This window comes from Anabrus simplex, chromosome 11 (genome assembly GCF_040414725.1).
Source record: "Anabrus simplex isolate iqAnaSimp1 chromosome 11, ASM4041472v1, whole genome shotgun sequence".
Lineage (NCBI taxonomy): Eukaryota > Metazoa > Arthropoda > Insecta > Orthoptera > Tettigoniidae > Anabrus > Anabrus simplex.
This window is the reverse complement of record NC_090275.1, coordinates 3,872,106-3,989,962: the sequence shown is the minus strand read 5'-3', so window position 1 is coordinate 3,989,962 and position 117,857 is coordinate 3,872,106. Positions and strand designations below refer to the sequence as shown.

At 40.1% G+C, this 117,857-nt stretch overlaps 1 protein-coding gene across 4 annotated transcripts; it reads right to left on the bottom strand.

The window, feature by feature from the left end:
- Positions 1-29,909: 29,909 nt before the first annotated feature.
- Positions 29,910-74,501, bottom strand: Mf (myofilin). 4 transcript variants are annotated; one of them, XM_067155354.2, is made up of 8 exons: positions 74,344-74,501; positions 64,362-64,499; positions 62,012-62,257; positions 53,848-54,015; positions 51,437-51,622; positions 41,685-41,852; positions 35,591-35,833; positions 29,910-31,218 (listed from the first exon to the last, which is right to left on the bottom strand). In XM_067155354.2, the coding sequence occupies exons 2-8, from the start codon at positions 64,450-64,452 to the stop codon at positions 31,205-31,207; spliced, it is 1,116 nt and encodes a 371-aa protein (XP_067011455.1). In that variant the 5' UTR covers positions 64,453-64,499; positions 74,344-74,501; the 3' UTR covers positions 29,910-31,204. The 4 variants fall into 4 exon arrangements, with proteins under 4 accessions (XP_067011455.1, XP_067011456.1, XP_067011457.1 ...); XM_067155355.2 differs by lacking the exon at positions 41,685-41,852; XM_067155356.2 differs by lacking the exon at positions 51,437-51,622.
- Positions 74,502-117,857: the final 43,356 nt, after the last annotated feature.

The window sequence follows — 117,857 nt, the reverse complement described above, 5'->3', positions numbered from 1 at the left end:
TGGTAGACACGATTCCATAGTCACTATTAAGTTGAGTTAGGTTAGGCTATTTTAGGGATTACATTAGGATATTATGTTAGGCTACGGTACGTTAAATTACAGCAGTTGGTTAGTGCGAGTGAAACGAGTGTTGTGATCTTTAAGTATTTGTCCAGCCATATAATGTACTCTAGAGAGCATTTAAGATGAATGATATTTAGCTGTAAATAATAACTACACTACAGTATAAGACTAGTATTATCAATAAAATTGTTGTAATGATGGCAAGCTGGACACAAATTGCTGGTTTGAAGTGATAGGCCTATTGTTTGTCGTGACTGCAATTGGTAAATGCACAGGAACAAGCATTTCAAATATCTGTGAAACATTTCTATACTGCATATAGGGTTAGAAAGATATAGTCTGTAGTTTACATGAAAAGGAATGGAATGAAATTGCGTATGCCTTTTAATGCCGGGAGCGTCTGAGGACAAGTTCGGCTCGCCAGGTTCAGGTCTTTTCATTTGACTCCCGTAGGCGACCTGCGCGTGATGGAGATGAACACGACATACACCCAGACCCCGTGCCACCGAAATTGACCAATTATGTTCCAAATTCCTGACCCTGCCGGGAATCGAACCCAGACCCCTGTGACCAAAGGCCAGCACGCTAACCATTTAGCCATGGAGCCGCACACATGAAAAGGAAATGTTCATAAACATCAATACTACTATTACACATTTCCTGTTACTTCTCTTGCTTGTTTTGAAAGACATTTCTCTTTCTTTGGGAGGTTTCCTATTATATGTCAAAGACTTGGGTGGATAGGGACGTGAAAATTGTTCCATCCATCTGACCTCTTTAGTTCAAATTGCGATTCTTCAAAATGATGCTAGAAGAAAATACATAATAAGACCTATAAATATAAAACATCGTTCATATAAACATACTATTATTCAGGAATAACAAGAATGCATAACTTCACTAACCTCGCACAAGACGGAATTATCTGTACGTTGTCATTATTTGTCACGCTTACCTTACAGTTTTGTACCCACCGTACCCATTAAGCTCTCCTTTGCTTACCTCTCGGGAAGCGAAATACTCTAATTCCGTCAGTTGTCTTATTTTGACAATTTCGTGCGGCAAGGTATCCCATTTTCTTTCAAAATACAAGTAATAACTCACATCATTACATCGGGCACACCCATATAACAACGATATTTAAGACCCAATATGGCCGCCACCGCAAAGGATTGTGGTAGCGTGACCAGACCTCCCTAGACAGACCTTGTCGAGGAACAGCGATTAGAGCTCTGACTAGCGGAGTGACCTGGACATGGAGTTAATGATCCTGTCATAAGAACACGTGTATTTGTTTGTGAAGTTTTTGGCGATATTTATGCGTTTGCAGTAAGTTGACATAAGTAAATAAATAGTAGCGTGCGTTATTCCTTTATATCTCCTCTCAACATGAGTTGAAATATATGTGGTGTGTTTGGCTGCAATAACTATGAAGTGCAGAAGGATTCGCGGTCTTTCTTCCGTTTCCCTCGTGACAAGAAAATGTAAGTAAATATTGTGTTTGCATATATATTCTTCAAGTGACACGAGATTTTTATTGTACTTCCTAAACTTCTGACCTGCGCGACCCATATTTTAACTGGCTTAAAATATAATAAGCTTATTTTATTGTATAGTGCAGCAGTTAGCCTTCAATATCGCTGTGTTGTTGTAGGTGCGATCTGTGGGTTTTGATTTGATTGAGGAAAATGCATGTACATATGTGTGTGGTTGCTTGTGTTCAAAGTTATCCCATTTGGAATACCGTAATGCATTGTCAAGCACTGAAGAAAATATGGGTGACTTAAGAAATGTGCGTTACATATTTTGTTGAAACAAAATGATGATGCAAATTTGCTTTATCCTAATGTAATGGCAAGTATTGCTTGTAGAGAAATTTTGAATGTGTTTGAGGCTAAAATTTATAGATTTTCTTTCTGTCAGTAGACTTCAAGTTAAGAGGAAAATTGTCCAGCTCTTAAATGTTAATTCATTAAATCACATGTGTAAGGAATGTGTCGATATTTTTATTGACAAGTGTCTTAATGTGATGATACAATGTTCTTTAAATGAGAAAAAAGACACATCTAGCAGTGAAAGTTCAGCCAGGACTGCTAAAGCTAAAAAAGTTATGCATAAATGAAAGATCAGGACCTTTAACAGCAGTCCATTTCACATCTTGATTATATGTCTAATTTCAGTCTTTAAATAATCCCCCCACGGCACTTGCGCCCTTGAAAGGACTTTGGCCTGCCCAGCGACCACTGCTCAGCCCGAAGGCCTGCAGATTACGAGGGGCCGTGTGGTCAGCACGACGCATCCTCTCGGTCGTTATTCTGGGCTTTCCTTTAAATAATAATCTGTTAAATAATTCTTCATTCGTTTATCCAGAATAGCTTTACCAACTTTGATGTTGGTATCTTAATAAGACTTTCTTTCTAGACGAAATTTATTTATCCATTTCCGTATATGCTTTTCCATTGATATTTGAATTTAGCACGAATTTCCAGGTCAGGCCACTAGGAGTGCCACTTGCGAATTGTCTCCCATTTTAACAAGGCCACATCCGGAAGTGTCGTGTATTGTCTCTACTGTATTTGCTTTAGATAACCAAAGAATCAAGTGAACAAAAAACAACTTATCAAACAACATTATAAAACACACGATAGCACTTACACAAATAATATTGTTGTTTGATAAGTTGTGTTTTGCTCAATTGATTCAATGGCTAATCGTGACGCCTAATGAGCGTCGAAACTAGTACCAATCTTCTTTAAACGACATGTGAAATATACTCACATCAATAAATATTCATTGTATTGAAAAGGTGGACCCTTAACATTTTTATTTTACAGTAATCCCAGTTCAGTACAGAACAGAATGAAGTTTCTAACTTTCAATTAGGTAACCAAAGAAAAAAGTATTATTACTCTCCCTTTATCATCTTTGTTAATTGTTGTTATATAAAGCACTCAAAGAGGATGTGATTTACGCAGTATAAGGTATAATATGCTGTATGTTACGGAGTTTCCGTGGCTCAGAGAGAAGTGAAAGAAGCTGTGGGCTTGAATGGGTCTATCTACAATATCAAAACTTCTTTTAAAACTTTGAAATAAAGGTTATATTTCTTGTCAGAAAATCAAAATTAACAACAGTGTATCAGGTACAATGATAATTTTGATATAAAATTTGAAAACCCCAGAATAGGGAATTTAATAACTTTGGGCTTCAAGTCCCAAATTTACAAGTTCTGAGCTGCAAGCTTCAAATTACAAATTGACAACGTCGCCAAAGTCGTGTTTTAGTTAAATAGACAAGCAGAGAAATCTCCCCAAAACCCAAATTATCCAGAGCACTTGCTCACACCATTAAAGGCGCCACTCATTATTACACAAACATCACAAAAGCTAATATGCTATCCCAGATTTTACCAAGGAGACTGAGCTCCCAAATCCATACAGCCTAACAATCTCTGGCCTCTCTAGGCACATTTAATACAGGGCTATCTAGTACCCATACTACTGGGCCTTCGTGAAAAAGAAGAACAGATTAACGTTATTAGCCCAAACTCTAAATGTATGCAGGCATACAGTTGCGTTCCTTGAAAAACAAGTGATGATACAGAGGCTAATCCCAAGCTACTGAGGTGACTAGAAAGAAGGTTATTTAAATGCTTTACAGGAAGAGAAACAGTTACAAAATTGTAGTCACCTCAAGATAAATTGAAGAGTAATTCGATAGGGTAACGCACTCTCTATCTCCGATTTACAGTTAAAGACTTTTATGAAGTTTTACATTAGCAAGAAATAGTTTACATTTTTACGAAATAGATAATTACAGAGTTAGAAATTAGAACCTTCCCCTCGGGTGAGACTGCGGAGACAGCTACAGAGATATAAAACTGGTGGGAATTACCTGGGCTGCTGTTCTGCCTGCCGAAAATGAGGCGCCCCGCCTCTTGTCTTATCACTCACACTCAGTAAGTCGACGATCAATAAGACAAGGTAGCTTGAAAAGCCGCAGCTTATATACCCGAGGGGATGGTCCGAGAAGGCTCTGGCCTAAATCCGGACACACCCTCTCATTTTTATTGGATAATCCAAAAGGTACAGAAAAATTTCTGATTGGCCAGGTTCAACAGCTGGCGGAATGAGGAGGAAGTGTTGCAAACCTTGAAATATTGAAATAAATCAAAGTTTGTTTAGTTGTGAAAACCAATAAACACAAAACTTCTTTAAATCACTAATTCTTCTACCTTGCACCAGAGTGCATTACCTCAATTTTTTGTAAGGACATCTATGGAAAAAGTTCAAACTTCTTGACGAAAACCAAAACAAATAAATCCAGTCAGTTTAGGAAACTTCAAAATAACACTTTACTCAATTATTCAGTGGTGACATCTTCTGGTCAATGTCAAAATTTCATGCATTAGTGGCTTCGAGATTAGTTTGATAGATAGAGTTCCTTGAGGCGCTTCTTTTAAATGTGCGTGGTTGAGGTGTATCTCCCGGTACAGACCTCCCCTCCTCCCCACCAAAGGTCCTTCCTAAGGTGACACAGACGAACTTGAAAGAAGAAATATTGAGAGAAAAGTAGGAATTTTCCTAGATGAGAAATATCTTTCTGAAAGTCCATTTTTAGAACATTAGTTTGGAAAACACGATTTGAAGTCTTTTTGCCATCGTAGAAGTCTAGGATATGCCGATTGAGTTTGACGGCAAGACCGGCCGCAGCTGCCGATACCCAGGCGAGGTCCCTCGGACCCCCCAAGTACCCTCAGATACACCTCTCCCGCTACTATGAGAGGAGTAGTAGTAGTAGTAGTAGTAGTAGTAGTAGTAGTAGTAGTAGTAGTAGTAGTAGTGTAGTCGTGGTGATGGTCGCCGCAGATCAGATGTTTAAATGCAGTCCCCCGAAGGGTTGGAAACTACTGACGTCTCTGATGAGCCACAGTTGGCAATCGTGTTCAGATACGTATTAAATGGCCAACCACTTGAAAGATTTTAGGGATTTTTAAATCCAGACGGACAAACCGCAGATGCAATATCTGCGTGCATAGTGCGGCAGGTCTATATCTCTGAAGAGTTAGGTCGTAGATTTGAGTCTGTTTGTTATTTAGAGGTTGCAAATTTAATTCGATTCGATTCTTCGGGTTAATCCAGAGAAAATTATCACCCAAACTTACGATAGAGCATCTGTGATGAGTGGTGAAAGAGGTGAAGTTCAAAGGAAAATCAAAACTAGCCAATTACATTCACTGCTACGCCCACCAGCTCAACCTCGTATTTGAACACGCTGCCTCTCAAAATCGAGCTGCGCGCGTTTTTTTTTTCTGCAGCCTGTCTGCATTTCCCGCATTCTTTTCCAGATTTCCTCAATGTTTGGCAGCTTTGGAAAAAGTGGTAGTACAACGAATTCCAGCTTGTTCATCAACAAGATAGAACTTCAAGACTAGAACCGTCAATGTCGTGTATGAAAACAAAGATGCTTTGTTGGTGGACCTGGAAAAGTCGAAATCTGTAAGAACAGTTCAAGAAGCACGTGGACTTAGACACAATTTGGAGGGTGAAGAGTTTTTATTTTGCCTGTGTTTCTTTCACAGAATAATGCCTCATATGGATATTTTGTATTCCCAGCTACAAGCAAGGTCGACAGATGCAATCAAAATAGGGAATGCTGTTGGCATTTTTACGAAGGCTGTTGCTTCAGTCAGGGATTCTGTCTATAAAATAGCACATGAAGTTTCTTAAGAAATTCTACAAAGTAAAAGACGCAGAACGGAATCCTACCGGGTGGCTAATGCTAAGGTTGTTTTTGATCGAATCACTGACGAGTTAGGTCGTAGATTTGAGTCTGTGTGTTACTTAGAGGTGGCAAATTGAATTCGATTCGATTAATTTTAGCGAATATTCAAAACAGTTCCCTGTAAAAGGAGTTAACGCCGTGTGTGACGTATACATACTCCCAGCCAAGAATAGACTAATGACCGTGCTTAGCGTTCTGTAGGAAAGAACTGGTTTAAGAGAAACTGACGGTGCAGTTCCCTTGCTTCAACTGATCCTGCAAGATACCTTCGCCCAAATAACAGAATTGCTCAGGATTTTGATTACTATTCCAATGACTACTTCAGAACCGGAAAGATGCTTTTCGAGTCTTAAAAGGATTAAAACGTTTCTTCGAAATACTATGTGTCAGGAATGGTTGAATGCATTAGCGATGCCATCAATAGAGAAAAAGCTTATCTAGGAAATAATGAACTTCAACCAAAAGATGATCGACAAGTTTTGCATTAAAAAGGATCGCCGTATGGACTTCCTATTGCGCCATTAGGCGAGTAAAACAATATTTCTCGAATGAATTATTTATCTCGTAGACAATTGTCGAAGTATTCATCTGCTTCCAAATTAATGTTGTTTTTATTTGTTCTGAGTTATAAATTGTGAGAAAAACATTATTATTATTATTATTATTATTATTATTATTATTATTATTATTATTATTATTATTATTGTTACCGTGTTTTAGCGGTAGGTAGAGGCGTAAGAAGGTGCAGGCGTGAATGGGTTTCAAACTACGGAATCAAAGTTAATGTAAAAGTAATTTAAAATTTAACTAGGTTATATTTTCTTTTCAAAAACAAAGCAATAACAGACATGGCAGGTACAATGTAGCAAAACAAGGGGAGATACAATATTTACAGGTTTTGGGCTTCATGCCCTGACTTCTGCGATCAGCTCAGTTTTACCACAAACACAAGTTTTAACAGAGGGGCAGAAAACCCCATTCATCCCTAGGAGCCCCTGGCTCCGAATTACACAGAAAAGCCTCCACGAGGCATATGACACTCCATTTTCAAAAGAGCGATCCGCTCTTAAAATTTAAGCCTCTCAAAGGCCACACCAAACTCTACCTTCAAGCTGTCCTCTAAGGACGTATTCACAGGGGTAAAATACCCAACCTACAGAGGTCTATTACATGAAAAGAAGGTTGATTATATGACCTCTAAAATAACAATTTGAGAGGAGGCGATCTTGCACTCCTAATACACTATGTTTTTTTTTTAAAACCTAATCTGGCTCTGGGCCGCTAACGCAAGGGCTAATCCCATACTACAGAGGTGACTTAGAGAAGAACACTTTACATTACATAAACGAAGAATAGTTTGAAAAAATAAGTTCACCTCAAAACAACTGTGAGTGGGAGCTCGAGAGGGTTAGCACTCTCTATCCCAATATGTAGCTTTACAAGAAAAAGATGAAAAGAGTAATTACATTTTAGGAAAAGGTTACATGATGGAAATGCTTCGAACCCGCCGCGAGTGTTAAACTGCCGACCTAGGAAGAAAAGAAGTTATTAATAGGCCATTACCTGGTGTTGAACGGCTGAAGAAGAAAGAGGCGCTTCCCGCCTCCTGCTATGTACTTAATACACAGAAAGATGGAACAGAAGTGGCCCGGAGACCCCAAAATCAGCAGTTTATATCCTCTCGCGGAAGATTCTAGGCGTTAGGGGAAAGAAAACACCCTCCCACAAAATCTTTATTGGCTAGGGAAAAGAAACCCCTACATAGAGGAAGAAGAAACACATTATTGGTGGAAAATTAATTAAAGAAATTCGGGATTGGCTAGATCCAAAATAAGGGGAAAAAGAGGGGTATACAGCCAACTTAAACAATGACAGGAGGAAATTTAACAAAGAACAAACTCTTGAAATAAAAATTTCTCCAACAAAATAGTTCTTTGACTCCGCACTAGGTCGCACTATTGTTGATCTTCAGTAGTGTCCTCTAGAAGAGAAAGTTCACACTTCTTACTTCAAGCGAAACAAAAACACATCAAAAGTGACACAGTTCAAAAACTCAAAATTTTCCACGTGGTGACATCTTCTGAGAAAGTAGAGAATTAATAGAATAGATAAAGTTCAACCTTCCTCCAGAAGAGGAGTTTCAACTGGCGCAACTTTTAAATAAACGGTGTAGAGGTGTACCGCCCGGTACAGACCTCCCCCCCCAAAAGTTCCTCCAAGGGGTAACACAGAAGAACATAAGCTTTGTTTCCAAAATAAGGTCCAAGTTTTGATGTTGATATTAAGATTAATTGCGGAAGCATTTATAAGATTTTAGTAATTTGGTTGGTTGCAATTTCAAAATTTTGTTGTTGCAGGTGCAGTAAAGTTTTTCTGTTGTAGTAGTTGAATTTCTGAAGATAAATCTTTAATGCTTAAAAGTGAAGAAAAGTTTTGCAATGTCCACCAAATATTGTTGTTGAATTCCCAAATGTAGTTATCTCTTATAGTAACTGTCCATGTAGTTGATGTAGATTGAGTCGGATGGCCAGACCGGCCGTTGCAGCTTGCGTCCAACGGAGGCCGCTCGGACCCCTTAAGTACCCTGAGATACCGCTCGCCCGCACTATGAGGGGAGCAGAGGTGTTGAAGTACGCCGCGCCCGCGGTGAACAGATACAGGCTGCGGGCATGTAGCAGGTCGTGCGCCGCACATCAGCCTTGGCCGGGAGGTGAGCTCCGGCTCGCCGTGCACATGTCGTCCTCGCTGGAGAGGAGGGGGCCCATCCCCCTCCCCAGTCGCTGCACGGCGCTGCGCGGCTGCGGGGGCGCTGAAACATTAAAGCTAGGCGGCAGAATTGTGTTGGACAATCATTTTCTTTGAGGGTACAGGCTTGTGGAGAGGTTGAGGGGCCAGCGGCGTGTAGATATCCATGGCATTTACTATTATGAAGCCACAGTGTAAGGTGGAGCAGGAGACGGGAGCGTGGTAATGGCCGTGGCAAGAACAGGATGGCAGTTTAACGGGTCGGGGCAGGTTTTCCACAAGGCTTACATCTAAAACCAAAATATTACAGAAGGGGCAGAAAGCCTTAAAAGTGAAACTCAAAAAAAAATATAACCTTCATATCCTTTCAAAATAACATGGAGCAAGTTAACACAGAAATTACACCGGTTTCACCTGGGACAGGTGAACTCTAAATATCCTCTCGGTGGCTGGATTACTTAGCAATAAGGTAACCGGCGTAAGAAAATCGAGAATGATACAAGGCCCATGAAATCTGGGGGCAAGCTTGCCCGCGGGAACAAAATTTTTGACCATAACCTGGTCACCTACCTTCAAAGTGGTGGGTCTCCGTCCACGATCATACCTTTCCCTAACATTTTCATGAGACACTTTAAGATTGGCTTTAGCCTTCTTCCAAAGATCTTTAATGTTATCCGGATCTATTGTCTCGGGTAGAATGTCATTCAAAGACCAGAGGTTAGAGAGCGGCGAGTTGGGAACAAACTTGAACATCAAAGAAGCTGGAGTAAACTTGTGAGATTCATGAACCGCCGAATTCAAAGCAAAAGCTAACCAATGCAGGGACGTGTCCCACCTAGAATGATCTTCATGATGATAGGCAATAAGTGCGGACCTGAGATTACGGTTAACCCGTTCAGCCAGAGATGGTTGAGGGTAATAAGCAGATGTAGTTACATGAGAGATGGACAAGTCAAAACAGAATTTACGAAACAGATTTGATGTAAAAGCTTTAGCATTATCAGATACAATGTATTGGCACGGACCAAAAGAAGCAAAAATAGAATTAAGGCAAGTAATGGTGGACTGGGCGGTAGCCAGCTTAGTCGGAAATAACCAGGAAAATCTTGTAAAACCATCTACACACACAAAGATGAACTTGTTGGCATTACCCTTTGACTGGGGGAAGGGTCCCACATAATCGATATACAGGCGTTCCATGGGGCGCGACGCTTGATGAGAAGACAAAAGGCCTACTTTAGTGGACATGGTGGGTTTACTGATCAAACAAGATTTACAAGCTTTTACAAGTTCCCGAATTTCACCGTCCATACCTTTCCAGATGAACATTTCACGAATCTTTTCACGAGTTTTAAAGATACCCAGGTGCCCCCCCAATGGGGTCTCATGATAGTATTTGAAGATCATAGGTACAAGAACCGCTGGAACAACAACTTTCATCAACTTATCATGCCTCGAAGGGCAACATAGAACACCATTCCTCAGAACATAAGGGACAGCATGTTCCCCAGAAGAAAGGGTTTCCATTATCGGAGCCAGCGTCGGATCTTCACGTTGGTATTTCTCAATATCCCTAAAAAGCATGGGAGCATCTGTTAAGATGGCATTAACACCAGATAGTATGGACTCGGAAGGTGATGAACTATCGACCGGTTCGTGGGTCTCTACGTCGTTATGAAACATACGGCTGAGTCCATCGGCAACAACATTTTCAGTACCTCTGATATGCCGTACATCGAATTGGAAGGCAGAAATACGGATGGCCCAACGGGCTATACGACCTGTACGACGCGGCCTACCTAAGACCCAGCTTAAGGCTTGATTATCTGTCTCCAGATCGAATTTGACGTGTTCCAGATAGAGACGGAACTTTTCTAAGGCGAATAAGACTGCCAAACCTTCAAGCTCATATATGGAGTACTTTGCTTCTTGAGCTGACAATGTCCTAGACGCATAGGCGATGGGTCGCCTCCCTAGTTCAGTCTCTTGAAGAAGAACTGCAGCTACTGCTGACGACGATGCGTCGGTTTGGACGATGAATTTCTTCGAGAAATCAGGCATAGCAAGTACAGGGGCATTACAGAGAGCTAATTTCAGATCTTCGAAAGCGGCTTGTTGAGAAGGTCCCCACTCGAATTTGATGCCTTTCCTACGAAGAAGGTTTAAGGGCGCCGCTCTATTAGCAAAATTAGGAATGAACTTCCTGAAGAAATTCACCATGCCAATGAACCTGGCGATACCTTTAATGTCCTTGGGAGGTTTAAAATCACGGATGGCCTGTGTTCTAGAATGATCGACTGCTACACCATCAGGTGACACAATATGCCCTAGGAATGACATAGAGGGCTTAGCAAAGGCAACCTTGGACAACTTAACAGTTAACCCAGCCTTACGAAGGCGATTGAGAACTTCTCGCAAATGATCTAGATGTTCTTCAAAGGTTTCGGAAAATACGACGACATCATCCAAGTAGTGATATAAGTACTCAAATTTGATGTCGGAAAAGACCCTATCTAGTAGCCTAGTGAGCACAGCTGCCCCCGTGGGGAGCCCGAAAGGCACGCGGTTGTATTCATATAAATTCCAGTCCGTGGCAAACGCTGTAAGATGTTTAGACTCTTCGGCAAGGGGAATTTGATTATAGGCCTGATTCAAGTCCAAGATGGTGAAGAACTTGGCCTTACGAAACCATGAAAAGCAAGAATGAAGGTCAGGAAGGGGCACAGATTGCAACACCACCTTCCGATTGAGAGCCCTGTAATCAATGACAGGCCTGAAGCCTCCTTGGGGTTTCGGGACTAGAAAAATAGGCGATGAATACGCTGACTTAGAGGGCCTAATAATACCATCCTTCAACATCTGATCGATGATTTCTTTCAGAGCCTTCATTTTAGGTGGAGATAGCCTATACGGTGGAAAACGGACAGGAATAGAATCCGTGACCTCAATTTTGTATTCAATAAGGTCAGTAACACCAAGAGTATCAGAGAACACCTCGGGAAACGACTGACACAGTTTCCGAATACTATCAGCCTGCTCCTCAGGTAGATGTCTAAGGTCTAACAACATCTCATCCTGGGTAGGCGAAATAGATGAACATGATACAGAATTACACTTTAATAGAGGGATTTTACAATTAGAGGCAAATTTGAATGTGCACGACTTACTCTGAAGATCGAGCACAAGACCAGTGTGCGACATGAAGTCCGCTCCCAGTATGATGGGGCAAGACAAATGCTTGGCCACAAACAATTTGATTTTCCATGTAAATTTAAAAACCCGAATTTTGACATGTAAGGAACCTAGAATTTCTAATGGAGATGAATTAGCCGAAACATATTTAACAGGAGATGAGTCATAGTCAGGGAGTTTACAAACAGATTTCAATTTAGAATACCAATCAACCGAAATAATGGAACAAACACTGCCTGAATCTAAGAGAGCTGTTATAGGCTCGTTATTTAACTCAATCTTAAGAAAAGGAACAGGTGCGGGGGTATCCGCCGCAATCCTAAGACACTCTTTAGGGCATTCAAAAGATGAATTTGAAGGCTGGTCGTTCTCTGCATTTACAACCTGTTTACTAGGGGCTGAGTCTCGGGAAGATGGATTAGTCGGCTCAGCCGACGCCACTAGTCACTTTTTATTATTGGCATAGCTGGAATTTGCACCAGAAGTTGAGCAGGAGGGGGTGCTATTTGAGTTTGGGCAATTCTTGGCGATATGTGAGAAGGCCCCACACTTAAAACAGCCTTGTGATGACCCTGCTCCATTCCTTGTCCCACTTGACTTGATCAGAGGACACTTATTCCGCAGATGTTCAGGCGACCCGCAAGCATAACATTTACGGGGATTGACTGGTCGGCGAGGTGGAGGCCGAGTGTTACTAAAGGAAGGCGGGGGTTCTTTCGCGACACGCAAAGAATCGGCGTATCTAACTCCTTCCGCTGAGACGGCCAATGCTTCAAGTTCAGAGAAGGTTTGCGGACACGCCGCGAAACACAAATATGACCTGTAGGATGGCGAAATACCTTCTACAATAGCCTGCACAATCTGATCTTCAGGAAAGTGCAGAGCAAACACCCTAGTGTAGAATTTGATATCTTGAATGAAATCAGCCAAGTTTTCATCCAAGCGCTGTACACGGTAATAGTACTTCTGAATCAGGGAGGACCTGGCCCTAGCCGGGATGAAGTTCGCTAGCAAATGGGCATGGAAATCCTCAATAGATGATTGCTCGGCAATGGCTCTTACGATTTTATCAGAGAGAATACCAATAGCATACGGATAGATAATTTGCAAAATTTGACATGGCGAAAGAGAAAAAACAAGAGCATGATCCTGAAATTCCACTAGAAATCTTAAAAATGAAATTACATCACTGGTGGTGTTGACGGAAAACTTAGAGATACCTCTAAGCAACATTGCCAATGGATGAGGCAAGCTACTGAACCCAGGTGACATAGTCGTTAAAGGTTTCAATGGCAAAGAAGTTAATTCAGAGCGGATGTTACCCAATGACGCACGGCGTTCAGATTCGTTGTTCGATGGGGCAGAGATAGTTTGAGCCGCAACGGTTATCCTATTGACTTCTCCCTGAGGAGGCTCTTCATCACTACCTACGTTCACTGTGGCGGGTTGATCAGTTTTGGGAGGAACTTCGCCGGTTAGCAATTGAGTGACCTTATTAGACAATTCAGAAATAGTTTCAAGGAGCGTATTAGCGTCCTTCCTCTGAACGTCATTCACCTTTAGAGACAACAGATCATTAACTCTATTTGCAAAGTGATACAGCCTGCCTTGCACACGCTTAATTTGATTAGGAGACGGATCGTTTTCATCAAAAAAGCTGACTACAGATGCTAGCCCAGTAATATTCTCGACGATCGTGGAAAGAGAGTCATCAATTTCTTTCTCTCCCAAATTGGGGATGGAAATGGGCAAATCAAGGGACTCTCTAAGCTTGTTGGTGTCGATTGCAACCGTGCCTCCAGATTGCACATTTCTGATAGTTAACTCGTATATCAACTCCTCTTTGCGCAAATAGTTAAGGAGGAGAACATCGCGAGGGCCGGGCATGATGACAGAACAATTTTGAAAAACTCAAAAAATTCCAGCAACTGAGAAAATTGTTAGAGTTCGAATCAAAGCAATGTTTAGCCGTCAAAAGGGGCTAAATTGAGACCCATTCAACCACGCTCTGCTACCACTTGTTACCGTGTTTTAGCGGTAGGTAGAGGCGTAAGAAGGTGCAGGCGTGAATGGGTTTCAAACTACGGAATCAAAGTTAATGTAAAAGTAATTTAAAATTTAACTAGGTTATATTTTCTTTTCAAAAACAAAGCAATAACAGACATGGCAGGTACAATGTAGCAAAACAAGGGGAGATACAATATTTACAGGTTTTGGGCTTCATGCCCTGACTTCTGCGATCAGCTCAGTTTTACCACAAACACAAGTTTTAACAGAGGGGCAGAAAACCCCATTCATCCCTAGGAGCCCCTGGCTCCGAATTACACAGAAAAGCCTCCACGAGGCATATGACACTCCATTTTCAAAAGAGCGATCCGCTCTTAAAATTTAAGCCTCTCAAAGGCCACACCAAACTCTACCTTCAAGCTGTCCTCTAAGGACGTATTCACAGGGGTAAAATACCCAACCTACAGAGGTCTATTACATGAAAAGAAGGTTGATTATATGACCTCTAAAATAACAATTTGAGAGGAGGCGATCTTGCACTCCTAATACACTTTGTTTTTTTTTTAAAACCTAATCTGGCTCTGGGCCGCTAACGCAAGGGCTAATCCCATACTACAGAGGTGACTTAGAGAAGAACACTTTACATTACATAAACGAAGAATAGTTTGAAAAAATAAGTTCACCTCAAAACAACTGTGAGTGGGAGCTCGAGAGGGTTAGCACTCTCTATCCCAATATGTAGCTTTACAAGAAAAAGATGAAAAGAGTAATTACATTTTAGGAAAAGGTTACATGATGGAAATGCTTCGAACCCGCCGCGAGTGTTAAACTGCCGACCTAGGAAGAAAAGAAGTTATTAATAGGCCATTACCTGGTGTTGAACGGCTGAAGAAGAAAGAGGCGCTTCCCGCCTCCTGCTATGTACTTAATACACAGAAAGATGGAACAGAAGTGGCCCGGAGACCCCAAAATCAGCAGTTTATATCCTCTCGCGGAAGATTCTAGGCGTTAGGGGAAAGAAAACACCCTCCCACAAAATCTTTATTGGCTAGGGAAAAGAAACCCCTACATAGAGGAAGAAGAAACACATTATTGGTGGAAAATTAATTAAAGAAATTCGGGATTGGCTAGATCCAAAATAAGGGGAAAAAGAGGGGTATACAGCCAACTTAAACAATGACAGGAGGAAATTTAACAAAGAACAAACTCTTGAAATAAAAATTTCTCCAACAAAATAGTTCTTTGACTCCGCACTAGGTCGCACTATTGTTGATCTTCAGTAGTGTCCTCTAGAAGAGAAAGTTCACACTTCTTACTTCAAGCGAAACAAAAACACATCAAAAGTGACACAGTTCAAAAACTCAAAATTTTCCACGTGGTGACATCTTCTGAGAAAGTAGAGAATTAATAGAATAGATAAAGTTCAACCTTCCTCCAGAAGAGGAGTTTCAACTGGCGCAACTTTTAAATAAACGGTGTAGAGGTGTACCGCCCGGTACAATTATTATTATTATTATTATTATTATTATTATTATTATTATTATTATTATTATTATTATTATTATTATTATTATTGTTACCGTGTTTTAGCGGTAGGTAGAGGTGAAAGAAGGTGCGGGCGTGAACGGGTCTCAAACTACAGAATCAAAGTTACTGTAAAACTTAACAAGGTTATATTTTCTTTTTAAAATAAGGAAATAACAAACATGGCAGGTACAGAGTAGCAAGTCAACAAAATGTAGGTACAATATTTACTGGATTTGGGCTCAGCGCCCTTACTTCACAATTCGTGGGCAATCAGCCCAACCTTACTTCAAAATAAGTTTTACCAGAGGGGCAGAAAACCCCATTCATGTTCAGGAGCACTTGCTCCAAATTACACTGAAAAGCCTCCACGAGGCATACAACACTCAATTTTCGAAAAAGAGCCACTCGCTCTCAACTTTAAGCCTCTCAAAGGCCACACCAAACTCCACCTTCAAGCTGTCCTCACTGGACATAGACACAGGGGTAAAATACCCAACCTACTGAGGTCTATTAAATGAAAAGGGGGTAATTACATGACCTCTAAAATAACAATTTGAGAGGAGGCGATCTGCACTCCTAATACACTTGTTTTTAAAACCTAATCTGGCTCTAGGCCACTAATGCAAGGGCTAATCCCATACTACAGAGGTGACTTTAGAAAAGAACGATTTGTTTTACGTTAACGAAGAATAGGTTGAGAAAAATAAGTTCACCTCAAAACAATATGATTGGGAGCTCGAGAGGGTTAAGCACTCTCTATCCCGATATGCAGTTTAAAAGATGGAATAGATACAAGTTCCTTTACATTTTAAGGAAGGTTACATAATGGAAAAACTTCGGACCCGACCCGAGAGTTAAACTGCTGAGCTAGCAAAGAAAGAAGTTATTAATTGGCCATTACCTGGTTGTTGACCGCCGCCGAAGGAAGAGGCGCTTCCCGCCCCCTGCTATGTACTTTACACACCGAAAGATGGAACAGAAGTGGCCTGGAGACCCTAAAATCAGCAGTTTATATTCTCTCGCGGAAGGTTCGAGGCGTTAAGGGAATGAAAACACCCTCCCACAAATTCTTTATTGGGTAGGATACAGCAACATATTCAAGTTGGGGGAAGATAGATCCGATTGGACAGAAATTAATAAAAGAAATTCGGGATTGGCTAAATACCAAACAAGGGGAAAGAGAGGGGTATACAGCCAACTTAAACAATAACAGAAAGAAATTTAACAAGAAACAAACTTTTGAAATAAAAATTTCTCCGAAAATAGTTCTTTCACTCCGCACTAGGGTGCACTATTGTTGATCTTCAGTAGTGTCCTCTAGAAGAGAAAGTTCACACTTCTTACTACAAGCAAAACAAAAATATGTCGAAAATGACACAGTTCAAAAACTCCAAAATTTCCAAGTAGTGACATCTTCTGAGAAACTTGAAAATTAATACCGTCAATAAAGTTCAGACTTCCTCCAGCAGAGGAGTTTCAACTGGCGCACATTTTAAATTAGCGGCGTGGAGGTGTACCGCCCGGTACAATTATTATTATTATTATTATTATTATTATTATTATTATTATTATTATTATTATTATTATTATTATTATTATTATTATTATTATTATTAACAAGTTTGAAGTATGAGTTGATCGTCACGGCAATATGCAGATTTACAACAGCGTATTTAGCGTTTTTTTGTAGCACGTAGGACGATTATTTCACGAGCCGCCACTGCCGGGTTTACAAGTAGGCTAATTTCCGTGAAATTTTAATTCCGTGTATACATAGTGTGTTACTCCTCCTCATTTCAATGCTCGTCCGACTCGTTGACTGAATGCTCTGCGCACTGGCCTTCGGTTCGGAGGGTCCCGGGTTCGATTCCCAGCCGGGTCAGGGATTATAATTTTCATTGCTTAATTCCAATGGCTCTGGGACTGGGTGTTTGTGCTGTCCCGAACATCCCTGCAACTCACACACCACACATAACACTATCCACCACAATTACACGCAGTTACCTATACATGTCAGATGCCGCCCACCCTCATCGGAGGGTCTGCCTTACAAGGGCTGCACTCGGCTAGAAATAGCCACACGGAATTATTATTATTTCAATGCTCGTGATTATTGTATATGTCGCATGCATGGCTGAATGGTCAGCTTTGTGACCTTGTGATTAATTCTTCTGGCCCGGGGACTGGGTGTTTGTGTTTGTCCCCTCACTTTCCTTTTCATATTAACACAACACACTACACTACTAACTACCACAGAAATAGTGATTACATCCCTCCATATAGGGTTGGCGTCAGGAAGGGCATCCAGCCGTAAACATGGCCAGATCTACATGTGCAACACAGTTCGCACCTGCGACCCCACAGTGTGGGAAAAGCGGTAGAAAAGGAAGAAGGAGAAGATTGCAGGAATGTTATGACCGGTGATGACTTCGTTGAATGTCGTAATTTTTCAGCTAACATTAGGTACCCTCTATGGACAGGGATACTAGGCAGGATTAGGAGCGAGGTAGTTAGTTATTGTTTTCCTTACTGGCTAGAAAGTGTTATTGCAGCTCATCTCATAGCTCAGCATGTCACAGCCGTGGGACTACATTTTGTTCTGGTTTTTGCCAGCAGTTAGAGTAGTGATCTGGCTAGTGATAGGACCATTGGGCTGGATTGGCGGGTAAACACAGGGGGACCTTTAGCATACCCTATACCCGTAATATTGAAAGAAACATTCTGACAGATAATGCTGGAGGGAGGAGCACTACACGGTGTTGCCACATTCCTTCGCTTCCAGCTCACCTGTTCGTTCGTTCAGACCGCTGTGCTCAGAAATGAGAGGTTTGGCAACTCCAAGCAACACGAGCCGGCTAGCAGGCTTATCTCCATGGCAACCGCAGTGGACCAGCCCATGTTTCTATGGCAATCCCCTTCTCCCTCACTCACACTCAGGCAGGTAGTAAACCGACCTCCCTCTAAGAACTGTCAGAATGCTTCTTTTAGTTTTACGACCTTAGTGTCCTGCTAAACTGTGATAAAAGTGCGAAGTGACAAAAAGTAAGACTACTGAGGCATACATGACAATTTGAAACTGCGCGGATTTCTTGATTTCATCAAAGATGGTAGCCGTGCGCTAACACATGATGCGAGCTCTATCGGAGAAAACGGAAAACTTGGCTTCAGGACAGTCGACCCTCTTCTCCTTGAGCTGACGCATAGCAACATATAAAATGGTCGCAAATCTCACATTTACAGTCTCTGTTTTAATTCTTCTATATATTTCTAGGGGCGTGTTGGTGGGTCCCTGGCGTGTATAAGGGAAGGATATTTCATCTACGCTATTCCAGATATCCTTTCTCACCAGGTTAGGCTGATGATACACAGAGCGGTTTTTGCCGACTGTGACGAAACCACTGCCTGCTCGAACTGCATCTAAAATGACTGCTTATAAGCAGTCATTGGGTGCGTATCGAGCAGGCAGTGGACAAAACACATTAGTGAGCGTGACGTTAGGTGAGGAAGCTAGCTAAAATTACCGAAAAATAAAGGATTGTTCTTATTCTTATTCCAAAAGACTACTTAGTTTATATGTCCTTTTACGTGTATATTATTGAATTTCAAAGATACTTCATGATATCTAATACAAGAATACCTACCATTGATGCAATCGCCGCGTAAATTTAGCCACGCCCGACTAGAGCGAAGCATCAAGTCAGCCGTGATTCAGCTGAATGTAATAAATCTATGGCGCTAGAGCGCGCACAAAGTCTTCAAAACGCTCGCTGCACCGCCAGCTACACGACAGGCCGAGTCGGCAAATCTGCCGCCTGTCGGCGAGCACCGCTGTGTCTGTTTCATCCCATCTGATACAATAGAAACATGCGCCGACTCGGCTGCCGACTCGGCGAAAACCGCTCCGTGTGTCATTAGCCTTATTCACTTCCTCATTTCGTATGAGACATCCTTTAGTCGACTCTTGTTCGCTTCAATCCCAGAGCCAGTAGTCGTGACTGAGGGCGTTGCTCCCCTCCAATTTGTGGAGAAAATGTGACATTTTTATTGGATTTTAGCCGACTGAAACTAGGTGTCATAGGAATTATTAAAAAATGCCAATTGTGCAAGCCCTGTTGTCTTATTCCCTATTTCTTTCCTTTATTTTCTTCAATTATTAACCAAGTTATTAGCGGAAATACGCACAAAATGTCGTTCGTCGCGGCTAACCAATTTGTATAACGCCACAAGTTGTTGAGAAGTGAGGAAGGTTAGCAGGGTCATGGACATTCTTCTGGCAGTCTGGCACTTTCTTAGTGTTTAGTCAAATGCTGACTGGTTTTTAATTGTATAATCACGCCGCACTTCTATTTAATTGTAATACATGTGTATTATTGTTCCTTTGGTGAAAGTTTTATTGTATAGTATTGAATCAAAATCTCAAAGATACTACAACCTGTGTCTGAAAAGTTCGATGAATGGTCTCATGAAATAAAGACAACGTAAGTTACACACAAAATTCCTTAACTGGCCTTCAAAGTACTCTCCGTTAGCTACAACATACTTTTGACATCGACTGTAAAGCTGCTGGAAGCTGGCGGTAAACGCTTCTTTTGGAATCTCCCGGAGAACCGTTGTCACGCGTTGTTGGATACCTGCTACACTGTCGAACCGGTGACCTTTCAGGGCTAATTTAATACGGGGGAACAAAAAAAAATTGCCGGCGCCAAATCCCGAGAATACGAAGGGTGTGGAAGAACAGTCACCTGGCGTTCAGCGAGAAACTGGGTCACGCGGATCGCGGTGTGCGGACGGGCATTATCGTGGAGGAGCTTCCACTGTCCACTCCGATACAGTTCAGGCCAAACCCGTCTGATGCGTTGCAGTAGCCGTTTCAAAACTTCCTTGTAGAATTCCGCGTTGACAGATGTACCCTGGTGTACAAAGGCATGATGAATGACACCATTGTTGTAAAAAAGGCGATCAGCATTTTCTTAATCTTGGACTTCGTGCGCCGACTTTTGTTGGGAGGCGGAGAAGACGCTGAACACCACGCCATTGACTGTCTCTTGGTCTCCGGATCATACTGGTAGCACCACGACTCGTCTCCTGTAATGATGGTTTTCAACAACTCCGGATTTTGGTTATAAACGTCAATGAAATCTCCCGACGTTTCCATCCGAGTTTGCTTCTGCTCGTCTGCCAGCTTGTGCGATACAAACCGGGCACAAATCTCCCGCTTTTTCAAATGTTCGTGAACAATGGTCCTTACACTGTCCCTACCTACACCCACTTCATCTGCTATCATTCGTAAAGACAGTCTCCGATCATTCGCAAGCATCTGTCGCACTCGTTCGATGTTGTCTGGAGATGTGCTTGTGGTTCGTCGACCCAAGCGCGCCTCGTCCTCAACACCTTTCTTTCCCTCTCGAAAGCGTTTAAACCAGTCAAAAACGCACTTTTTACTCACTGCTTGAGCGTGGTAAACTTGCACTAACATTGCGTGTGTTTTCGTTGCCGTTTTGCCCAGGTAGAATCAAAAGTTCATGTTAACGCGTTGCTCCGTGTTGCACTCCATTGTGCAATGACACGACTCCGTGCGATGTGTTGCAGCGTTCAACTCCGTTTAACAGTGTTGAGTTGACCGATAGGGGGCACAATGCGTATGCGCGAGCGCATCGCCCGAACAAACTAGGCGACCATTCACAGAACTTCGCACTTAAGTTGGTAAACTGTCAACATTTATCTCTCTGTCGAAATTCTCTCAGAGAACATTAAAACTTACAGTTTTTATGCATATGCACCCCCTCCTGTACACAAACTATATCCCACAAACACGCGTACTTTTTTCTTTTTCTGTACACCCCCCCCCCCCACTTCTAAATTCCAATCGCCGCTACTGCCCAGCGCCATTACGTTTGTGAGGCGTCGGGAATTTTGTATATTACCATCTATCTTCTATCAATACTTCAATTTTTGGAAGAGGTAGGTAGATCTCTTTCTTTTTCTCCTCGACAACATTATCTCTACTTTAGGATGTACGATCGCTCTCCACTTCACGTTTCCTGCAAGCTGTTTCTTCTGTTGACCTCCTTCCTTCAAAAGCAAAATAAGGACGCTCGGATCTGATCGAAAGTGGTCAACGTGGTCCAACGTTAATTCTAGAATGCTTGATCTTTCAGTCTTCTCGTAAGACAGTTCCTCTTCTTCGCCATTAGTTCATTCATTGCTCTGCATTGTATTCTGATGTAGATAACAGGAATCATATGTCTCCAGCTCTTTGCTTTTATTGTTTATTTAAATGAATTCTGTAAAAGCAAGCGTTCTTCTGCAACGTGATCGGTGTGATGTGTGGCAAGTCTTTCATCTGGGTGATTGTGAGGACGACTATGATGATGATGACATTGGGAGAGGGTGAAACCCGATGTCGACACAGCCTACTCCTGTCGAGTAACACCAAAGGGTCTGCTAATGCTTAAAGTCTCCATTCGACGGACGAGTCACTATCAGCAGCTCCATATGAACATTACGAATGCTTTTAGCATGCGATGTAATGATTAGAAACTTTACGCACCACTTCTGCCAGCCAACATTCTGATGTTCCCATCAGTCGAACTCGAACCGTTTAACTACGGTGTCAGACCATATAGACTTTACGCCTCAATGATCATGGCTCTGAAGCTAGTGTGCACAACACTGGCAGGTCCGCGCTCTCTGTTCCTCATCTCCTCCTGAACCACTGGAGCATTTTCAACGAAACTTCGTTCACATTGACTTACCTGAAGGCGTAGACACCACTATAGCCCCTAAGGATGCCAGTGGGGGTGGCATAAAAATAATGCCGAATCTATAGTTTTGTGGGTCGATGACATTTGGATGCTGTAAGTCCAAATTCATGGGAGTTGAGAAGGGTTGGCTGGTAACAGTCCAGTGACAGTTGCGGTGCGGAAGTGGGTGTTTGGTCTCCAAACGATACCGGGACACTTCTTTAACATGTTAACTGGGGATGAGGAAGACGGTGCTCAGGCCCAAATGTGTTCGGTGACCAATTAGTAAGGGATTATGGCCTGGTCGTTATCCAGAACAGCGGGAAGGACCGGTAGGCACTCGTTGGGTGGTCGCTGTACTCTGTGGGTCGTGTGTCGTGTCAGGTGAATGAAAGGGACACCAAAGGCTTCGAACTTCGGAAAGAGGACTCTAGCTTATTTGTGCCAGGCTCGACGGTTTCATCTTTCCTATCCGACCTCCGTTGGTCAACTCTGGTTATTTTCCTACCTGAGAGTTTTACATTTTCGAGGCTTAGGGACTCTTTTATTTCATGCCCTTCTTGGCCGTTGCCTTTCTTTTTTCGCTACCTTCATTTATCGAAGTGACGGGCCTCTCAAAATTTTCCCTCTGATTAGTGTTAATAGTGGACGGTTGTATTCCTCTTATTTATTCACCTTCGGGTTCCACGGGAAAATATGCCTAACCAGCAGATTCAAAGCCCCAGACGAAGAATGTATGTGCCTGTCCTAGGTACCACCTGATGAACTGTACCAAACAAACACAACGCATCAACACACTTGCTAAGGACTGGTAAAAACGAAGAGATATACCAAAAGAAAAACATTGACAAATTGTAACCTTTAACACATATGTACACATTGTGTTTAATTTCAATAACATTATTTACTCACATTTCACTTAGTATACTGCGAGAACTTGAAATGATCCACCTGCCCAGTTCTGTATTCCCGACCTGCAATTCAGTCCTTTTAGGTTTCTTTCCTACTGACGTGAAGTGCACCTGCACTTGTTTCCCATTAGATTGCAGGCTTTCAGCACAGTTCCAAGTCGTCGGCATTGGTTTCATTTGCCTTTACTATTGGCGAAGTTACGACTCATAGTCCTCCCTTACCACGTCACAGTACAGTGAATATTTTATGTAAAAATCTCATTTGTAATATACAGTCAAAATATACACGTCAAGAAAGGTTTGGAATACCGCCAAAACGAGTCTTCTTCTTCTTCTTCTTCTTCTTCTTCTTCTTCTTCTTCTTCTTTTGCTACCGCTTTTTCCCACACCTGTGGGGTTGCACATGTGGATTTGGCCCTGATTTATGACCCTCTTACTACGTGTTTCTGTGGTGGTTGATACCGCCAAAACGAGTCTTCAAGAGGAAATCAGAACTAAAATACCAATAACAGACACAAAGAAAGGTAATGAAGAATGGGATAATTTTAAGACAAGACTGGTTGGTAGCGCAGATAAAATAGAACAAGCAGAAGAGTTAGAGAGAAAAGAACATATTGGTGGAATGATAAAGTGAAAGAAGCCATAATGAAGAGGAATAAAGCTCTTGTTGTGGGTACGTCTGACAGAAGAATCAACAGCGACCGAACAGACAAAATAAATTGGAAGAGATGGCGAGAGAATATAGATACAGGAAGTTGGAAGTCAAGAGAATTGTACAGGAAAAAAAAGAGGAACGTTGGGAAGAATTTACAACTAAACTGAAAGAAGACAGTAAAAGGAATATGAAAATGATATGTGGAATAGTAAAAAGTAAAACATTAGATAAAGAAGCAAGTACAGCTCTGGTGACAGCAGATGGGAACATACTGTAATTCGCAATATGAAAGGTATCAGGGATGCAATGGAACAGTATTTTCACAAGCTCCTAAATGACCCTAATGAGATCTCTGGTAAGGGTGTAGGACAGAAAATAATAGAGGAAGATATCCCAATTACATGGACAGAAGTTGAGCAAGCTCTCCATAAGATGAGAAGTGGTAAGTCAACAGGAGTTGATGAAATTACAGCTGACATGATTAAAGCTGCTGGTTCACCAGGAATACAGTGGCTGTATAGAGTTCTCAGAAAAATATGGAAGGATAACGAAATACCTGAGATTGGACAAAAGGAATGATAGTTCCTATCTTTAAGAAAGGGAGTAGAAGGAAAAGTGAAAATTACAGAGGCATTACCCTCCTATCACATGGCTTTAAAATTACGGAGAAGATCATTGAAGCCAGAGTAAGGGATATACTAGAGCCTACATATCTTACAAGAGGAACAACATGGCTTTAGGGCTGGAAAAAGCACAACAGATCTGATATTTGCTTTGAGGATGTTGGCAGAGAAACACTGGGAAAGAGGAAAAGACCTAATTATTGTGTTTATGGACCTTGAAAAGGCGTATGATTAACTATATGGAAAAGTCTTAGAAAACTTGGTGTACCCGAGTACCTTATTAGGAAGATCCAAATGCTATATACTAAATGCAAAAGCTGCGTCAATATTGGAGTTGGTCACTCTGAATGGTTCAATACAACTAAAGGAATACAATAGGGAAGTGCTGTATCACCTCTTCTATTCATAGCAGTTTTGGATACCATTTTAAAGGAACTAAAAGGAAAAGGTAATAAAGATCTTCAGGCTCTGGTGTTTGCAAACGATGTGGCAATATGGGATGAAATGGAGGAGGGAGTGCAAAATAATCTGAATGCATAGTAAGAAGTTTGATGATTATGGAATGAAATTGAACCCATCAAAAACAGTAGCAATGAAAATTAGCAGACATAATACAGAATGCAACATAAAACTCAGGACCAGAAAGTTGAAGTAGTACACCAGTTCAGATAAGTGTAATGGCTAGTAATAACAGAGCTGAGACAGAAATAACAAACAGAGTAACCAAAGGCTCTAACTTTTATAGTATGGGATGAGAAGGTCCCACAAAGAACAAAAATGACCCTGTACAAGTCATATTTCATTCCCATCCTTACATATTCTCTGGAAACCTGCACACTAACATCAGAGGATTGTAGTAGGAATCAAGCCTGTGAAATGAAATTTCTTAGAACTGCCCTCCAAAAGACACGACTTGATCACTTGAAAAGGGATGAGATCCGATCTAACTTAGGTCTAAATGAATCGATGCAGGAAAGACTTCGGTCATCTAGACTTCAATGGTTTGGGCATGTTAAATGAATGAATAGCATAAGGTTACAATGTGTTATTTGGAAAAGAGAATAACAGGTAGAATGCCAGCTGAAAGACCAAGAAGTACTGTAGATGGATGGACCAACTGAGGGAAGACGTGGAGAGAAGAGAATGGAATTTGGAATCTGCCTTGGACAACAAAATATTTTTGAACAGGCAACTTTGAAAAACGCTCGTTTTCAAACACCCTATCCGGCTCGCTGGAAGGGCAAACTGATGATGATGCTGATGATGATTTATGCCGCATTGGCATAGGTACATTATTCATTAGACTATCACAAAGTGTTTACTACAGGCATGGACTAGCAGATGGTGCGTTGTCCCACATCACCAGACGCTATGGTCAGTTCGTGTCCACCCCTCAGTGACATGCCACGTAGACGAATACGAACGTTTGACAGGATTCAGATAGTGGCAGGCCATAATAACAAGATGTTACTGGTTGGATAAATGTCACACAAAGCAGGTGTGGAGAAAGTACAGAGAGACGAGAAATGTGAACGATACGCCTTTTTCTGTCTGGTCTTATATTACAACATCAGCGCAGGATTGTCATGTTTACCGATGAGACCAGCAATGGTTTGAGACGTGAAACTCGACGTACAATAATATGGAGAAGCCCTGGACAACGGCATCAGTGTAGGCATGTCCAGGAAGGCGATCCATATGTTGGCGGAAGTGTTATGTTTTGGGCAGGAATAACGCTGGGACGGCGGACCCCACTAATTCCCACCCAGGAGGCACTGAATGGCCTCCAATACATTCAAGACGGGCGAGTTGGCCGTGCGGTTAGGTGCGCGCAGCTGTGAGCTTGCATCCGGGAGATAGTGGGTTCGAACACCACTGTCGGCAGCCCTGAAGATGGTTTCCCGTGGTTTCCCGTTTTCACACCAGGCAAATACTGGGGCTGTACCTTAATTAAGGCCACGGCAGCTTCCTTCCCATTCTTAGACCTTTCCTATTCCGTCATCGCCATAAGACCTGTCTGTGTCGGTGCGACGTAAAGCAATTAGTAAAAAAAATATTCAATAGGCCCTTCCGAACTGTACTCGGCGCTCATTTCATCCCAGCAGATGGCAATGCGAAACCTCACCATCGTGGGACAGTGTTGCGGTCACCTCTCGAATGAATTGACCTTCACAGTCCCCAGACATTGACCATGCATAGGACATGCTGAAAGTGGCCATTTTAGAGCGTCCAATGGACAATGAGAGTTTCAAACTGTTGTTTTCTGGAATAATTTCAGAAGATGCCTTTTGTTTTGTTTTTTGTTCGGTATATATGTTCAAAATGTTTGATTTAGGGGGAAATATGTTTATTTTGTTAAATATTAATTGTAAAACTACCAAATGGTTGACTGTAAGAATCCGATGTAGTGATATCCATGTTATTCCAAACTTTTGTTGAGCCATGGTGCAAGATAATTCCCTGTCTGTTGTTTTCCTAGCATTTTCTTTTTTTTTTCTCGATGACGTCCTGCTGTGGCTATGTTTGTCTGTACCGTGTGCTTCAAAACGGCCGTTCTGATAGTGTTATATTGGTTTTGTCTATGTTTTAAAAGTGTGATGCGCGTACCTCATGAGAAACCCACATTCCTTGTGAAGCTTAGTACGTTGCGTGACAAGGGGACAGAAGAATCCAATGGTGGAGGAAGCGAGCAATTGCTGACCGCTATGTTGTTTTGGGCTTCTGTAAACTATACTCCATGAGGTTTCCTTTATCCACCGTCGATATACAGTATTGTTATTGGGGAACAGCTGCTTGCCTGTTCTCTCGGCGACCGTCGTTTGATTCCTGCTGTTCAACTCGTGGTGTCATGCGACCTTAAATCCCCTGCCACAACTTTCATGAGTGCATGAATGGACCCTGAAGCAAGCTGCGGAAGATTATTATTATTATTATTATTATTATTATTATTATTATTATTATTAATATTGTTATTATTATTTGGCATCCAGCAACAATCATTTCTTATTTCGGGTATAATCACAAGATACAGGTACTTCGGAGGTACGAAGGTGTAAGGTGTCTAAGCACCTCCGGTCCACGCTTGGGAGACGAATGTTATTTGCTGGGGACACTTCAATATAAATATAAAATATATATGGCTTGCGCGCAAATTGCCACGCAAATAGAATACCAATTATCATATTCCATGGTTTCCCATTTCTCTGTGTTTTGATTGGGAGGCAGCTTTACAGTTTTTAAAGAAGACTGTACCACAAAATTGATATTGAATGTCATAGAGACTCACACATGAATCACAGCGGTGGGATATTAAAATTAACCATTAAGCATCGCTTTTAGAAGGAAAATTAACGCAATATAAAGTCAAATAAATTTATAAAAAAATAGATGAATCGGGGCAGGCCTTTTGATTTGACGCCCTTAGGCGACCTACGCGTCGTGATGAACATGAAATGTTGAAGACGACACATACGCCCAGCCCCCGTGCCAGGGAAATTAACCAATTATGGTTAAAATTCCCGACCCTGCCGGGAATCGAACCCGGGACCCCTGTGACCAAAGGCCAGCACGCTAACCATTTAGCCATGGAGCCGGACAGTGCATGCTAATGAAATTGTTCAAAGCAAGATTTTGCGGTATCTACATTATAAAAGAAAATATATTATGCTTTTGCTACATCAAAGCGGTTTTTTAAGAAGTAATTTTAACCTGGCATCGCTGCATAATAACTTTAAACAAATTTGCAATTTTGTCTCCTTTCATGTTCTACAAATTAGAGCTGGTAAGAAAACAGTATTTCACTTTCAAAAATCGACAACATCTCAGTACTTGAATTCGCCATTTATTACAATGCTACGTTGTTACAACACACTTGTTCCAAGAATAGGTTTATTTTCAGAATCACACACGCCATCCATAAATATTTTAAGGCCTGTGGGTGGAGGTGGTAGACTAACACCTACGGTACGCCTGCCCGCCTTAAGAGGTGACTAAAAGGGGCCCCAGGGACTCTGAACTGGGGAGCCTGGGTTGGCGACCACGGGGCCCTTAGCTGAGTTGTAGCGTTGCGTCCACTTACTTGTGCTAGTCTTCTCACTTTCATCTATCCTATCCGACCTCTCTTGGTCAACTCTTGTTCTTTTCGGACCCCAACGCTATTGCGCGTGGAGGCCTAGGGAATATTTCATTTCCACGTCCTTGGTGGCCCTTGTCTTTCTTTGGCCGATGTCTTCACTTTATAAGTGCTGGACTTCTTCCATTTTTCCTCTCTGATTAGTGTTATATAGAAGATTGCTCAGTTGTACTAACTCTTAAAACAATGATCACCACCATCTAATTTATAAATTCAGATGCCATTCTCTTGTAGTGTCATAATCGGTACTCCTTAAGGTATTTATTATTATAGTCTTCAATCGCTTATTGGTTTTCGAATGTCTTTCTTTTAATTCAACAGTATGCAAAATACCCGCTACTACTTCCTCCTTGCCTTTACTTCCTTTCTTTATATTTGTTCTTACACGTATAAGTATTGGTGTATTAAGAAGGTACTGCCTGTGTACAGGAAGTTTCAAAGAGACAAATAAATAAATAAATAAATAAATAAATAAATAAATAAATAAATAAATAAATAAATAAATAAATAAATAAATAAATAAATAAATAAATAAATAAATAAATAAATAAATAATTGTGATGAATGAAGGGATGCACAAGGAACTCAAAATGTACAAGAATGGACCCTGTACTGTTTGTTGATGACATTGCGATTTGAGGAAAGGATATGAGAAAAGTCCAAGAATAGCGTGATACAGTAAAGGAGAAAGTTGGAAGACTGGAGAATTATAAATAATGGGAAGAAAAGCGAAAGGAGGGAGACGAAAGATGGGCAATAGACATTGGTAATAAAAATATTGAATTGTTTAGAGCCGTACTCAAATGAAACAAACAAACAATGACCACTTTGTGAGTCTGGGAGAAGAACTGCGCAGAAATTTGCTCATGAAAATGTAAGTTCACTTTATTGGCCTTTGACACTCGTGAATCATCACATCAGACTGAGATTGTTACTCCGCACCGCTGTGAAGGTCCATATCTACATACTTACCAAGGTGATTCACAGCAGACATGGATAGTGTGAAGCTGATGCAGATCACATTTATTACAGCGATTACAAGAGGGGCACAGACTCAGAAAAATACAGAAACATATAGCATGGGTTCATTTTATAAAGCCAAATCTTGTTTTATTAAAAAATATTGAGAAAATGAACGTGAGTTGAAATTAATTAATTTAGTTGCATATTTATTTAAAGTCTTCCATTGTGGATTTGAGGCAACAGTTTAATCATGACACTTCGTTCATGTATAATTATGTTTGTGTAATTCAATGGACATTCTTCTTTCAGGTTTTGTTAAAACTACTGTTCTGTTCTACTGGCAATTTTGACATCTTCTATTAGTTTTATGCCCCACGGACTCAGAGAGGTCTTATAGCTACAGGGCCTCAGCACAGAAGATCATATGCAGGGTTCGAACCCACCTCCTCCCGAGCAGCCAACTCACTTGGTAATCCTATATCATTATTTGTGACAGTGAGAATAGAGGGTGGGGGAAATATGGAACTGCTGGTCAATGACAACAAAAAATACTACATTTGCATCTTACCTTTGTTATTATTTAATTTATTGTTATTAAACATTACAATGTGCACAATCAGTGCCCACATTACAATATTTTATTGGCAGCTTTTTAAGATACGTGATTTAATTAACAAAAATATAATTATATAATTTGCCTTGACGTTACAGGCCTGAGGCATTTTATCGACCTATAACGCCCGGCAAACGGAAATATACAAAATCCGCAGATTTTATCGAGAAATAATATTTCATTATTTTTTTAAGAATTGTGATTGAATTGAATAATAATAGGCCCTTTCTCTATTTACATTTACAGTGATACATATACATCAACAGTTCTAATAATAAGAACAATGCCTTCAGACACCATCCTTACTGTAAAACGCGTTCGTCAGATATAGAAGAACACAACACGAAAAACAATGATTTGAATCTCCTTTGGAGAAAGAAAGCTACTAACAAGGGGAAGTAGATTAAAGGAGATCAAAACCGAAAGTTTTAAATCCGTGTACTTCATAATCTGTGTAATTTTGTCGTCGCCGCTCCGTGTTGTTTGGAATGCAATTCCACTAACCAATGACTGGTTGCACGACGATGTGTCAGCTCATATTGATAGCAGAATAATTTGGCATGGAGCTACGTCAACGCGATAAAGATACATCACACTCCGCGATGTCACACTACCAAGTGAAATAATCTTCGTTTACACAACAAACGCCAAGTTCCAAAGAGCTCCAGATCAACTCAGTCTGCTATCAAAATCAACAGTGAGGAAATAGTCTGTGAGCAATGACTGGGAGAGGCGGATACACTATACCCGTATCGGCTGTTGAAGTTCATCTGACGGGTACGCCAAATCACCTGGGATATTATAGTGTCTGGTTTCTTCAAAATTCTGGTGGGTGGTTTCGCTACAGCCCATATTATTAAGCGAGTGGGAAAAGAATTGCATCATGGATGAGACTACTTGAAATGTAGGTAGTCGGCTTTCACCATTGCTTGGATTCGTCCATCTTAAGCAGCCATCATGTCAAAAAGGAATTTTTCTGTGAAATTGCTGTATAACGAGTCTCGCTCAATGTTACGTCGTGCACACAAAACACAGGCGAATCTCGTTGTTTTCAGTAAAAAAAGGTTTAGTGGTTGTAATTCGGACGTTAAAAGGGTCCTGCATTCAACGCTCGAGTGCTGTTTGACAACAACATATCACATTGCCCAGTATACATCAATCCAACCTCAATTGGGCCAGGTTTGTAGTGTTATGTAAAAAGATCGAGGAACTTCTTTCGTTGACTCCCGGCGTCCATATCACCTCTTTAGTAGATGTGAGCTGAAAGAGAAAATAATATGTTAATCATCTTTCAATTAGAACACTTTTTATTACCCGTATGGAAGAGCACCGTACATTCGAGGCCTGTTCAAAATATAACAGAATTGTAACTAGCTGATGTAACCGTATTTCGCTACGGAATTCTAGGTTAAGTAGTGTATACGTTGTGAGTAAGATTGTATTAAACTGCATAGCTCATAACGTTATCCTAGAAACGCGACGAGGAAGTCACCAAAATATATTTTCTGGTGTGAAGACTGGGTTAGGGAATTTTCATTGTAATGGTAGGCCCTCTTGCCTACCATCAGTTACAATCAACTTCGGGAGTTTTCATTATAATGGCAGAGACTCTCCACCTACCTTTTTACATCTTCAGAAAGACTATCTTAGTGGTTTTCGCAACTGAAATCAACATAGATCATTACAATGATGCCAGTGGGAATGTCGCGATTAAAAGCAATGTTATCATATTAAATACTCGAGCAAATGAGAAACTAGACATTTTCTAAATTTAACGAACAGTACCACGCTGCCCATCTAACAGTCCCAAGTTCCAGAGCTGGAAACAATCTTCAATTTTGGGGGGTGGGGGACGAATAGTGTACAATGCCAGGGTAAAAACGATGCCTTTTTACTAATCTGTTTAATAGGAATACCCGATGAGTCGGAAAATCTCAATTCAGTACACTGGCGGGGGAGGGGGGGGGGAGGGAACTATCTGAATTGGAGGCAAATTTTCCCTCCAAGCCAGAGGAGAAATCACATCTATTCGCTGCTAATTTGGAATAAAATGAATGTAAAATTGAATAAAAGGGAAGAGGAAGAAGCTTTTATTAAGAAACGGCTCTCTTCAGGGTTGAATTTTGAGTTATTTAGTGAACTGCGGTGCTATAATTTGGAATAGACCAGATCATAAGTGAGCCTCTGCCATCATTCCGTTAAGTGTGCACACTGATTATTCCAATCAGCGCCTCAGAGTACGGATCGAATAGCTGGAATACTATGATGAACCAGTGTGTTACGTACCAGTAGTATCAGGAAATGTATGACCCAGAGAAATGGCATGCTGAAGATGAAAGTTATCTAACTCCCCAGCTATTTCCCCCCAGTATTCAGACAGGCTGTTATACTCGGCACGCAGCAGTAATCCCATCTATCGGAGCTGAGTGGCAGCATAAGAGGTAAAGAATATCACAACAAACCGTGGTCAATGTAATGTTATTGTTGATCAATTTTATGAGCTTTCGATATTGTAGGCCTTCACATTTAGTTTTCTTCCGGCTCTGAAATACCACTCTTATCATAATCGGTACGGTAAAGCTGAATAAAACATAAAGGATCGGAAATTGTATTCTGTATAACTTTTGTTATGTAGTACTTTTCGATAGGACCAATAATATAGGTATTTAAAAATTAAATTTTAGGCGCCTTCCCCTAAACTAACATTTCATCCAGGGTGACTAAAATCGTTTATATCTTACACTGTAGTTTTCTATTCCCCGACTCAGTATACCGATTTTTATTAAATTCTGTTTACCCATTTCCTCGTGGCTCGGCGTTGATGTGGACTTAGCAACATAAATACAAATGCATGAATATCTCCGTTACCATTGCCGGTACGGTAAAAATGTAGAAGACATAAATGGTCGGAAATGTAATTCTATATAACTTTAATTATGTAACATTTATCGATAGGACCACCAATAACATAAATATTTGAGGATTACATTTTAGGCTTTCCCCTAAACTACCATTTCACTCAGCGTGAATTAAATTATTTATAACCTAGATTGCAGTGGCTGATTCCCCTACTTCACATACCGATTTTCATTAAATTCCCTTCAGCCGTTTTCTCGTGATGCATGTACTGACAGACAGACAGACAGACAGACAGACGGAAAAGTGAATCGTGCATTTCCTTGTTACTGTGGACACGACCGATACAGAAATACTATCCTGAGCAATGTAGAGACAAATAATGCGATGTCTCAGCGGTTTCGGCGCTGTACAGTGTATCCGCCTTTTGCTGCATTTCTGAAACCATTATCCCCCTGTGGATGGGGCGGTAGAATAACACCCACGGTATCCCCTGTCTGTCGTAAGAGGCGACTAAAAGGCGCTCCATGGGCTCTCAATTTGGAGCGTGGGCTGGCGATCCCGGGGCTCTAGCTGAGTCCTGACATTATTTCCACTTGAGCCAGGCTTCTCACTTTCATATATCCTATCCGACCTCCGTTGGTCAACTCTTGTTCTTTTCCGACCCCGACGGTATCAGAGCACTCGAGGCCTAGAGAGTCCATTTTCACGCCCTTCGTGGCCCGTGTCTTTCTTTGACCGACACCTTCGTTTTTCGAAGTGTTGGATCCCTTCCGTTTTTTCTCTCTGATTGGTGCTATATAGAGGATGGTTGCCAACTGCACTTCCTCTTAAAACAAGAATCACCGAGGTCGATAGCTGCAGTCGCTTAGTGCAGCCAGTAACCAGTATTTGGAAGATAGTGGGTTCGAATCCTACTGTCGGAAGCTCTGAAGATAGTTTTCCATGGTTTCCCATTTCCACACCAGCCAAATGCTGGGGCTGTACCTTAATTAAGGCCACGGCCGCTTCCTTCCCACTCTTAGCCCTTTCCTGTCACATCGTCCCCATAAGACCCGTCTGTGTTGGTGCAACGTAAAACAACTTGTAATAATAATAATAATAATAATAATAATAATAATAATAATAATAATAATAATAATAATAATAATAATAATAATAAGCTATTAGCAGTGTGCGAGTGCCTAGAGAGTGTTGTTGACACAAATGGTGAACCGCTCGTATTGTCTCGAAGTGTTTGAGGAACATTGTCATACATCCCTGTTGTTTCGTGAACTTGTGGTGACCTCGCCCCTCTTCCCCAAAGTGGAATTTACCTTGAAAGACGATATCAAAGTGTGCACGACCCCCAAGGGGAGTATTAAACAGGCCTCGTGTGTCTGCTTCTTCTCTTCACAACTCAGTTCACGAACTGAAATTTGTGTAGGTGATTTGGGTATTTCTACAAGAAAGTGAAATTGATTCTTAAAATTACGGTATGTACAAAGTAGTCAGTTTGCTATAGACTATCCTACCTGTGAAATAATCAGCGCTACAAGATTATGCCAGCCCCTTTATAGATATTCCTCTTAGCTGCTGCTAAATTGTTATGTTCTACTGATTAATGGTACCTGAATGTGAAAAGTCGGCAACAATTCCTATTTTGGCTTTCTACGTCTTTGGCAGAGTAAATTTTATTGAATACAAAATGCAAAGTACATTTTAAATATGGCGGCCCCACCGCCAATGGCTGTCAGCTAACAGGCACACTTTTGTCAGGAACTATATGAACAAGTATAATTACCTGAAAACTACAAGGGAGACATGCATAATGTATACGTCCCTGCATATTCTTATTTTAACAGGGTAGTGTATGAAAATAATTATGACTCAAAAAGTAATATGTTCCGTGAACATTTTGTGTAAAGTTGTGGCAGAAATTTTAATTTTTGAATGTGACTTGTTGCTGTTTATATATCTTTTGACGAAATAAATTTGATATTATGCATGTATTTTGTCGTAGTTGATTTTAATATTTGTTCGTCTTAGAACAAATAGTTTCTTACGTAAGAACCTACAAAATGGGCTTTGAAACGTGTGAGGAGGAGGGGTATCCCCTGCATGTCGTTAAGAGGCGACTAAAAGGGGCCTCAAGGGCTGTTAACTTGGGAGCTTAGCTTGGTGACCACGGGGTCCCCAGCTGAGTCTTGGTATTGCTTCCACTTACTTGTGCCAGGCTCCTCACTTCATTTACCCTATCAGACCTCTCTTGATGGGATCTTGTTCTTTACAGCATTCGAGGTCTAGGGAGATTTTCATTTTCACGCCCTTCGTGGCCCTTGTCTTTCTTTGACCGGTGCCTTCATTTTTCGAGTGTCGGACCCATTCAAATTTTCCCCTCCTATTAGTGTTAATACAAGATGGTTGCCTAGTTGTACTTTCTCTTAAAACAATAATCACCACCACCATTACCAACATGAAGGTTTCACGGTCACGCATTTGGTAAGTAACCGTCTTCTTACATCGGCTGCAGGAATTACGAAAATCACAGAATTTGTTCACGGATCCGAAGTTATAATTCTTTTTGTACCAGTTAATAGCACGTATACCTACAAGAAAGACTTAGAAATCTATCCAAAATTATTTTACTTTATTCAAATGAGACCTCAAATAGACATGATATTCCCTCAAAGACTTGGAGGTGGATAGAGCCATGCTACTTAAATATACTTTTTGCTGCTCTTCCTTGTAGTTTTTAGGAAATGAAAAAGATGCACTGAACTTGATGTTTACTTACCGAATGGCCTGATGGGGTGTTTGTCCCATAGATAGGTCCTCTTCACGGGGGATAGGTAACTGTCACGCAGGTAGAAGGGGGTGGGGTGAAGATAGGCATAAGGGGAAGTAAATGGACGCAGTTCAGGATAGTCCCACCACCAGGGGTCGCGAGTGATCCTGGACAAGGGCATACTGGGGAGAGGCTCCAAGAGTTCAGAGAGAGGGCGGCGAGCCAGTCTTCCTCGGGAGTAGATGGGCTGTCCTGCAATGGATTAACATACAAGTGTAGTTGGATGAGTTCCACCTCCCCACCGTTACACCGTGCAACGAGCAACTCTACTGTGTCATCTGATGTCCCGAAAATACTCGGCAAAAGTTCAGGGTTGCAATCAAAAAGGTTACATAAACACGAGTACGGAGATTCGTAATTTCTGAAATATCAGGCTCTCAGTATCGTAGGTAAGCTGCATGTTGATTGCTTGGCCTCTAGTTTCTCCTTATCTTTTTTATGTATGGTAATTTAAAGTCGTTGGTATACACGACTGCTGCGCTGAAAGTCACCATGACACCACAGCCCTGAAGGGCCTTGGCCTGCTCAGCCCTAAGGCCTGCAGATTACGAGGTGTCGTGTGGTCAGTACGACGAATCCTCTCGGTCGTTATTCTTGGCTTTCTAGTCCGGAGAAAGAAGCAACACTTCGTGGAAATATTGCCCAGGGTTGTCAAACTACGTACATGAGGCATTTTTGAGCATGTTCACAACTAAATGAGACGACGGGCAGAAGCCCACAGTATGGCAGAGGATGGGCATTTCGAACACTTCGTGTTAAGGTAATGAATAGAGGGCATCATTACAGGAAATTCAGACTCAGTTATTGCAAATTACATTCCAGCTTACGATACGGTACTTGGGAGTTTGGTGTGTCAGTAATTACAAATCTCCGGACCCACGTTTACACAACATTTTTAATTCCTCTACAAATGAGAAATCCAACCGGGCAATTTTGCTATGTATTTTTGAAACAGGTATGATTGTGAAAATCATGTCCGGAGGAAATTCGTTGATCACGGATCTTTGGACCTTCAGACGCGAACTTTTGTAACATCTAACCCATTTATTTATTTATTTAGGTAAAAATCTGTAAAGTCAGTGAACGCTAGCTATAGTAAACCTGGACAAAGAGTGGCAAGTACTGCATGTGTCTTGCTCCCTTCATAGCAGCAATATCGTAATTGGTCTGCCAAAATCTACACTTCCGAGGTTTTCATCTCAATCCTGTTTAGAAGGTCCAGGATTATTTTTTCACTTTTTTATAACCGTTCTCTTTTTAATGCCAAAAGCGTCACTCTGCAAGAGTGAGACCGTTTTCTTTTCTCCTTTCATTGTAGTTAAGATAGGAAAGTTGTTGTATTTCTCTTGAAATGGCTACAGCGATCTGTTGTAGCTGACAACTACATTCCTGTTTGTTACCACACATCTACACAGGACACAGAAAGCCCCATTTCAAGTCTGTATCGAAGTTTTTATTACAACACTTTATCTGCACTGCAAGGGAACTATTTGTGTTTGACCAGAGACATTTCAGTGAAACAATGCTCAATAGTCTACCCTAAATTAAATTATAACACATAATGAAAAAGTGAAAAAGCTCCGTTATAAAAGAAATTTTAGGTCCTAGTTTCTTCGTTCAATTGTTATAATAATGTTATTTGCTTTACGTCCCACTAACTACTTTCACGGTTTTCGAAGACCGTCCAATTATTTGGACGACGCATATAGTCTTTGAGATTAAGGTCGTAAAATACACCGTGTTCTGTCTTATTGAGCTGGTGATCATTGCTGTTGCGCAGACATCAAAAGAATGAAAACTTGAATTCTACATTAACGGCATATTGTGCAAGTGGGTAGGAGTTTCCTCATTCTGTTCATCTAGGGGCAGATGGGCGAAGACACATGGTAATTCGCTTTGCGTGGTTACATGAGAATGGGCATGGCGGGAAGGGACATAATGGGCTCCATGAGCTCGGAGATGGGGCGACGTGACAATCCACCTCGTGAGTAGATAGGCTGGCCTGGAATGGAGTCCAATGTCAGATCTCATCACATTAGATTTTAACAGAATTGGTAATCAAATTTTACTATCATCGCATATGATTGGTGATGTCATAATCACTCAGCTTTATTCGAATTGTTGTCCATAATGAAAATAACGAGTGAAAGTTAGGTCATCAGGACAATATTTTTACAAACGACTTTTTTGACACTCTAGTAAATAAATAGCCCATGGTACTTTCAGTGTTGTGTACGATTGAACGCACTCGTCTACTTCTGACCTATTTCGCATACATTTTGAAAGTAGAAGTCTATTTCTATATCCTGATAGTGTCTCGTATCATAATATGTGGGACCCACGTCACTAGCAAGTGGCTACGTTGTATAGCTCGGGAGTTAGTGGCTTTTTCGTGCTTTCCCATTTTCACACCAGGTAAATGCTAGTGCTGAAGCTCAATGAAGGCCACGGCCGCTTTCTTCCCACTGCTAGCCCTTTGCTGCCCCATTCGTCGCCATTACAGCTATCCGTATCGGTGCGATGTAAAAAAACCTAACGGATAGGAGATACCGAAACAAAGAACATGCGTTGTATTGTTCCTTGTTAGGCGCTCGTACTGCTGCCAATTTGTGGGGGGTTTCTACCACATCACGTGTGATCTTGTGCAACAGGCGTGAGGAAAGGGCATCTGATCATTGGACGAATGGACTCGCGGAATGGAGTGAAACAGAAGCAAGACTCGCTTTCCCGAGTCACCTTCCAGACTGCCATTACACGAACCACTGTGATTCACAGGACCTGATATACTGAACTATTGAAGAAAATGCTCGCACTAACACCCGAAGGATACCAGCAGCAGTGAGCGTATCACATGAACTTCACCCATGTCATAGCATTTACGAACATCTATTTCCCTATCCCCCTGCGGGTGGGGGTGGTAGAATAACACCCACAGTATCGCCTGCCTGTTGTAAGAGGCGACTAAAAGGGACCACAAGGCCTCTCAACATGGGAGCCTGGGTTGCCGGCCACGGGGCCGATAGCTGAGTTCTAGCGCTGCTTCCACTTACTTGTGCTAGTCTCTTCACTTTCATCTATCCAATCCGACCTCCCTTGGTCAATTCTTGTTCTTTTCCGACCCCGACGGTATTAATCGAGGCCTAGGGACTCTTTCATTTTCATGCCCTTCGTGGCCCTTGTCTTTCTTTGGCCGATACCTTCATTTTCAAAGAGTCGGATCTCTTCCATTTTTTCCCTCTGATTAATGTTATGTGGAGAATGGTTGCCTAGTTGTACTTCCTCTTAAAACAATAATCACCACCACCACCTCTATTTTCCTACAAGGGTCCACTTTTTTACATTGCTCCAGACCCGAATTTTTCTGACTGAGACCTATAGTAGAATGATTTAATCAGACATATTTTTCTTGATGCGTGGTTAACAGGTCAATTTTAAGCACATTTGTTTAGAAACAAATTGCAGGAAGTATTAGAGAACGTCTCTCGTCGCTGCGTGGTTTATGGATGGCAGTGCACCGTTCCGTTTTAGTCAAGTCGCCAGAAATGTGATTTCGTAAGAAATGGATAGGTCGCGCGGGACGCTCTCGAAGGCCTACGCGTTCCTAAGATTTTTATTTGTGAGGCCACTTGAAATAACTTTTTAAAAATCAGAATCTATTCCCACCATTACAGTAATCCGTCAGCGGATCCAAGCACCTAGCATATTTGAAAGACGTGTGGTCATTACTGCAACAGAACGGCAACGCCTTTCAGTAACACGCATGTTCCTGTCGCTGGTCACTGGGTCATACATATTATGATACACGCTGATTGCGACCGATGGTCGAATTATGTTTTTGTGAACATAATGCTGATGATAAGGCGAATGAACCCACCATAATCGTTCAGATACTATTTTTCTACAATGATGAGAAATTGGAACTGCTAAATTATGTGAATAGAAATATTATGAATATGGGAATATCAGTTCGAACATCAGAATATGAATTACTACGTCATGACACAGTGTAACGGCAAGGTTCCCATAGACTGTACTGTAGTTTCAATATGAACTAAACTTTGTTACCATGCATTATCTATCCATTGGTATGTGAGTAAACAAGGAACACAAGAGTCACCAGAAATTGTGCTGCCGGTCTTTGAAACATTTTCTTAAAATCAAAATATCTTAACAAGCACTAATCTTAAAAATGTTGTCCTGAAAATTTGCCTTAAAAATAGAGACTTTGATCTTCAAAAAATATTGCACTGACTTCAAAATGCAAAACTCAATACTGATCAAATATTTCTGATCACTTTATAGAAACGTTTGAAGCATAATATGACATATTTTTGAAAAATTACCAATTCTGCACACATTATCATTAGCCTCAAATTACTACACATAGAGGAAAGAAACAAAACTCAAAAAATCAAACTCGTACACGCTAACTACTCAAGTATTTCTAGAAAGGTGACAGAGAAACAAGGCTCTACGTAGTCTGGTCCCGGTCAGGTTTGTAGGTCAATGCGCATCAATGGTAAAAAAGGAATGTAAAAATATATGGACAATTTTATAACGGTGTCACTGCAATTCAAAACAATATCAAAGACATCAGGCAAATAAAAACAAAACCAGGAAATATATGCATAAAAATAATATTCTCTTAATTCATACCAATATGTAGCATGGCAGCGTGTCTCCGTTCTCTTGAAGATAATTGTATAATCTAATTAGCATATGTTTGAAGCCAGGCCTTCACAGACATCGCAACTCTGCTAATCTCTTGAATCAAGAATAACTTCCAGACTGAACATTGTTGGAGCTGTTATTATAATAATAATAATAATAATAATAATAATAATAATAATAATAATTATTATTATTATTATTATTATTATTATTATTGTTGTTGTTGTTGTTGTTGTTGTAAACAGAACTGAACTGAACTGAAGACCGAATTCGAAGCTTAAACCATGCCAATTATGACTTATAGCAGCACCTTTCAAGCCACGACAATTTGACGTGCCGTATTTCTGATATTGTGTTAGGCTTCCTTAAATTTTGAAGAGCTGTTTTAATTTTTTGCTGTTCCGCTTTTAATACGTTTGTTACTGTTTTGGACAGGAGAAAATGACACAGTACCCTGTACGTCGAGGCGCGACAGATAAGAAAGCTTTTCCTCTATAAACACAGTTCGCGTCCTATTTTTGTGTTTGTTAAGAACGGACCTGGAGGTGCTGTACTCCTTCACGAGGAAATCTGCGAATGAATTGAAACCGCAACTCATTGACAGACGAGTACTGTGCATAGCACCCGTCAACGAAAGCACGTTCTTCTAATATAAACATAACTTTTTTAAACAACACTGTACCAAGAAATATTCATACGGACTACAGACGTAAGATAGAGCGGTGGCTAAACTCTGGTCACAGTACACCACCGCGGCTGTGCGCCTTGCACAGTTTAACATCAGTATTTCCTAGTTGTAGATATTCTGACTGCGAACATATTGGATTATTACTGAACGCTACTCATCTGAGATAATATATACAAATTACCATGTTTGACCTTGGTTCTTACTGTATATTCATACCAGTCACCATTTTCGCCCAAGTGGCAGATTCCCTATCAGTGGTTTACCTACAGTTTCCTTAAATGATTTCAAAGAAATTGAAAATTTATCTCTCTTGCTAAATTATCCCAGTCCTTAATTCCTCTTCCTTTACCCGCAAGTTACTTGTTCTCTTGAACTGCAACTTTAGCTTCATTTTATGACCGCTCCCACTTTTAAAAACTCTTCTGAAGCGCATTCGTCTACTAATGTTATTCCAAAACATCTCTCTACTAACAGCTCGAAATATTCACATTTATTATTATTATTATTATTATTATTATTATTATTATTATTATTATTATTATTATTATTGTGGTTGAAATTCATTGGACGTTATTCAAAGTTGAAAATTAGTTTTCATACAAGAATGCAAACCTTCTCTCTTACTGAATACCTGGCTTCAAGCACACCTAATATTAAACCTACCGATACTTGTCTCCATCTTACCAGCGTAGTTAAATCCAATCTGCTTATCGTAGGTTGGCAGGGGTGTCCAGTCCCTGAGTGAAGGGAGAGTCGCTATACGCACGGCGGGGTACTTGTTTGGAAGGATTTTATCAAGTGCCGCCATGCGGTCGAGGTGGTCCTTGTACGCCTGAATGCGGTTGTATGAAGCTAGGTGGGAGCACACATAATTGATAGGAGTAATAACAGCACGACTTTGACGATGGACAGACTTTTCATGTTTATGGAGCGATGATATATAACTTACAACTGAAAATCTGACAATCTTGGAATAATTATTAAAAATGATCAATATTAATACTATTTTGTCAGAGAAGTGCATTGGAATTAAAATTCAAAAATGTAAGCGAAAATTAACTCTTGAGGTCCTTGTAGACATTTAAAGACGTTTGCACTGTGGAGAAGAACAGAGAACTGTGCATAGCACCCGTCAACGAAAGCACGTTCTTTTAATATAAACATAACTTTTTAAACAACCCTGTACTACAGACGGAGGAAAATTTCCCTCGGCGTAGACAAAAATTGCTGAAAAATTGCAGTGAAGGAAAAAAGAACTTTTCTTAATTTTTTTTCAAATGTGCCCAAATTTCTTGTGTTTAAACAACTCGTGGATAGATTATTGTGTGCAGCGGTAAATAATTACTGCACAATGAATTCCCCCCTCCTCTTTGATTCTTTTTTCCCTCCTTATTCTTATAACTGGGGGCTGTTTGAGTTCGCTTTGTTTTAATTTATGATTATTGATTGTGGCTGGATGTTTTGAGTGTTACGCCATTTGGGCTTAATCATGAATTATATTTTCCTCCCTAAAGTATGGCTCCAGAGTAAAACGGATGTTTAATTCCGCTCTGGAGTAGGTTGGCCGCAGTACCGCTTGCCTCGATGCCCTGTGCTAGTATGCCCCACTTCTCCTTACTGGCCAATGAGAGTCGGTGAGCCCTGCAGTGGCCTTACCAAGGCCGGTTCCTTACTTCACCGTCGCGCGAGTTGTTCTTGCTCGCCCGCTTGGGGCTTGAACTCAGACCACAGGGCTTTTGAGACTGTTAGTACAAAGGGGATGAAGGGAGGAGCCAAGTTACATGGAATGTAAATCACTTAAATGATATTTCGGTACGATGCGAGTGTCTCTTGTAACCGTTACATTTAATTATTTAGTTGTTCAATGTTTTCTCCAAATTGGATGTTATTTCTGAGAGTCGTCACTGGCAGCGCAGGTTTGCCGTCGTTACGTAGATGCTACTTATGCAGGACTATGGGCCTTATTTTATTGTGTTACCCGACTTACGTGGGTATCTGGGCCTTTCTAAATTACATGGCAATACCCCTATTTGTATAAAAATCTTTGCATAAAACCTCCAGACAAGGAATGCAAGTATGGACATGCAAATCATGCATTAATAAATAAAACAAAGGTCAATGAATATTGAATTTTCACAATCGCATTTTAATCGAAACAGACTTCCAACCTATTAGGTCGTGTTACGTACATTTAGTACGTGTTGAAGAGATGTTAAGTATAGAACAATAATGGCCAACCGGACACCAGTCGCATCCAAACCCACAACCTCCCGATTTCCCTTCCACTTCTCGTGTCAAGTGATCCTACTCAGGATCTCATACACTAGAACTACTAGGGGTCTTACCAGCGATTTATACGCTCTGCCTTTTACGTCCTTACTACAGCCCCTAAATACCCTCATAATCATATGAAGAGATCTGCAAACTCCCGTTTAAGTGATTGCACCAAAGAACACCTATGTATTTACGGTGATCCCCATGGTGTACAAAGGTGCTTTTTTTCCTTTGAGCCGCATAGGTAGCCCATATTTGTGATAATGTCCTTATACGTGTGGACTCTTTATTTAAGAGGACACCTTTTAACAGGGTTCTTGTTTGTATGGCAGCCGTCTTTAAATGTCTTTCTTGATAGGTACCAAACCAGACAATACGTATAATTACTATTGTGTTCTCGCTTCAGAGTTTGAACTGACTTCATTGTCATGTAGAAGACAAATGTAAAGTTCGTTTAATGTAATATTCAAAGAAGAATATCAATAGTTGTGCAATGATATGTGAGTCAACATGCTAAGCCGCAGTGATGTCCAAAGTGCCCTGACTCTGCTCTTAAGAGAAATAGTGTCGTCTTGATCCTAGCCAGACATCCTGGCTATTTGCTTCTCATAAAATGGGAAATTGTCCTACTTTAAATACCAACACGTGGGTTGTACAATTTAAACATAGACACAGCTGGCAACGCTGTAAATAATTAACGAGATAGCAAGAGATGGCGGTAAGATCTTAGAACGTGGTCAATCCGTAGAGGAAAACTTGATGCGATGAAGTGTGTTTTTACTCCACGGTGACAGACGTCAACGCAATAGTGGTTCACAACTAAGATCTCTCCCCTTGCCACAATCACGGCTTTGGTCTTCTGAAGAAATTCTTTCGCCAGCGATCAAGTGGTCCCTGATGCTTGGAAGAGTGGCGCAAGCAGCAACCAGCGTGATTATCTGTACACTTTCTCAAACTATTATCACTATGAATATTGAATTTTCACGACCGCATTGTAATCGAAACCGACTTTCAACCTATTAGGTCGTGTTACGTAGATTTAGTACGTGTTGAAGAGATGTTAAGTACAGAACAAAAATGGCCAACCGGACGCCATTCGGATCCCAACCCACAACTGACGAGAAATCGTCCCCGATTTCGATTATTATCACTATGCTGCCGTTTTGATGTAGAGTTTGAGGTCAAATATTACTGTAAGGTTCTACCCAAAAGTCTATATTTAACAACTTTTATGTTATCTGCAGACTTTCTTAATCACAATCGTATCCTAAGGCGTTTCGGGGAGAGGGCCGCTCTGGGCACTGCTGCCCTCATATTGCAGATTCCCGGACATGCACATCGCCCCTCAGTTGTGGTCGAACTGACTAGCACATACGACTCTATACCGCGCAGGACACAGAGACACCGCACGCGACTACCGTTCACACTTCGAGCGTTGTTGGCAACGTCCTTCACGGCTTTTAAATTTCCTTTTCCCTAGAATAGTGAACGGTCCTCGTGGGAAACGTTGAATTGGCGATATTGAATGCATCGTAACAGATACAGAGACCCATCCAATTTCCAATATATCTCACAATGGACATCACTGGTTTAAGAACTCAGGCTCTTAACTCATGCGAGTTAGCATGTTAATAGCATGTTTTATTAGCAAGCTTTTGTGATGAAGTTACATGTCAGTTAACAGTGAATACCTACTCTCTTTTGAATTCGATAGAAATGCTACAATCATCGAGGACATAAATAATTTTGAGTAGAATTAATGAAATGACCAAAACATTTGGCACTTTATACTGTGCATCACCGTTTATGGTAGCCTTCAAATATGCCATCATATAGACGATTATAGGAAAGTTCTTTCATCTGGTAGCCTTAGACACAGTCTTAATCGTGAAAATATGCATATAATGCATTAAGAAAAGTACATTTAGGAAAGGTTTCAGTACTGATTACGTAGTATACAAGAAATGAATCCTGCGCATGAGCAAATACGTATTGTGAATGTCCGTGTAGTACAGTAACGTTAGCATGGCGGAGAACTCACACAGACTATTAAATCGTACTCAGAGAAGTTTTTAATATGGTATAAATGATTGATGGTTGCGAAATGTAATATTTTATAAACATTCTTATCTCTTTATTGGAGAAGCATGGATAAGCTCCTTTCTCAAAACCGTTCGATTGGAAGATACCGTTCATGAACTACACACATAGTAATGGTGATAGTTTTGAAAATACATCCGCAACTACTACCTCTACTGCTACTAAAATAACGAATGCCCCCAGCTACTGCCAGCAAGTACATTTTACTCCCCAGCTAGTACAGAAACGGATCTCCTTTCGACGATCTATGTGTCCCCAGAGATTTTTATTTTTTCGAAACTGTACCACATGGAGTACCGAACGGACTTTTTGCCGCCCTTCAAAAATAAGACTACCTCTTGCGACCCAGAGGCTGATCCATAGATGGAGCCCTACCCCACATTTAAATTCCGGTTATGCATTTTCTGTTGCTCTGATATTGCGGAATGTCTCAACTTATCGGCGACAGCCTGTCTAGTGACCCTATCCACAGTTTGCTCAGACGTATCCTGACCCACGAGCACCGCTCTGTTTACCAATATTCCTGTTCGGTATATATTGTTTAAGAGCTGCTCAGACGTTTCTTACATACAAGGCAGATGAGTCCCTCCTGACATGCTTTTGGGAATATCGCTTCATCGAATATGTTACTGAATATTTCCACTATGCTTTCGAGGATAAAGCTTTTCTTACCTACTTTCTTCCAAAATTCACTGTTGATATCCTGAAATTGCTCCTGATTTTCCTTCGCGTCCTCTCTACAATAGTTCTGTCACTCCATCAATCAAAATGTTCTCATAGAAAGTAGCAGAGCCTCGAAACGCCAGGGCTAAGTATTCTCACCACTGAACGTGCCACATCCTTTGTCTACACATTTGATGTACTCCATTCGATATTTTCTTACTGCCCTCATTTTGAAATCTCAGTTTATGTTATCAACTTGTTTTTTTGTTTCATGTTTAAGTTCATTTTTAAATCACTCGTTTTTTAAATATTTTATTTTTATGTTTGTCTCCATGCAATTTATCAGAGAGGATGGTTCGTCTTGAAACAAAAATCGCCATCACATCTTCTGCCACACGTATTTCTTTTTGCTTTGTTCATAATGTAATTCGGGTTTCAAACCCCACCCTCCTATATTACATGAGTTCATCAGCTCACCGCCCTAGTGCGTAGTACCCGAACCTTTTCTTGAGCCCTGAGCTCCATAGTACTGAATGGGAACGGGCGTGCTATATACATACGATGGCACCCGTGCTGCCTCTACGTGACCATAAGACAGTAGCGATCAGTACGTCAACATGGGTAGAAGGAAGAATGTAAGAGAGTGGTAAAAGGAGACGATCGTGTTTGGCCGTGCCCATGTCCATACTGGTGCGCGAAGTCGCTGGATGTGTTGGTGTTTCGCAGCGGAGCCTACAAGCAGTGGTGGCCACGAAAAATGATCCTGACTCAGAGGGACCTCGGCCTGTGAATCAAAATCGCTTCCAAACCCGACAGCAATTCTTGCAGTCAGCGAATGAAGGCCCATACCAACATGTTATTGCTCACACAGGCACATAAGCTGCGCGTCTTCAATCATCGAACGTGGACAGTAGCTGACTGGTAGAACGTAATGTGGTCTGACGAATTACATTTTGGTCTGCATTCCAATGACGCCGGTCGTCGAGTGTACAGAACGCCATCCTCCATGTGTGTATGGTCAAGTTCAAGCCGGAGGTGGGTCTGTGACGTTTTGGGAGTGTTTTTCCCATCATAGATTCGACCCGCTCGCTGAGGTGAACCAGCATGATGAGTATGCTATTGATATCCCGATTTTTCAAGATGACAACGGCAAAGTTCATCCGGCTGGACGCAGATGTGACTGGTTTTATGAATACTCCACCACCCTATTTCATGTCGATTGGCCTGCACAATCACCTGACTTGAACCCATTACAAGTCTGTGAGACAGTCAAATCCTCAGCGAGTGGCTTAACCTGCACAAACTTGTGGACTCACTTCCAGGCGGTATCGAGTCCAGAGGCGGAGCTACACGCCATTAAATGATTTCTCCAGGGGTGACTCATTTTTGACCGGTGAGCTCACCTACCAATGTATAACTATGTTTTGCTCTGTTCACAGTATAAGTGAAGCCTACTTTAATAATAATGACGTGTGGCCTCCGAAAAGACCTGGACTACGTCTGTGAAGCTGGAGCCCTACCCAAGATGACGGGACGGCACAAGCACCCAGCCCCCGAGCTAGAGGAATTAACCAATAAAAGTAAAAAAAAAAACCTACCGGGAATCAAACCCAGAACCTCTGGCATGAAAGTCCAACTTGTCAACCATTTAGCTACGGAGCCGGATTGAAACCTTGTTATGAGGTAGGACACTTGTGTGCTAGATTCTCCGTGCAGACAGATCTACTGGTAAGAGCACAGGACACTAGTGACATAACTCCCTGCACACTCACTAGTGCTCGGAATGATGTGCTTCAGGGCTGAATTTATAACCCTTTCTTTTCATTCGTCTCAGATTCTTTCCTTTTCTTCATTGATTTTCCCTTCAGTTCATCATTTTTGTATTGCGTTCAGTTGCTGCTCTTAATGATTGGCAGTTCAAATTGTTGATTCCAGGACATTTGTAAATTTTTGAAATAAATAATTTTCGTTACTGTAAATGATAGGTATAACGTCCACATATTATAATGGAGTGGTGAAAACTTAAATCCCTATGCATCAATTTGAACTACATGTGGACTCTGTTCTTTGTAACTGAAGGGCATTCTACTTACTTACAACAAAAGTCAGTATAATAATTCGAATAGTTCTGTTTTTTTGAACTTTGTTTTAGGTCGCACCGACACAGACAGGTGTTATGGCGACGATGGAATAGAAAAGGGCTAGGTGTGAGAAGGAACCGGCCATGGCCTTAATTAGGGTAGAGCCCCAGCATTTGCCTGGTGTGAAAATGGGAAACCATCTCCAGTGCTGCCGACTGATCTCTGGGGTTCGAACACACTATCTCACAGCTGCGCGCCAACTCGCCCGGTTCAAATAGTTCATGAGGGATTATCCACCAAATGTGAGAGTGTTTAGAGTTATTTCACTAACGTCCTCAGCTAGCGATAAGTCACCCCTGGATCTCGGACCCTATGGGAATGTGGTTGGCAACCAAGGGCTCCTATGTGAGCTTGGTATTGTTTCCACTTACTTATGACATTTCAATCTTTCCTATCCGACCTCCCTTGATCAAATCTTGTTGTCTTCCGACCGCGACGTTATAAGGTATTCGAGGCTTCGCCTTTCGTGTCATTTCTCTTTCTTTTACCTTCTTTCGTCTTGCGATCATTTTTTAAGAACTAGACCTCTTCCTGTCCGGTTAGCGTTAAGACAGGAAAGTCACCACAGTCTAGTGATAAATCGTCTTCACTTGTATAAGTGGAAAATTCAGCTTGAAATCAAAGAAAGGGGCTGTCTGTTGACCACAACTTGGAGTTTACGTGATTTTTATTTCGTATCCAAAAGTATCAGAAGTAGAAATAAGAAAAAAAAAGGTGTGTTAAAGAATTCAGAACACATTTTAAAATATTAGGCTTACGTTGAACATGAACTGTCTGCAATCATGTGAAAATGAGAGTTTCTGGTGACACTTTTACTGTACTGTACTGTGAATTGTTACCAGCTGACGTCGACTAAGTGCATGTTAATGAGGAGAAAATGAACATTCTTAAAATATAGTTTTAGTGTAAAACTTGATTTTGAAACTTTGTGAGAAATGAAATTAGTGTGTGACTGGATTGAGAATCACTGGTTAAAAAAATCAAAACTGCAAAATTACACTCTGTTTTAGTGTTTGAAATTCAAAATATTTTAAATACAATGAATGCAAAATATATTTAAACATGTACAATATACAAAACGACGAACGATGATATGAGGTGCTTCTGTCCCCTTTGAATGACTTTAAAGACCTTGTAATGTGCATGCTGTTCCATCTCCAAAAGAAAACATAACCTTGTCGATTATAAAGGTTATTTCAAAAATACACAATAAAATTATAGGGCTGCGTTCCTCATTTATAGAGACAAAGACGATTATAGCCACATGGGTTCAGAAATTCGGAAATAGTGAGATATAAGACTACATGAGTCGTTTGCTAGAATTTAGTTTGAATTTCGTTTAATGATGCGCCTGTTTAAGTGCTCAAAATTCCCCCCACCCCTCCCCCCACCCTCCTACTGCTCGTCGTCTCGTAGCGTTATGATATTGTTCATTCAGCTTCTTATTGACAAGCCTGCACGATTCTTTATCCTCCACATCAGTCATGTACGCCGAACTCCTTTAAGTACCCGAAAGGAAAAAGTCCAACGGGTTTCGATCAGATGAGCAATCCTGTGATAGCCTTCCCGGTGGCCACGATTAAGTCTGCATGGGATGAGACCGTGGCTAGCCGGTTCGTGTCCCGTTCGTGGAAAACAGCAGGGTGGGAAAGATTGTGGAATACAATTTTTAATCACTAGATTGCGTACCAAAAACCTGACTCCGCAGTGTGGACATAGAGTGACGGCATATGATGCTGTTGGTAATGATTCGTCCTTCGGTTGGAGGCTTTAAGCGTTCAGCTCCACTTTTCTTTCTTACAAATTATAACACCTGTGGAAGTTTATTTGGAAGGGCTTTCCAAATATTCATTTAAAATTAAATAGACGGGAGTAGGCTTATTACCCCTATCTTCCAGCACCCCAGACGCGAGGTCAACCTGCACCAGGTGAGCCGAACATATCCCCAGACACTCTGGGCACTAAAAGCTCTTCGCTAAGTAAATACTATCCAGAGATCAGAATTGCAAGCTTTATGGTGCACGATTAGCTACACGCAAATAACATTCCGGTTTACGATACTTGAGTAATTTCCAATATCTGGACCCATGTTTATACAATTCTGTATCTACACTACATATGAGGAATGCAACCCATTTTTAAACACTCTGTAGAAGCAGGGGAGGGGCAGTAACACATCCAGAAACGTTCTACTTATGCTAAATCTGAACATGGACACGTATGTGCGTTATCATTCCCAGTATCGTGGCTTTCAGTTCCATGCAGTCACATGCTTACAGATTTGAAGAACGAATTGCCTAGTAAACGTAGGTGACTTATTTATGTACTTGACTAACTCATGTTGTTATTCAAGTGGGCAGGTTGATATTCATTATCTTTTTATCTTAAATCAACTAGTTAAAATCGAGCAGATAATTTGTGGATAGACTACAGTCTTGTACTGTAGTTGCTAGAAGCACAAACAAAGTGAGTTTCTCTTGTCGGCCTGCCGCAATTTCCTCACTTTCTCGGTTGTACTCCGTGCTTAGAACTTTTAGCAAGTGTCAACTCTTCTCGAGTTGCAATATATGGGAAACATGCGCTCGAGATGGTCCTTCCAAGATTTAGTAGGGTTGAATGTACCTACGTAACCTACATTCTTGCTTAAACATTCGTCTTATGAAGAGATTTTAAGATTACAACTTTTTTCAAAGTTTTCCCAGAAAATTTTGATCTAAACTGTGTTTTACTCTTTGTAAAAGTGGTAAAAATAAGCGTTGTCTTTCACTTGGCATTGCTTTGTGGAAGTGATAAACCTGTCGTATTTAAGAACACATTGCATAAGCCCTACCCACGTACACAGAACATAAATTGTACCTACCTATCGATAAAACGATGAAAAGAGCGAACGTTTTAAACATACATTAATACAAAACTACCGTCAAAATCGGAGATTGATCTTCGCTCAATCGGAGGACGTGGGATGTCTGGACTTTGGTACAACTCTTGTAAACTGTTTTGAAAAACTCTTAATCAAGTCACAATATAAAGTTTTCGGACTTCTTTTTTCTTCCAAGATAATCTACTGATTACATTGCCACTATTGCATTATTCAATTACCTATTTTATCTCGTATATGTCCGCTCCAAAGTGCTGGTACGGGAATACCGCGAAACATGCTTGTTTAACAGGTAAACTCTTACATTCTCACAGAGCAGCAGGCGGGTTGGGGGAGACACCATTCTTTTGTCCATGCTCTCATAACTCATGATTGCTTACCCTGATACGCAAATCCCAACTCATCGTCGAGTAGCGATGCTTTCGAGGGGGTCCATTCCCTGAAGGGACTCACCTCTCTGGGGTATGTTACTGTTGGGTACAGTATGGGGTACAGATGGTACTTGCGATAGGTGGGAAACATTCGCTCGAGATGGTCCTTCCATGCGCTAATAGGGTTGAATGTACCTACGTATACAATTATATAATAGTATAAATTAACGTTCACTTACTAAAATCTCAAGTTATGAAGGGATCAGCATTTGGAGTTCTAAACTGAAAGATTTGCAACACTGCGTGAAGGCTCCAAACTCCCAACATTTCCTTTTAGTGGCTCTTTACATTCGAAACACGCGAAAACAAGTAACCGTATTATCGATCGCGTTGCATCAAAGGCAGCTGAAGGTGTGTATGCAATATTTTAAATTGTGCTACAAAAATGTTTCTTAGCACTTTTTGTTCTTGATATTTAGATTGTAATTCGTATGTGCCCTTCGCCAAGTAATGACAAACAAATCAATCAATCAAATAGCTGAAGATAAAAAATATTCTGCCGAAGGCACAAGGCATACTTGCCATATTTCTGTTTTGGTTGAGAGTTATGAGTCTTCAAGCATTGGAGTTTTCTTTCGACTCTTAAATAGGTATACATTGTAGAAATATTAGATTATATTTCTGAACATTCATAATAGCTTTACCTAGATGAAGTAAATCAAAATGATACTTTTTATCATATAGATTTCTAATGCAAATATTCAAAATATACTTATGCATAACATTGGGAATGGGGTTTTATACTGTATTCATGGGAAGATCCATTAAATAGTAGTTAATTAATGGCAATTTTAGACTGATGAGATCAAATAGTATGTAAAACGATTATGATCCAAACGTATAGTACAATTGTCAAATGCTTCGTCCAGAAAATACTGATGCCTGTTTCATTGTGAACAGTCCAGTTAGAGTCGTTATACTGCAACTGTTTCTGGAGAGGAATATTGAAAAGCGCATAAACAAATAATACTTGAATCGGTAGATGATTACCCTTTTTATTAACTGGATATGAATAAATAAATAAATAAATAAAAACCCAAAGCTGTATGATTGGCACGGGTACCAAACAATGAGAAACAAGAAACTGCTTCAAGTCTCTTAGAATATGGTACCGCCACTGTCAATAATCACTACGACTTTCTCTTTCTTAATTGCCGTATGAACTCATTGGAAGTATAATACGTTTAACGGTCAAGAAGTGTTCGTCTGGTTAAATGCTTCATGCGCATCTTACATCTATGTCAATTTCAAGCTACTTCAAGGTACAGATAACCTATGCCGATATTTTTTCCAGTCTTGTTAATTTGCAAATAATCACTTGCAAGAAAGGCCACCTTCAAAGATAATCAATGTGATTGCGGTGTTTTATTTAACCGAGTAACGCTTAGAATATGAGAAATTCTGAATTAAATGACAATATCGCAAACAGCGCAAGAAATGTTAATTCTTCAAGTACATGCTCAAATTTGTCTTGTCATTTGGAAATACTGAACTTAGTTAGTTGATTTTTCTTTCCATTTCAGTGAATGTAGTTGATACTAGGAATTACATAGTTATGAGAATTTAACTTTATGTTAAGAACACTTCAAAATAGTTATGATTGCTGAAGGAAAATGTTTCTCCAACCCGTATTTCACCACCATGCATAATAAATGATTTACGGCTTCCGTTATAATTTAAATATGGAATGAAACAAAGGCATTTCCTATGTTTATTGAATCATCAGAAGAATACCGAGTACTTTTGAACAGTTTGTGTTAAATAAGGTTAATCTGTCTTACAGCCGTTATATTTCTCTAAACCTTGACACAATAGCAAATTGTAAAACTGATTTCAACTGTTGTGATATTGTTAATAGTTTGTATGGTATTTGAACATTTGGCTAAATAATAATAATAAGAAGAAGAATAAGAATACAGCTTCTTGAAAGTTTGACCATAATGATGCCAGATATCATGAGCTGTTGAAATAAAATTCTTCTTATATTTCAGTTCAAATCTAATTTGACAGTCCATTTCCTGTGATAAACATACTTCATGTTCATATTTAATATATGAAAAGAAATATTCCAATCTCAACATAGAAGTAATTATTTAGGTCAACATTCAGATATACCTTGTTAAGTTAATCAATATTTTAATAGTATTCGTCTAGAGAGTCGTTAAAAATGCCTCTCAATGAAATGGAATTGGTGGCAAAATACTCGGTGTGAGAAATCTTATTTTTATTTTCTATGATATTTTCTGTGATTCTGCGATTCATGCATCAGCATTCTCAGTTTAACGAAGATGAATGTTTGTTAATATATGACTGAATGACCTCAGTCTTTATCCATGCATGACGTACATTGACATTCTTACCAGGGTAATGGTATCCAAGTTCCCTCTCAGGAGTGACGGGCGTCAACTCCCTGTAGGGGGTCATTTGTTTGTGAGGCACGGCGGGATATTTCGCGGGGTAAAGATGGTCAAGAGCGGACATTCTGTCCAGATGATCCTTCCAGTCCTGGAGAGCATCGCGGTACCAACCTGGTAATGTGGGCCCAACACAATAAGGTATCTAACAAAGCAGGCCATAAAACACATATACAATAGTTCATTTTCATGGTCGATAAGAGGGATTTTAAGTGATATTTCAATTGATGATAGATTTACTGTATATGAATCTTCCAAGATAGTTCATATATTTTAATTGACAATCTGGTAGCATTTTCTATGGTTATTATGGGTGCAATTTGAATTACTGTATATGACATGTTACGAGCACTCTCTTCATCTGCATCCAATATTTGTGTGCATATTTATTCAATTTCATCCTTGTCTAAACATCTTACGCAACTGTAAATTGTAAGGATGTTTAATTTACTTTATTTTTAACACTACCCGATAATGTACCTGATTTCTGTGAAGGAGGTTATTCAATAAGATACATTTTCTCTCTAAACTGACCAAAAGCTGTGATAATATTTTATGTGTTAAATATTGCTTCGTTCAATTTGGAAATCCGTATAGAAAATACTCTTCATAGACTTTTACGTCGAAAGTTTTGTGTGCATTGTAATACGTGTACTGCATTCTTGTGTTTTCCCTTCATACCTATTTCAATACTGAATTCAAATCCTACTTCAAAATTGACAAGGGAACTTTGGGCTGGATCAGACTGATTGTAATTAAACTTTATAGAATGTTCAATTAAGAAACCCTAAACTTATTGATTGATAATAGTCATTCTGCCGTAAAATGATCTTTGAATAGTTATAAAAAATAATTTGTTGCTGTAGTTTTAAATGGAACGTGGTGTATCAAAAGTATCGATTGGAACGGAATTGGTAGGATGATCGATTAAGTCATCGGAACATCGCTGCACATAGGCTGTCCACATCATGACAAAATGTGTGATTCTGAAAAGGAATCCGTCAGTTTACTTGTTTGTGCTAATAAATAATTATATTAATAGCATAACACGTTTGTATACAGATGACGAAGATTTCATACTACATCATATTTTAGCCTCCATTACAAAGTATTTACATACTGTACAAGTTAGTAAAAAGTTCTTAGAAGGTTGTTAAAAATCATTTTCTGTATAAAGTTTTACAGTATGTAAATGTAAAATATAACTATATTTCTGTAAAGCACACGCAAGGTTCTGCGTCATCATCTAACTGCTCGGAGTCAGCAACCCATTATAAAACTACCGTCAACTTCGTGGCAAAATGGCTATTTTCATTCAATTTACTGTATGTTATTTGATCATTCACCAAACTTAAATTGAAATAAACATGGTACAATCCAGAAATTTCCCTTGTCTGAATCGGAAAATAATATATCTAATATATAAACTAAATATATGTGTCGTTCTGTATTTCTGTATTATTTTGTTATTTACTAAAACAATAGACAATGAGTGGTTAATGCGTATATCAACTAACCTAATAAATGAACTAAATTAAGGATGTTCTGAGAGTGAATAAGATGCAAGTTTTAATAACTATGCTCTAGACAGTCTCGTTCCATGCATAAGCAGCTAGCATGCTTAGACATACCTTTCTCTCTATTTACATTCTAGCACAGGCATTGCAAAAACATAACATAAATTTGTATTCTTACCCATACGGCCATCCTCTTCTGAGAAGATAAATCCCTGTTCTTCATATCTTCTTATAAACTTGTTCCTCGCAAAAATTGTTAAAAATGCACAAAAGTGAAAAATTGCATTTCTGATTTGTTGGAGCTAATCAGAACATCATGACGAGCAAGAATTTATTTGGAATGATTCCTAGATGATTTACCTTCCTAAAGTTCTTATAAAACTATAAAATGAAAATTCAGACAACTCTAGAATTTTTTTTCAATGTGCAGTTAAATTTAGACTTAAGTCTGATAAAAGTTATTCGATAAATCATCATGGTTCTGAATTAAACTCAAAAGTAAGATTGTGCAAAAATGTCATTGGCGAGACCAAAAACAAAATGTATCTTCTTTTCTTGTTATCTTCTTGTGTGTTGATTTACACATGATTTCAAATGAAAGTTTAGTTTATAGCTTATCAGACAAAAAATGTATGTGAGCGTGGAGAGTTTGCACTTAATCCCGAAATGGTGTTATCTAAGAAATATAATAATAATAATAATAATAATAATAATAATAATAATAATAATAATAATAATAATAATAATAATAATAATAGATTCTAGGGAGTGGTCCAACCATATGCATTCATTTAAGATGCTTAGTTCCCATAATTTGTATAATTTTATTATATTTTGGTAAGGTAGTTTATCGTAAAAGAAATAATTTCAGAATTGATTATTATTTTCAGCTGATCTTCATTTTGCAATAATCTCTCACACTCCACACTTTGCAAACAAGCAGTAAAGTAAATGATTCATTTGAAAATCATTATTTCTTAGTAATACAGGCATGTAGTTTTTCTTCTTCAACTTGCAGTTAAAGTATACAATAGTAAATAGGTTATGGGAACATACAATAGAGGAATCATATCATAATGAAATCCTCTATTTGACACTGTCCGGAAACACGGATAATGTTCTCCTTTTGATGCCTGATCATATAAATATTCGTAAAACTTTCCTGGTATATCAGTAAGCTTTGGATATCATTATCTTCTACTCACTTAACCGTCTTGTTTTCGTTTTCAGAGAAGATGCGTTTCCTCATTTTAAAGTGAAAAAATTGTACAGTTACTTCAAAATTTAATCATTTTAACATCTTACGTTCATAAAATTTAATGTTTCTTCAAACCTTCCATGATTCATTATTTAACATATACAGTGAAGCTTAGTGTCTGACAGTCGGACATCCGGACAGTGCCTTGTATGTTAATGGAAATAAGGATTAGTGATGTTGCATATTCAATTCCGTATCGAATAAGGGGTTTAAAAGGGATATGATTATGGGATTATGGGATTAAAACACATTAACTTGCCATTCCGTAGCAATCATTAATGAAATTAGGCAACAAAAAGCGTAACTTATACAACGCCTTTGGAAATATCCCCGTTCGTCAAACTCAAAGCAACATGACTAGAAAGAAAGCTTACTAAATGGAGAATCTCTTGATTAATTTATATCAACAGACCTAGCCTATATTTCAAAGTGTGTTGGGTTTAGGTATTTTATACTTTTTCTTCATAATGCGGCAATGGTGAAATAAATAAAGTATATTCTTTGGCCCGATTATCTGTACTCTAAAGACCATTAAAACGCTTTTGATGTAGTGGAAAGCGATGGCCTTATGTTTACATACATAAAGGTACCAGGTTATATATAACCTGTATTAAATGTAAATAAGTTACAGGGTTTTCTTAATGGTAGTACTATAACAGGGGTTCAAAACGGCGGATCGCGAGCCGCATAAAGCCCATGAAACATTTTTCTGTGGCCCGATTAGTCCTTTACAAAGATATTCATTTAATCTATACATTTTTAAATTAAAATACATATCGTTGCAAAAGAAATAGCTAGCTATGGTTTGACGTTGTGTAGGAAGAAATATCACAGGATGATGTGATTTTCCAGCCAGTGATAATAAAGTAAAGAGAACCAAGTTTTTGGGACACTTTTTGTAATTATATTATCCCTGTCTCCTTAGGTGGTACGAATTGGTCCACCACTGCTATTGAATTCAGTTTTCACTGTTTTAGGTTTTCAAGATTAATTTTATCTATATGTTTTTATTATTCATTAATTTATATGCGATTTTACTGAAATAAGTTTTAAGTTTGCCATTTTAATCTGAAATGCAGTTGTTTTTCCTGCTTACTACCTGTGAATTAGTTAATGAATTTAGGCCAACGTCTGTTGATCACGTCATGTTTTTACTAAAATATTGTTATATCTTGGGAAAAGGGGATGTACTTTATGTAAGTAAAAATAAGTTACTTCTAAACTTATTTTTAAAAAAGTCTTAAATTGTGAAATGTATCTGAAAATTGTACTTGCATTTCCTGTTAATAATTTAGCATCGTTTCTCGTTTCCAAAAAATAAATATTTACTGGGCACCGCTCAATGACTAAATACAGTTTTGACTCTCTGGAAACTCCTGCGCTATATGGGACGTGCTCCTATCCTAGAACTACACATCCTTGTATAGCAAATTCGAGTGCAGAAAGAGTCTTATATTTGGAATGGTGTATATTTCTTATTGAGCTGTATAAAGAACAAGTTGCTACTTGTTATTCATAAAATCGCCGAAGGAGTTTGAAAAATGTTTTCAGATGTTGTAACATTATATTGCTCAGCTATAACAAATGAGGAGAGTTCTCTTTCCAAAGCCATTGTATAGAATGATATCATCATACTGTAATATAGAAGTGAAGCATGAAAAAAAAGATATTATGTTATAATAAGTCAATGCCAAACATTTGTGAGCGTTTTATATGCTAAGGAAAGGCATTTCTTTTACACGGCCACAAATTCTCCTGCAATTTTACCAGTCTTCTTAATCTTGACAGACGTTATTATTATTTCTAATATAAATTATTTCGTACTAATAGAAGCAATCAAGTGAATTATGTTAAAACAGAGAAACTCTAATACGTAGATTCTCCACAGCAAATACTACAGAATTCTAAGTATAATCAAGAAAATGTTTTTAATTAATAACCTTAGTACCTTACCAGGTGTAAAATAAAGTTAATATTTGTTTGGACACATGCCAACTATGTGAAAACCAATTAAAGTCCGTAACATCTATTTTGGTATTTATTTCTCACAATTTCGGACTATTTGCAATAAAATAATAATTGTTAGTAATAAAACAGACTGCGAAAACGAAAGCTGTGGCATAAAAAAATAAACAGCTTTGAAACTAAAATGTAATATTGTTTTGTTTTTGTTTTTTGCTAGTTGTTTTACGTCGCACTGACACAGATAGGTCTTATTGCGGCGATGGGACAGGAAAGGGCTAGGAGTGGGAAGGAAGCGGCCGTGGCCTTAATTAAGGTACAGTCCCAGCATTTGCCTGATGTAAAAATGGGAAACCATGGAAAACCATCTTCAGGGCTGCCGACAGTGGGGTTCGAACGTACTATCTCCCGAATACTGAATACTGGCCGCACTTAAGCGACTGCAGCCATCGAGCTCGGTAAATGTAATATTGTAGAATACAAAAAGGCAGAAACACTGCGTGGATGCAAAGGAGTGAAGAAAGAGTTCGGATAAGTTCAAAGATTTAGTCAGAAACTGACGACTAGTAAGAAAGTTTTCACCGCATAGGCTAAGTTCAATCAAGGTGAGATCTATTGCAAACAAGCGTGAGACTGTGGTGCTGTATAAATACTATTTGGGTATCATTGTGTATTGATATAGTACAAAATATTCATTCGTGCATTCCAACAAATTTGTGATTGAACAGTTTGGATACATGCAGTTTGTGCCATAAACCGAAAATATGATACCAAGTAATTCAGGCACTGTAAGTGTCCATAGAGAGGCTTCGCGTGTATTTAGTATATTTGAATTCTATGGAGCTTAAAGTCTTCAGTTCTGCTCTCTAAGTAAAACTTGGCCGGAACATTTGAACAAGTGAACAGAAGAACTAGTAAATCTGTTTGGAAACTTAAAATGGCATAATCCTTTCTAGAAAATATTGTTTAAACGCGAAGAGAAGTTACTATCGGTTCATTCAATAAAATCTCCCGAACTGACTATATTTTAAATCATATGAGCACGAAAATTATATTTTTAATCTTAACCCATAAATTATTAACACGTATTTTACAAATTGTACGTATGGTATTATAGAATATTGGTGATGAAGTTAGTAACAGCTAGCCTTCACTTTCTAAAACTAGGTTAGCACAGACAGAACAAATAAACTACAATATATAAAACCACATGATAGTGAGTAAACTGCACAGCCGAGCATCACATGTAAGTAAAACTAATCAAATAATTAAGTTTTGTAGTGTTAATTATGCATTTTTCAAATACGTAATATTGAAAGATGCAGAAATATTAAAAACGAGAATGCTAGTATTAATAGTTTTAATTTTTAAAGGTTAGTTTTAATACTTTTATATATATTCCCGAAAATTGCTTTTGTCTTTGATTCTATTTTAATCAGTTTTGAGAAAAGTAAGAAAACCGTTTAATTATAAAAATACAACTATTTTGGAAACATCGAACGGGTTAGCGGGAGAATTTGACCGTGTAAAATGGTAGAAGTGTTTCTTTAGGCTTGCGGATGATTAAGATATATTAAAATAATCCCCTGTCAAAAACTGGAAGATATTATTATATAATTTAATACTAGAGAAAATTCTCTTCCTGCTCATACATCTTCAAGCTTTTGTCGAGAGGAATGCATTAATCTTGTCTTATTTAAGGCCAAAAACGATGTTTTTATTGACCATAGAAAATGCCATGTCCTAAGTACATGAAGTTTTAAAAAGATGTTTGTTCCTTCAAATATTTTGTAATAATAAGTATAGATAATGTATACAAACCAAGACACATGTTTTTAACAGCAAAACACATAACTCTGCTATTATCATTTATGCCTTCGATAAAAGCATACAATGAAGTATGTTCACAGAGGAAAATACAGCAAAAAAATATCCAATTGAGAGTTAAGCATCTGATCTTTTCAAGTGGTACACATATGTATGTATAAGCATTGATATAAACTTTAGCGTCACATTTGCTCTAGTTTTTTTTTTTTTTTTTTTGTGTCTGATTTTAAAAATAATATATTAGTCAGTACAAAAATATTGTCTAAAAATCCTCAATCTGCCTTCCGGCTGCTTTGTTTGTTTGTTTGTTCCTGTTGTCGACGAAACTTCAGTCTGATTTCAACGGAACATGGTGATTGATGTTCTTACAACCATCGTCGCGTTCCTTGTCGAGGGAAAGTTGAAAAGATGAAAAGAGAGAAGCGAAACATTACTTGATGTCCATCATGTTGCGTTTTATTTATAGTGACAGCCCAGAACTACCTTCGACTGATTTTTCTAAAAAGAACACCAGTATCGCATGGAAATAGAAAATTTGTTAGTAATTACTTTTGGCAATTTGGTCACAAATAAGAACACTTAAACTATAGAAAGATAGAGGGCGTTTTATTACTGTTGTCGCACATTTACATTACATTTCCTATGTTTATTTACCCATAGAAAATAATATGCACATAGTATGGAAATAGTGAAGCTATCTTTCTATCATCACTTTTTCCTGGTGGGCCGAAACGCAACTGAACTTTTAAAACCGTTCACTTTTCACAGACAAATTTTTATGTCTTATTTCATTTATAATTGAAGGAAAACTTCATACAATTGCTTATCGTGGACAATTTTGAGTGAAATTTTACGTCGAAGCAATGAATTATCGTTTTGTATGTTGATTTCGTAAAGACTCTATTGATCAATTTTATCTCTTTCGACGTCCAAATTTCTATTTTTAGAGTTTGTTTCTGTTCTTGTAGTTTTAACAAGGATGGCTTTGTGTTAAGATTTTATTAGTAATCGGTTACGAAATACGAACAACGCTCATACTTATGCTCTAAATCCGTTTTCATGTCAAATGCACTTCTACACGGTACCGGTATTAAATTAGATGCTGATGTGTAGACAAGTGGTTGTTTGACGATAATTAACTTTATTCCTAGTTCAGTTAAACCGATGGTTAATAATCAATGTCCATGTCGCATGTTCTCTCCAGAATAGTGTTATACACTTTCAAAAAACGATGTTATCCTCAATATTGTGAACAGGGAAATGTTCCTGATTTCGAGGTCTATACAAGGATGCTTGCATGATGTAAATACTAATTCCGCTGTTATTAAATGAAATACTTCGAAATTTTATACACATCTATGTCTATTGACTGAGTTTTACATCGTTTGGCAATAAATTCGTTTTCTTGTTCGTGACAGCAGAATGTATTTGGTTTGCAATCAAACTTGTGTAACCAATTCAGATTCCTTGTGGCGTTTTGATCGAGCTAAATGAGCCAGGTGTTGGGTTCCGGCCCCCAGAAGTGACGAGGTTTATCAGTACGTACCAGGCCGGTAGCTAGTGTATGGGAGTGGGTAGAGGTTCCTGGGCGAGTAGCCGTAGGTCTCCCGGGACACAGGCAGATAGCGGTAGCCGGGCACACTGATGCGGTCAACGGCGTGCTTCGGATCATCGTAAATTGACTTTCCAAGCGATGGCCAAGTGGACGACAATTCCGGGAAGTCGGAGTAGAGTGAGGGGTAGAATGCCCTGGGACGATGGACGGGATCTGGTGCCCGCATGTCGTCAGTTCCTGAAACATATCATATCAGAGAGCTCTCGTTACAGGATCCTCATCAATCCGTAGAAATGTGATAGATATTTGTGGAACTTGCACACACAATTAAGGGAAGGTTTCACAAAACTCAGATATTTCTCTATCCTTATGTTTTAGCACCAGCTGAGCTAAACTTAACATCTACTGGCAACGTATTTTTACAAAAGTGAACATATGCACTGCACTTACTGAAATGAAAAAAATGAAATGGCGTATGGCTTTTAGTGTCGGGAGTGTCCCGTAGGCGACCTGCGCGTCGTGATGAGGATGAAATGATGATGAAGACGACACATACACCCATGCCAGGGGAATTAACCAATGATGGTTAAAATTCCTGACCCTGCCGGGAATCGAACCTGGGACCCCTGGGACCAAAGGCCAGCACGCTAACCATTTAGCCATGGAGCCGGACACTGAAACTTGATATCTGTATATTTAAAACGAAATCGCATTTGCACTGAACCACTACATAACTGAACTGGAAAACAAATTGGAGAGGGAAAAGAAAAAGAACCTTGTCCTACGGCTCTTCTCGGATTTATGTGCCTCGCATAACAAAAATTCTACAGTCTTGTCCATTCTCATGAAAATAGTAGATAATTCTACTGTTTTCAAGAAGATTTCTTAATTTATTTTCCCATCCGAGGTCACAGTTACCTTCCTTCAGACGGCATCTTTGGAAATATTGAGAAAGAGTATCGAAGAGTAGACAGGAACACAATCAGAATAGCATGCGATATTAGGAAAACATGGGAAGTGTCTAATTATTGGTCGAGACTGGCAAATATTTGACTTTAAATCTAAATGTCAGGAAATTTGGAACTATAAGCTTTCATTCAAAATGACTGACGTCCGTGGGAACAATATACGCAGAGTCCAGAGTTCTAAAGCCGAGAATAAGTCATGATACAACTGTGGAACTTCCATTCATAAACCACGTTAGTGCTGAGTGCTGACATAAGGAAGTACTTTGATGTGTCTTCACAAGAAGACATTTTATGAAGAAGTGTGCCGGGACAAAGCAGCGTCTGAACCTTCCTATGAGTTGATAATATTGTGTTTATCAGTGAAGTGCCCTGTTACTGTTACTGACAATACAATATCTGAACAAAGGCGTATATTATTCTTTCCTTCACTGCACAATATGTCTAAGGAAAGTGAGTTTTTCTTGAAAATCTTGATTAAGAAGTTTAGAAACTGGTAATAGAAGTGTGTAGATGGTGACTTTTGTAAAAATGTATTATTTTCAGGCTTAATTTAGAGATAGTATTTAGTTATAAAAACATGTAAAATATCCACTATCTATTTCATTTATACCTTTTCCTTTAAACTTATATTAGCTGCAAAAATAGTATTTCAATTGTGAGTCAATTAAAAAAACATATCTCCTGAAAGTTTATATTTTTGTAGAGGTCAAGTTTTGTGAAATTCCCCCTCAGTTCAACTTCCTATAAATCTGGCAGTTTCGTATGCTCACCTCTTACAATCAGCTTAAAGTAACGGCTAAATATGCCGTCCACATTACTCTACGTTCAGTGCAAAAGAATACCGCACTTCTTTCATTCGCGGCGTGAAATAAAGTTCTAAAATTAAAAATTTATTTTATTGTGACAATTATATTCATGTGCTTCCTTGGCTGTAAAATTAATCACGCTGCTTGAAACATATGTGGATGAGCTGGGACCTCATTGGCCACTCATGACTACGAAACATGGAGCCCGAAGAAAGTTGACAGGAGAAGGATTGGTGTTGGCGCCGGCTGTTAACAGTCAGAAGACAAGATCAGGTTAAGCCAAAAATCTGCCTGAAATGGAGTAGGCTATAGAGAGACAAATTCAATCTTCTTTGGATAAATACTGAAACAAGGATGTTGTGATGAATTGGGAGACCAGGAATTTGAAAGAAGCTGCCGGATTAGAGCTGATTTGAGACACATTATCCACAGGAGTGTTCGCTCGAAGACAGAGAGAGATTATCATTTAAATTTGTTAACATCGGGCGTGGATTTGAATATAGAAAGTTATTTCTTTAATATTTCATTTCAGAATGTTAGTATTTTAAACTTGTACAAGTCACTCACCCTTCAGTGCCCTGACGTAGGACTGCCAGAACCTCGCTTTCCTCTGGATTGGCTCGTTCCTGCCTATCATGTCCAAGTGATTCTTCAACATCGTGCTATTTAGAGTTGCGCTTTGTCGGTCGAAAACGGAAGTTCAATCTGAAACATTAAATATTACATTTACTCAAAGTCTGTGTATCCACTTTCCTTTGGTTTTCGTAACTCCTCCACGCCAACTGGAAATTAGTTAGTGCCAAGCAAAACGTGAAGAATGAAGTTATCGACTTTGCGGGGCTGAAGAGCGGACCCTGCTCGTTCCTGCCTATCATGTCCAAGTGATTCTTCAACATCGTGCTATTTAGAGTTGCGCTTTGTCGGGAGTTAATAGGTCTAATAATAATAATAATAATAATAATAATAATAATAATAATAATAATAATAATAATAATAATCACCAATAGAGCTGTCGAGTGCAGGCGTGATCTCTGGTGGGCGATCTGGTAAACACCCCGACATCGCGCGACATGGGCCGTACGGAGATGTATGGTGCCGAGTACTTCTCAAGTTGTTAGTTATAGCTGCACACACCTCGTGCATAAATAACTCCATCTGGGAGATGAGCTATCCCCGAGTTCCATTAGCAAAAAGTGAGTTAAGGACGAAGTATTCAGATAATTAATTGGCTCTTCTTGGAGAATTCTCTTTTTTCCAGTTGACGTACGTCGGTTTGGAGTGCAATAATATGTCGTTCATCTGTGTCATTTCCTGGCATGGATATTGTCTTGTCTTTGCATTCTCTAACTATTTAACTGAGTAGTTATTATCATTATAGTTTATTATTGCAAGCTGCTGGTGTTATTGAAGATCAATTACAATTCTTCAGCATTTCTAACTTAACATTTTTCAAGACTGTAATGTCATTTGAGAACTTGAATTACATCATATTTTCAAAAATGGATGTGTATGACCGCTATGATACAAAGTGAGCGCATCTGTCTTCTCTAGGAGAAAGCTCGTATAACGTGGACCTTTCGCTACGCAATCTCTAAAATTCTCATTTCTTTGAGTCAATTTCTTTTTCCGTCTTTTGAAAAGAATTTAAGAAGCCTGACTGTAAGTTTCTTTCAAGATCAAGTTCCGCAGCTCAAGGGATGCAGGCCCGCGAGGCCTTCGTGGCCCTTCCCTTTGTGTCGGACCTTCTCTCATTGGTGGTTACTGGAGGATGGCTGCCCGTTGTACTTCCTCTGATCACCGCCACCACTGGAGAGTCCATTACAGTAGCTCTTTTCTTAAGACTACATAGAAAGGCTGTTTCCCTTGGTGTACGAAGTGGGCGCGCTATCCCTGAGTTGTGTAGGGAGGTATTTGTTGCTCTGGTGGAGATTTCATCACTCAGGGCAGCCATGGTATAGGATAAAATCGTCCCGATTTAATCTTGTCAATGATATGAATCATCTCCCTCCTACGTACGGTGAATTCTTGGAAGGCTAAAGTCTCATCGTGCGCACGAGACCTTTCTTGGTAATGCGGCGTTCCTCCCACCTTCGCAAGCTTTCTCGTTCCAGAGCTATGAGAAGGTCTTCATCAAGTGCGGCGGTCTTGTCTCATGACTCACTAATTTCAAGTTGTTGTGTCCGCTGAGTGTTTTGTCTTTCATTTGGAAAGTCTTTGGGAAACAACTGATCGAGGCTAAGCAGTGCTGAGTGTTTTATCGTTTATTTGGAAAGTCTTTGGGAAGCAACTGCTCGTGGCCATGATCGTTAAGGCGTCAAGTCTTGAAGGTTTGAGTGCGAACAATCACCGGTAGATAGCAGAGCCGGTAGTATCACTACATTGCATAGGCCTATCAAAGCCTGACTTCAATTTTAAACCTCTGCGCAAAGTTCATACGGAGTGAGGGCATATTCGTCAGTACAGCCTTGACTAGACTCCTTGGTGTTATACGGCAGGAGTAGACTACGTGCCGGCACCGGGTTTCATCCTTCCCTAACTCATCGCCACACACACACACACACACACACACACACACAAATACGCAGGTCGCCCATGGGAGTCAATATCAAGACCTGCACCATGCCTCCCCCGCAACAATCATTCACCCTGATTTTGAGCGCCTGATTTTCCAAGATCTGTATAACAGTGATCAATGAGTGGAAACGGATGAAGAGGCAACAAATGGAAACAGAGAGGGTGATAATGATCAACAGGGTGCCTCAAAAGTTCCAGAAAAAATTAAGATCAACACCATTTCCTAAAGGGGAGATTAGATAAATATTTTTTGAAAAATCTAACAGGAAATATTAAAAACTGCCCCATCAGTCAATAAGGCCATTCTTCTAAGTTTCCGAAAATCCTGTTTAAAAAAGTAATGTCCTTAAAAGTTATAATCTGTGTGCAAAAAATTAATGTTTTATTTAATTCAATTTATTTATTTATTTATTTGCTTTTGCCATAATTGAATAGAAGCGTCTTCCATGTTTCCATTGGTGTAAAGATCCGTATACCAGAGGAAAATAAGTACGCAGGGCTAACAGTCGTTATGCTGCACCAGCGTTATTTCTTACAAAGAACGTTCAAGTGCGACGTTAACGTGTGCCTGTCTCCTTTCTTATCCGACCTCCCTTGGTTAACTCTTGTTCTTTTCCTACCACAACGATTCGTTTGCGAGCGCTAGGCAGTCTTTCTGTTGCCGATACCTTTATTTTCCGAGGGTTCTGATAACAGTTGTACTTCCTGTTACCCGGAGGCCCCGGATCTGCGGACTGGTTCGAGGTCCATTCAGCCTACGTTAGGCCAACGCCTTCTCCTCTAGGCTTGAGTGGAGACGTATTATCTTGATGTCAGTTGCTCCAGAAAAAGAAGCGAATTTTTTTTTTTTTTTTACAACGAAACGACGAAGGACAAGCTATACCAACTTACTGAGTAAATGGTTATGTTCTTGTTACAAATTGCTTTACGTCGCACCGACACAGATAGGTCTTGTGGTGACAATGGGATAGGAAAGACCTAGAAGTGGGAAGCAAGCGGCCGTGGCCTTAATTAAGGTACAGCCCCAGCATTTGCCTGGTGTGAAAATGGGAAACCACAGAAAACCATCTTCAGGGCTGCCGACAGTGGGGTCCGAAACCTCTACCTCCCGGATGCAAGCTCACAGCTGTGCGCCCGTAACTGCACAGCGAACTCGCCCGGTACTGAGTAAATTGAGGTGAACCAGGTAACAGGACGTGATGGATGTTTTTAAATCTTTCAAGTAAAATAAGTTAAAGGAGAATATTTAACTGTGGCTTCACTCGGTTCCGATCGACTATTTCAGTATTTCTATCAATGGGGCGTAGGCTGGATTCTTTTCGATGCCATTTATTTGATTTAATTTTTCACAGGCAACTGTTTTGCCTGTAAATACCCAGGAATTCACGAGATGACACACACAAATAGCTCATTTCATTGCTGTAATTACCCCCAAACTGTATAAACCACACAGGGAAATATCAACCAGAAGCAGAATTCTTCTGTGCTGTTAGGAGTAGGAGGAAGTAAGTTAGTTTGTGATGTAACTGGTCGGCGCGTGTTTCGCAAGTCGAGGCGCTAGAAATAGCTTGGCATGCCTCTCCTGAGGACCGCGAGCTATTATTAGCGAGTGAGCAGAGCCTGTGACCGTCATTGTCTATTGATATCCCTGTAAGTGCGGGGACTACGGGGACCTTAGCTGAATCTGCTATTGCTTCCACTTCTTTTCCGAGGCCAAGGAAACAGTTCCCTTTCTTCGGGCCTCTTCCATTTTTATTCTGATTACTGTTAAGAAAAGACATATTTCATTTTATTTATCGTATGGCTTTTAGTGCCGGGAGTGTCCGAGCCTGCGCGTCTGGAGGTGGAACCCGATATCGGCAGGTAGCCTAACACGTCCCCATCCAGGCCATATGAACTTTGCGCAGAGGTTTGGAACTGCATTCAGGTTTTTGGCACTGCCGGCCAACATTCTCACTACCAGACCAGACGGGCTAGAAAGGACGGTTACCTACTTTTACTGCGTCTTAAAACTATTTAGAAGAGATGGTTGATCAGTTGTACTTCCTCTTAAAACAACAGTCACCACTACAACCGTGAATGATGTCACGATGCATAAATATGAATAGTAACTTCATGAATTATAGCAGAACCGAAATTATTCACTTATCAAACAGACCTTGAAAACGAATGTGACTCGCGTTTACCAACAATTTTAATAAATTCATTTTATTTTAAAAAACACATTCGTCAATGTTAATAAAACATTAACGAATATTTGGGCTCTTAGATCATTTAGAGAATAGTTTTAAACAAATATTTGAAATATACATTTTAATAAACAAAAACTTCCCTTTCTTTTAATGGTGAATTCTTTGAAGATATATTTTGCGAAAGAGTTCAATGGTTCTCGTGGCATGGATGGTACCAGCATCGGCCGCGATCATGTGATAAGCGGCAGGCTCTAATTTACAGACTGACGCCTCACAGAGACAAAGTATAATGTGTTTATATTTAATGTAGTTAAATGATTTATAGGTACGTTCAATTAAGTGAGCGTGTGGAGTTGATTCATTTTTGTTATCTTCTCATTTCAGAAAGGTTGATTGTGTTTCTGTAGGGTCCGGGTTCGAGAAAATATTGGCCTCGCTCTCTTCCGACTCCCATGTGTCTTTCATGACCATTCCCTTCAGTTATTGGTCATGGTTGTATGTCGGCAGGCCTGTGTTTTCCCATTTTCATGCCAATGAAATGCTGGGACGGTCACTTCCTACCCAGTCTAAGTTGGCATGACCTTCAAGCCTCTGTGAATTACTGCCACACTTCTTGGTGTCCTGATCTCCCTCTGCTTCCTTCTCCCTATCCTCTTTCATTCACCTCACATGACTCCACCTCCAACAGCTATTTCTAACTCTTCATTCGAGTATCCTTCTGCCATTGATTTATTCCCTTTGTTATGCCCCTTTGTGTGTGCAATCATTCACACTGCCTTACTTCTCAGTAAGATATCCATCCAGCTTTCACTCCCGTACAGGCCACCGTTGATAACAACTGCGCTCTTTGCACGAGCTTTATTCAGCTTCACTTACGGGGAACATTCGTGGAGTGCCTGCCTTTGTAAATACTCACTGGCCGTACTCACGCGCTCATTTTGACTCGTAATTCCGCACAAACACACACAGGTCCAACTTCCCCTGTTCAACTTTTGGATGTCAATAGAAGTAGTTTTGTGCGCTAATTTCACTCGACAACATTGATGTTGGTTTCCAGAGCCGTAGCGGTATCATCACATTCGCCCCTGTATTCAATAACATGATTAAACATTCCTGGAAGGAAGCTACATTTCCAGTTGAATGTGATCATTTTATGCTCCTGACAATATTATCTGGGGCAATGAAGATTCGAGTTGCTCATCTCGCAACTGCACAAATGCTTCATTCATCATTGTGGTTATTGTCGTTTATATTTGTGCTTAACAAAACCCATAAGCATGTTTAAGCGTATGTAAAGGCAGTTAAAATTAGTAGAGTTCCCTCTCATATTCATTACTTATACCAGCACATTTCTAGGCTCATGAACATGTACAGTTACCTCTGTGGGCAGGTAAAAATGGTACATTAAGCATTTCCATCGTACTTGACTTGACGGGACGTCGCGAATGTCCACCTGTTCCAGTTTTGTATTCCCGATTTGACGTTCAATCCTTCTGCGTTTCTTGTTTGAGGGCTTGCAGGGTGTGCAAGTCGAACAACTCGAGAAGAGCCATCAAATTAGAAGCGAGTAGATTCCCAGGAATGGGGCCGATGTATAAATACACTTGGCTTGTCCCACTAGCTCTGTCTTCTGGTTGGTTATGGAAAGTTTGCCAACGCTCGTGGATTTATAAGACACATTGACCAATATTGCTGAAATCAAGAGTTGCCAACATCGGGTCACCTTCCTCGTCTCTCTCCAGCCTTTCAGAATTACTGCTGGACGTCAACAAAATTCCTGTATCGAAAAATGTATCATATTCCTGCACTAGAAAAATATTGCAATTGGTTGGTGGTTGGGTTTGATTTCTCGTCAGTAAGTAGAAAAAAATTAGAAACAAGAGTTTAACTCGTCACATGGCCCTGATGTTCGTTCCTGCGGGCAAATAGCTGAACACTCCCCTCCCGCACCCCCCCCCCCCCCCACCGGTATGGCTCATGAGCTGAAGTTAAACTGTTAAGTTTTTATTTATTTCAATGTGTTCATGTTTGCATTTCAGAAAAATTTGAAACTTTTTGTTCTTGATTAACTCTGAAAACTCTTATATTGCTAATAAAGTTAATTTAATTGCAATAAATCAGTTCAAAAGTAAGCCAAGGCAATTGAAATACTTTACTTGCTTTAATTTTGGTGTCAAGTAAATAGGCCAATTGCTTGGTGAAGTTGTGTACCTTGACACGGAGAAGGAACTGTGGTTCAGTCCACCTGGAAACAAGTTCCATCACTCAGCCTTCTTCCACAGTCTCGACGGAGATTTAGCTAATATTCCCGGCGCAGCTCAGAGCTGTAAGGTGTGTTCTTATTCCCGACAAACAGCTCCAGCTTCTGTCGTACGACATGTAATGTTCACACGGTGATCATTTATGAAATAGGAAAATATTTTTCCTGACAGGGAAGGCGTTATTTTTTGAGGAGCAGGGTAAGTTCCTTTGATGAGAGGGCAAAATCCCTCTCCTCCGCTCCCCTCTGTTAATTCGAACCGTGATCAAATCTGCTAGTATTTCTGGTAGAAGCCCGAATGATCCACCCGCCTCTTGCGCTGGACACCCTCCTGACGTCATAACAGTGTCACAGACGTTTCCGAGCGAGTTGGCTACGCGGTGCGAGAGTGTAGCTGTGAGCTTGCATTCAGGAGATAGTGGGTTCGATCCCCGCTGATGATCCTTTTCCGTGGTTCGCGTATTTCATTCCAGGCAAATACTGGGGCTGTACGGTCGTAACACGCACTAAGCTACTCAGTCTCCTTGATGGAAGCTGCCAAGCCTTCACAAGGTGGTACGGCCTGGCAGCCCTTTAAACCACTGGAACTCTTTAGCCTACTCTCCTACGGTCCCCACTTCATCGTATCTATCATTTATACGGTTTGTTCTATTATTAAGTGCATCTGAATTGATTCGTTTTAAAAGACCCTAAGTCAGCAATTATTGCAAACCTGTGAGGAAACAATCGAAACTTAACAATTAATAACGTGGAATATATTTATAAGATGTAAATCTTGATTGAAGAAGTCAAGGACTTGCACAACATGTTATAATTTTTTATATACTGGTTTAAAAGTTAATGAATTAAGGGATGAAAAAAATTAATTAAGAATGTTTGATCATTGTTAAATAAAGTGAGGTGTTGATACAAGTTTATCTTAATAATATGTTGAATGATATTGTTTATCTACGCAGAAAATGATTCTGAAATGGACATCTCTCTCTGTCGACGATATTCCAATTATACACACTTTTCCAGAATCGTTGGATTTCCTGTTCATCGGATGGGTATCCTTTAGTTGTACATCCATTTTATTCACCAGACTTGCGGTATTTCTATATAGAATGATGAATCATCATTAAAAATTTCATTTTCTGGCATAAAACAGGAAAATGGGTGACTTAAGTGTTTTTTAAATAAGCGATTCAATTATTTCTATGCATGTACAGTATATGGATAGCTAAGTACTGCACGTTTGATTACTTATCGGTTTGTTTGCTTGTTTGTTTGTTTGTTTGTTTGTTTGTTTGTTTGTTTGTTTGTTTGTTAATCGCAGGGGCATACTTTTATGAAATCCCATGCGTATTAGCTATACACTGAACTGCCGGTGACTTAGAGAGCAGGAAAGTAATGCAATAGAAAACATTAGCTGTCGACAGTTCTCAAAGAATTGCAACGAAATTACAAAGTTACGAATCTCGGCCTGTCCTGTTAATAGTCGGTGCTTAAAATCGATTTGTGTTTCTATAAAATTATGTGAATTACTACAGAAAAATAATATTCTGTAAGCGACGATGACTGTAGTCTGGTAACGTGTGAGAATCTCTTGGTAACTACCTATTGACAGTGGATGAGAGTCCGGAGAACTTGTGGATGTTTCTCTCAGTAGACGTTACGGCTAATGAAACAAGTGTCATTCTTAGGTATAATAAATTCCCGGAGTATTTAGGAGAAACCCTACACCGAACAGTTGCAGCAATAATACAACCTGAGCTGGTTTAGATCTGGTCTTTTCTACAGCTAAAATGTTGCCCCAGTTTGGTTGAACAGCTTGATGTTAAGTTAGAGGACACCGATGTAACTAGTCACTCTTCTAATCAGACTTCCAGTTTACAAGCCTCCTCATCTGCGCTTGAATTCGAGGATACAAGATCTGCCTCTTTATGAACACACCCCAGATTTCAGATGGAACCGACTAAATGCAAATATCACTTATGTCCAGAATTTAACAGAGATCCATTTTAATGCAAGTGCCCAGTGGATAGAAGAAGTACCATGAATACCAGCGCTCAGCATCGGTTCTTTTTTTTTTAACTTGGACTATACATTACAGGATTTGAACCAATCATGGAATCTGTGCTGAATCTCTTTACAAGAGCAACAAAATTCCATCTCCTCCATGCGACAATAAAACAGTTCAGCACATTGTGTCCGACACGACCATATTGCGACATTGGCTCTTATGCTGCCGAGACAATGTATATATTTATAAATATTTTGTATATATATTGCCACACGAAAAATAATACGGCGATTTGTACTTAGTCAAGTATTTACCTGTATAGCAGCTCACCAACTAGTGGTGCTGGACACTAGTGAGATATGTCAGCCACGGAAGGCACTCTCACTATCAGAAAAAAGGGCGAATTCTTCCATTTAAAGGGAGTCTCATCATGTTGAATCTCATTCTGAGAGTGTTGTTCAGCTTCAGGTACTCAGCCGTATTGGTTGACAACACCACTCGTAACTCACAGTTCCTCAACGAAATCCGCGGGACAGCAAGAACCACACAGATTTCAATGAAACTTAGGTCAATCGTCAACTAACATATCCTATATTTCATTATGTTAATAATTTTGTCATAGAATCGATGGTAATGATATGAAAATAGCGGAGCGGTTGGCTGATGATGACGTATGAAGCGGTAGTTCTAATTTTAAAGTTACATAAAACACTTTGTAACGATAACGAGATTTCGACATACGAACAGAATTTTACGCTCCACAAACCTATTTTCTAACACGTGCAGTCTATGAATATATCGTATATAATGGAAGCTGAAATATTTTCCAGTATGAAATGTTGGTCATCTAGAATCTAGATATAACCGTGCATGCTATTAATATAATATTTTATTAGCACAAACTAGCAAACTGTTGAGAAGCAATATTCTGTCACCGTGCCCCCAGTTGTTCAAGTGATATTACGTTAATGGCCCTTCCCTCGTTTTAGGAAATACCTTCATTCTTGAAACAACATGCTCAGTGTGAGGAAAGGCAGAACGTTTTTCTTCTTCCTGGCCCTTTTCCCGACTTATTGGAGCAGGCACTTAGACGGCTGGTTGTATACACCAGCCGGGAAGAACCGAAGGCCGGACTGTTATTAGTCAAAGTAAACTATAAAACTAGTGAAGTGTACATAGGCAGTTGCTGATATCACACATTCTTATTTGGTTTATGATTCTGGAAAGAGAGCAAGAAAATTTTGCTTCATTAAACTGATAAAATATTTAGATTTGCTGTAACACTCGCGATAGGAATGGTATTTCGTTTCTTTGAGGTTATGGATTCACTTGAAAAGAAGCTCATTAAATCACTGTACAGTAGGAAAATCACTTTCAGACTCAGAACGTTTCGCTTCTTCGGAAAAGGCACAAGGAACACTGGGAATTCGATCAACGTTGAGAACATTTTAAAGATAATCACTTTTCTTGCTTTCGTTTTCAGAATCACTTAATTCGGATATTAGAGCACCGTCCTACCTGGGTCCTAGCGTCGAGTCCCTTTCGCCCTACACCAGAGGAGATCGGCCTGCTAGATGGATCACTGGCTAGCGACTGACGGCCGAGCGCTGTCCCCGGACAGTATAGCCGCCGCCCAGGAGTGGGGAGGAAGGCCAGCGCCAACAACACGTCACACCCGTGAATGGCGACACAACCAATATGCAACCGATTGTTTTCATCAATGGATTATCCATCAGTCGTCCTCGTACACCAAAACAATGATACTACGCTGAAATCATGTTCGTGAAAACGAGGTTTTTAAATGACAATGTATTGTACACTTTGTACGTCCCCACAGGCTTTGTAGGCAAGTGGCTGCGGGGGGGAGGGTATATTTTTCCGTGGTTTCCCGTTTTCACACCAAGCTGTACCCTCCTTCCTTGCCCTTACCTATTACATCTTCGCCACAAGACCGGTGCGACGTAAGTGTATGTGATATATAAAACATAAGCATTCTTAAATGAACAGGGCAGGGCTGAGCTCGAGTATTCAGGTTCGATTCGGGCTTTTCTCTTCATTTGTGCGATCTCTAAGGATGTGTTTGTTGGGATCACTTTATCTTGTATCGCCTGGAGTTTGAAAGTTGTTGTTCTGCTTCAACTACAGCTGTAAGTATTTCCTCAAGTTTATCACTTGTCCCCTTCTCTTCTCGGCGACTCCTTCTGAGCGATTGACGTTTTCTAGATCTGTTTGAGACCAGTGCTTTACGTCACACCGACACAGATAGTCTTATGGCGTCCACGGGATAGGAAAAGGCTACGCACGAAACGTCCGTGGCCGATTAAGGTACAGCCCCAGCATTTGCCTGGTGTAAAAATAGTTTCACTTACCCTGTACAGTTTAAGGGTGTGTATTAGACAGTTATGAGGCACCATATTAAATGCCTTTCTATAGGCAATACAGTTCCTGAAGACATTGCATCAATCAATCAATCAATCAATCAATCAATCAATCAATCAATCAATCAATCAATCAATCAATCAATCAATCAATCAATCAATCAATCAATCAATCAATCAATCAATCAATCAATCAATCAATCAATTATTTAGGGCAGTCGCCCAGGTGGCAGATTCCCTATCTGTTGTTTTCCTAGCCTTATCTTAAATGATTGCAAAGAAATTGGAAATTCATTGATCATCTCCCTTGGTAAGTTATTCCAATCCCTAACTCCCCTTCCTATAAACGAATTTTTGACCCAATTTGACCTCTTAAATTCCAACTTTATCTTCATATTGTGATATTTCCAACTTGTAAAGACACCACTCAAAATTATTCGTCTACTTATGTCATTTCACGCCATATCTCCACTGACAGCTCGGAACATACCACTTAGTTGAGCAGCTCATCTCCTTTTTCCCAAGACTTCCCAGCCCAAACTTTACAACATTTTTGTAACGCTACTCTTTTGTCGGAAATCACCCAGAACAAATCGAGCTGCTTTCCTTTGGATTTTTTCCAGTTCTTGAATCAAGTAATCATGGTGAGGGTCCCATACACTGGAACCATATTCTATTTGGGGTCTTACCAGAGACTTATATGCCCTCTTCTTTTCATCCTTACTACCACCCTTGAATACCCTCATAACCATGTGCAGAGATCTGTACCCTTTATTTACAGTCCCTGTTGCTGAAGGATTACTTGTGAGCTGTTCACGTCTCTCACAGCCTGGACGTCATTCGTGATGATCTTGTAAAATGTGGGCAAACACGTTACTGGTGGTGGTAGAGATTATTGTTTTGAGAGGAAACACAACTAGGTAATCGTCCTTTATTAACACTAATCAGAGTGGGACAAAGTTGAAAGGTCCCGACAATTCGAAAGAAGGACAAGGGCCACGAAGGGCGTGAAAATGAAAGACTCCGTAGACCTGGATGCCTAATACCGTCGCTATTGGAAAAAACAATGAGGGCGCCAAGAGAGGTCGGATAGGAAAGATGAAAGTGAGGAGCCTGGCGTAAGTGGAAGCAATGCCAGAACTCAGATAAGGGCCCGATGGTCGCCAACTCATGCTCCCAAATTAAGAGCTCCTAGGGCCCATTTAGTCGCCTCTTACGACCGCCCCCACCCACAGGGGGAGACAGGTTATCGGTTTATAATTGCCTGGATTAGCTGTTTCTTCACTCTTTGGCAGTATGCAAGTTCGTTCTCCAGTGAGAAATATGTGGTAAGATTTGAGGATTATCAGTTACCTGAGTCATAAGATCAAGCAAGCTGGGCCCAATAGTTTTTGATTTTGTCTGGTCATGGAATTTTCCAGCTGTGTGTCGTGCGTATGTCCTGTTCAGTGGTGAGTAGGCCTTACGTTAGATCAATGTTTGTCCTGTACTTTATGGATCCACTCTGCATCTTCTCCGTGCTGTGCAGGTTTAGACAACACATTACTCCAAAATATGGTTATTTCTTCTTCAGTAGATATTGGGGAAGTTATTAATTCAAACTTGTTATCAAGACTTCTGTAGAATGCCTTTTCTTTAACCCTAAAGAGAGAGTTATGCGCCCTCAGTATCGCTCGTAGTATTATCCATGTTACGTGAATATAAGAAAATATTGGATCACTCGGACCTTCCAATTCATGGCTACATTCCAAGTGAAATATCTGACAGGTTAAAATCCAGACATCCAGCAATTAAATCTGCTGTTGAACTTTTCAATGCGGGCTTCAATATAAATGATCATTGGGAAGAAAAATGGATCCAACATGCACCACCAGACATTACAACTGTTTTAAATACCCAAACTAAACCAGCTGGTTTTGATCTGCCTCGACGTACGTGGAAAACTGCCAACAGGATTCGCACAAACCATGGAGTATGTTTACAAATGGAGCAAAATTTCTGATCCATCTTGTATTTGTGGAGCGACTCCAACACATTGTGCAGCAGTGTAGTATCACGTCATACTCGGGAGACCTGAAGGACTTGACTCCAGATGAGACAAACTGACTCTCACTATATAGATGATGATGATGATTGTTGTTTAAAGGGGCCTAACATCGAGGTCATCGGCCCCTAATGGTACAAAATGAAAGACAACAAAAAGTTCAAGAAATCCACTGATCAAAATAAATAAAAATGTCATGAAAAATGAATGGATGGACATGAACCCAAAAAAACAAAAAACAAACAAGAAAGAAACATCCGACTAAAAAACGGTCATAAATAACAGTATTACTGACCAAGGGAGCGCAGTCCTGAATCGATTATGCTTGATCCAAAAACCAGGTCTAAGGCCCCTCAGTACGGTACATGTCGCGACTAAAGTAGAACCATGATATTTCTCAAACTGCGGTACTAATCAAAGGTAGCGTAAACTCACGGTGTTCCAAACATTAAGGTACTACTCGCAAGTATTGTACGTCGTACAAGTAACGCACACCTATGGTGTTTCTCACACAATGGCGCCTCTCATAGCCAGCGCAAACCGATGAGGTCCCTCACCTAGGTGTACTAATCACGGGCGCCGGCATTCCCGTGGTGTTCCTCACATAGTGGGTACTAATCACTGGCAACGCAGACCCACGGTGTCGCTCACATGGGTACAACTCACAGGCTACGCCCAGACCCGTGGTGTTGCTCACATGGGTACGACTCACGGGTACTGGAAAACCACACTGAACCCCGCTTGAGTGCTACGAATCACAAAACTATTCAGTACCTAACAGAGTGGTACTACTCTCAAGGAAAAGCGACCCATGGTGTTCCCCGCGTAGTGGTACTAATCAAAAGTAGTTTCATAGTTCTAATACAATCAGCCCTTGGTCGCCCCTTTTAGTTGACACTTACGACAGGCAGGGGATACCGCGGGTGTGTTCTACATGTGCGTCCCCCACCCGCAGGGGGTAGTGTGTTTGGTCCGCGAGAGGTATTTTATTTCCCTCAAGTCCGCCTGCAAGCCGGTTAGGACCCCCCTATCCGCCACCTGGGACGCGCCACGTGGGAGTATCACCTCTCCCCCTGCTACGCCAGCGTAGTAGGTTCGTGGACTCTCACTATATAAGTGCATACATTGTCATTGTACACTCTGTTTCATGTCTAATAGTAATAAGGCCTTAGTTGTTTTAGTATATGATTTATATATTATTATATATTCCAATGTGTTGCCATACCCTAAACAATAATAATAATAATAATAATAATAATAATAATAATAATAATAATAATAATAATAATAATAATAATAATAATAATAATAATAATAATAATCGCTCGTAGTCATGTATAGTTATCTTATTTGTTGGTCTGCTTTGCTTTTGATGTTTCGTACATTTCTCATAATTTTGGAAGTGATTTTTCCACTTTTCTTACCAGAAATACACAGTGTGAGACGAAATACCTTTATTTTATTATTTATCCGTCGTTCGCACTGAGGAATTTTATTCTTTTCATGCTGGTGTTGAAGTTTTTGATGACGTGGAGTGTTAACACAGTAACAGCTCCGCAGTCCTTAACGTGCTCTACTTCATCAATAAATATGACAAATAGTCTGTCTGGTAGTGTGATTTGATCTCAGGTTTATGATAAAGATCCTTCGATTAGTTCTCTATCTTCCCATTTGATAAAATATTGTCTGCACAATGTCTATTATTTTTCTGCGTTTCTTTGGTGTGTTATTGTTGGTTTCATTTTCTAAATGCGTAGATTGATTATTATCTGTTATTTCGTGTTTTTGTGCTGTGTCTACATCTATTGCCTGGTGATTTCTCCTGCATTGGTTGCAGTCCGTTAGACGTCTACTTACTCATTGGTCAGTGTGGAGAGCGGTTCGGTGTCCAGTCTATGTTTGTTGCAGGAAACTGACCCTCAAGACAGAGTGCCGAGCAAGTGGTCGCGTAGCTATCAGTTTGCATTCGGGAGATAATAGGTTCGAAACCCAATGTCCGCAGTCCTGAGGATGGTTTTCCGTGGTTTCCCATGTTCACACCAGGCAAATCCTTGCTCTTTCCTATCCCACCGTCGCCTACGTGTGTCAGTGGGACGTAAAGCAAATCGTGAAAGAAGTCCGCCACTATAAACGGTGACGGAGTTTACGTGCTGCTGTTGTTCGCTTGCTTCTAGACATACATCTCTCTTCAATAACTACTCTTGTTGTGTTACAATTTTCAGTTCTTGGTATACCTCCCATTCGTTATCGCGAATGAGGCCGCGAGTTGTGTGACGACGCGTTGAGTGCACAGTAGCCGAGAACATGTCCCAAAAGTTCGTTCTCCTGGCTTCGTACGGGAGCCACGTCTTTTGATGCTTACAGTCCAGTCTGACGTTGAAAGGCCTAACTTTTCTGGGAACCATTTATTTCCCCGAGTCCTTTTTTAGTAAAGGAGTACCATTTTTTAAACTCCTCTTTTCTGAGATTCTTGCTGATAGCTTAGCAACTTGTTCTTTTTACTCTTCAACAATGTTAAAATTAGGAAAGCGTTTGACTTTTTCTTTAATTAATAATGTTATTTTCCTTTACGTCCCACTAACCACTCTTTTACGGTTTTTGGAGACGCCGAGGTGCCAGAATTTAGTCCCGCAGGAGTTCTTTTACGTGCCAGTAAATCTACCGACACGAGGCTGACGTATTTGAGCACCTTCAAATACCACCGGACTGAGCCAGGATCGAACCTGCCAAGTTGGGGTCAGAAGGCCACTGAGCCACTCAGCGCGGCGACTTTTTCTTTCTAGAGAACATATACGTCATTAATGTATTCAGAATGTTTCCCACGTTAAGTTGTTGAATAAATGATTCCTACTGGTAAAAATGAAATGGCGTATGTCTTTTAGTGCCGGGAGTGTCCGAGGACAAGTCCGGCTCGCCAGATGCAGGTTTTTTAATTTGACGCCCAAAGGCGACCTGGGGCCTATTCCACAAAAGTATGGTCTTGTACATTACAAGTAAATTCTCTAGTAACTTGTACAAATACCAGAGTTTCTGTTCCACAAAAGAATTTTCTACAGTTGTACTTTACTACTCCATACTTACAAATTACCGGTGAATTTTTATGGGTGTGTTCCACGAAAGTACTAGTACTTGTAACTTACTAGTGAATTGGGAAGAATTCTCTACCAGTGAAAGGACATTAATACATAAATGTACTAGTGCTATTTAAATATGCTTATTTCAGATACATTTTGATAAATATGTGGTCTAGCAATAGCGATAGTGACGAAAATAAACCATCTGTACAGGGAAAGAATAAACTTCCAGTTTAACACTGTATTTTAATACAATGAACGTTTTAGGTTAAGCACAATACAAGTGGAAGAACTTTTGATAGATAATGGCCATAGGTTAAAACATCCTACGAACAGAAATAAATCTCTCTCTGCTCAACAACGGTTACTAACATCACTACATTGGCTAGGAAATGGTGGTCATTCTGTGGTAGCTGCAATAAATTATATAAAATTTCCTCAAATTGTTCGTTGGCCTGAAAATACTGAACAAACATGTTCCTAAAAGGACATTCATGGAATCATTAATGAGCAGAATATCTCTTCTATATGTCCAACTTTTCCCCTCAAAAGCTCCATGAGCTTTTCCCAAGTCAAATATTTCCATCGAACCATTTATTTCGACTTGTTTTTTCAGACTCTCGCTGAATGCACCAAAACAAACATCTTTCCTTCTTTCTGAAAATGAAAACCTACAACCTGTTTTCCAGTCGTTGACCGGGTCAGGGATGTATTGAATAAAGCAGATATAGGTTATTAGTACGATGGGGTCACCACTCCCAAAGTGATTTATTAATGAATGATAGATGCTATGAAATGAGAATGGAGAGTGTTGCTGGTATGAAAGATGACAGGGAAAACCGGAGTACCCGGAGAAAAACCTGCCCCTCCTCCGCTTTGTCCAGCACAAATCTCACATGGAGTGACCGGGATTTGAACCACGGTATCCAGCGGTGAGAGGCCAACGCGCTGCCGCCTGAGCCACGGAGGCTTTCCTTCTTTCTATTTCCTTCAAAATGAATAACCTCGGTTCTCTTGACATCATTTTAACAATTCATGCAGAGTTTGCAATTATGTTTGGCGGCCGAATATCGTTATTAGCGGCAAATGATTCCTAATGACAGACCAAGGTATATCACCTATCGTGGAACATATGCAAGGATCACGGAAGAACATAATGGGTGAGAATAACGGAGTAATTTTCTATCGTCAAAGAAATAAACTGAAAAATAACATCGTAGCATTAAGAAATTCACAGGAATATTAGTTCTTTGAATCTTAGCTGCATAAGTTACCTTAAAATACGATATTACGATGAATGCGGCAAGCATAACCTAATTTAACGAATGAAATACGAGGATAAACAACTGATTCATGCTATGACGTCACTTGTAAAACTTGTAACTATTCACTGGTAATATACAAGAGACTTTCAATCTTTTGTGGAACAGAAATGTACAACTCCATACATTACAAGAACCCGCACTAGTAACTTGTAATGTACAAGACCATAATTTTGTGGAATAGGCCCCTGTGCGTCGTGATGAGGATGAAATGATGATGAAGACGACATATACACCCAGTCGCCGTGCCAGCGAAATTAACCAATTATGGTTCACGTTCCCGACCCTGCTGGGAATCGAACCCGGAACGCCTGTGACCAAAGGCCAATACGATAACCATTTAGCCATGGAGCCGGACAGTATTCCAGAAGGAGGACGCCATGTTCTGTGTGTAAACTTTAGTAAGTCTGCGTCAGCTACTTCCTGGGAGAAAAAAGTATTGTTCATCTGAAACTAAAAATCATTTTTCAGGAACATTCCATATTTATTGTTTTGGGTTAAGGAACACGCAATTCTCCCACAATTATAAATAAATGTAAATATGAGCGAATCTGCCACCTGGGCGACCGCCCAGAATGCGGATCATTGATTGATTGATGTGTGTCCAGAGGTGGCATTCGGGGGAGAGGATGGGAGCAGCCAGCAGTTTGTTGGCGGTTTCCTTCAAAATGCAATTACCAGGATGAGCAGTCCAATTGATCAGCATCAGAGTTGCCCCCGATTATTATTATTATTGTAGTTATGTATGGACTTCATTTGGTATAGAGTAAATCGTGGTCGTGTCATTTATCATTGTGTAACAAAACATGTGAGGTTATGTCACGATACATGTGTTGTATAAGACTTTATTTAATGTAATTAATAGTATATAATTTATTACTACCTGTAAATATGATGTATACTTCCAATGTAATATTGTGCAACACAGGGTGATAGTCCAGAACAAGGCATCTTGTGACTAGAGCTGTACTGGTATATATGTGTTTTCACGAGAGTTTAATCCTGATGTAAACAAGCACCTTGCCTATGCACGTGGACATACAGGTAGTTGATTGGAGAAGCACTCGACTGTATGCGAGCACGAAGAAAAGTAGCACCTGGCATTAATTTTATTTTATTTTAGTTTATTACATTTAGAGAGTTTGGAAGAGTACGTAATCATATGGTCGTCATATATACCGGTATATATATGTTTAAAAAATTATAAAATAGTGATTAAATAACGAGAAATGAAGGCACAAGGTGTGGTGTAATACAGGAAGTCTTCTCGTAGTGAGGGGAAGTCCCAAGCTGTGCAGCGTGGAGATAAGGTGTAGCAGCAGTCAGTGGAGCAAGAGGTAGGACCATCGCGCCGCATCGTGAATGTGTTCAATAAACTAAGTGAACAGAATGCAGGTCTAGTCGTTTATTCACAAGTTCAGATCTTCGCACTGTTGTCGGGGGTCGGGGGAAAAACGAGGCAAGTCACTTTTTCATCGAAATTGAGATATTACAGTCCGCTTCAGAGTGATCATGCGCATCTATTGAGAGGTCGGAAATGGAAAAAAAGCAGGCGAGTCCGGAGAAATTAGCACTCAAAGTTTCGCTGTTAGGGAAAGAAATAGGGAATTCAAGCACAAAAGTTGCTTTTTCTCAAGTTGTACAAATATTGACTCTCCTGCTTTTTTCTCCTGACCCTTCGTATGCGATGCGCAGCCCTGTACGTCGGTACTACACGCTCTTCTTTGGCGGAGGCGTGGATATAGCATTAAACTCTCGTGAAAAGACAGTTCTGTTCATTTGTAAAGAAGGCTGGCCAAGCAAGGTATATAAGGAGACCGTCTTGGGAGTTGACTTGTTAGTGAGGACTCATTAGTCGAACTCAATGTGTCAACTCATGTTGTGTTGGTAGTTGGTTGACAGGCTAATGTGGCAGTCTTCTTCTTCTTCTTAGCAGTGTTTGTGTGTGTGTACACAATTGACAGCGTTACGACAAAATGAAAACAGAATCTAACGGGGACCTGTTTTCTTATAAACGCAAAATGTTTTGAACTTAAAGAAATGTTATTTCATATGAAGTTCTGTCAACCCTCTTCTGGCTTGATTATTTTGTTCTAGTTCGTTACGTATCGCTTAAAAATGTTCTGACCTCAGACAAAGAGAGATGCCATTGTCCAAGGTGTGGTTACGAATGGCATAACATGCAACACGAAAATGAGCGAATAATGTGGGTAGATCTGTCAGTTGGAAGAATAAAGGGGAGAATTTCCTCAATTTATTTACTATGTGAGGGTGCAGATGAGGTTAAAGTTGACAAGTTTCATGAAGCATTGAATGGCATTGTAGCCAGCAAAGATAGGATACCGTAGCGTTAATGAGTGCTTTCAATGCGAGAGTTGGGGAAGGACATGATAAGGTAATGAATAAATTTGCTGGAAAAGATATGGAAGCTAATAAAAATTGGGACTGTTTACTGGACTCCTATGCTAGTATGGGATTAGCAGTTACGAATACCTTCTTCAAGCATGTCTGTCTGTTAGGTCATCAGCCCAGAGGCTGGTTGGATCCTCAAATAGCACCGCCAAACGTTATGCGGTTATAAGGAAACCTCAAAAACCAATGGCAGCACCAAAATGAGGGGTACTAGGCAAGATGAGGAGTGAGGTAGTTTGCCATTGGTTTCCTCACTGGGTCAGAAAGTACTATTGCAGCACGACTGACCCTATGAGCAGCACCTTTCATAACACTCACATGCACTAGTAATGCTCTGAATGCCATTACTCAGCACTACCCAAACCCCAGCAACTTCCATATTGTCACAGCCATGGCCTGTGCCAAGAGATGCATGCAAAAGTACTGTATCCATCAAGAAATGACAGCAGGCAGTCTTCAAGCATAAAGCTATTTATTCACCGCTAGACATGGGAGGGTAGGGGCACAAGATCCATAATAGATTCTATCATAACCGACTTTGAATTCAGGAAATTTATTAGGAATGTGTGGGTATTCCGGTGATTTTTTAATGACACAGACCACTTTCTGATCTGTAGTGATCTAAGTATCTCTAGCCCTAGGACAGAGAAACGGCAGGGAATCTCCAGCGTACGTGGATATGATTGATGATCGAGCGGGTTGGCCGTCCGGTTAGGGGCTGTGAGCTCGCATTCGGGACGTAGTGGGTTCGAACACCACTGTCGGCAGTCCTGAATATGATAATCCTTGGTTTCCCATTTTCACACAAGACATATGCTGGGGCTATTCCTTCATTAAGGCCACGTGCGCTTCCTAGCCCTTTCCTAGCCCATCGTCTCCGTAAGTGCGACGTAAAGCAACTTGACAAGTTACAAACAATAGACAGTAAGCAGAATGGGTGGCATACAGTAGAAACAGCAAGGGAATGCCTAAGAACAACTGTGTGTAAAGTTGGGAAAAAGCCAACATCTTGTTGCAATGATGAAGTGGGGAAGCTTGTAAACGTAAAATGAAGGCGTACCAGAAAAGGCTCCAAACAAGGACTGACGTAGACAGGCAATTTTATGTACGTGAAGGAAACAGAGCGAAACAAATAATAGTTGAATCGAAAAAGAAGTCGTGAGAAGAGTTTTGTAGTAACCTGGAAAGGCTAAGTCAAGTGGCCGAGAATCATTTCTCGACACTAATAAAGAAGGGAAGGGAAATGAATTGTGTTTTGTGTAAATCAGGTTAACTCGTGATAGATTCCAGGGAATCACTGAACAGGTGGAGGGAATATTTTGAAAATCGTCTCGACATGAAAGGAAATCTTCCAAGCTCATGGGGGAGAGAACAACGATATTGGTGAAATAACGCTTGAGGAAGTGGAAAGAATGATAAACTCCGTTGTCTCGTAAACCAGTACGAATAGATCAAATTAGATCTGAAATAGTGAAATATAGTGTGAAGGCAGGGATGAAATACTGAAATAAGATTAGTATGGAACGTTAGTAATTCCGATTGGACGAAAGTAGTAATTGCATCCCACTATAAGCAAGGGAATAGGAAGGATTGCAATAACTATCGAGGCTTCTCATTGATCAGTATACTGAACCAGGAAAGGTGTTCACTGGGATTTTGGAATGAAGGGTGTGATCAGTGAAAGCCAGTGTAGTTTCAGACCACAGAGGGATGTCAGGATCAGATTTTCAGTATGCGCCACGTAATTGATAAATGCTACGAGAGAAATTTATGTTTCGTAAATCTAGGGAAGGCATATGACCGTTGCCTACGCTATAATAGAAGGCCTGGACAAGCCGACACATTTCTGGGCGAACAAACTAGTTCACGCAATGGCCGCTTGGATCGCGTTTATGTTCTATTGTTCTCATGTTCTGTCTACATCCTTGCATTGAAGATTCATACAATAACGCGAAATAATACATTTTTTTATCATTATGCCCGGTGTGAATCAGATATAAATATATAAAACAACTTAAAACACACTACACTTCATAGATTTCTTTCATTTTGCACTTGTATATCACACAAAAATAGGGAAATAAATAGAAGTACTCACCCGAATTTTCCCTATTACTATGATTTCAACACTTTTCTGCTCAGAGGCTTGCTGTTGAATTTGTTTAATAAATCACAGTCATTAGTCACTTTCATTGCGTAGTTATCAAGAACAGGTCTGAAAAATTTTGTAAGTATAACGTCTGTGATGTGTGATTGATCACAGTCGCGGCAATGAAACGTCTCTTTAAACTTTGGAGCGGTAAGGAATTTCAGCTTTCGGACAAGGTTACTTCTTCCGAGATATCCTAACGCCCGCGTTGTAAATATTAACACATTTTTTAAGAAAAAAACGAATTTGCGTGAAGGGTAGCGCAAAGCTCCCCGATCTTGAGCCCTTATTAAGCACATTAGTGGACTGTCCGTAACACAAGACGACAGCTGTTCCAAACAAGATCCACAATCTGTCTTCTCCTCTGCGACCCTAACTAAATAACCGCCGACCATAGCCAATGCAGATAGCTCCATGGAAACAGGTGCTTCTGTAAAATGAGAAAAAAATGTGAAAGTGTCAGCGATCATTTAAACGAACATGCATAATACAGCGTAACCGATATTAAAATAAAGCAATTACCTCGAATAGGCACGTCGAGTAATTCCAAAACACTTCCGGGAATAACAACCGAGGTGGAAATATCACTGGCTGTTCTCCGCCGAATGGTGTCCATTAACCTGAACTTCTGAGATTCTACATTAGAAGTGTCAGAAGGATTGATCATACCACATTTCAAAGTCGTCTCTAATGCATATAAACACGACCTGGCGTCCATCATATCATTGAAACATCCATTCCTTCTCAAATGACTAAATAACAGTTCAATGTCATCACTGGAAAGATTTCTACTGAGAATATAATGAAATCCATTTGAAAGTAAGTACTTTATACACTTTACCGTTGAATGTGTTGTGATCGTAAGAGCTTCATATGTTTCTTGACTGAATGTATTTAACTTCTGACCAGAGTTTTGAATTGTGTCGACGTACGGCAGAAATTCCTCTGTTAACCACAAAAACCTATCGTCAGTCAATTCGGTGAAAATTTTCTTGTCTGTGTTCCTGGAATGGTAACTTTGTTTTATGTTGCACACATCGTGTATGTCATGCCATTTCCTTACATATTTTAAAAATTTAATTGTTTCTCTCAGACTGACATGATCAGACACTGACTCAGGAGCGACAATAGGCAGTGTTTTTAGTGCTGCAGTGACATTAAGGGAAAATAAATACTTTGCTCTTTTAATATTCATTTTTTCAAGGTTGGAGGGGTACACAACCTTCCTTGTTAAACAACGGACTGGTTTAACAATGGATTTTTTCTGCATATTGTACAGTCTTTTTACATGTTCACTTGAAATCAAAGTTTCTCTATAACGAAGATCCTTTGCTAGAAACTGAGACCTAATATTTTTCAGAACGTGGCTGGAATCAAAACTGAGGAACAGGGGTCTGCTTTCATCATTAGGATGTTTTATTTCAGGCAAGATTGGACCTTCACACAACTCTTTCATCATATTCGAATTCACAGAGCAATTGTCTGTCACTAAGCGTAGGATTAAAAATCCAGTTTCTTCTACTTCGCTGATTACTTTCATTGTCAGTGTTAACAGCTGGCTGCCAGTTAACTGCCTAGTGAAGTAAAATGCCACGGGTATTCTGATGTTAGTTGATAAACCACGGAATAAAAAGCAGAGTAACCTGTTAGCCACGGCTTCACCTCGGCCCAAGTCTTCTATTTCATTTTCCGAAAATCCAAGGAACTGGTCCATTTTACGGTCATATCCCACTCTGGGTTTAATTGCCATCTCGTCAATAACGAGAGACCCCAATTTTTCTTCTGGACATTCCAAATTACTGTATTCGTGCTGTAGTCTTTCTTTTATTAAAGATGTGACTCCAGTTTCCCCATTAGAGAAGCCAATGTACCTTTTTAGTGTTTTCGGATGAGGAATTTTGAGGCAGTTTACAGATCTTATGAAACGGTATCCTGTCGGAGCTTTCCTATGCCAAAGTGTACAAATTTTAAGAGTTGTTTCGCCGTATGTAATGTGTGTTTTACTATAAGCTTCAATTTGTTCGATTAGAAACAGTGCTTTTATCACCCCATTTTCTCCATCTTTCTGAATTTTCTGGATTTTCTCTTCTAGAGGAGACTTCTGTTTCTTATTAGATTTCAGCTTTTTAATTTCACTTCTCAGTTTTACTACAGTTTTTCTTAGCCTACAATTTGATTTACATTTTAAAACAAATTTCCTTTTGATATTCTTGTGCTTGTCTTTGTAGTCAAATACTGAAGGCGTTTGGGTGCCTACATCAGAGTTTAACACGTTTTCGAGTTCTATAGAAGGGTGCTGATCATCTGCGTCCACTGGTCTGCAGTCTATTTTCTTTTGTTTAATCGGTGAACTACATGCCCTCACAACTGGGTCTTTCCTACGCTTAAGAATTTTTTTCTTGTGATCAGGGAAATTATTAAAAACTGTCGGCACTTTGTTGGGGAGCAGAATTCTCCTCACAGTCCTTACACTGTAATCTGATTCGACAAAGTGCAAGCTACATATTCTGGAGCTATCATTAGGAGCCCAAAGAGATCCTTTTCTGCTGCCCTGTCGAGAAATAGCAACCCTCCATTTCTCCCGTAAACTCGGATCTTTAGGAAAAATATGAAAATTTATTTTTGTGTCTTTCTTCGCTGCGTTAAATGTGCAGTTAGGCACGCAACAATAAACCATCTTAACCTACAGAATGGAAAGAGAAACTTGACGGTAATTTGGAAGCGCATAACCAAACAAATGTTAAATGCATCTCAGCAACCATCCATATACTGCAAATCGTGAGACCAACTAAATTTAAAAACGACAAAACTCTTCATATTTCATGTTAGGTAAGGCCTTACCTTATAAACTGAAATTTAATATGTTATTTCTTCTCATAAAACATGCTGCAGTAACACACGTAAACATAGGATTCGCGCCAAACAATAGAACATAAACGCGAACCTAGCGGTGGAAATGAGAAAAACTACTACCCCGCTTTTAATGCAAGAAATTGGCTCTCTGTCCAGGCCTCTAGTATCTAGTAGGCTTTGATATGACTGAGTACCGAGGGAAAGGTTTTGGCCATACTGGGGGATTATCGAATTAAAAGTAGATCATTAAAAGCAAGCAGTGGCATTTATGTTGACAATTGGGATGCAGTGATAATTGATGGTAGAATGAGTTCTTTCTTCAAGATACTTACAGGGCTTAGATTAGGGTGTAATTTTTGACCTAGCCGGGCTGAGTGGCTCAGACGGTTAAGGCGCTGGCTTTCTAACCCCAACTTGGCAGGTTCGATCCTGGCTCAGTCCGGTGGTATTTGAAGGTGCTCAAATACGACAGCCCCGTGTCGGTAGATTTACTGGCACGTAAAAGAACTCCTGCGGGACTAAATTCCGGCACCTCGGCGTCTCCGAAGACCTTAACAAAGTAGTTAGTGGGACGTAAAACAAATAACATTATTATTATTAATTTTTCACCTTTGTTGTTCATAGTTCACATGGATCATCTACTGAAATGTATAAAGTGGCAGGCAGGTTGCTTGTTGTTTAAAGGGGCCTAACATCTAGGTCGTCAGACCCTGGTTGTATTCTCCCACAATGGTAATATAGCAACAGAGACGCAGCAAAGCTCGACAATAGTATTCTGTCAGCTTTCGGACGAAACTGTCTTTACAACGGTCTATCAACTTAATGTACGGGAGTGTGTGGTGTCAGGATAAGCTGGAAGTATCAGTCATTAAAGTTGCGAGAATGATCACACGTACAACCAGATCGGAACAATGGCAGGAGGGTAGTCGGAATAGGGGTGATAAAGGCTAAGTTAGGAATGAACTCGATGGAAGAAGCGATGCGGATAAACTGTTTTGGGGGTCGGGTCATGCGAGGCGAATGGAGGAGTATATACTACCTAGGAAAGTAATGGATTCTGCCATGGAGGGTGAGAGAAGTAGAGGGAGACCAAAACAACAATGGCTGGACTCAGTTCGTAATGAATATGTATGTATGTATGTATGTATGTATGTATGTATGTATGTATGTATGTATGTATGTATGTATGTATGTACGCGAGAAGGTGATATTTACGTTAGTCGCTGCATTTTTCCTTGTACATTGCTGCTGTCAGATCGGCACAGGTCATAGCCGTGAGCTGGAAGGTTTAAGTCCTCACGAGTTTTAAATAACTTTGTCTTATGGAACATGTGTGCTTTTATCTCTCATATAAATAGCGGCTATTGAAAGAGGTCCCAGTTGGGAGTATGACTACCGAACACACTGGCACAGACCATGGCATACAGCCCTAAGAGGAAACCACGGAAAACCACCTTCAGGCTTGCCGACAATAGGATTCGAATGTAAGTTGATAGCTACGTGACCAAGACCGCGTAGCCAACTCGCTCCGGTATTTCATCGACAGAGATACGATAGAGAAACAATTCACTTTTAAAAGTTTGAACTTCTGACAAAATTTTAGGTACATTTTTTGCCGAACATGTTACTTATGAGTCATAATTCTTTTCGTGTAAGTTACCTACAATAAATTACTTCAAGAGTATCCAAAAGTATTTTACCCTATTAAAAATGCTCTCCAAAATAACTCCCTCAAAAACGTAGAGATTTTTAGTGCCTTATTACTCGCATTTTAGGGGAAAATAAACGTTTAGCAAGTCTTCCTTCTAGCATTGAGGAAATTCAAGAAATCAGTTGAGTTTGATTGCTCTACGTCATATGATGTCACCTCAGCTGATAGTGTGATCATATTTAAATTGACATTTAAAAATATAATTTTCTTTTAAAAATGTGCACGTACTGTATTATAAATTTTAGAAATCGGGAAAACATATCTGTCCAAAGACATGAAAGAAATGTAAGTTCTAGATGAGTTTTCACTTCCGAAACCCTCACATTTTATTTCGTCCGTTGAAACTTCGTTTAGGGGAAGTTATCCTTCTTCCAGAAAGATTTCCACTGTCATGGCCGGGTGCACACTGGTCAGGAATTAACAGCCTTAATGCCCGTTAAGTTAGTTTTGACCGGGCGAGTTGGCCGTGCTCGTAGAGGCGCGCGGCTGTGAGCTTGCATCCGGGAGATAGTAGGTTCGAATCCCACTATCGGCAGCCCTGAAGATGGTTTTCCGTAGTTTCCCATTTTCACACCAGGGAAATGCTGGGGCTGTACCTTAATTAAGGCCACGGCAGCTTCCTTCCAACTCCTAGGCTTTTCCTATCCCGTCGTCGCCATAAGACCTATCTGTGTCGGTGCGACGTAAAGCCCCTAGCAAAAACAAAAGTTAGTTTTGAGCTGCAGCTACAGATAACGGTAATTAAAATGGGCGTAATGATTGGAAACTTTAATAACTTACTGTTGGTCCATTAAGTACTAAACTGGCGTAAACTATGAAACGAAAATAACGGTTTTTCGTCACATTTTCGCAGATGATTTGACGTATTTGGACCATTTAAATCAGCTAGGACGCCGTCCACGGGGGAATCATAGTGAAAGAGTTAGTCCACTCCACAATATCACTGAAATTAAATTCCAGGAAAGATTTCGGTCCTGCGTATTACATATGCGCTAAATGACAGGTTAGAATTTCCTACTAATCGATTCTTTTCTCTTCTCCTGCAACGGCGACGTGTCCTCTTTTCCTCAGGTTAACCCTGGCTCCTTTCAGTCCCTGACAGCTAAACAAGTGGCACATCTACAATTTGACATTGACGCAAAACCAGAGACGTTTCGACAGCGAATAAACATGGATCTAGAAGCCGTAAGCAACTGGTCTGGATTTTTCCCGCCACCGCATGTTCTTCCTGACGTACGATTTCGAAACCAAAACATTTTGCCAAAGCGCAAAAAAAAAACCTGGGAATGACCAGTGACAAGCACTTCCCGTGGTCAGACCCGACAATTACTTTTCCGTTCAGTCTAAAGAAGAGACTTGTCGAAATCTTCCTCGCTTTGTGTTCGATGTACTAATCCTTGTTGCTTGAAGCCGTAAAGGTCGCCTTTTCGTACATCTCATCCGCTCACGCTCATGTGCAACGTGCTCCTGATGCGTCTTCCAAACTGCTACTTACATCCTCGGCATCTTCATCTCCAGTCCAGCCTAAGTCAGGGCCATCACAGCCTACATCCATCCCCTCAGAGCCAAGATATTTACAACTGTGCTTGGGAGTCAAGCAAAATATGTGACGTTGAAGCCGGTCTTTCAGTCCATTGACTTCTAGTACTTTTCAGATACCTCCTGAAGCCACATCATCAGGAAACAAATGTGTCAAGAAGTTCATCGACGTCAGGAAATTCATGACAACGGTTACAAAGAGCAGGCTGAGAACACTGTACCCATATAAGGATCAAATCTCACGGTAGACATTTTGCAGAAGAAGAGGTACTTTTCCATACGTTTACAAACAGTTAGTGATCACAATGTGCTAAGACGGTCGTGTTCAGTGCACGACAATAACAACCAAATTTCGCTAGAGAAAAATACGTCTGAAAATGCAACACGTATATCATTCCGGCTCCTTTAGTAGACACAGGAAGGGCATCCGAACGCAAAAGTGGTTCAAATCTACAACCCTAAAAAATTGGTAGAAAAGGGCCAATAAGAAGACTCCGTATCTAATTTAAAAAATGTGTTTTCCTGGACCAGAAAACACATGATAGAATGTGATTCTGTTCCCAGTTGGACTTCCTCTTAAAACTACACAGTTCACAAAATTAGGGGAAAATGTTTTTCAACGTATGCCATGCTGCACAAAACTTCACACCCAGGAATATTACCAACTAAACCTTAATTCTTTACCCTTGAAGTATACAAAAGAGCATCGATGGATTCGCGTTCATTTTCAGAACACAAACGGAAATATCCAAATACGGGCCAAAACAAAGTGACAACAGTCCTCCAGGGTGGATTTTTATCACAGTTTGGAGAGGTTCAGTATGGTGTATGTCCTCCACGAGCATTCATCACAGCTTGGCACCTACGTGGCATGCTGCGTATAAGTCGACAGAGGTCACGTTGCGGTATCAGCTCCTATTCTTCAATGAGAGCCTGTTCGTGGTCTTGCAGAGTTTGTGGTAGAACAGGACGCCCACGAACACTTCTGTCAAGCCTATCCCACGCATGCTGGATGGGATTAAGGTCGGGACATTCGATCTCTTGAATGTTCAGTTCTCCCAAGACAGCTCTGGTGATGCGCGCTACATGAGCCCTGGCATTGTCGTGCATGGGTACGAATTCAGGACCAACAACGTATGCAGCAACCAACACATGCTGTAGCAGTATCTGCTCGATGCACCATGCAAGGTAAGATTACCACGGACGACGACAAGATCCGTACGGCCATCAATACTGATGCCACCCCACAGAACCTTGTCCGAATCGGTCGCCTTCCTGGACAACATTTGGCATGTACTGCTCACCACGGCGTCTCCATACACGTTGACGTCCATAACGCTGTGTCAGGAGGAATCTGGACTCGTCTGTGAACAACACAGGTCTCCATTGGTGAAGTTGTCAGTTGACGTGGGTACGGGCAAACAGAAGGCGAGCTGCGCGATGTTGCTGCGTTAAACGGGGCACTCAAACAGGACGTCTGGGTCGTAAGAACACTTCTCTTAACCTGTTTCTTACTGTTTGGTCAGACACCGTGACTGCAGTGCCAGTCTTGAGGTCTTTTTGCAGTTCTCTGACAGTTGCTGAAAGACGCCGCAACGCACGGATGGTCAGATATCGGTCATCCTGTGGGGTTGTCACGCGCCCACGACCTTGTCCAACCCTCCTTGTGAACTGGCCTGTCCCATTATAGCGATTCCACAAGCGGCGAATAACTGACAGAGAGACATTGAGATCCACAGAAACACGACGAAAGGTCCATTCTTCCTGGATCAAAGTGACGGCCCTTACGACTTGCACCTCGTTAAGCTGTCTCATGGTATATGCTGGTTTACGTACAAAGTGCTCAAATGGCCGCAGTAGTCTGTGAACGTCACAACGACGCACCGCTATTCACTTTGTTCTGAGGGGTCACCTGACAGTTTAATGAATGGCTACGCCTACAGATGGAGTATAACTTCGATTTGACATATCCTGAGTAGCTAAGGTCTCAAGGTATGCTGTAAGACCATTAGAACCCCATCCAACAAATTAACGTTCACATACCAGACGTTACAAGACATGTTCCCCTAATGTTTTTGAACTGTGTATAACCACCTCTCCATACCTAGTACCATTGCTATCCGTAAACTTAAAATCAGATGCAATAACTATGAGTTAAGTCTAGTTGGACGTAAAAAGTCATCATTTTCACTTTTTTCAATTTCCTGTATTCTAAAATATAATTACAATAGGTGCATATTCCTGCGACAGAAGTGCGTTCTAAATGACTATTTAAATATGGCGACACCTCAGCTTTGAACTGACATGAAACTGACATTACATTTCCGAAATAGGCACTTTGTAAATATCTTTCAGGTATTGTAAGAACTGGAGGAACAACATTCTTTAATTACCTAAAAGCTACTAGCAAAAGCGTTTTTTAACAAGTAGTTTGCTACTAACAAGGGGAAAATATTTTTTTTTGTGAGACCAATCTAATACGGTAAAATAGTTTATCGCTCACTTCTAAGTCTTTAGTGTAGGTAGAGAACATGTATGACTCATAACGCAATAAATAATAATAATCCTAAAAGACCCTAGTACTAAGAATGGAGCCCATCATCAGCAACTAGCGCCAACATCGTACACTGACAAACATAATGATGTACACCTGGCACGATCTTTGATCCAGAACAGAGCGCCTTACTACAAATACTTCCCACTAAGTGTATTGGAAAATGAAAATTGTAAACTCTACTGCGATCGAATAATACAAACAGTTAAAACAACCTCGCACAATAAACCAGACAAAAAGAACCATCACACACGTCTGATTGACATCGCTATCCCGAACCACCACAATATGAAAGAGAAATACAGGGAGAAGGTCGATAAATACACTGCTCCGCCTATGGAAGTAGCAAGGACTGGAAACAAGACAGTGACAATCCTTCCTTTTCTCCCACTGGACTCACACCAAGGCTGCAACCTCTATAACGAAGAGAATAATGAAGGCATATATTGCAAAGTTATGTAAGTTATGATTAAGCTCTATTTTTTATATGTAAAGTATCGAAATACGTGCTATATTACCAACTATACAGTTGTGAAATAAACAAATAATAGTAATAATAATATTATGAGATGGTTAGTTTTGTCAGGTAAACATCCAGACATCCTACGACATGGAATGTGGACCGGACCTTTTTCCGCCCCTTTCCCCGCTGTGGGTAGGGGCGATATCCCCTGCCTGCGTAAGAGGTGACTAAAAGGGGTCGCAGGGGCTCCGAACTTTAGAGCATAGGTTGCCGACCACGGGGCCCTTAGCTGAGTCCTGGCATTGCTTTCAACTTACTTCTGCCAGGCTCCTCACTTTGATCTATCCTATGCGACCTCCCTTAGTTAACTCTTGTTCTTTTCGACCCCGATTGTATTAGGTTTACGAATCCTAGAGAGTCGTTCATTTTCACACCCTTCGGGGCCCTTGACTTTCTTTGGCTGATACCTTCATTTTTCGAAGTGTCGGATCCCTTCCATTCTTTCTCTCTGATTAGTGTTGTATAGAAGATGGTTGGCTCTTTGTACTTCCTCTTAAAACAATGATCATCACCACCACCCTTCAAACATCCGACTGTCTCTGCCGTGTTTGATATCCCAGTAACTCAGCTGAGGGAAGTATCACGTATTTACATTGGAACAACTGATGGTGAGCAGAATTGGCAAGGTGTGTACAGGCAGCGTAATTCAGTCACAAGTATGTGAAGATAGTTGGATATAAGATAGAGGAAGTCTAGCGAAATATTGATATTTGCATATGATAACAAATTTACAAGAAAATACAAAAGTTGAAAATTGCTATCTGGTTTAATGGAAACAGTTCGGCTTGACGTGTAGGAGATATATCAGGTGTTTTAGATTGAGAAGGTCAAATAGGCTGTATCGCTATTGACCTATCCAAGGCCTTTGACAGGAAGATTAATGACAAATGAGGGCAAGAGAGTGACTGAATGGGTGGCTAAATTTCTATAAAATTGCTCTGAGAGTAAAGCATTAAGTAATCCAGTGATGCGCAAAAATTCGGAGTTTCCAAAATTGAAGACATAAATTCAGTCTCGTACAATTACAGCAGACCACCAAAGTTTTGTAAACGCAGTCCGTCTCCTGTTTTGAACTGAAAACCGTGGTTACTTTCAAAATAATTTTTAATACAGGGAAGTCGGAAAAATTGAATAAATACGTTTCCAGGCCATCATAACAAATAACTAAATTCCTAATCAGTCATTATTGCATTCTATATAGTATTGTTTTTAGAGCTGTAAACAACTCACACTATTTCTGTAAGAGTTTGACTATATTTAGCATATAATACGATGAAGACAGTTCAACAGAGAGAGCTGATATTGAGTATCTTCGACTACTTTATTTTTCTACGATTTAATTGTAGAAAAGTGTCAAAATCAACATTATGTAAAAAATATTGTGCTAATACCAATAGCACCCACAGGACACGACGTTAAAATAATCGTTATTTTTCATCAATTCCGAGGCCTATATTCTAGTTCCGAAGGAATAAGGGAACACGTGAAGCAAACCTGACTTCACGTCTGATGTTAAAGGGTCGAATTAAGAAGGACAAGCCCACGTGCATGGCGTTCGTAGATCTAGAAAAGGCATTCGATAATGTTGACTGAAGCAAGCTCCTGAAGGTGATGGGGATCAGGATTATCTACAATCTGTCTGCAGTGATAGGAATCGCGTTTTTTTAAAGCAGCAGCAATCCAGAAAGGAGTGGGGGAAGACTCCAACTTTTCAATGTTCATGTAGAACAGGCGGTGAAGAGAATCACAATCCAAGGAGAGGAAATGATTTGCGAGCTTCCGTGGCTCAGACGGCAGCGCGTCGGCCTCTCACCGCTGGGTTCCGTGGTTCAAATCCCGGTCACTCCATGTGAGATTTGTGCTGGACAAAGCGGAGGCGGGACAGGCTTTTCTCCGGGTACTCCGGTTTTTCCTGTCATCTTTCATTCCAGCAACACTCTCCATTCTCATGTCATGGCATCTATCAGTCATTAATAAAAATCACTTTGGGAGTGGCGACCCCATCGTAATAACAGCCTATAGCTGATTCATTCATTACATCCCTGACCCGGTCAAAGACTGGAAAACAGGTTGTAGGTTTTCATTTTTCATTGTTATTCTGGAGTAATTGCTGAATGCTATGGACAGAGTCTTAGATAACTAGTACAAGATGAAAACAAAAGTAACGGCGTGCAGTCAGTTGATGCAGGGTATATTAGATTAGGAAATGAAGTAGATGAATATTGTTACTTGGGTAGTAAAATAACCAACGATGGCGGTGGTAAGGAGGAGGACATAAAATGCAGACTAGCACAAGCAAGGAAGAGCTTCCTATAGAAAAGAAATTTGCTCACTTCAAACATTGATATCGGAATTAGAAAGATGTTTTTGAAGACTTTCGTGTGGAGCGTGGCATTGTATGGACGATAACTAGCTCAGAAAGAAAGAGAATAGAAGCTTTTGAAATGTAGTGTTATAGAAGAATGCTGAAGGTGAGATGGATAGATCTAATCACGAATGAAGAGACACTGAATCGAATTCGTGACGGGAGATCGATTTGGCTAAATTTGACGAGATGAACAGATAGAATGATAGGACACATCTTAAGACACCCACGACTTGTTCAGTTGGTTTTTGAAGGAAGTGTAGGTGGTAAGAACGGTAGGGGTAGACCAAGGTATGAATATGACAAGCAGATTAGAGCAGATGTAGGATGCAGCACTTATGTAGAAATGAAAAGGTTAATACAGGATAGGGTGGCATGGAAGCTGTATTAATGCAGTCTATGGACTGATGACTCTAATAACAACAACAACAACAACAACAACAACAGCAGCATATTGCAGTTATCCTCAGAGAGAGAAAATAGAATGAAGTGGGTTCCGTAACGTAAAGAACTTTCGAAAACTGAAGAAATAAATTGACATTCATGTTTTGTAAAAGCCGTCTCTATTTTGTATAGAATGTCCCAGGCATAAAACTATGTACAACATGGACTCGGGAGTTAGCGAGGCGAGCGAGCTGACGCGGACAGGTATTCATTGGACTGTTTACTTTCTCTTCCTGGTTGGCGTGCCTTGAATGTCAATCGTGTGTGATCAAGGGAGTGATAGACACGGTCTTGGGTTCGAGCCCCCCGCTTGCTATATATAGATCGTTCTCCAGGTGGCCACGTGTGGCGCTCGCAGGATTTTCGCGCGCCTGGGTTGGCAAGCGTGCTGTGCCATTTTGGCTGCGGTCCATATATGGGAGTAGGGTCATGTTCCAAGAGGCGAGGAAGCTAACCCACCCACTAGGTCCAGCCAGAGACTGTACGCCAAGACTTACTTTGTTGACCCCTAACTGTTCTCAGAGCTGTGACAGTCGAGCAAACTGAGATGAAACAAGGAACTGAAGCAGGCCATAGTACGTTCACTTTCTGCGTGACCTTTTGAATCACCAGTGGAAGCCATGTTAGTTACCTTCCACTCACTGAAAATATTCTATCAGGTTTAAGCAAACTCATGTAAAGAAATTTGGTCATTATAAGGTTCTGAATTACTCATTTTACAAATATACAATATTTGTACATATAACTTGCTTCCTGGACCACACGCAGTCGTTTAGGATAGCAGGGGAAGAGTGTGGCATAAAGGTTTGTATCCCACTTCGTGTGGGGTGAGCCAGGAACGTTTCTCGAAAATACCTCGCTCCTGAATCAACATCCCTCAATATTGCCCCAGAATGTTCAGCCATGCACCATATGAGAGCATGTTTCCAGGGTCTCTCAGAAACTGCGAACATCTTGTTTATTCTCCGTTTAATTAAGTAGCCTTCCTTCTGTTAGGTGTGAAGCCGATACAAACAATTATTTTCCTGGACGTTCTTCAATATTGCACTATTATCGAGAGTGCACAAATTCTAAAATTTTGATAATTTTGTCTGTGAGTCAAAGAAAACCCCGTGGCGAGCGCTGCCTGGTGTCATGTGGTCGCCACGAGAACTGTGACGACATTCATATTTACGGAAAATTAAACAATTTATAAATCGCGGAAGGAAAATTGTGTACGTAGATGAAAGTTGCCGAACAAAACCTCTAAACATGATTCTTTGGCTGGACTAAGGTTCCTGTTGTTTGAAGACCTGTGCGAAACACGCTGATACCCCACTTCCAAAAGCTGTAAGGAAGATATTAGCGAACGGCGGACTATAAAAGTATCCCTTAAAAGAGAGCTACTGAGTGTCGTGAATTCTGTACATCAGTTCAGTTGGACGACGTAATGTTAGTTATAAGACGAAGAAAATGGGAAATATAATATTGATATGCAGTTGTTCGGAACAATTTTCGTTGAGTTCATTTTGCTATGCGTGTGTAAAGGAAAATGAAACTTACTGTAGCGTAGGCTACTGAAGGATTGTATGTTACCCACTCCTGGAGTACCACACACTTTGAACACAACGAACGACTGCATATCAGTATGTGGCTCGGAGTAAATAGAGGATAGGAAGAGTATTATCACATTCGTGGTTTTGGTAGCAGCGACGAGTCATTCTTTTGTCCTGGCACAGTCCTTCATATCCCTTAATGTTCACGCTGTTAAATTCTCCTGGGAAAGTCTTGGCTTCAGGTCTTAGGGTAACAGCAAGGAATTTGTCTTCAAACAACAGTTATTTCTTAAAAAGTGTTTAAGGAAACCGTGAACAACCGCGTCAAAATCAACGCATGTTGCATGGGTGTAGAAAAGTTAGACTAGCAACCTCCCTAGAGTATCGGCCTACTGAGAGCCCAGTTTACTCTGCCACTTGCAGGCAGCCTCATAATCCAAGATCTGGCAAGACACGTAACCCTTTGCAAGTGCTCTAGCGCATTCAGCGAGGTAAGGGTGAGAAAGGCAGTAGTTTGTCTGGTGTGAAAAGAGAACTATCTACAGGGCTGCTTGAACCACGCAGCCAACTCGTTAAATGTCGGTTTTACACTATTTTACGATGTCATTGATCGGATCTTAGTCAGGTACCGGAATTATATCAAGTTTATAGATCCCACCGGGGTACACACGGCTCCTGTACAACTCCGAAATCAAAACCGATAATGTTTTGGTCATATATAGGAAAGTTTTGGTCCTAGATAATCAAGTGCAGTTAGTTTTCGGTTAATTGTGAGATGTTAAACGTAGAAGATGGGGCATTTCAGATGTTTGTTAAAAATGGCTCTTCTGCGGGCTTGCGAGGTCTTCACGAGGGCATTACACTAACTATGTCTTAGTGTTACGATACCAGTTATCGTCTGATCCGGAAGATACCTTAAGAGACGAATTTTGAAAGCAGTCCGATCTACATCGTTCCCAATTAGCGACAAATGTGACATTTTAAAAAGAATCTGGTCTTTCTCACTCAAAAATAAAACATTTGAAGGAGTGGAACTATTAGGCTACAGTATTAATGACAAAAGAGAAAGAGTCTATTCAAGTGTGATCAAACTAGAATTCAATACATTCAGATAGAGGAAGAACTATTGTATATATCCGGTTTCATATATCAAAACCTCATTTTTGTAAGATATCTCAGTAGTATGGCGCCACATTGCCGCTACACTGTAGCAGAGGTGTCATTGCGTGTCAAATGCCTGGATTCAATTCCAAAACCTCCCCGAAGTGTTCACATGGAGACCCCCTATGGGTGGGGCAGTAGAATAACACCCACGGTATCCCCTGCCTGTCGTAAGAGGCGACTAAAGGGACACCAGGGGGTCTCAACTTGGAAGCGTGGGTTGGCGACCACAGGGCCCTTGCCTGAGTCCTGGCATTGCTTTCACTTAATTGTGCCAGGCTCCTCACTTTCATCTATCCTATCCGACGATCCTTGGTCAACTTTTGTTCTTTTCTGACCCCGATGGTATTAGAGCACTCGAGGCCTAGGGAGTCTTTCTCTTTGACGCCCTTCGTGGCCCTCGTCTTCTTTGGGCGATATCTTCAGTTTTCGGATCCCTTCCATTGTTTCTCTCTGGTTAGTGTTGTACTTCCTCTTAAAACAATAATCACCACCACTGTCCATATGACGCTGTTGAGCAAACACTGCAGGCTGCACATCAACAAGCGCCACATGCCTTCATTGTTCTTTTCGTGACCTGGGTTGTTGTTTTAGAACGGAACTGAAAAAAATAATCGAACAAATATCTCAGGAAATTGGGCGAAATATCTACAGCGATTCTCTACATCATATCGTCACAACAGTTTGATGGCTGGCGACTGTGCATCACAGGGTTCTGAGATCGATTCTAGAACCACAAGTTCTACTGCAACATCACATACGTTAAAACTTCTTGTTACGGTACTCAATTCTTCTCTGATTTTAACCTTCCTTCCTATAACCCTTAAAGACCTGAAAGTAATCTCGAAAATCTTTCACTTTTAATTTCTGTATGTTCACTTCATAATTCTCTTTGGCAAAGACAGTTTAAACTCTATTAATGAAATGCAAAATGATGAAAACTTTAGATTCTGGTACTTTGAAGCCTCCAAGGACATGCACAATCATTAATGGACATCATTATCTATGCATTTGAAATTTCGTCCTGAAAGTGAGACAACAAAATACTTAACACCGTGCCTTTACAACAGGTGGGAAGTTAAGGAGTCTAAAATATGAGAAGCAAGTTTGTCACTGGAATTGCTTGTGCTGTTCAAATCGTCGAGCTGTGAGCTTGCATTAGGGAGATAGACGGTTCTATCCCCACTGTCGGGAACCCTGAAAATGATTTTCCGTGGTTTCCTATTTTCATGCCATAAATAATTAAGGCCACGGTCGCTTCCTTCCCATTCCTAGTCTTATTCTACCCCATCATCGAAATAAGATCGGTCTGAGTTTGACCGCAGTCAAATCAATGGCGAAAATAATGTACACCATGGAGTGCAGTTCAGAAATTCCCTGTGGATTCTCGCCCGTTTGTCATCTTTATATCACTATTTTTGGTTAATGGAAATTCAAACGCCGTGTAAGTTCCGAGAGCTGAAATCAACTGTTCCAAATTCCGTGTACAATAGAGCAGCTGATTCAAAGTGAGAGAATGTGTTTCCGAAGGCCAGGCACTAACTAGCCAAGAGGACGCACACACATTTAGCCTCGCCAGGTATCGCAGGCTATTTCTGGGGTCTTCCTTCAATGCAAGGTACCTAGTGCGCCGGCTACCAAAAAACTACCAAGACACGAAAAATGAGATTTTGGTAGTAATACACGTGCCAAACTTTGGGGCATGTGGCGATACGCTTTCATTTGCATATGTGACCGTTTTTTAAGTCCTTCGGAGACAAGTCTTCTAAGTCTTCTAAGTCAGCTTCCCTTTCTCTCAAAAGTAACTTCTTCCATTATACGAAATGCTACAGACAAATCAGTTTTAACCTGATTATCTTCAAACGTTCAGGTGTATGTTGTTACTAATTTAACATCTGTTTTTGAAATGGTTGAACATCTTGAGAAATGCTTTGAATCATCGCTTGTAAAATTCAGGTACTTTAAAAATGCGTTGTCACTTATTTTTTTAAAATTGTTATAATATAGGCTACGTGTTTAATAGATAACAAACATAAAGCTAGAAATGAACCCTAAGCTTAACAACCAAGTTTCAGAATATGCTCGGACGATTTTGCAAAACAACTAATTTTTTCGCAAAGACCTAGTGTGACAAATAGCTCACTTTAAATTAAAGTTTGTTTTTTAAAATTAATTTACATGATACTAACTGTCTCAAACTTCAATAAAGTGCCTCCTTAACCGAGCAAATTTCCAAGCGCTGGATAAAATCAGTACTTGAGTGAAATACAGCGCGGAAAACGGGGAGCAAGGACACCGCCCTAGAGCTCACAATAAACGCACAAGTACACATTCATACATATTTACTATTTTATAAAGATATGGATTGCGTTATAAGTTTCGCATAAAATGATTATTTGATATTCTATATGTGTGTCTGCTTATGTATTTATTTTCTGTCGACTGCGTTTTAGACGCACGGAGGGATATTTGATGTAAAGGAACCGAACGACGAGGAAAAGAAGTGCAATTTTATTGCAAAGAACTGGAAATTAAATCCTAGCCTTCTTAAATACTTTCATGCGAAAGTACAACTATCGTCTAATCCAGTGTTTCTCGGCCCATTTTGTTTCAGGGAAAGGAAAAAGTAGAGTTGAGCAGGAGACGAGCGAAACTGTAGTTTAAGTTTTCAGTAAAATATAGATCAGCACTTAATAAATATTCTTCATTTTACTACTTACAAAAACTGTTAACAGATGGAGTATTATTACGGCCCGTACAAGGCATTCACTATCCGTTAAAAACGCAAACATTTCTTCAAATGTTGTCACCTCTCTCCTTGGAGCACAGTTATTTTATTCGTAGCCGCAACTTTGACATGTGGAATTACGGGGAAGATTCGTGTTGCAGCATCCATTAATATGGAAGAAAATAAGAGTTAACCAAGAGAGGTGAGATCGTAGGCCTAACGATGAAACTGGAGAGACTTGCACAAGTGAAGTGGAACCAAATTCATACTCAGCTATAGGGCACGTAGTCGCCAGCACGACACCGTGACAGAGTTAGTTTAGAGAATCAGGCCACACTGTGCTGATCTAATAACCTCTTTCCTTGTGCAGCGGGTTGCGACTGGGTTACACAAGATCTTGTCAGAGAATGGTTCAAAGTGTTTTCGGAGTAGGTAACAACACTGCACTTCGTAAGTGCATCTGATTTAAGAGCCGTTGATTGCCCCCATTGGGCAGTGTTGTGCTGGAAATAAGATCATTCTGTCATTGTTCATCAAGTGGCACGTATTAGGCCCGCGTTCAATTGCGACGAAATGTGAAACGGATTTCACTCAGCCTCGGAAGGTCGACTGAGTAGAGGGAGGTTCAATTCCCGCCTCAGCCATCCTCGAAGGGGTTTTCCGTTGTTTCCCACTTCTCATCTAGGCAAATGGCGGGATGGTACCTAACTTAAGGCCACGGCCGTTTCCTTCCCCCTTCCTCCTCTATCTCTTTCAATCTTCCCATCCCCCACGAGGCCCCTGTTCAGTATAACGTCTGGACGAGATACTGGTTCTCCTCCCCAGTTGTACCCCCAGACCCGAAGTCTCACGCTCCAGGACACTGCACTTGAGGCGGTCCATTGCTGAGTCCGAGGTAGAAACCAACCCTGGAGGGTAAACAGATTAAGAAAGAAACGTGTTGTTATTGAGACAATGATCATGAGCAACAGCAGGAGCAGACGACAGCTGTACTGCTACGGACACCATTCAGGAGTTTCCGCTTCGATTCTCGAGCCGGCACAGGTCTTTTTGAGTTTCGAGAAGCGTATCTTCCGTCTCACATGAACGTTCAAAAAAATCAAAACTAGCAGTCAACACTAAACGGTGCCGTTCACAGAAAGAACGCTAGCAGTTCCTCGAGGGACTTACGTAACCACTGAGCGGGCATTAAATCACCAGAGTTGAATACCTAACACATACACCGTGTGAACATGGTACAGTGCACAGTAAAATACACTATGACGAACTTTGTCCATCCCTGAAGCCTCTGCGATGATATGCCGTCCAGGCTGCCTGCATGTCAATTTACTCTGTCTCTGTTGGGTGATCTGCGGCTAAGTCACATTCACAACATTTGGCGGCTTTGATCTTGGGATGTGCAGATCTCTGCAAGGAGATGGCCAAGACATGTATATGGCCGCATCTCTGAGGACGGAGGAAGGGGACGCGTCGCCAGCTTACTAACGGACGCGAATATGGGAGTATTTTAGAATAATAACTTTAGACAAGAAAATGGGGACAACTAATACATTTTACGCAAAAGAAAAACATCTCCAAGTGGACAGTAAAGGCAAATAGAGTACAACTACATTCCGCAGATGGGAAAGAGACGCTCAGTTATAAACCAGAAGAAAGGAGGGAGAACAACAAAGCTATGTTATTATCACACGAATGTGGGAAAATAATTGTAGAGAGGACGCACGTTATTGTAGCGGGTGATCTCAGGGAGAGCGGATGACAGAAAATACGACCAACAAATCTGGGAAGGACAACCGAATCAGAAAGTGACGGAACCAAGTAAATATGCTGGTAAAATCAGATGAGCTCTATATAGAAACCCAAGTGATAGATGGTATAATTGACCACGAAGCTTTTTTGTTGTAGTTAAAAATAAACGCGATAGACAGTACAGTGAGCAACATGAGTCTGTTTAAACTTAGAAGTGTAACTTCCATTAAACTTAAACTACACCTCTTTTCACAATATTTCATCTCCTGAACTTCACTGCACATTCCAAGTTCTTGTACTGTAATTTCAGGCACAGTGACACATTTTGCGACTGGGGTATTATTAACGTAGGTAGAGCAACATCTGACATCCTTCTGGTAATATTCACACAAATAGATGGTAATTGTAGTTTGAAAATGTCGAGATTGTGACTTCGAGGTCCGCTTCACTGCATTTCCAAAATATTTACTCTTTGCTCGGTTTGGCAGCAATGTTGAGTTAAGAAGGAAGTGGGTATATAATAACTGGAGCCCGGATTTCCATGCAAATGCATGTTTTAAAATAAGCTGGTTACAGTTCTCAAACTTTGCAAATATTCGTTTTATGGCTTAACGATTCCAAATAACCGTTCTTTTTCGGTGCATGTTTGCATGCCTTGGCTTTTAGGAGAAAATTCATGCATAATGCATATTTTGAAAATTTTGGATTTGATAGCGAATATTTCGACGTTTATGTTGCTTAATATGACTTTCCTTCTGACTTTGGCGCATGTATAATGTTAACTTATGAACGCTGGTTTGCAGAGTTTGGGACCATTTTCCACGTTATACAACACGAGAGACTGGCACCCACGGTAGAGGTCCTATCTGTTGACGTAAGCCGGAAGGTGATCTTAGGAATAAAGTGTCCCGCTTATACATTGTGCATTACTCATTGTGTGACATCGCGTTAATGAGATAGCGACTTACAAACCTTGCTTTTGCAACTGAACCCTCTTCCGTTGTTGTCCCGGAACTCGCTCTCGTCTTTGTTATCGCAGTAGCCAATCATTACCACTTATTGAGGACATTCAAATGCGTCTGCAATAGAAGTAGCTGCAGGAGCTACAGATAAGTTCAACAAAATGATCCGTCCAAATCGTTATTTTGAATTCTTTAAGCTTATAAAGACGCATTGTGGTAAAAATGTAAGCAACGTACAATTTGACCTCACTTTGTCCCAAATATCTTCATTTAAGTAAGCACCTGTCACTTCCCGTGACGTAAGCATGTGCTGACAGGTAAATCAAGACAATCTGGAGAAATTACGGTAGTTGTACAGAGTTTCAAAAGGAACTGCGTATTTTCCTGTTTATTGTGCCATATGATAGCCGGGCGCTGTGTTCTCTGGTCGTGACAAGAATTTGGGGCCGTCATCAGTGCTTTTGAAATAAGTTTTTATAGCAACCCAGTTCTGCGCGTGTTCGTCCACTCAGCTCTTAAAAGTTCACATCACTCGAATCTACAAAGAAAACGAAATGACCATTCTTCTCTCGTTTTAAAAGACACTGAAGAATAGGTTTGGCGGTACCGGCCCCGACGGACCTTTGGCCTAAACTGTAACTTTGTCATGTGGAACTGCTTTGAGTTACGAAAGATGCGGTTGGAACAACTCAAACTTGGTACAGTGCTTGTGGTCTCCAGCTACTTGACACAAACATATTCCCTTCTACTTTTCTGAAGCATTGCTAGCAACATGAAGTTTTAGGACATTCTCAGTTGTCTTGGGCTGTGTGTGTGTGATGAGACAGAGAATAATGAATACAACGACCGGAGTGGTCAAGGCTTAACGACCCCATCAGACGTAAGAATCTCCAACAGTGTTATTTGCCCTCAGTCTATATGATCACTCTGGAAAGCTTTGAAATTGAGCCCAGTTTTTGGCACGCAATCTAGTGATTAGGAATTGTAGACCACCACCTCTCCTATCCGGCTGGACAACATTGTGATGATTGTTTTGCCTACTAACAGGACTCGAACCGACTAACCACAGCGATCATGGCCACCAGGCGTGCTCCTCCAAGCTGTTGGATACGAACAAGAAGTCCTAAATCAAAGCAAATCTATGTACAGACGATGAAGGCCCTTGGCGGAGTGGAACTTCGGCACTAATCATCATAAAGTGGCAAAACAATGTTGATGGATTAAGGAATGGAAACACAGTATATATCAGTACAAATCAAGTTTCTTTGTTATAACTGCTTTTCTGAATTAAATGCCAGCATCAGAAACATATTACAACATAGGCTATGAGAAAATGGTAGGTCTAGTTACCTTAGTATGAGCGCTTAATTGGAAAACTGTACATCTGTTTTTGTGGTATTTAATACCAAATTTGTACAGCTGGTTCTGTGGTATTAATTGAACAACATATCATACTCCAGTCCAATCGTTTTCAGGTACGTTGTAACTTAATTTAAAAATTGACTATGTTATTGATGGTCGAATTTAATTCAGAAGACCGGTTGTAAAGAATAAACTTGATTTGTGCTGATACAGGCTGTGTTTCTATTCTTAAGTGGTTGGTTCTGTGGTTCACAGCAGACATAATAAAGCCGTGAGGAAGCTCACTCTGGAACTATCCCGCAGATTATTGTTGTAAGCCATGCCTGTCTGCTGGGTAGGTAAGGTAATGTTTGGATGTGCTGCGAGCAAAGCAGGGTGTCGTATCGCCGTGCAGAAAAAGGAGACTGCTCAAGTGGCTCGCTTGTAGCGGAGCCAGAGTTTGCTCTACATCGCACCGACATCGCGACGGAAGCGGCCATGGTATTAATAAACGTACAGCCCCCAGCATTTGCCTGGTGTGAAAACGGGAAACCACGGAAAACAATTTTCAGGGCTGTTCGAATCCACTATCACCCTCGCCCGGTGCCAGCGTTTGAGATGTGGTTGTGGACGGCGACTTGCTATAGAGAGTATATGTCATCAGAATGAAGTCGAGGAGCTGGCTTCGTAGAGAACGTCCAGGGACGAACCTTCTTCTCTCTCCCAGAAATCTCTCGTTCACATTCTGAATAGCCAGCAGTCTTGTTTCATCTGGTGTTGTGTATTATCTCCCCTCTTTATCGTTAGCCAATATTTTATAACCTTTTTAGTCATGGCTATTTGTATCTGAGCATGATAGTGATAATAGGGCTACCGCGAGCAGCTCTGGGATACTTTGAGAACCAATGTTGTTTTAATAAAGTACTGGTCCTTCATCCTCAGACTATGGACTTGTAATATCGCGTCATTTTTCCCCAACGACATGAGCAGATTCCCGTCGTCTAAATATAACCATACGTGAAGTGAGCAGAACGTGCAAACAGTTGAGCCAACAACAGCTGTTTTCGACACATTGCTGCATAAACACCATTAATCATGATGGAAATAGCTATTGCAATCGTGAAATCTGTTGTACGATTGATGCCGGTTATACTCCCACAAGAACTGCGCGCTAACTTCTTCTCTTGCCTTTTCCCTTTCTTCGTCTTCTTCCTGCTATCATCAGTGTTGAGAAACTGTTACATACAATTCCAAAATACACGAAACATTAATTTTTATTTTATTTTCAATTTTGAATCCATTATAATTTCCCTTTTAAATGGTGCATAAATTATAACACAATACTAATGCCCCATGTACTAAATCTGCTTAATAATAGGAACAGTTTAAATGCTGGAATTCCTGTACATTGTTGTTATTCATGTTCTGAAATAATGATGGGTCAAATAATATAGATAATATCAGATGTGAGAAAAATATACTGAAGAGTTAGGTATTCAGAAAGAGTTATAAATAATAAAAAAATGTTTAATGCTTCATTTTGGTTTTAAACCAAGATATGCAAGTATGACCTGCAAAGGTTGTGAGAAAATGTTTTGTGTGTGTGTGTGTGTGTGTTACACGATTTAATATTCTGAGCATAGAGCATTTTATGTTCTTTAAACAAACCACGTCTGCCATCTTCCCATGCCGACGGTATTGAGTTTAGCAAGACCAGAGGAGTCTTTCATGGCTCTTCAGAGGACAGACTCTTCTTCTTTTCCGGATGTTTGGTGAAATACGACTGACAATCCGACTGTTTTGATCCTTAAGACAACCATTGCAATGACCAGCATAAATCCGTAGTGAAGTAACCTGTAGTTTGGACAACAATGAGTTAAGGGTACGACCGTTCGTTGCACAATGTGTCCAACAAAGGGGGTTACATGGAAGTTTCAGTCTAGCTGAGTCTAAGTTGGCTGCAATGGCGATCAAGTAGAAAGAGTGTGGCGGGAATTAATGTGCTCTTTACTGGTAAATAATTGTCATGTTCAGGAACGATTGAGCACCTGCCTTCAAAGCAAAGCTATATCGTGCTATAAATACGGTGACAACATCTCTCCACCCCATGTTGCGCCTCTCGCACTCCCACACGCTCTGCCGGTGTTATATTTAGTCACCATCTGTAAACGCCCAATTGCCAATTGATATTTTCCTAGCAAACATTCCCTTGCGAGTGATGGCTCTGTGGAACAACAGGTGTGTCCTATAATACGACTGTTAAGAGGAGAGCCATTTTGTAGAAATACAGTAATAAGTCCGTGGCTCCCCCACTTACATGAAATACTGCATACAGTAGATAGAGTGCACGATAGCCAATCTTAATGATAATTTGTTGAAGAAAAATTCCGAAATTTGTTGTGTGAAGTATAAGAACATCGTTTCATTGACTTTTCTTATGTTAGGAGAATTCTCTTGTAGTTTATCCGCTACAGCCGAGCTGGCTGACCAGTCCCATCAAGTGTTGAGCTACAATACATACATTTTGTTTTTTAAAAGATGCATTTTGCCTATAATTCTTCGCAGCATTTTACTGCAATGAAACCGAAAAAAAGAAAATTTCCTTGCAAGCTCGAAGTGACATTTTATGGTTAAAATTATAACAATAAGTTTTAAAACTGAACTAAGTAAAAAAGACTTTCCAGTTAATGAATATTCTGATGTCTATCTTTACCCAAATGGTGTGATAAGAGGAAAGAACGAAAATGGCTCAAAGGTTACGGAGCAAATGGAAAATGACAATGCGGGAGGAGTGTCAAATATTACAAACGCTATGACAGCTATTCAGCGTAAGACTTGTCAGTTTCCCACAAACACGTGACTGATTCGTACATTTAGTGTCCGAGGACACTTGACGCTCATGGGTGACCTGCGCGTATCCGTGTGACATGATGATGAGGTAGGGAGAGGGTAGGCACGTAGCCCACAGCTTAACGTCCCCATGCGACGGATCACCATCAACAGCCCTCACTCCACCTAAACACTTGTCTATGCTAACATCAAACATGTAAATGTATCGCATTTCATTATCTGACTTGGACTGCTTTTTAGGGGAACTTTCATCTACCTCAAGTATATTATGTAACTGTTTGCAGCGTGTTTATAATTATTACTAAGTTATTCTAATATTCTTGTTTTCTTTTTCTTCATTTCCTGAAGGCTACTCCTTGCCGCAACAACCACTGATCTCTTCTCTCGGCAGTTCGATTCATATGTGCGTAACCTTGGCACCCCATGATCTCCGCTGCCTCTTCTAGGATCTTCTGGCGTCGTTTATTCTTTGCACTTCTTACCGAGTGCTTTGCCTTCAAATACATCCTGTAGGAAATGGTTGTGCCGGAGAAGATATTTTCCTCTTCTTTATTGTTGCCAGAAGAAGCCTCGGAGTGGTTTTCCTATCGGTCCAGCTGGTTCTCGTCAACACACCCGTTTCTCACTCTCCTGTAGAGCAGCACACTCCAAATGACTGAACATGTTCTTTTTCTTCAGTACTCAGTAATTTATTCTATAAGAGTTGTTTTCTGTCTTCAAAGTCCTTTCTATATAATGTTATTCTTCTCTTTGTTTCTGCATTAAATCTCTTGTCATTCATTACAACTGATCCTAGGTAGTAGGACTTATGCACTTGCCATATTGTGGTATTTCTAATTTTGAGATGAGTTCTCTTTGCTTTTGGTTTTCTTACAACCATAACATTAGTTTTTTCACATTAATATTCAATTTAAACTTATTCAAGACGGTAGTTAGTTTATTCAACATAATCTACATATGCTTCCCTCATGAACAAATCTACTACAGTATATTGTACCCATGCAAGGGGTATGGCTGCAGTATACTTGTTGCATTCAGTTTTATTCAAGGTGATTGTGACTTAAACATTTCAATGGCAGGGTCAATGTGTGTGTTAAACAGAAATGGTGCGATTAAACCAGCCATGGCGCTACGGCCCTGATGAGACAGCGCGTGGACAGCGCGACGAAACCTCCTGACTTCCTACACCGCGGCTGCTATCTCGTAGACCTCGAGTCAGCCCTGCCAGCGGCACAAGTTATACGTGTGGAGTGACATATGATCAAAATACAAGTCAGACAGGCGACACACAAACGTGATTTTACAAGTTCGAAGGATAGTTCGAGAGATGGCAAAGTTCACAGATTTTAATGTATTTAGAAACATTCGCTTAAAGGTCATTTATGTGACAAAATGAAATGAAATGTGCCTAATATCGCAGATCGATGTATCTGCGCTAATAAGCGACACAAGGTTGCACGTCAGCACCCACAGGTGGGCTTTATGTAGTTTTAGACTTTATTATTAAACTTGTGCTTTCATCCGTCACTTGACCTCAATTCACCGCGCATCTTGTGGCCAGACCCTAAAGAAAGCTTTAAGAAACAGATGTACAACTGAATACCGGCCGTATCGTCTTATTATCATAACAAAATGACGTCTAATTACTGCTTTTCAGTATCTGGAATGTTTTTCATTATACATCGGTCCAAAATGTCGCATGCAATGGCGGGAAGTAAATTCATCGGGTCGGAGAGACATTTTCAACGTTCTGAAGCGTCTGGCTATTGCTCTAACTTGTTTATGCACAGGACCTATAAGATTTGTAAATGACTAAGGAAATGTAATGTTTTGAAAATATCAGTGGTTTCATAAAAACATGCGAATGCTTTTCTCAGGTCATATCCTGTACCACTGTCAAGGACATGTAACAGTTTTCCTCTTTTTGAGAATAGGAAAGAGTGAATGGGGTATTAGGGGCGTTAGTTGTCACGATATCGACATACAAGGTTCAGTTTTTTATTGTAAATATTTCTTTTTAAATCTGAATACTAGCACATTAACAATTCCAGGCTATTTGAAAGTAAGGTGTATTTCTATAATTACACAGTTCCCTTACATCTTCTACAAATCACTGTCGGTAATATAAATGTCCAATGTTCAGAGAATGCTACAAAAACAAGGTAATAATATTATAAAGTTCTATTACAATATAGCTAGTGCAACACTGATCTCGGAGGAGGAGAGTCATCATTTTGGGAATGCACTTCAATGGAAATGGCGGCAAAGTGACGCGAGCTCCGATCATTATGCCTATTAATTCACTTTCCTTAAGGTGTTATTTAGATTTGCTGTAATAGGTAGTGGGTTCATTTTTTATCATGTAAACTTAATATTTGACCTGTTTGAAACAAAATCGTTTTGAACACGAAATTCATACGATTTTAAAAAATACTGTCATTGTATGCTCTGTTTCAGGTCTAATAGTAATAAGGCCTTCTTATTTTAGTATATGATCTATATATTCCAATGTGTTGCCATACGCTAAATAGATAATAACAATACTGTAGTCTCCAAAGTAAACTGTGTCATAAGAATTTCATCCGACAGCAACGCCAATCTGTGCTTTGAACTAATTCTTTGTGTAATGTGTTAAATGGGTCAACCTAGCGCCGAGTTGATCAAGCCAGACCCAGATTCCACACTCCCGGAATAGCAGGGGACGGAGCAGTGACCCATGGACCAGAATATCCCCTCAATCCAATATTTCACAAGAACACAAAAACAAAGCCATGAAGCGGATGGTGACCCCAATCCAATGTAAATAAGATATGTACAACCTCGTCACTTGGGACGTTGCTCAATATGTTCTTTATATTCGCCAGATTTAAAAACCGTATCTACCACAATTTCTTAAGTCGGTTCATTAATCGTGATGAGCAAAATGTCTACAAGCAGCCTTGTTCTCTTAATATGTAATATCATCAGTTAACATTTAATGTCAACAACCAAACCTCGACCTTTTAACATTTAACATCAACAACCCAGTTCTATCTTTTAACATTTAACATCAACAACCCAGTTCTATCTTTTAATATTTAACATCAACAACCCAGTTCTATCTTTTAACATTTAACATCAACAACCCAGTTCTATCTTTTAACATTTAACATCAACAACCCAGTTCTATGTTTTAACATTTAACATCAACAACCCAGTTCTATGTTTTAACATTTAACATCAACAACCCAGTTCTATCTTTTAACATTTAACATAACAACCCAGCTCGACCGTTTAACATTTAACATCAACAATCCAGTTCTATGTTTTAACATTTAACATAACAACCCAGCTCGACCGTTTAACATTTAACATCAACAATCCAGTTCTATGTTTTAACATTTAACATCAACAACCCAGTTCTATCTTTTAACATTTAACATCAACAAACCAGTTCTATCTTTTAACATTTAACATCAACAACCCAGCTCGATCTTTTAACATTTAACATAACATATTATTATAAGAATAATAAGAATATACACTATAAAAAAGTATCAGGTACGATAACTGAAATGGTTATTTCACCAGGACAATATAATGTAGAAAATTTACAAAAAAAACTATTCAAACTGAATAACCTAAGATAAGTATTGAACAAAATAAAATTCTAAACAGATTGGAAATAATTAATTAGTATAAAATATATTTTTATGAAGAAAAAAGTATTGGTTAAATTTTGGGTTTTAATAACCAAATTATAGAACCAAAAACCAAAACACTTGCTCTCAACTTACCAAAAATTATTCCTTTCGAAATGATTAAAATCCATTTTAGCTATGCTGATGGTATGTTTATAAAAGATTCTGAACATTTTCACCGTGAAACAAATATTATTGCTTCTTTTAAACCAGATTTAATATTTGGTAGACCAATAATTTATGAACCAAAATACTCAATACTTTGTTCAGTTTTCGATATAATTCAAAACTTAAAAATGACTATAACCAATGAACATGATGAATTAATAGATTTTAATAGTGCAAAAGTAACAGTAATTTTAGAGATGAAATAATTATTTCTTTTATTACTATTTTCTTTTTAATAATAGAAAGTTGCCACTGGCAGTCATTCCCTGTCAATGAAAAAACTAAACACAATTCAAATTTGCCTAACAAGGACGTAGAAATACATATTAAAGTTGGAGATGGTTGGATTTATAACAGTGTATCTTACTTTCGATGCAACTCATGCTGATGGGAGTGATTATACTAATTATGAAGGAAAATCAAATGTGAAACTAACTGATAATTTTCCACTCAGTTATGGCAAACAGTAACTATCAAAAAGCGAGGATATACTATCTGTCGAACTGATCAACAGTTCTTTATCGCCTAACTTCCACTCAAAATTATAATATAATGTATGAAGGCGATTTTGATGATGATGATGATGATTATGCTTGTTGTTTAAAGGGGCCTAACATCTAGGTGGGAAGGCGATTTGACTGTTACTTTTACTTGGAGCCAAAATGTACAAGATGCTTTATATAGATGGTTCACTAAAAATGCAGCAGGAGAGGTCATCACGGGAATTCGGCCTAAAGAAGGAAAAGTTACTGTAAATTCGTTGGAAATAAGAATACCAATTGTTAAATGCGAACCAGCTTATGACCAAGAAAAAAGGCAAAAAATCCTAAGTGAACCAAAAATACCTATTTCATTCTATGATCTACAAACTCAACAAATTTCTGGCAATAGTGGAAAAATGAACTTCGAAATAGATAATAAAAATTACTACAACTCGAAGCAGTTTGATATGCCATATTTTATTTTTGTTGTGTTTTAAACTAATAGAAAAGGAAACCATGTTCAACTTCAAAATATTTACGTGAAAAATGGAAGCAACGAGATATTTCCTGAAGAAATGTGGAATATAAGTCCTCCTAATACTTATCTCAAAGCCTATAATGAATGTTTAGAATTGAAGCGCGTAACTGCTTTAAAGTTGGTTCCTTCTGTCAATCCTCGGGGGTTCATTTATTATTACCCCATTTAAGTTATCAATATGATTAGGCGAAGAAAAGTGATAACGGCTCAGAAAACCACTATGAAACTCTGTGCAACATTTAATGATAATATTCCTGATAACACACTCGCTTATATAAATATGTGGGGTGGAAAGAATTTAGCCTGTGATATTAAACATAGTATTGTAACTGAAAATTTTTAATAATAAATGAAAAAGAAGTTAAAAGAATTTCTTGAGTTAATTACTGTTTGTTTTCACTTCTTAAATAATTTTAGATATAATAATAATAATAATAATAATAATAATAATAATAATAATAAAATTTGAATATGTATTCAATACAATGCGCTTATTAATATAAAGTTCAATAAACTTTGGTTCATTAAAATCGGCCCATAAATAGGTGAGTTATAGGCATTAAAAATTTTTACTTTTTTTAGAATCGACTTGGCGAACCGTGAGTATTGGATTACATAATATAAGAGATAATAAACAATCATTCTTGTGGTGATAGTTTGCGAGCCACGAACTTCCGTATTTGTACTAGCTGATATTATATTAATATTATATTATTATTATTATTATTATTATTATTATTATTATTATTATTATTATTATTATTATTATTATTATTATTATTATCTGAGGAAAAATTTCCAAAACCCCCTAAGGGTCTTTTCAATCTTTTCTAATCTTCGTCGGTACCTTAGGGGGTTTTTATTTCGCATTCCTGAACTAGTGAGATTTTACATCCACGCAGGAGGTTCACTTCTCACAATTCACACTTTCTTTTCCCGAAGTGGCCACTTTTCCGAAGTTATTTCGCCAAGGAATCTGTAGGTTTCCAAGCAGCCTCAGTATTTTAAGCCTATCTGCTAACGATCTACAGGACGCAATGACGAAATTTACCTCTCTTTCTAACTACTCCTCCATTTTTTTTTTTTTTTTTTTTTTTATGATTGAAGGAATCATCGATCCATAGAATTGCGGGCCCATCACTTCTAAGAAAACAACACCTAACCGCTTGAGCCACCATGGAAGGTAAAGTTAGCTCTATTTTAAACGTATGTATACTTAGTTAATGTTGAACATATTTCTGGAAGAAGGTACATGCGAACCATGAATATAGCCTACAGAATACTAAGTTAATATTGAAAAATGAATTGGCGTATGGCTTTTAGTGCCGGGAGTGTCCGAGGCAGGTGCAGGTCTTTCGATGTGACGTCCGTAGGCGAACTGCGGGTCATGATGAGGATGAAATGATGATGAAGACGACACATACACCCAGTCCTCGTGCCAGAGAAATTAACCAATGGTGGTTAAAATTCCCGACCCTACCGTGAATCGAACCCGGGACCCCTGTGATCAAAGGCCAGCACGCTAACCATTTGGCCATTAACCACTCGACTATCAGTGACTTACCGGAAAACTGCTTTAATACGATATATGAATTGACATAATACTAAGTAGTTCCTACATAATACGATGGGTGGCTCATTTCTTATAGTTTCTACTTCCAGTAACAGATGGCGTATTTGTGTTTATGATTTATGTGAAATGTTAGCAGCTATCGGGTAACTATCCCGGCAGCCATTATAATTCTGTGGTTAAAGTTATCTGTTACCAGAGAGTTATGTCCTGATTCAATATAAACCACTCCTACTAGGCTCCTTCTTATCTTTCTTCCTTAATCTGCTTATCCTCCAGGGTTGTTCCCTCCTCTCCCACCTCTACTACCTCAAGGGCAGTGTTCTGGAGCGTGAGACATTGGATCGGGGGATACAACTGGGAAGGATGACCAGTGGGGGTTGTGAAGACTGGAAGGGATATACAAGGAAGAGGGAAGGAAGCGGCCGTGACCTTAAGTTAGGTACCATCACGGCATTTGCCTGGAGGAGATGTGGGAAACCACGGAAAACCTCTTCCAGGATGGCTGAGGTGGGAATCGAACCCACCTCTACTCAGTTCACCTCCCGAGGCTGAGTGGACCCCGTTCCAGCCCTCGTACCACTTTTCAAATTTCGTGGCAGAGCCAGGAATCGAACCCGGGCCTGCGGTGGTGGCTAACCACTACACCACAGAGACGGCGAGTCATTTCGTGTTTCCTACTGGGCTTAAGGAAAATGCTGGATATATACAAGCTAATTCAATAATATTTAATTGAATTTAAATCCGTTTCGTCAATAAAATATAATATAATTACAACAAAACAATCATTTTTATTATTTTTATTTTATTTTTGCGATTTTTTAATTTTATAGAAATATTAATTTTGGATATATTTTACTAAAAAGGTTTTTTGTTATTTGCGATTTTTTTAATGTTATA

What these genes read in the sequence shown, in the direction of transcription:
- Mf (XM_067155354.2), bottom strand. Translation starts at nt 64,452, where the DNA reads ATGTTGAAGAATCACTTGGACATGATAGGCAGGAACGAGCCAATCCAG. An exon ending in ACTTGGATACCATTACCCTG is followed by an intron (nt 51,623 to 53,847) that starts GTAAGAATGTCA and finishes TTGTATACGTAG; the next exon opens with GTACATTCAACCCTATTAGC. An exon ending in GATTGGATTTAACTACGCTG is followed by an intron (nt 35,834 to 41,684) that starts GTAAGATGGAGA and finishes AATCCATTGCAG; the next exon opens with GACAGCCCATCTACTCCCGA.